We start from the raw sequence: 144,179 nt of genomic DNA on the forward strand, positions 1-144,179 counted from the left end.
GCGGGCTACAGAGCGCAGGCTCAGTAGTTGTGGTGGTGATGGGAAGGCCTTGTGTCAATGTGAATGTCCTGGTTGTAGTATTGTACTATAGTTCTGCAAAATGTTGCCACTGAGGGAAACTGGGTAAAAGGTAGTTTCCCAGTTTTGGGAAACTGGGATCTCTCTGTATTATTTCTTATAACTGCATACAAATTTACCTTAAAATAAAAAGGTTTTACAAAGCCTATTATTCTGTATCTGTAACTTCTTAATCAGAGGTTAATGAACATAACTGAACTATTTAAGAATCAAGGTTATTGTTTTAAATGGCAATCTGAAAAAAGGCAATACTCACAGGAACTACTGGCCTTGGTCTCTTACGTTGGGTCTTTTTTTTTTTTTTTTTGCGGTACGCGGGCCTCTCACTGTTGTGGCCTCTCCCGTTGCGGAGCACAGGCTCCGGACGCGCAGGCTCAGCGGCCATGGCTCACGGGCCCATCCCACGGGCATGTGGGATCCTCCCGGACCGGGGCACGAACCCGTGTTCCCTGCATCGGCAGGCAGACTCTCAACCACTGTGCCACCAGGGAAGCCCCCAACTTTGGGTCTTTTAAGGCAGTCTCTTCTTTCATCTGGCTCCTCGTGCACCTGTTTCCCTTCTGCGCCTCCCCTTGACCCCCCAGGCTGTTTCTCTTGCTCTGGGTTAGAAAACCATCATTCGTGCTTCACGTGTTATTTTCGAGCCAACAAGATTTTGCATCAGGGCCTCTCTTGCAGAATAAGTGCATGGCTTCTTAACGGTGATTAGTAATCTCAGAATAGCTTTCTTCTTACTTTTAGCCGAAATATTACATAGAGAAGTGAAATGGATGAAAATAAGATCTTGAATCAAAATACCCAATTATACAACAAGAATTAATCCCCAAATGTCACCAAACCCGTATATATAAACTTCAAGGAAAACGGCTGAGAAAAATTCCTCCCTTTTGAGCAAAGCAGTCAATATGGTAAAGACAGGTATATTTATTTCATATGAGAGCGCATTTCACAGGATATGTACAGAGTGTTTCCTACCACTGACTTTAATACTGTACTTCTATAAAGTATATAGTTATACTGTATGCCACATAAGCGATAAAATTCTTACATATAAACAGCAATCTACTATAGAGAATGAAGAATTCACAAAGAGATCCTGTGTCTAGCTTCTGCTCTGCTTTTAACAGAACTGGCAAATATTTTAATAATACACAGAATAGTGGCTAGCTATTTGCAGCAGACCTTTAACTTTCATAACTTTGTGCACTTTTTCAGCAACTTGCCAAGTAGAATTTGCTGATAAAGGCTGAGCTGCTACATGATATGTATATTTTAGACAGTAGTTTATATTCAATAGGAAACATTGCTCACAGAACTGCAATCTGCACTAGTGAAGTTTATAATGAATTATTTTGCTAATGGAGAGCAAATATTGAATACCATATATACTATTCACATAGATTTGTTAAAGCCACAGTTTCAACAAGTTAATTCACATTTTGAAGCACACTGCCTATAGTAATACTGCTGTTTAAAATATACTACTGCTGAAATGATTAGAACCCCCCCAAAAAGCACAATATAAAACTCACGAGTTATTTCTAACAGCAAATCCTGGCTGTTAATAGAGAGAGGGTTACTTTTATAAACATAGTATTCTGATAACATTTGAGTATTTAGAAAAGTGCTTTTTTCCTAACAGATTTGCTTTATGCAGTTAAGTGCGATGCAGTCTGCTGTGCCTTTACACTTTACGTATTCTTAAACAGGAACTCTTTCTTCTGATATTCCGCTAACGCACATCTTTAAAGGTTAAATGCAGACAACGGACTTTAGGTCGACATATACAACTCTTTGTATAAAAGGAACGTTAATATAATGGGTAAAGGTAATCTTAAACTGACAACAAAACAACTATTGCTCAAGGAGTTTTCTGATTAGGATTACTCAATGGTATCAAAATACTACATTCTGTGTACGTCTTCATAAAATTAAAGCAGGATCAGCTGCATATTGGCAGTGCAGGAGACAAAATCCACAGCTAATTTGAGGTGTAGCCTCTACAAACGTAAAGCAGCATCACAGATGTGTCGTGTAGTTCGTGAGAGGGAGAGAACACACAAGGAGTAGATCCCAGTTCCGCCCCGGGCGGCGCCTGTGGCCCGCTCACCACTTCCAGAGCGGAGGCGGCAAGAGAAGCGCGCGAGGGCCGTGGGCAGCGGACGCCTTCGCGTATGTTGAGCTCTAACGCTTTTCACTGAGCTTGGTGGCACGTGCTTTCCCGACTTTCTGGGCCAGCGTGCTTTTTTGAAAGGGCCGGGATGTCGGTCCACGTGACCGACTGTAACCACACACTACGCTGCTTCCGGCTGCAAGAAGCTCCTCCCCCGGAAAAGCCGGCGCACGTGCTGCAGTGGCAGGTAACAAGGGTGTGGGCGGTGTGCGTGTCAGACGGGGGTGGGTGTGGAACGGTGGTCGATTCTGGTTCCCTAGTGAGATCATTCTAGTTTTAGAAAGAAAAGGAATGAAATATCCAAATTTCATTTTCAGCCATCCTTTAGATAATGAAATATTGAAAGAAGAACTATGTTCGAATTTTTAGGTAAAAATTTGGCCTGATTTAGAGTTTAAATTATGTGTTTTACAAATATGTAAGTGTGTATATATATATATATATATATATATATATATATATATATATATACAGTGTATATATATATATCTCCTTCTAAATTCTGTTTCAGTATAAGTTTGACAGCTCTTTGGTAAATACTTATAAGAACCAATTTTTAACAAGTAAGAAAGGGGCTGGCAGTAATGTCAGCTAGAAGTTGTTTGGGCTTTTTGAGATTCTGTAAAGGAGACTGACAAAGAATTTCTGAATAAGGACTATTTTCTAAAGTAGTTTCGAGCACTTTTTATGGCTTCTACTCTCTCGTATTTATCCAAACAGAAACACACCAAAATTCCAGTTAATAATGAGAAAGGTTTTTCCTTATTTCCAATATACACATATTCCAACTTTGTACACATTAAATAGTGGTACTTCATGACAACATCAGTGCACTTAACAATTACTTATTGCACATAATGAATAACGAATGCCCAATTCTTTTGGCTCTACCCTGCCAAAACTATAAAAACAACTGCTTTCTATTGTATAACATTATCTTTCTGTAAAGTCTAGCGTGGGTGATGCCTTAGAGGCCAAGGCTGTGAAAGGGTCTGCTGGAGGGGTGGTGCCAGGTGGGAGCAGAGGGACAGGAGGCGGAGGTGGTCTTCTTGCTGGCAACACACAGAAAGAGACACTGGTTCCTTTATTCCAGTCATCACTAAAGGTCACCTTGGAGCCAGAAGACGAACTCGGCTGATCACCCAGTAGGTCTGGACAAGTGGGCCTTGACTTTCCTGTCACACCAAAGTCCTCTTCTTCCTCGAAGGTTACCCATCCTTTTGGGTTGCTGCTTTTTAGTGTAGGCGGGCCCTGCAGACCAAAACTGTCCTCAAAGCCATCCAGTGAAGATGAAGGCTTGCTACTGTTCTGTCTGAGAGGCTGCAGAGAAGGGAAAGGACTCTGAGCAACGGGCTCTTCTTTGGAGAACCACGAAGTGGCCTCTGATCCTTGAGATTCAGCTCTAAAGGGGTTTCTGGGAGCGGCAGTCCTGTCCGTGAAAGGATTTGTGCTGCTTGAGCTCTCAGTGAATGGGTTTGGAGAACATCGCGTGTTTTCCTGGGATTTACTCCGGGCTGGAATTGGAGGTATTGTCGGCATGCAGCTTACAGAACTCAAAGTATTCATGTTACTTGGGGTTGCAGAAGGCAATGGAATCAACCCCTTTGGGTTTGGGGTTTGAACAGATGGCTGAGCCTTTGATACAGCAAGCAGGTTCAATGACAGGTCTTCAAATGGGTCGGTCTTTAATGGCGAGTCCAGTCTGATGGCGGAGACCCCGTTTGTTTTTACCTGGAGAAGAGAGCGAGCACTGAATAATCAACCAAAAAGCAATATACTTACTTTGAATACCCCCTACTCTTCCTGTCTCAGTTATTCTTCATTTTCGGGGTGGGGGGAAGTATACAAATTTAGAAACTAAAAAGCAGCTTTGCGTGGCTTGTTACTCTGGTGGTTTAAGTAAGATAACGCAGCTGAAGTATTATTTTTTAAAAACTCCCTACTAAATAAATAAGTCCTTTTATTAAACAGAGCTTATTTTATCCATGCAAGTATTGAGATGGTAAAATGGAGAACGGTACAGAATTAGCAGGTGAGTTTTGCTCATGCCCAGTACTATCAGATGTTCACACAAACTGAAGAGATCCATCTTTAGAACTTATGCGAAATCTCTATACATAAACTTCCAGCACCCATCTGTGATGATGATGTGGTTTCACTGTTCTTTTAAATATATTTTCATTGAGATTTAAATATGGAAATTCAACTTTATGGATGAAAATTAATTTTATTAGTATATTTGTATTCACCAGCTGAAAACAACACATCTTTTCCTTTTCTCCTTGGATAAATAAATTTCCAAAGCATTCTTTGCTTTTTAATGTAAGTTCTCCTTTGCAGGATAAACGCTGTGAGTAACGTGACAGTATTCCTTAATTGACCTTCCTTCATCTTGTAAAAATGTTCCAAAACGGATACGTTTGTTAACAATCAAATGCAATGATTGTTTAAAACGGGGTGGTGGGGGAAGTCCCATTTTCTATTTGGTATATTAATTCTTAAACCAAAATGAAGCCGTGCCCAGAGGGTGCACAGTCCTCTCTACGTGACAGAGTTGGCTGTGAACTGTTACTGGCAGGAGGAGGGGTCGGAATTACTTCACGGTCATGAAAAATCTGCCCTGTGTGCCTGCTTCACAAAGAAGCCGGCTGGAGTGGAGCATGGCTGTGGGACTGAGCATGGCCAACTTTCCCTACGGGTAACAGAACTGGGGGCCTGGCCTTATGAGAAAACTGGCTCATCAGGAACTTCATTTTAATAATCTTCAAAACCCTACATAATTATTAAAACTAGGTAGATGACTTGGATATTTATGCCAAATGAAAGGTAAGAAAACAAACCTTTGGGTTGAAAAGGACAGGGGAGGGAGAATTTTAGCTCAAGACTTGCAACGTAACAAAACAGAGCATGACCCAAAATGAATTTAGATCGTTGTTAAAGCAAATAACTGAACATTCATGAGATATGTTGAAACAAAGAGCAGCAGTCCCAATAAAATGTAACTGCATCTTATGAAACAGTAACTTGGTGCTTAAGAATAGGGAAGGCTGTTCATTTGCAAAAGGAAACAGTGTGGATAACTTCATAAGTGAATCACTCTCTGTATCTGTTTTATTCAACTGATCTAGAACATACTTTATAATTGAATAAACAAATATGTTTTTCTTTAAACTTAATGTGGCAATAAATTTGTACAAAATTGAAGAGTAAACATGTCACAGATTCTAAACTGTATTCTAAGTGTATTAAAGTACTTGAGAGACAAATTTATTACAGACGTCATAAAATTACAATTAGCTCTACATTACCAATAATGTCTGGATTATTTATGGTTCGTGTAACAAAACAGAAGTACTTGATTGGGCCTGGGCCCCAATTCTCCCATGGTAGATACAAGAGTCCACGACATAGACATTACAGGTAAGACGTTTATGCTTGCACAGCTTAGAATAGTAGGCCCTTGCCAAATAAATGCTATACATTTAAATATCTTTATTTTCATATATTAACTTTTTTTCTTTCAAAATAAGTTAAAGGGTAATTTGATAGGAACAGGATCATTTTGCCCAATCAGACTTGAAATTATAATGAGAGCCACACCATCATTCATTACATTAGAATTAATTTATATATATCTAAGCAGGATCTGTGATGACTTGACATTAATGACGATGGTATTTTTACAGAGAAGGGTGTTGGAAAGGCCCTTAAACAATCCTGCTACGTTAACTTTCATCTTTGTAAATCATCAATTCTTCCTTACGAAAAAGAATTGTGCTACTAAAATTATTTTTTTTAATTTCCCAAAAGAAATCTAAGAAAAAAAATTGAATTTTGTATTTATGTAATTATGCCATTGTTAAAACCAAGAACCTTTTTGGTTTTGCCAAATACACTTCTATATACCTAAAGCTTACCTTCTTGAAGTTAAACTTCTTAGTCTTGTTAATTTTTGTAAAAAAACAAAGCAAAAAAAATGGGAAAGCATTAGCAAGAACTAAAATGGTTCCTAAAAATTCAAAATACTAAGAAAAAAAGCAGGTTTTATGGTATGATAATAGAATTTATTAATGTGGACAGGTGGTTTTTAAAATGAGTGAAAATTTAGATGTATGAAGCAAAAGACTCATACATCTAATGTGCTAAGACAGATGAAAAGCACATATAAGATTGAGAAATAATCCAATACCTGTTACCCTGATGGTTGCTCCTGCTTTGAGAAAGGGAACACAGACATCAAAGGAAAGAGTTAGGAGGACAATTGGAGACCAACCAACAACCCTAACAATTCAGCCTTCAAAATACTTTTATTTCTATATTACATACAACATCCAAGAGCAGTGATATTTGCAGGTCATAGCGTAAGACCAAGAGACAATTCCAATTTCTTCTGTCATTTTGAGTGAAAAATGTATTGTTGAATTAGTGTTCAAACTTTAATTTTGTCTGAGGTTGATTACTAACTAGTTCAAAATGATTATTCCAAAAATAATATTCCGAATAGGGTTTGGAAGCTCTAAAATATTTGAAGCAGCCTGTTATGGATGAAATGTTTGTGTCTCCCCCCCACCCCAAATTCATATGTTGAAACCCCTAACCCGCAAAGTGATGGTCTTTGGAGATGGGGCCTTTGGGAGGTAACTGGGGTTAGATGAGGTCATGGGAGTGGGGCCCTCACGATGGAATTAGTACCCTTAGGCGGAGACACACCAGAGGGCTTACTCTTTTCTCCTCGTGCAAGCACCGAGGAAAGGCCACGTGAGCACACAGCAAGAAGGCAGCTGTCTGCAAGCCAGGAAAAGAGCCCAGAACCCAACCACGGTGGCATCTTGATCTCAGACTTCCAGCCTCCAGAACTGTGAGAAAACAAATTTCTACCATTTGAGCCACCCAGTTTATGGTATTTTGTTATGGCAGCCCAAGAAGAGTAGGACACAGCCTTAAGATAGTCTGTGGGTTTATCATCATTAGAGAAAATGTACAAAATGGCATCACTTTGCAAAAAAGTGAAAAATGGTATTTAACAAATCGTCAGGATCCAGGCTTGTTCTATATTACTCAGGTTTTCTGAAGGGTGATACTATCATTAATTCACTTCATAATTTATGAGCTGCAAGGTACAAAAGGTAAGAAACTGGATCCTCTTTTTGTTGTTTAAAAATGAAATCATAATCTTTTCATAATATAGCAGTACTTTTAAAACTTACAGTATTCTCAAGGAACCGTTTGAGCAAATCTTCCCCAATATTTAAAGCTCACCTTATTTTAAAATAGCAAAACTCACTTTGACAATTTAGAGAGACACCACTCTAAAATATATTAAGTATTACTAGAGTTTCCTGCCGACGAAACATGAGGCTCCTGAATGTAATGCTTTCCTGATGGTCCTGATGTATCTGCTTTGGCACAGGACAGGAGACAGGAATGGGTCTACACTAAGATACACAGGGATGGAATTCAATTGATCCGGAATGCTGAGGTGTTCTACTTGCCCTCTTCTCTCACTGGCAGCAATCACGCTGACAGTATAGCCACGATGCTAGTATTTTACTTCTCATTGGATTCCTGACTTCTGGTTCTTAGCTGATAATCAGATGACTAAGATGTTGGAAGTCAGATAGGTGAGGCGTTTTCACACTTTGTAAAGGATATAAACATGTTGTATAATCATATGAATTAGAATAATCTTTTCTATATAGAATTATCGAATCAAAGGACACTTAAATAGTTATAAAAAGTAAAGCTGGGTCATGTGTGTTTTTATGTTTTAAATACCTTGTAGATTTTTGGCAGAATTGATAAAGACTTGTAAAAATTACTAAGTGTTCAATTCTAAGACTATTTCATATTATTACCAAAGTAACAAATGTCATATTTTACTATCCCATCCTTTTCAACTTATAGCCACTACAGAAGATTTTTAGAATTTTCAATGTCTACTATTTTTTGAATAGGTATTATTCTTATGGTTCAAAGTTCAAAAGGCACAAAAGGTAAAATACTTCCCTTTCCTTCCAGCCCCTCAGCGTTGTAAGCTCCAAGGAGGAAACTAACCACTTTGTGATCCTTCACAAAGACATGAACAAGACCCCACTCCCCCAAAAGAAAAGTGTGTCTGTGTATATAATGTGCAGAGGAATTTGGTATCGGTGATTGAGGCAAAAAGAAGGTTTAAAACAAACATTTTTCATAGTTTTGATGAACAGAATACAAGAGTCAAGAACACAATCTACCGAGCCACACACAAAGCATGGGCTTGCTGTCTGTCACCAAATTACCGCACCCATTCCAATGAAAATCAGAAAGCAAAACAAGCTGAAAAATGACCTAAGAAAATGACACATGGCAGTCATTGGAATACTCATCCTGTAGTACTTCTGTGTCATAGATGACTTTCTACTGAGAATTGCAACCTTACTTGAAGTGTGTCCTTTCTGAAGTTGTTCGGAGTACCATACCTACTTTCAATACTGAAAACATTTATAGAGTTTTAGGAATCAGGGTTCACTTTTACTATGAAACTCATGATCACTTTCTGTCCTAAAACAGCAATACAAAGCTCTAAGATACGGCTACTTTGAAAGTTTCTTGCCCTCCAATTACATTAAAAAAAAATACAATAGTACACCTCACAAGAAGATAAGAAGAAAAATTCATGATGCACTAAAAGCCGATTGGCAGAGAGAAAATAATAGCTATTTATTGTTGGAAGGATTCCTACAATTATTATACATCTTCAGCATCCTCAAGAGTGCAATGGCGCTGTTTTCTGTGTCACACTCATAAGATAACATTATTTTGATGGTTTTCACTTTGGTGAATAAGCCTGCTGCTGCACGCCCAAAACTTCTAAACTGATCCAATAGTGTCTGAAACTGCTAGAGATCCCTGAGGAAGCCCAGTGCCGGCTCCACCACGGAAAAGAGCTAGCTGTGTGGCATCAGGAGGAATAAGAGCGCTACTGGAAATTAACTCGACTGCCAGCAGTCAGGAGTGATCTGACTGCCTCTCTCTCCACGATGTAAAAGCCAAAACTTACTAACTGTGAGCAATAAGAAAATAAATTATTATTGTCCATCCTAATTCATTAACTATTCAAAGTAAATTATGCATTAAAAAACCAGAAAGTCACCAACACTTTTAACATTAACAAGACAAAACAGCCTGGGAGCTGCTTGGAATTCCTTAAAGATCCCTAATCTAGGGTCACTCTCTGAGAACCCTTGATGCAGGCCACAGGTTAGACAAACAGACAGAAACCCCAAACCTCAAACAGCCAAACCATGCATCTGTTGTGTGACTGGTTTGAGATGTCCAATGACATTCGCCCGTTAAAGTCATATCTGAACATGCGATTAAATGTTTGTCTACCAAAAGACAAACATTTGTTAAAAGTGAATCTCATATTTATTTCTTAAGCTAATAATTAAAATAAGTATGTTCAAAGACTATACCAAAGGCATCAAATATACCTCAGTAAAAGAAGAAAAACAAAACAAAACAAAAAATAAGCCAAAACCCTCACAGAAGCGTCCAGATGATCTTCTGCCGGCTGGCAGGACTTACCTGCGGCTGCACTGAAGGCTCAGAAGGCAAGCTGTGGGACGACCTGCTCCGAGGGGGCGGCTGCGGGGCAGACTGAGGCATAGGTGTGGCCACCGGGACAAGAGGCTCCCGCATCTGCTGAACCGGCGGGGCCAGAGAAGGCTGCACAGGAGGGGCGGCCTGAGGCTTCAGTGGTTCAGGAAGAAGAGCCGGCCCTAAAAAAAGTCATTTCCAGATGTTAGGTGTTTTCTAGAAAACCACTTTTTATCCTTCCTTTAGTGAAATGTAAGGGATTCTAGCCCCTGTCCCGCCCACCCCTGGCCCCAAGCAGCCTCATTTCTTGTAGCATAAAGAAAGACACAAGGCTATCCCAATTCGAGTAAGTTGTAAACGGCGAGAGACCGCAGAAAGGAAAAGAAAAAGAAAAAGGGAAAAGAATACAGAACGGCACTGCTGTTTCTAATACAGGGCCTACCTTTCAGTACTTCTGATGGTTTGCTTTGGCTTTCAGGAGTCAGTCTTCCAGCAGACACCCGAGCATGGCTCTGGGGGGCGCTGATCACCCCAGCACGGGGTGGAATAATCTGAAAATGGAAAACGTAACCGTTGAGATATTTACTTATTTTCAACAGATAAGATTTGGTGAAAATATTTGCTTTTGCATCTCATCTCATTTCCTCAGCCTCTTGTCATTTTAATGGCTATTTATAGCCACATCGTCATAAGTTTTAAAAATCTTCCTTTTTATTTTCCACTGTTTACTATGTGCCAGGTGCTGTGTTAATTAAGCACTGTGTAGGCATTTCCATTTCATTGTCCAAATGGCCCTCAGAGGTAGGTATTCTTTTATCATCTCTATTATAAATGAAGATGAAGAAATGTATACAACTTTCCCAAAGCCACAGAGCTAGAAAGTAGAGCCAGGAGCCAGAGTCAGGTCTGACCCGCTGCAGGGCCATGCTCTTCATCCTGTGCGATGCTGCCTTAATGGGCGACAGGGATGGTATTACAGGTCACGAGGACGTGGAGAGGGACATACACTGTGTAACTAAGTAGCTTATGGAAAACCATGCCGAGGTCTTTTTTTTTAAACACAGATGTAAAACCTCTTGAGTGGCTTACTCGATATGCTAAAATAAATACACTGGAAGACACACTGGTGAAAAGTGTCTTTTCTATTTTCACACGTTTGCTGAAGACTTTAAGCTCCCAATACTCCTTATTTTAAGCAAAAGTTATGAATGTTATCTCACAAAATTCTGACTTTCCTTCCCTATTCTTACAGTATTAAATAAAGAAAGTACTTTGTGGGAAGTGGTAGAATCAATGGATAGCAATTTCCCCTTCTTTGGAAAAAAGGAAAGTGGGTAATGGCTATCTTTAGGTATACTCCACAGACATTTTACTTTGGAGTGTGATGTTATATATAGAAAAAGGCCTTTAGGTTGGATGTTAAATAGAAAGCTACAAGAGAAAGAACGAAGTATTTCTATCTTATAAATCTTATGAGGATTCCTTAGAAATTAGAAGTAGTTTCATTAGCAGAAGTTTCTTAATTTCCAGTTACAGTCACAGTTCCCACTTCTTACTCTTCAGCTGGCCCCCCTAGACTGATCCTGGTTTCTGTTTCCTTTCTTTCTTTTTTTTCCCTTTAAGTTACTTGTTCTATCCCAGAGAAAATTTTCACTTCGGTGAATAAGAGGATAATTCTGTGTATAAGAGAACACTGATAAACACGCAGAAAACCACAGATTCACAACACAGGGAAAGGCACTGCAATGCCACCTGCTCTCCTGCTTTTAATACCTTTAGGACCAGTTTTAGTTGACTATCATAAATGGGTTTTCTGAAATCTAATTTTAAAATCCTTCTGATTGAAGAATTACTCAGATAATATAAAAAGTTGCCCCAAAACATCACTTCCACATATAGAGATTCTAAGATATTTATGTAGTGACTGTAACTACTTAATTGTATCACTTTTATTCAAATAAGGAAGTATGTTTAGTTACTTTTGAAGAGGATGTTAAAATACTCTTAGTGTTGAAAGGTACCTTGGAGAGTGCCAAGTGCAATTCCCCATTTTAGAGTTGAGGAAACTGGGGCCTTAATGGGCCCCATGATTTCTTCAAGATAACGCATTTCATTCGCAGCAAATTGGGACCTAGAACCTAGACCTCCTGGCTCCCAAGCGAGGTGCTGCCTACCGGCCTGGCTGTACTGTATCCAGCAGGTCCTGGGCCTGTGAGTCCTGCTTGAGGTGAAGGCTGATTGCGTCCTGGAACAAAGACATCGCACCATGTATTTCAGTTTTTTTAAAAAAGAAAGAAACAAAAAACCATTACTTATATCCCAAGTGTCTATTCACGGTCCAGTTTTAAGGTTAAGCTGAATTCAAGTGTTTTTACCTATATTATCTTTCCGTGTCGTTCCAGGGCTTTTGGGTGCTTTGAAGCAGGAAGGAAAAAAAAATTAGTCATAAGTAAACAATCAAGCCATATTGCATAACATTGGCTGGCTGTTCTGTTTCATTACCAGCAGAAATGGGGGCATGAGATGGAAACAAAAGTACTTTGCTTTAGATAATGATGAAGGAAGCGTATTATCAGCTCTGAAGGAAATATCCCCAAAAAGAGAAAAATTAGGATACTGAGAGCGACACTCATGGGAGCCAGCTTAGCACTTGGTCTGATACCTCATTCAGAAGGTCACTTTTAAGGTGACTTTCCCAACAGAGCTCTCTCCTGTGAACCTTGAAAACACACGGTCAGCTTAGGGGGATGGTCACAAGATGCAGCCCCGCTGTTTCCCAGAGCTTGGTGGACAAACAGCTCCGGAGCAAACAGACAGCACTACATCTTCCGAGTCACACAAGAGGCACCTAATGGCACTGTTTCAGGGCTTCACGCTGTAGATGTCATTATGGATAAAGGAATCTCACGATGAGATCTCTGGGATTTCTATAGCAAAATCCTATGATGAAGGTAGAAGACGGGCACATCTTATTACCAAATATCTGCCTTATGCAAGACAATGTTAAACTACGGTTCAAACTCATTAGAAATGTAGTAAAAGGATGAAATGAAATAAACTACTTTTGGGGCCAAAAGGAGTTAAGGGGACACTCTTGAGGCCTGCATCTCATATTTATTCTTTTTGAAAGGAAATTCAAGTGTGATTGTTCTATGAAATCCATCAGCTTTTTAAGAACTATAATCTTAATGGATGGCTTCTAGTTTTTATAGCCTTTTAAGCAAATTTAGTTCAGCGTCATTATACATTAAAACATTTCTGTTATCTGAAATCATCCGAAAAACACTATATTCTTGGACCTGAATTAATAAGGTTTAATTACAATTAAGTTAATAAGGTTTAATAACAATTATTAATTTTTAAAACTCCAGAGTTAGTATAGTACATTTCTAAACATTTGACTTATTCTGAAAAGAATTTTGAAGGCATTCTTCTTAAAATAACATTGTACAATAATTTCACATCCAAAGGATATATGAAATATATACAACACAGAGTGCAAAACAACATGAGAACTGTGCAGAAATTAAATGGACATCCATTAGAAACTATATACAACACAGAATGGAAAGAGAAAAAAAATACCAAGTTACAAGGTATACAGAAGGATGGGAGGGGGAGTTTACAGTTGGACCAAGAAAAGATTTGGTAAGCCTTTGAACACTGGAGGGGCTGACATTTAGAAATAAAACGAGAGATCCATTTCTATGATGCAAAAGTCTTGTTACCTTCCATCTCTCGCCTAGCTACCCCAGGACTGGGAGGGGCTCCAATACCTTTTTAGAGAAAGAACAAAAGCTGTATATTGTTCAGGGCCTGTAGCACACAGAATGAAAGGCAGGCACACAAAACAATTTCCGAGTTAAGCTTACTTCTGCAAAAAATTTCTTTCACTGGTTTAAATTTCTTCAAAGATATCAATACAAACCAAAGTGACTTTAGGTGCCTGGCCCAAACCTGAGTCTGGCCCTTTCCACAGTCAGAATGAAAGAGAAGGACAGTTTGCTTTTTACATCTGACATTACTCGCAGTAAGGAATTGAAAAATATGTGTCATGAAAGCCTTTGCTCTATGATCATCTCATTCTTTATATTCAGAGTTAAATCACTCATAAAAGCTCCAATATTTACCAGTCAAAAAGGAACAAAAATCTTAAAGTTCCAATTTCATATGAAATCTCTGAGACTATATTAGTCTCTTAGAAGTTAGTTTTTGATACATTATTTAAAAAAAAAAAACCTAAAAGTACTGTAATTACTTTCTCTCAGCTTATTGCCTTCAAGCAGTTATTGGTTTATAGGGTTAAAAAAATACACTGCAAACATTGCCTACAAAAGAATTGTGAAGAGAAGCGATTTTTAAAAATTAAATCAGATTTCTAAGTAAGCCACTGAGTTGCTAACATGTATAACTTTTCACAAATTTATTTAGCAACTTATTTTCTATAGATTGTTTTCCTAATTAAAGGAGAAAATAAATAAAAGTCTATTTTAACTATAAATAAAAGCACAAGTTTGAAACGGGAAAAATTAATGTTTTCTGTAAGTCAATGGAAAAGTTATACTCCAGCAGTATCTTGCAGAGGCCACAGTGCTGAAATAACTTTGCTACCCTTATTATACAAAGTCATTAAAATCTACACACAGCAAAGTCAATCTGTAACAACACACGAGCCAGTCCGCAATGTCCTTAGGCAGCTAAAGTAGAAAGACCAACTGCAAGTGTATAGTGAGCCTTAATGATATTAAAACTGGATTTGTAAAAGCTCTTCTGTGGGACTGAGAAATATCGCCTCAGCCTTTCCTGAGAATTAGATTAAATAAGCTTGTCAAATGTATACCTCCAACTACGCTCTGTGAAAGTTTTCATGTAAACCAAGTAAACTACACTTTTAACAAAAAGTGACCCATGTGTTAGTAAGAATTTCCTTATTGAAATATATAAAAGAAAATTGTTCTTACATTTTAAAAATGAGGCATGAATGTTATGACAAGTTATGATAAAGCCATGCAAAATGAAAGCTGTATTTCAGATAATTATTTTAAATTGCATTTCTAGGACACTTTGCTAATCCACAGGCTACTGGCAAGGGAATGTACTAGAGCGCAAATACAATCTAATATAATCAAATACTTGGGAAACATTCTATACTCATTGTGCCTGAATCACTTTTGAAAGTAGTATGATTTGGGGGAATTAAATCTTTGTAACCAAACTGACTGTATTTGTTAAGAAAAAGTATATCAGGCCTTGATGAGTAACTCACCTCTATCTGGGAAATGGAAGCTCTTGTTAATTTTATTCACTAATAAAAGCAAGCTCTAATCTTTTACTTAACAGGAATCTAATGGAAGTTTGGAGCTATTTTTAAGTTGGCATATAAATGTCACTCATTTTGACTTTTATCAAACAAACCTAAAATGTCTTTCAGTTATAGGAATCAAACTCCAAAAAAATTAATGAACCAAGATCCATACATTACAACAAATATAAACGGTTACCTCCAAATTCTTTTCTAGCAGGTGCAGGACTCCTAGCCCCTTATGGTTCATAAGACAATGTGCAGAAGAAAGGAAACGACATTAAGTAAAGAACTGAAATGTCAAGGATTTACTGCAGTGTTCATGATGTCAAATATCATGTAGAAACCACATGTTCATGTCTTGATGCTATAAAAAAGCTATTATGTAATGCAAATGCTTCTAAACAGAAACAACATTATGCTTATTTCAAAAGAACATTTAAACAAATATATAAACTTTATAGTAAATAAGTATATGTATGTTCTTCAGTTCTAATCATGCATTTTATAGAAATCAGTACAACCCCATTAGCAAAAACAAAACAAACCCTTCTTTCACACTTGTAAAAGGTCAGCTCTGAAAACATGTTACAGGAATCTAGTTGAGAAACAATATTTTTCCCTGTTCTGTCACACCCACCACGTTTTTTAGAGAAAAACTGAGGAAGTAGCACCAGTGATAGAAAAATAGTAAAATCTAGAAGTTCGAAACATGCAAAACATTTTTAAACAGAGTGGAGGGAGATTTTAAATCGAGCAAAAATGGAAATAAAATGGTTTGTTACCTGCAGGCGGAGGCGGTCTTTGTGGGGGGGCTGGACGCGCAGGAGGAGCAGCCGGGCGGGGAGGGGGGGGCCGCTTGGGCTCCAGGGGCTGAGTGTCAACAGGAGAACCTACCGAAAAAGTACCTGAGGTAAGAGGATCACGTTCCAAGTGGATGTGAGCACAAAGGTACTTTCTATACGCGTATGATAAATTATTTTGCTAATTTTCTAAATTTGTACTACAGTGTAATGTCACACATTTCTGATATCAATAACATAAGCAGTTCTGCTACTACATTACCCTTTGGTACCATGAGAGCAATCAGGCTAGCTCTCTGTGGACTTCTTACCCAGGCCCCAGGTGCTGAAGGGGATTTATCGAGCGGCCCTATTAAGACAGCACAAAGGGGGCTTCCCTGGTGGTGCAGTGGTTAAGAATCAGCATGCCAATGCAGGGGACACGGGCTCGAGTCCTGGTCCAGGAAGATCCCATGTGCCGCGGAGCAACTAAGCCCGTACACCACAACTACTGAGCCTGCACTCCAGAGCCCACGAGCCGCAACTACCGAGCCCACGTGCCACAACTACTGAAACCCGTGTGCCTAGAGCCCGTGCTCCACAACAAGAGAAGCCACCGCAATGAGAAGCCCGCGCACCACAAAGAAGAAGAATAGCCCCTGCTTGCTGCAACTAGAGAAAGCCCGTGCACAACAACGAAGATCCAACGCACCCAAAAAAAAAAAAAAAGAGAGACAGTGGTTATATTATTTAAAAAAAAAAGATGGCATGAAGTACTGTGTGAGTTAAGTCATTTGCAGTGTACTGGCCAATAGAGAGAAGAAAAAGAAAAGGGTGTCTCTTCTCTCTATACCCTGGCTTATCTTGAATTTATTGAATGAAGCCAGTCCTCTAAGAGTAGCATGGACGAGCTAGAGAAGTTTAGGAAATGGAAGGTATTTTCTGAAGACATTGGTTAGCATGGAACAGTGACTAAACCATGTAACGTAACAACCTCCAGAGACAAATCTTCCAACTTTGGAGAAGTCATGACTATCAAGTTGAATTCAAAAAATATATCTTGTCTCTTTCTGCTTCATATTATAATTTAGGTGATGTACAGATAGATAGTTAAGCCCGAATAGTTATGGGTCCTGACTATAACGATAGAAAATCATCAATGATAAGACATGGACAAGCCTGGCCACATAGAAAAAGAACTAAGAAAAATTCTCATCTAGTGGCAGTGATGAGTATCCTTTCCATTTAGGGCTTACCATCTGCGAAGTTTCCTCTTTTGTATACACAGAAAACATGCTACACTTCAGCCTATGGATATGAAAGTTAAAACAAAAATGGGTCTCCAAAGGAGAGGCAAAGGCATCAGAGGTTTAACCGTCTAAAATCAAATGCATTAGCCAGGGAAAGTCATACAAAACTTTAAGTAAAATACACACTTTGTGAAGCTGGGTGCCCGGGTGTTCTTGATGGAGCTCGACTTGGTCTCACAGGAAGGGAAGGCACAGGCCCCTCTGATATGGTAGGTGACTGGCAGGGACTGGTCCGGGGTGAAGAACTTGGGGAAGTGCCAAGGCCAGAACTGGAAGATGGCTGGAGATGCTGAGGAAGGATTTCCTCTACCTCAGCACTGTAGTCATCAACATCACCTGAGAAAGTGCAAGGTCAGCCAAGGTCAGCCAAGTTACCACCATGTTAACTTTCTCAGAGATTTTTTTCACCAATCTAGGCTTTAAGGGGTTATATACATAAAATAAACACGTTTAACATTATGACACTGCAAACATATATAGGTTAAGCATGTGGGCATATATAATAATTTTATACATATAAAAGTAGAATTAGTGCAAACGCTCTTATAGGAAATGTAATTGAGGACAGTCTTCTGTTTCAGAGCAACAGGAGGCCGGTGGTGACTAACAGCTGGAGCTGGGTTGGCTCCAGAGCTTTCAATATTCCACTGAGCAGCTGTCTCGGTGCTGGCTGACTTGGAAGCTTAATGCTCTCCCTCCAAACCTTCCTTCTCGCCAATGGAACTGCCCGCTCCCCAGTGCCCTCAACTCACGTCCTGCCCTCGCAGTAGACAGGCTCTCACGCAGTCACACACCTTCCCCAGAAGTCTCCTCGCTACTCTGTCCCCTGGACTCCCCCAACCTGACATATACACAACAGGGGGGAGTTGGTTCTCCCCTGAGGTCTCCTCACCTCCTCTTTCCTTAGGGTTGGAAAGTGGGGTCAGGGTGCCCCTTGCAACCCAATTCCAATTGCAGAACTCAATCTTCCAAGCCTGAACAAAAAGGCCTATTTCTTTGAGGCTGTGCCATCACGAATTTATGTAGCACCCTCAACCCCCGCTTGCTGCCATAATCTCCAACCTCCATCCTTCTGGTCTCTTGAACCCATTCATTGAGGACTAAGGAGAGAGCAAGCTGGTAAGTTGGGTCCTGCCATCTTTCTGGGCGACATTGAAGTCCATGTGGTCAGCCCATCAACAACCTGATGTCTTTTCCCTGCTGACGCTCTCCTCCACTCCTGACACATATGCCCCTTGGAACTGCAGTGCCTCTGAAACAGTGAACTCAGAACACTGCCCTCTGACCACCACTTTCCAGACTTCCACTCTCGCCCTCAGTTACTCTTTCCTCTTTTGACTTCACCAGGATCCAGGCCTTTGATTTTGTGTCTCTGCACCTGTCTTCGCGTCCTCTGGTTCCTCACCTCGGCCGTTCCCCTCCTGCACTATTCTTCCATCGCGCCTGCATCAACTCCACTGTCCAACCTCTCCATAACTGCGCACCTGGGCTGCTGGGTGCTGCGGCCAGAGACAACCACGTGGCCCCGATGACTGAAGCCATGTTAACTTTGTGGTTTTCAGCCTCATCTGGGCTCCCAGGGCTGCCTGGTAATTCCACAATTTCCTGGCCGGCTCTCCCTCTGACCCCTTCTCAGGAGCTTTATCTTGAACCTTCTCAATTCTCCTGAAACCATGAGTTGCCCCACTCCTTAAACTTCACAGAGAAAAGGGAAGTCTTAAGATGGGACCCACTCTCTTCAACAACCTGGCCCCCAACTGGAGCCTAACCACGTGGTTGGCACTCAGGTATTTGTGGATGGAAACAGTGGGGTTCTGCCCACCCCCGTTTTCCCAGGGACCGTGTTCTGCCACTCATTCTGCCCTGCCCCTCCCCAGTGGCGTCAGCCCTTTCCATCAGCACTAAGCGTTCTCAAGCGTCCCCATTTCAAAATAACACTCCCTGGAGCAGCTGCCTTCCTCTCCCTTTCCCCCGCCTTAGCCAAACTTCTGTAAAGAGTTGCCTACAGACACTCTCTGCACGTCTTCGCCTTGCATCCACACCCCGATTTACCACCATCCGCCTTCTTCACTCCACTGAAATCACTCTCCTGAATGTCACCAACAGCCTCCTCCCCGGGACTAAACCCAAAGGGCAGGCTGCGGTGCTCACTTCTCCTTCTTGCCACAGACCACTCTCCCTTGTTATCTTCTCTTTCCTTGATTTTTAAGCTGCTATATTCTCCTGGCTCTTTGACATTTCTGGTTCTTTCTTCTCATTTTCCTTTTATGGGCAGCCTTCTTCTGCCTGTCCTTGAAGTCTGCATTTCTGTTTGATCCCAGGACCAGTCCTCTCCCATCTCTATCTCATCCTCCTGGCCAAGCTAATAAAAACGCATGGCCGGGCTTCCCTGGTGGCGCAGTGGTTGAGAGTCCGCCTGCCGATGCAGGGGACACGGGTTCGTGCCCCGGTCCGGGAGATCCCACGTGCCGCGGAGCGGCTGGGCCCGTGAGCCATGGCTGCTGAGCCTGCGCATCCGGAGCCTGTACTCCGCGACGGGAGAGGCCACAACAGTGAGAGGCCCGCGTACCGCAAAGAAAAAACAAACAAACAAAAAAAACGCATGGCCTTAAACTGTCATCAGAGCTGCCTGGTGGGCCCAGAGCTCTCTGCTGAGTGCCAGGCCCACACACCACAGCCTACATCTGGGCCTGATGGACCCTATAAGACACCTCAGACTCAACATATTCAAAACCAAATCCACCTCCCATCCACACCCACTCCTCCTGCACAAGCATACTTGCATCGTCTACTTAGATCCTTTTTGTCCTGAGGTCTCGCACATTCCTTCTTCCTGGTTCACACCTTTCTATCCTCTTTGATCTAATTCTCACTCAGTCTTCAGACTCTCAATTTCAGTTTCTCTGGTAGAACTCTCCCGACTTCCCAACTCAAGGTCAGGCAGCTGCCCCATGAACTACTGCAGCATCGTTCACCAGTGCATTGATGTCACGTGATTACAACTGCCTGCTTACTTGTTTGTAACACCAACTGAGCTGTGAGCTTGGGGAGAGCAAGGATGACATCTGTTGAATTTACAGCACCTAGCATGGACCTGGCACATGAAAGGTACTACATAAACGTGTGGACCAAGTAAACAAATGAACAGTGAAATGTGAAAGTGAGATGATCTTCTGAGGTGTTCAACTCTTAAATGCATTATCTAGACATACAGGGTATCACAATATGATGCATTGTCATTTTATAAACTAAGGTATGCATCTTAATGGAAAATATGCTAAAATAATACAGCACGTATATAGCATTAAAAAGCAAATGCATTTCTTAATCACATTTAAGGAAATTACTATATCGAGATCATCTGTCCTGAACTCCAAACTTGAAATGATTACATTTATATGGCTGGGTTCAGTTTCAAATGCATGTGTTCCTAGCCACTTTGAGAATCTTTTAAAATTACTTTGAAATATATCCTCTTTTGAACAGACTTGTGGTTGCCAAGGGGGAGGGGGGTGGGGGGTGGGGGAGGGATGGATTGGGAATTTGGGACTAGCGGATGCAAACTATTATATGTAGAATGGATAAACAACAAGGTCCTACTGTAAAGCACAGGGACTATATTCAATATCGTGATAAACCATAATGGAAAAGAATATGAAAAAGAATGTATGTATGTATGTATGTATGTATGTATGTATGTATGTATGTATGTGTGTGTGTGTGTGTGTGTGTGTGTGTATAACTGAATCACTGCTGTACAGCAGAAATTAATACAACACTGTAAAGTCAACTATACTTCAATAAATTTTTTAAAAAAGAAAGCAACATATCTTCTTTTGTAGTAATTATTCTTTTGTAGTAATTATTTTGAACCCATTTCGGCACATTGAGCTTCTACTTTTCTACCTTAACTACAATTAGGGGGACAAAACCACACACCAAAAATACTACTTTGTGCTCTTACGACACAAGGACATAAACTAACATTTGGAAAGGTCTTGACCTTTGCATGGCAGAATGGCAAATACATTTAAGTCTGGGTAAAAGGAAAAGACTCACAATACGATGCAAAACAAAATCTCGTTAATATTGCTCTCAGTGTTACAAGAAGGAAGAGAAGGATAAACTTGGAGACTGAGACGTTACTGATGGGAAGGAAACACCTTGAAGGACAGCAGTAAATGTGTTCAACAAGCAGACCTTCCATATCGAAGTCGGCCGCAACCTCCGCGTCTTCACCCAGCAGGGTGGAGCTTGTTGAGGACGGCAAGGGGACGCTGATTTTCTCTAAACTCATTTCTTCTTCCAAAGTTTTGATCCAGTCTGGGCTCTTTAAAGTAATAGTTATAGTCCGACCCAATAACTAGTTGAGTAAAAGAGATATAAAATAAAAATTCATTGCATGAAAATTCACTATCTTGAACTACAGTGCCTGCCTCAGTCATACTATGACAACAGTACAGGCTTCATTCAGCTGGACTCAATTCAACATAACCGTTTCACATATACTGTATTCTTAACTAATTTTTTGTTTTGTTTTGGTTGGGTTTTGGTTTTGGGGTTTTTTTTTTTTTTGGCCGCTCCACGCGGCTGGCAGAATCTTAGTTCCCCAACCAGGGATCGAACCCGGACCCCCCCCTGCAGTGGAAGCACATAGTCCTAACCTGGGAATTCCCTTAACTAGTTTCAAATGTCCCCAACCCTCCCTTTAAAAGCCTGTGTTGCTAAATCTCAGGTCTTCTTTCTTAGGATGCACACAGATTTAAGTTTCCTTTGCTGCAGTAAGTATCTTTCCCTGGCCAGATATAAATTCACTGACAACTCTACTACAGAATTTTATACTTCCTATGATTTTGATTCACAGATTAAATAATTGTCCCTACATGAGACAACTAAAGAAAGGACAGTAGAAAATCCTTAAAATAATTTCCCTGTTCATTTGGGCCTTCCTAACTTGGTGTAATGGTCTTGAAAGGTGCTATACTGTCAAAGTAGTTTCAGCATTTCAAACGTCAGAAGAATATTGAGAGAATTTAAGACCATTTTAAATCTTCAACGAAAGTTAATCATTCTGAAAACAGAAAGACTGGTATCTGTGAAACTGGCACCCTGCCTTTCCTATAAATGTGAGAAGCTTTTAGACAAAAGTATAATCTAAAACAACCAACATATTATAATCAAGTTACACTGTCCTGTGGATGTATTAAAAAAAATACTTTCCTTACGTGCTATTGACATTAGAATTCTTTGAAGGCATAGGCTGGAGAGGTTGAAAGCTGCTGGCATGAACAGCACAGCCGTGTTTAATAGGAATTTAGTGTCCACCCTGAGCTTTGAAGTCAGAGTCCTAAGAACTAATAATTCTTTACTCACTTATTAGACCAAATCAATTAAATTTCAGAACTTGGCAACAGGCTTCATATGCCATTTGTTACTTTTTAAAGTCAACAGCATTCTTTATATATTCACCAAAGAATACTAACAAGTATTCTTAAGCCTCAGTCACTATAATGGCCATTTAAGAGGCACTTCATCAAGAATATCCACTTGGCAGAGATCAGAGCCAAATGAAAAGAAAGAAATTTAGACAACAGAAAAGAAGATGCTTAAGAAGGTCATCCTTCAGGTTTGTCCTGCTTATGCTATATACTTTTTCCAGATTCTCCCCTGGATCGGAAGTGTTCCTATTGATCTTGCGTCTAGAAGATTTCAGGCTGGAACAGTGGTACTAACAAAGATAGACCAGAGGTTTGGAAATGTCTAACTTTCAAAAGGATAAATCAAACATTATTATGCACTTTCTCAAAACATTATTTTTTCAGAATTTTGAAAATCTTTTAAGGGAGCTAAGGGTGGGTCCTTTCTAAGAGCATAACATACATGACTATACTTGAGGGTGAGGAACAGAGCTGAAAAGGGAGGAAAAAAACAAACAAGGAAAATGATCAGGGGAAAGACAAAAGAAATATTCAGAAAGGGAATAAGAGCTGACAAAGAATGCCAAACTGAGAGCCGCTCTTAAATATTTACAGCACCATGGGAGAAGGAAGGGCTTTTTAAGATATCAAAGGTAGAACTAAGTTTAAAGATCAGTAATTTCCATATGGTGAAGACACAACAGAGTCATAAGGCAAACTGGGAAGAATATCTGCAGCGTATTATGAAAAGGGATTAACATCAAGGGAGCTTCAAAAGATGAATAGTACCCCAAGGGAAAAATGAGCTAAGGTCACAAACAGCTCGTCAGAGAAGTACAAAATGACCAATGAATTAAAAGAGCTAGCAATCAAAATCTTAACACAGAAATGACACACTTCTAGTTTTTCAGACAGTCAAAGTTAAAAAACATCCAATACTGATTAGAATGTTGGATGTTAGGTAATCTGAGGCATAATACAACTAGATACATTCCTTCTGAAGAGCAGTTAGCCAACAAGTATCAACATTTAATATGTTAATATCTTTGTCGTAGCAAATTTACATTTAAGAATTTATCCTAAGGAATAATAGCTAAGCATGCAAAGTTAGAGCGTACACAGGGGTTCCCTGGAATGCTGGTTTTAGTAATTAAAAGTTGGAAACAGCCTCTTGCCTTCCAAGATGGCCCCCACTCTGTCTATGGAGTGTGTATCTCCCTGAATAAACCTTCTTTCACTTTACTATGTCTTGCTCTTGAATTCTTGCCTGCACAAAGCCAAGAACCCACACTTGGCGGCCATCCCAGGGACTCAGACATGACTTGGGATGTGCCCATCCTCTCGCACCCCACTCTCTTTCCTGCAACATCTTTTCCGGCACCCAATGCGGGGCCTCAAAGGCCATAATCTCAATCCGCCTGTTGGGCTATGGCTCCCCTCTGAAGGGTGGCTGGGCCTTATCCTGAGCCATGGAGATTCGAGTAGCCCGTTAAGTGGCAGCTGACGTCGCCTGCAGGGTCTGGCAGAGAGAGCAGTTCTCTGGCCGTGAAGAAGCGCACTGAGGCCAAGGCTTTTCCCCCTCAGTCTTTCTCATTCTCCTATTGCTCTATCTTTTTGGACTTGAAAAGATCCACCCAGACGACCACCAAACATCCAAATTAAGACTGCGCGGCAAGTAATTGACAACTTGGTTGGGTCTAAAGAACTCCTGCCAGGGGGCTTATCGGGTGGCGCAGTGGTTGAGAATCTGCCTGCCAATGCAGGGGACATGGGTTCGAGCCCTGGTCTGGGAGGATCCCACATGCCACGGAGCAACTAGGCCCGTGAGCCACAACTACTGAGCCTGCGCGTCTGTAGCCTGTGCTCCGCAACAGGAGAGGCCGCGACAGTGAGAGGGCCGTGCACCGCGATGAAGAGTGGCCCCCGCTTGCCGCAACTAGAGAAAGCCCTCGCAGAGAAACAAAGACCCAGCACAGCCAAAAATTAAAAAATAAAATAAATTAAAAAAAAAAAGTTGGAAACAACCTAGATGTCTATTAATAGGAGTTTGGTTAAATACATTTATGTATTTATCCACATAATAAAATTAATTTTTAAATTAATGTTTAATTAAAATGCAGTCATTAAAAATGACATATTTGTTCATATAGAAAGATGTCCATGATATGTATATCTCATTTTTGTTAATATATATGAACATGTATATGTAATCCCATTTGTTTTAATATATATATATGCCTATGTGAAGGTTAAGAAAAATTATTTTATAATGGTAGGACCAGAAGTGGTCTTTATTATTTCTTCATACTTTTCTGTGTTTCTCAATTTACTTTTGCATGAGCGTATTACTAATGCATTTGGGAAAAACAAACAAAACCCTACAAAATCTATTTCAAAAGCAATATACATATGGAAATCTTTTTCTCCAAGGAAGTAGAAGTTATGTAACAGAAGAGGAAGCTCAGGTAAATCTTTACCGAGTTGCCTGCCATTGGAGAAATTAGGCCTGGATTTTAGTCCATCCTATCTAGTGACCATATACTTAGATATATAGGATTTGTCTAAACGCATTCAGAAAAAACTAATAGACAGAGCACTTTACAGGAGTAAAACTATTCCAGGACATTGATGTAAGTTTCCCACAATCAATGACATTTCAAATCGTAGGTTAGGAATATCTGCACTCATTACAAATTTCTAAAATGCCTCAATGGGATGGATTTGTTATCTACGGGAATTATTTTACCTACGCTTGAAAAAGGGACCTGGGTACCACAATCCAAGCCAATAAAACAAGTTCCTTGGAATAATGAGCACATTCCTCCTTTGTTTTCTTGTAAGTGAAGCATTTTCTTCCATTTGCTAGAAATCTTCTCTACTATATAGGTGAGCCAGAATATCTATTCCAATTAAACATTTTAAAGTTTTATATAAGAAAATATAATAAAATAAAATTTGGTAGTAAACATGTTTTCTTCTTAGTCTACATCAATGATTAACATCTCTAGGGTGGGACCAAAATAATCCTAAATTAGTCTGAAATCTAGTCTAAGTAATAAATATTAAAGCACAACACTAGGTCTTTTATCCTCCTGAACTGGAAATACATTTAGATAATTTGCTGCATGTCTCTAAAAATACAATCTTCAGACACTTAATTACAGAATGGTTTAGACTCAACAAATGCTACCTTACCTCTTTACCATTCAGGCTCAGAACACTCAAGGCAGAGCTTCCCTCCAAAAATGTAACCCACATTTTATCTTCTACAAATCTTTAAGGAAGGGAAAAACAAACAATAAAAAACCCATAATTAATACCTAAGGTATAACTAGCCCAATGACTAGTCCAATGATTATCGATTAACAAGGGCTTATAGAGGCCAGGAAGGAAGAGCGAGAGCAACAGGGCCAGCGGTGACCTGGAGAGGGCACTCTTTCCCTAAAAGCATTCAAATTCAAATTTCTTTCAAATACTTTGTTAATAAAACAGACTGCCAGAAGAAATGGACCGGTGGACCTCCAATTGTGATCCCTGCTAATCCAATCCTTCATTTCATGGACAAGGAGAAAAAGGGCCAGAGGTGAAGTGGCTTGTTCAAAGTGACCCTACGAGAATAAAATACAGGGCTAGGACCCAATTCTCCTGACCCTGTAGTCCAGTATTATGTATTTTCACTGTCTCAGTGACTTTCCTGAAGCAAATTTCCTTTGACCAAGAAAGAAGACAGGGAGTTGTCACAAAAAAAAAAAAAAAAAAAAAATTGATATCAGTCAATCAATCAATCAGACTGGCCCCAAGGAGCCTTAGATTATGGTCTTTGTTTTTATTCAATGACAGGCATTTAAATGACTTCAAAGGCCTGTGCTATCATTCTAAGTTTATAGTTTTGAAATAAGAAATAAGAAACCCCCAAAAGGAAAAATAAAAAGGATACTGGAACAAGCTCTGAAGGAGATGGTCACTGATACATAATAATGTTATCATGAAAAAAGAAAACAAATTACAACATTATCAGTCTTATTTACAGAAACAATTTTACCAGTTGAACTACTCCCAACTGTATAAATCAAGTTCAGAAATCCTTGCAGATTTTTCAGATGAGAGACAGTAAAACATGTACATGCGTACATACCCACACACACACAAAACATAGGTAAGAGACTCAATTTCTCTGGCATAAAGTTACTAAATTGCAGGATGCTGCCATTTGAAAGACACAGGGACATCATTCCTACCTAAAGACTATGAAGGGGATCTTTTTCAAATCGTTGGCAATGGGCCAGATCCACCCTCCAAAGGTCATAATCACTATCAACAGGCTGCATTTACGCTGCACCAGTCTCCCCCACGCCAAACCCTATTTGTTCTCTGATACTGGTACCAAAGCGTCTGTGGCCATGTGGCAGGGCTAATCTCTTGGTCCTATTCTTACGTGGCAATGTGCCCCCTATACATTTTGAACTTTAACAAGAGATTCTGGTTCTGATATCCATGGATTTATGTAGGACCTTTTAGAAGCTGTATTTTCTTCCTTTTCTTCACTCACGAGGATAAAAGCTTCTAGACTTTTCCCCCAATTAATATAAGTATCTAAATTTGCCCCATCTACATTTCCAGGGGATCTCTTACTTACATATGAAGACTTCACTCATTCCCTAATGGTTGCCTTATTCCAGAGCAAAAAGTGATGATCAGTTTAGCCTACCAGTGACAGTAGTCCTGTCCTTGTTTACTTTCATTGTCTGCTTTTTCTATTCTAACTTGGTTGTCTAAGGTGTAACAACCAGAATATTCCAGGTGAGGAGGCACAGCATATAATATTAGGATAATGCCTTGTTTTGTTACCAATTCTTTTTCCAACGATAACAAGCATTTTGGGGAAAGTTTTCAGCTCCAATTTAACACCAAGTTCTTTAGAGACCAGGATAAAGGCAGACAGGTCCTTTTCCTGCATCAGTCTTTCATCCCTTATGCACACTCTGGGTTCTCTCTGGCCCAGTGCAATATTTTAACTTGCTCAAAAGGGCATTTATCTGCTACTGTGCTGCCCACTCACACAGTCCATGTGATGCTCCCGGTGGTTTGGCATTTCTGTACTTGGCAAAGCTTACTGTCATCTGGAGATTTCACCATGTACTTGCTAGAGTCTTAAGCTCTCTAGACATTTTTTGTTTCATTTTAAACCTTTGGGGTAGATCTTTGTCAAATGATTTCAGGTTAAGTCTAAATACAATTTCCTCTCTACTTTCCCATTTACTCTCAGAAAGGAGAGTAAGGTTTCCCAGGCATGCTCCTCACTCCAGAAGAAACTATCCCATCTTCCTTCTGTGGAGTATTCTGTGCAGCGTCTAGGAAAGCCATTACACACATGCTGATATTCCCTAGATTCCAAACAGGAATTGGGTCTTCCATTTGTCTTCTGCTCTGCCACAGCACCTAATATAGAGATCTGCCCACTAACTAGCTATAAAACATCCCTAAATAAACAGAGGAACAGCACAGAAAGGAATTGGATAGTACCTCTTCCCTACGGAATTCAATACATGTTATTCAGTCTCTCAAGATTGCTGGGCATTTGGAATAGGCCGTTTTTTTAAACCACACAAGAGGCATCTGGTTCTGCAAAAGGCAGATGGTTAAGTCAGTGATGGAAACCAAGACGGGAAAGAATGACTCCTGACTATTCACCTGGCAGGGCTGCTCCTCCATCAGATGGAAATTAAATGACTTAAAATTACAGAAAACATCAAATTTCTTAAACCGAGGGCAGAAAAGTCACTCCGCTTTACTCCTGTCACTCCTTAAAAAAATGAAATAGCAATCACATGTTCATTCTTCTGTAGGGCTTACATGTTATAACGTATAGGAATCCTGGGAGAACACATCTAAATGTGCACCTATTCTTGTCATCAATTGTTCATATGAAGTTTTACTACTCAACTTTAAACTTTCTAAGTAGCAAGTCCAGTTTCAAAACCTGTGAGCTCTTTGAATAATATTTCTATAGTATGATTCGCCTTCAGTTCGGAAATACAAATACTCATGTGCTATTCAAATACTAAATAAAGTGATTTCTAACACAGACAATATTATTTACAAATCATGAGCTGCTTTTGGACAATGAATATTTTACTTACCTTATGAGTATAACTTCACCAAAATTTGTAAACTGTTGCAGAAGTTCATCAATCAAAGCATCATCGAAAAAATTCTTTTCTGGTAGAGAACTTTTGATTGAGACCAACACCGTACCATCTGGTGGACCCTGAACTGCAATTACTTCTTTATAAATGTTTTGCCTCTCTTCAGCTTCCACTTCAAATATATCGATGTCAATCAGGGCAACGACAGGCCTTAGGCATAAAGGAAGGAAGATGTGTTAGGAACATTTAAGGAAGGATGTATTTCAAATAAATTTCAAGCACAATTAGGAATACAGAGACTGTTTAAACCTATGGTCAGAAGTCTTCAGCTCGGCCCTTCCGTAGTACAGCAAAGTGCCAGGAGTCCACGTGTAGAGGATTTTGCTTCCATCTTGAAAACTAGCATTTAGGAGATCTAAATCTTCAGCTGCAGTCACAATAAAACAAAACATAGGACAAGCCACCTGAGCATGACCAATCGTGTGGAGCTCGTTCATTTCACTGGCTTCAGTTGTCTGAGGCTGGGAAGCCAGACACACTTGCTAACAGGCAAGAAGTCTAGACACCGTTAAGTTAAAAAGGTTTCTTGGTGAGGTTATCATGTTATGCTTTACTTAGTTAAAATTAAGATGAGCCTTTACTCCGAGGCTACTTAAAGGCCTGTGACCAGAGAGTGTTTCAAAAATAACCGAACAGACAGGTAGCAGTTCAAAATATCTGCAAACCGCTTGAGTTATTCAAATTAGAAATCTTAATTAGCATTCAGTTGACAATTCCGTAAAAATGTTTCCCTGCTTCTCTTTGTATGACACTACATCACTGAAAGAAAACAAATTGAAAAATTAAAGTATTACAAGCAGGTCTGAGAATTTTTTTTTAAGTTTTATATTTAAATTGAATTTATTTTATTCTAGATAACCTGTGTTGAAAAAAAAATAGTAGTCCTCCTCGCCTTATTTGATATTTGTATCATTCCCTTCTTCCTTGTAAAATTTGCACTAGTTCACTTAAATGAAGAAGTCCATTTCCCAACTTTCCCAACCTGATCTATCAAAAGGCCATTTCCTTCTTCTCCAGAGGACACGGTCTGTCCATGCAGGGGTGCGGCACTTTTCACTGGTGTCGTAGTCATCAGAAAACAAATCATATTTATATGTTGGAGCAAAGGTTACTTTTCCTTCTAAAAATCCTCTAAAAATCTAAAATAAACATACATAAAGTAAGTTATTCGAAAAGGCAAAAACGTTCTGTTTTCATTCAGGCAGCCATGCATTAAATGTCTATTATGCACTGGAGACTCATGAAATGTATGTGCCTCTGATGAACACTTCTAACTGAATGGAACGGAGCTTAAGAAAAAATAACCCAAGACGTGGGCTTTATCATGCCACTTGTCTGACATTTGATTAAGCAAAGTACAAAATCGTGAACAATGGAATTCCACCAGACTTTTGAGCTACATGACACATTTAAAACTGTATGGGATTTTGGAAATCAAATAGTTTGATGTCTTATTCTCAAATGAGGGATTGGGGCCTAAGAAGGTTACAGGGTATCCATCAGAATTTATTGGGGCCTGAGAAGGTTACATGGTATCCATCAGAATTTAATTCTGATGACCAGAAAGATACCATATCAAGTGGCTTCAATCACCTCTTCTTAAAAAACTTTTTTTTTAAATAAATTCTTCCAACTTTTGTGGTCACAAGTTTTTAGAACTAAGTCTCAAAAAGGCAGATGATATGAGAAACAACAACATCAAAATAAAGCAAATTACCACAGGATCTTAAAGCCAAAAAGCTCTAGCCCTGACAAGTAAGATTCTAAATTCGCTATTACTGAAAGAAAAAATGTATATTCTTCTACTTGAAAGTGAATCTTAGGGAGACACAATATATTTTTCCTCCTGGAAATTATTATGAGTTTTCCTTTCCTTTTCTTTTTTTAAAAGAGAAGGCAGGGCTACCCTGGTGGCACAGTGGTTGACAGTCTGCCTGCCGATGCAGGGGACACGGGTTTGTGCCCCGGTCCGGGAAGATCCCATATGCCGCGGAGCAGCTGGGCCCGTGAGCCATGGCCGCTGAGCCTGCGCGTCCGGAGCCTGTGCTCCGCAACGGGAGAGGCCACAACAGTGAGAGGCCCGCGTACCGCCAAAAAAAAAAAAAAAAGAGAAGGCAATTTTCTACCTGTTAAACTATAGATATATATCTACTAAGTATAAAGAGACTCCAAGAGGTTAAAAAAAAAAAAAAAGCAACACTTTAAGAAAAGTATGTTTTCATAATCAAAGGTCCCTTCTTCCCAATGCAAGTATCTTAAGTATGTATCTACCTGTCCAGCATTTTTCTGGTTGATAAGCTGATCTCCTGCTATAAGAGAATCCCAATTTTGCTGTCTTATGAGCTCTTTCACTTCTTCATTAGGAAGATCGATTCGGTAGTTGAAATCACCACACCAAAATACGTAGTCATGGGAGAACAGCATCCTCCCCTGGAAGCCAAGAGAGAATTTTAAACAATTAAAAAAATGTTTTACAACTTCTTCTTTGCCTCACCCCTGCCATGCCCCACCTATTTAACCCCACAGTAATTACACATGAAGTACCTAATATTTAGGTGAACAATGCTGACATTTCTAGGAACTACCTTAAATTTTCAAAAACTGATATAGAATTTGGGGTAAATTGAAACACATTTCAAAGCTTCCTCTTCAAAAACAAGCCACAAGAGTTTACCATTGGAAAACTCAACTTCCGCGCTATTTCCACAAAATCTTCATTTCGTTCTTTGACCTGCGATTGTCCTGCAGCAAAGTGGCTGCAGACGAAGCAGAGGCTTGTGGTGTGGAACAGCATTCGTATTGCGACTGCTCCCTTATTTCCAGTTGCGCCTCCCATTCCAGTCTTCACAGTATCAACTGCAACATCCCTTTAAAAGGAAGAATTCTAAGTCAAAGATCAGAAATTCCAATAGTTCCGTGTGCATAAGAAAATAGGAATGTCTGTTACATGATTATAACATCACACATTGTGGGGCACTTTGAGGGCAAGCCTGTGAAAGAGTACAGTGAAACTATTAGTGATTCTTTACTCAAGAACACATTTAAATAGAGTTACCATATGATCCAGGGATCCCACTCCTGGGCATACATTGGGAGAAAACTATAATTCTAAAAGACACATGCACCCCAATGTTCACTGCAGCACTATTTACAATAGCCAAGATATGGAAGCAACCTAAATGTCCATCCACAGATGAATGGATAAAGAAGATGTGGTACAGGGACTTCCCTGGTGGCGCAGTGGTTAAGAATCCGCCTGCCAAAGCAGGGGACACGGGTTCAAGACCTGGTCTGGGAAGATCCCACACGCCGCAGAGCAACTAAGCCTGTACACCACAACTACTGAGCCCGCGTGCCACAACTACTGAGGCCCACGCGCCTAGAGCCTGTGCTCTGCAACAAGAGAAGCCACCACAGTGAGAAGCCCGTGCACCGCAACAAAGACCCAACGCAGCCATAAATAAATAAATAAATAATTTTTAAATAAATAAATTTAAATCTTCAGAAAAGTTTAAAAAAAAAAGTACTACTTTATAAACAAAAAAAGAAAAGAAAAGAAAAGAAGATGTGGTATATATATACAATGGAATACTACTCAGCCACAAAAAATAATGAAATAATGCCATTTGTGGCAACATGAATAGACCTAGAGATTGTCATGCTAAGTGAAAGGAGTCAGAGAAAGACAAATACCATATCGCTATAAGCAAATGAACTTATTTACAAAACAGAAGTAGACCCACAGACACAGAACACAAATTTATGGTTACCAAAGGAGAAGGGGGCTGGTGGGAGGGATAAATTAAGAGTTTGGGATTAACATATACACACTACTATATATAAAATAGATAACTAATAAGGGCCTAGTGTATGGCACAGGGAACTCTACTCAATACTCTGTAATGGCCTATATAAGAAAAGAAGCTAAAAAAGAGTGGATATATGTATATGTATAACTGATGCACTTTTCTGTACACCTGAAACTAACACAACATTGCAAATTATACCCCAATAAAAATTTTTTTAAATAATAAAATAAAATAAAACATAACCAACAAGGACCTACTGTATAGCACAGGAAACTATACTCAATATTTTGTAACAACCTATTAGGGAAAAGAATCTGTAAAAGAATAGATATACATACAAATGTATAACTGAATCACTTCGCTGTATACCTGAAACTAACACAACATTGTAAGTCAACTATATTTCAATTAAAAAAAAAGCTCATTTAAAAACAAGAACCATGAACAAGTGTTTCTCAGAAGCCACAAACATGACAGGCCTTTTTATTATCTGATGTTAGGAAGCAGCCTTAGGAGAGCGATCTGTTTACTGACCTGATGAACGGAGCATGTTGTGGTCTGATAAAAACAAACAGACAGACGCCCACCAACTGCTCGGAGGCTAGCAGCACATACTTGTTGTCTCTGGAGATGGTCTTCTGAAGTTCCACAGCCCAGAGCTTCTGATTTGTTGTGCTAACAGAAAATATTAAAAAGGGAATCTTCAAAAAGATGGTGACAGTAATATAGCCTGTTTTATAAGACAGTTGTCAATTATACCTTTATATGCCCACATTTAATAAAACTACTGACGTCACGAAATCCACACCAACAGTGAAGTCTTTACGCGGGCTGGGCTTTTTTGTTTGTTTCCTTTAAAAAGGAAAACCCAAAATTTAGCCAAAAGAACACCCACACTTCAAAGTCTATCCTATTACCCCCTTACAAAGAAAATATGAGCTTACTGATTAAATGAGTGCTCACCATGTGAGTAATCTCAAGCTTGTATACTGTATTTTTTCTTTAGTATTCATTGGGATAACAGAGAAGAACATGCTTCCAGATACATTCTCCTGCCTTTTCTTATTTTTATGGGTTATAGTATCTTAAAAAAAACTTATAATGGAAAAATTTAAACATCCACAAAAAAGAGATACTCATAAAATAAACCACCGTATACCCATTATCCAGCTTCAACGTTTATCAACATTTTGCCAATCATTCTTCTTCCATACCCCCTCCCCTTTTTTTAAACCTGAAATATTTAAACACAAATCTGAGACATAGGCCATTTCACCCAGAAACACGTTGGTATGCACCTGTAAATGCAACAGGACATTTTCATTTTTGCGTAGTCACAATGCCATTATCACACTCAAATATTAACAATTCTTTAGTATCATCTAATACTCAGTTCATATTTAAATTTCCCTGATTATCTAAAAAAAACTCTTCTTATAGTTGGTTTCTTTAAAACAGGGTCCAAATAAGGTCCACACATTGCATTTGCTTGTCTCTTAATCTCTCTTAATCTTTAGCAGTCTCTCAGCTCCCCCAACCCTCTTTTTAACGCTATTTATTTTTTAAGAAGCTGGGCTATTTGTCTGTAAAATGTTTAACAGTCTGGGTTTGTCTGATGTGTCTTCATGGTACCTTGTCCCTCTGTCAGGTTTGTTTTAAACTGGTTACTCTAGAAGCTTGATTAAGAAACATTCAATTTTATTGATTTGTTTTGGCAAAAATAACCTCACAGGTGGTATAGTCACCCTTGCATCATAGCAGGAACTAATCTCTGTGATATTACACCCGATAGGCTGTTAGGACCGTGACAATTGACTCATTGTAATAAAAAGTTCCTCCACTGATCCTTCTTCTAAGGTTTTAACATCGACTGATGATCATTGCCTAGATCCATTATTTCATTAGGGGTTACAACATGTTGACTTCATAATTTCAGCATTCCATGGGCATTTGTAATAAGTTGGAATTCTTCTATAAACAACTTCTCTCTTATCAACTACTCAGTTATTCTGAAACACAGTTCGTATAAAGAAGGTAGCAAAAATGCTTGAGTCTTTCTCTTTATACATTTTCAGAGTATTAAGTTTGTGCCCAAGAACCTCCAATGGCGAGCAAAAACAATCTTCTCGTAGTTCCAGGTCATACAAACGATAAACGGTAAGCCAGAATACGACCTCACATCCACCCATCTAATCTAGCTAACACTATGCCACACTGCCTCCAAAATACAAATTCAGAGCACGGATTCCCTACCAACCCCACCACCAAGACTTGGATTCTGAAAACAGAACGACAGCTTTCATCCCTTTCTTCAGCTCTCTCAATGAACCCTGATCACTCTATTGCAAACCACACACGCCTCCCCACCTCCGCATGCCCAATCCCCTGACCTCTATCTATCTACTTTCGGTTGCACCTACCGTCTTCTAACATGCTATATAACTTACTTATTCGAGTTGTTTATTGTCTGTCTCCTCCACTAGAAAAGAAGGTGCACACAGGTAGGGATATTTGTCTGTTTTATTCATTGATGTATCTTCAGCACTTAGGGTAGGTGCTCTGTAGATATTGGTTAAATATATGAATGAATAATCACCATTTTCATTAAAGAATAATTTGATTAATCTCTACTTAGACCAACAACTGAACAATGTGTTTGGTACTGGGAGCCCTCAGAATATGTTCTAAGACCTGAATCTGTATTTTCAGGAAAGAGTCAAACAGCAAGATGAATGAAGTCGGAGTTCTTTTCTACTTCCCTGTATAAATTGTTATTCACTTTAGCTAAGAAGAAAGTTGTCATTTTCAAGACTGATGACTATAATAACATACTATTTCAGCCCATAATTTTATTCTGAAAATCTTTTTTAAAAAGTCACAAAAGAGGACTTCCCTGGTGGCACAGTGGTTAAGAATCCGCCTGCCAGTGCAGGGGACACGGGTTTAAGCCCTGGTCTGGGAAGATCCCACATGCCGTGGAGCAACTACGCCCATGCACCACAACTACTGAGCCTGCGCTCTAGAGCCCGCGAGCCACAATTACTGAAGCCTGCACACCTAGAGCCCGTGCTCCGCAACAAGAGAAGCCACCGCAATGAGAAGCCCGTGCACCGCAACGAAGAGTAGCCCCCGCTCGCCGCAACTAGAGAAAAGCCTGCACTCAGCAACAAAGACCCAACGCAGCCAAAAGTAAAATAAATAAATAAAATTAAAAAAAGAAAAAGATTCTTTAAAAAAAAAAGTCACAAAAGATGGGCAACTACTCAACTTTTAAAGCAAGCATCATTTCTTAAAATAAAACACTTAAGCTTTCAATTTCACTAAAATAATCCGTATTTGTAATAACACTTCAGAACATCAGTTCTCTGCTGTGGTCAGAGAACATCCCTGAGGATCCCTAAAACCCATGAGGTCAAAACTGTCTCCCTAATATCGCTAAGAGATTGCCTTTTTCACTGTATTGACATTTGCACGATGGTGCAAAAACAATAAGTGCCGATGTCTTAGCAGGAATCCAGGCACCAAACCGTACTAGTATTCCTTATCATCTTTACCCCCATGCGCTCACAGTTTTAAAAAATGCCATTTCACCTAAGAAAATCCTGATGAAGCAGTAAACATTATTAACTCTGTCAAAGCTCAATCCTTGAGTCCCATCTTTATAGTATTCTGTGTGATGAATGGACAATACACATCGAGCACTTCGCTGCATACTGAATGCATACACCCTGGCTGTTTCAGAGAAAAGCACCTGATACTTTGAGTTCAGAGCTGAAATGCCCCTTTTTTCATAGAATGTAAGAAAGAACGAGTGACAGACTACGGTTATTCAGATTTAGATTATTTGGCAAACAGTTTTTCAGCCAAGTCTGTGTTTTCAAGGGAAAAAAAAATAGCATCTATTTCCAAAGATAAAATTTATGTTTTCAAGCAAAAATGAGAATCTTGATAAACCTGTATCTGCTCCTCTGATCTTGACAGCTTCCACACACTTGACGAATTTGCTGATGAGATGAGTGATGAAATGAACCAATATAATGTTTAATATTGTACAATGAAGCGTGTCAAAATTTGGAAGATCTACATAACTCAATGAACTAATATGCTCCAAATGACCAACACATGATGTTTCAAAATCATGCAAGGGTAAAAGATAGACCAATGTTTTAATATAACTGAGCACAAAAAGGTCATCGCTATGGTTTCAGATTCCACACTGCAACTAACCTTTGGGAAACTATTTGTTAAGTGGTATCAGAGAAGAAATGGTCTGAAAAGGCTATTAAGATATTTCGGTTTCCAGCTACATATTTATGTGATTTTCTTCATATAATTCAACCAAAACAACATATTGCAACAGACTAATGCAGAAGTAGATGTGAGAATACAGCCGTCTTAAGCCAGATTCTAACGACATTTGCAAAACTATCAATCAATGCCATCCTTCTCAGTAAATTTTTGTTTTGGAAAACAGCTACTTTTCAGGAAGAAAATGTGTTATTCATGCTAACATGTATGAGTTTATTATCACTGTTATTTTTAAATGAATTAAATGTTTTAAATTTTTCATTTCTAATGTGATATATATCAAGAGATAAAACTCACATAAATAAAAGTTCTTTAAGATTTTTAATATGTTTAAGAGTTTAGAAAGACCTGAAACCAAAAAGTTTGAGAACTGCTGTTTTATAGTTTAAAAAGCATCTTCACATATATTCTCTCAATCTATCCTTGTAACAAGTACTTAGTTATCTGCTCCCCACGCCCGTCAACTAGAAAGTTTCCCTGTGTGTTACCTGGCTGGCTTACCTTGCATTCACAATGTTTCCAGCATTCAACTCTACCATTTCCTCAAAACCAATGGCAAATATATCAGTTGGTTTACTTCTTTTATCTACAATGAAGCATCCAGGAGAGACTTTTAAGAGATGGCCTTAGTTAAATGGCAAACCCCCTACCCCCCAACCCAACTAAGATCAACATCAGATCTCATAAAAGTCCACTTTTGTGTTTCAAGTTTAACCAAATTCAAATTAGAGGCAAAACCCCCTGAGGGGGACAAAATTACTTTCCATTTAGTTTCTGTTTAGGTGACCTAAGTTTGCCTATCTAAGACTGTTATTCTTGAAGATCCTTAAGTCCTTTCAGAAATCATTTTGAAAGAATTCTTGTTAAAGTTTGTACCATGGACAGCAGAGAAACAAGCCACTTCTCAAAGGCTAAAGTGACTCAAAATGGAGAGGGAAAGAAATTTTTCAGAAAGGGTACAAATAATAAAGTGGTTGAGTAACAGTCTCAAATTAGAGGAAACAGTTGAGAGGGATTTTTTACACTTAAATTTGAAGATTCCTAAGTGGAAGCAATCTAGGAAAATGAGAAGAGTCAGGGGCTCAGACTAACCCGTCTGTTCTAGCCATTAGCTCTCTCATAGCTGACAAGACCAAAAGAGAACAGAGCTGCTTTAGATAAGCAACCCCAGGGTACTTTGGGTGTCCCAAGCATTCAGAAATGAGGATAAATAGCTAGAGAAAGAACTTATAAATACTATGAACAAATACTGAGAAAAAAAAATTTATTGACTGCTGTTACGTGCAAGGCTTATATACAAATCTTCTCATTTACTACACAAACACCTTAGGAGACAGATTATATTTGCCTTTTATTTACAGACAGGAAACTGAGGCTTTGGAGAACCTAAGCAACTTGCCCAAGTTCACAAATAAAATGCAGTGGCCCAACTCTGGAACGAAACTGCCTGAGTTCAAACCCTGGCTGTGTCACTACTAGCTGAATGACCTTGGGCAGGTCACTTCTCTTACTGTGTCTCAGTTTCTCATCTGTGAAACTGGAATAATAATAGTGACGGTATATTAGGTCTGTTATAAGGATTAAATGAATAGATGTAAAGTAGTTAGAATTGTAGTATTAGCTGTTATTTTATTATTACTGCAACAACAGTTTCAAGTTAGGTTCAGTGTAAATGAAAAGGGGCATTTTAATAAAAGTTTAGGGAAATTCCCAGGGTTTAAGGTGCGACTGATTAAAGACAACTAAAAAAGGAAAATCTGCATCTCACAGTATTTCCTATGTACATCACCTTCATAAATAACACTTGGTAAATGTGTACCATTTGAAAAAGGACTTAAAGTTGACTTAAACGAAGAGGGCCTCAAATCCATGACTCTGGATAAAATCTGAATACAAGCATCCTCAGCTCAGTGTTTGGTTCTGGCTATTAAGAGCTTGGTGGCAGAGTACCCAAACTGAATGACAAGTACCGTTTGCTATGAAGGGCCAAAAAACGTCAAAACAAGTTTTGTAAAACTGCTCATGATCACCCTATTTCTTATCTTAGCAAATAAAGGACTGTATTTGAAAAATAGAACATATTAAATTTGAAAAATTATCAATCATAAAATAAGCTTGCTTTGTATCAGTCTAAAGAATAAAAACAGAACTAGTTTTTCTTATATGTGTAGTTTCCTTAAAGATATCAATTTATGTACGGATCCAATTTCCTGAGAATCAAATAACAAAGAAAAGGATTTTTTATTTTACCATGTTTTCTTATGAAGTAGTAGATAAAGGTGTAGGAATACAAAAGACCTAAGATTTGAACAGATTTACCTATAAGAATGTTGGTCTTCAAATGTATAAATCCCAGTTTCTTTTATAAGGTAATGCATACTGTGAAGTGCCACATTTCTTTTCTAGATTAATAAATCACAGTCAGGGTTAATTAATTAAATCCGTATTATAAAAAGCCAACCTTGAAACTCCTGGATGCCAGCTAACTTGGGTGCATCGAGAAGCCAGTCAGTGAGGGTCTGATTCTTAAAGGCTATGCTGCGAAACTGCTTCCCGCCATTCACATTCCAGGTGCCCACACATACTCGAATTTTCTTGGGCTTTGAATACTTGTAGAAATTCTCACACAGGCTCTTTAGAACTTTAGAAGATGCTAATCGAGAACAAAACACAACAGAATTTTGGCTGCATTTAATCATTTACAAAAACTGATTTTCATGACTGAGAAATGATGGCTGGAAAGTACAATTACCACCATCAGCACAAAGAAGCATCAGATACATGCATAAGCACAAAAAAGACAGCCTTGAACACAGAGCCCAGCACAATGCAATTAACCAACGCAACTTTAAAAAAATCATACATTAAGTACAATAGCCCAAGTAAAAAAACTATTACAAAATTAATGCAGCAACAAAAAAACATGCAGAACAGACAGTTCTGTTTCACGGAAATGGTACACTATTTTATGAAATACAAAAGCAGAGACTGCACATTTTTAGGAATATAACAACTGACTTTCATACAGCTTTCATTCGGAGGCTAGTAAAAATATGTTACTTCTCCCCAAACAAAAACATTCAAGAGCCATTACATTTAGGATTCTAGCTACTGACAGGTGGTTTGATGAATAATGGCTCCGTGACAAAAACACAAATTATGGACAATAATGAGAGGATGGAGATGAAGCCATGACTAAATGCCTCCCAGCTCAGAGGAGACACCAAGTCCTTACAAACGTTCTGCAGGACCCCAAACAACCTGCCCCGCCTTTCTGCCCTCACCTGCCACCCCATCCCTGTTCTCTCACTGCTCAGCCACTGGACCCTCACAAGAATGGAAGCTCCATGAGGGCAGAAATGGTCTAATATCCCTAGTGACTAGAAGAGTGCCTGGTACATAGTAAGTGCTCAGTAAGTAATGGTTAAATGAATAAATGTTCAATACATTTTGAATCCTCAATCCTTTCCCCACCGATTTTTTTGACTTCCACCTATCCTTCTTCCTCCTAAACCATGCTTCATTTAGGTTGAGTCAAATCCTTGGCACTTAAATTAATAGAGCCTTAACAGGACTTCAATCTAAAGACAGAGAAGATGCCCTTAACGGGCGGTTAACTGGCAAGAGGAAAGGGAAATCACAACGGTGCTCACCTTTCACCACAGGATCTTATTTTATTACGGTATTAATTATTATTGTTGGATACCAAGGTACATACAGCAAGCAGTCTTGTGAGAGAACGAGTGAAAGAGGCAAATAACTTTTTCGGATTAGAGTGAAAATAGTTTGACCTGTGAATCCCATGAAAGGACTGCTGATTTACACGACAAGCACGTCCCCACTGTTCCCAGGGGCAGGCGTGCACATTTCTAGCCCTCTTGCTATTTGGTTTGATTACTCATATAGAGGTGTCCAGTGGTAATGAAAGCAGATTATTTGTTCCGGCCTGCTGGTATGGTTAACTGAAAGCCTGCTGAACCTGGATAAAGAATAATTCTCTATTACTACAGATTATCACTGGTCTTTCTAATTGAAGTCATTGCCATTGTTACTGCTAGAAAACAGCTTCTACAATCTTTTCTACATCAAAACACAAGCTCCATAATGATTTAACAGCTTAAAATATCCAGCAAGACAAATAATGAATTGTGTGCACAAAAACATGTTGCCACGTTGGGTGAGCTACTAAAGTCTGTTTACAAATGGAATAAAAAGTTGACAAAAAATTCCTAGTTTATTCTTAACTGGTTGGCACCTTAATGTGCAGAAAGACATGAGTCTATGTTCAAACAGATGTCCATCCCTAAATACCATACCATTTCAGAAAATGGACTCCATGACGTAACTCAAAAATATATCCAAGGGCTCTCTTCCTCCATCCTTCTCAAAAAAATTGCCAATTGCCAAAAATTTAGTTTCTCAAAACACTCAGAACAATAACTAAGTGAAACAAATCTTAAGGGATACCAAATCTTAAGTGAAAGTCTTCTTCAGCTAAATTTCTGGCAAGAGTTTAGCTTTTGCTCATTTCACCACAGATTCAAGTTTAAAGACAAGATCATAAACCTTGTCCAGAGAATGAAGGCGTGAGATTCCTAAGAACAGGAAAGGCAAGAAAAATAATGACCTTTAGGTCTTACACACTTAACTCTCCTAAGTTTGTTAGCAATCTTAATGCTTTTTAGAAGATTTCAGATCATATTTTAGTACACTAAATGCCTTTTAAAATATTATGTGTGAGAAGCACCACTGAGTAGTCATAAATGTCACAGTACTCGGGCATTAATCCGAAAGACTCACACCTGGGTTTTTTCCAGTAGGCTATAAAGAGTAAGATATAACACTAATAATGTTTGTTCAATGAAATATGAAAGTAAAATTAAAACTAGATGACCTATATTTAATTGGAATTAAGCATTTGCTACAGGAATACAAAGAGCATTGCATATTTCCTTCTAAATGAAATACTTAGTTTTCTCAAACTCAAAATGTTTTTTCTCAGATTAAAACAAGGTTATCAATTTATCATGTTAGATTCAGAGGGCAAAATAAAGTTTCCATTTATTTGCGGCTTTATTTATATACAACATCAACTTTTTAAAAAAATAGAGAAAAAGTTGCTTTTATTTACAGATTGATTTTCTATACTGTACCTGACTGTAATGTCTGTTCAGAAACTATGGATGCATCAAGAAGAAAACAAAGAATCATTAGTAAAACAGCAAGTTACAGCTGAAGTCTAGAATGTTATGACAAAACATTCTCAGACGGCCTCATTTTTTTCTTTTGATTTAGTTTGATGAGTTAATTTTTTTCTGATGGCTGTAGGACACCAAAGATAAAAATAAATGATGATGACTGATGTAAACCTTCTGCATCTAAGAAAAATCCTATGGGGACTCGGTGATGTCCAGAGTTTCACAATCAGAAGGCTCCAGGCCTGCTTTCCAGGCTACTCCCGTATGTAAGCCTGTGTGTGTGTGTGCACGTGCGTATACTTGTGAGGGAGAATATGAACCTGAAAACCTAAGAGGCTGGAGGACTTTGAAATACTGAAGTTACTGCCCTTACACCTTGTAGTATTCTTTCTGGGACTCACCAGTTGATAGTTATAACAGTTCAGTTATAACAAAACATATACATTCCAGCAAAATCACCATGCTAGGCAAAATGGTGCAAATTCCCACAGGCACAGGGCTTATGGCAAAAATGGGGTTCGGGCACAACATTCAAACACTTCGGCAATGACGTGCCAAGAAAGATAGGAACCTAATATAAAAACGGTAGCAGAATTTTACACGTGTTAGACGGTTAAGGAATATACGAATACGTCTAAAATATGGCACTTCATTTTGACAAAGACCTAAGGTTTGCTCATAGAAATGGGCAGCAGGAGGCCTGTGCTTGTAAGTAATTGTGAATCCTGGGAGAAGAGATCTCTGCAATTGGACGGTAAGTTGTAACACCAGTTATGGATGGATCTGGCTCATCATATGTCTGGTGAACGGAGGGAGAGAGATGTCTCAGGTGTACGCACATGTGTATGTGTGTTGTGTATATTTCCACCCAACTCAGTTCTGCTGGGTGCAGCTTTCTGCATTTCCCTAGCATTATTACCAGTGAAATCATGCATAAACTACTGCAGAATTGGCATTATACTCAAAATGTTCCCTGATACAGCATCCCTGTTGGAACAAAATCCCCATTCTCAGAATAAGCATTAGAGCAGAACTGACTGTACTTTTTTTAAGGGTATATTTTTCATATAGTAAAATGTGCAGGAAACCAAAAAAACTGATGATCAAGTCTGGGAATTACTCAGGTCCCTCACTTCTCTTTCCTTCAACGGCTTACTTTCAGTTGTTGCTGATAAATGCCTCCATATCAAAGTAGGCACAGGTGGAAAGAGGTGATAAGATGCAAATCAGTCAGCATCTACTGCTGGAAGGCAGGAAGAAAGCCTGATGTTAAAAGCAGTAGCTAAGATCAGATTCTGGTTTTCAGAGCTTTAGTAGACTTCAGTCCCCAGCCTACTCACAGACCCCTGAGGAGCTGACTGTAATTAACTACCTTCAGCACCATGCAGAATTCTGAAAGAATCCATGATAACGTATTTGACTAAGTAATGACCCAAGAGTACATAATTTGATGAAGAACAATTTCTCCTACTTGAACAGGGAAAACTGAAAGGTCTGGTTTGGGGGCGGTAACGGAAGAAGTGAAAATGTTCAGAGTGCTACAGTGTTAAAATAGAAAAAAATATGAAATTAAGGAAGTCTATTCAGTTTTACAATGTATATTGAGTTTTCCCACGATACTGCTTAATATACGCTCACTGATATGAGCTCAAATTCTTTTGATTTTAATGAAAGACACAGTGAAAGATAAACAGCCATTCTGAAAGCCATATATTTATGTCAAATATTAAAATTGGGAATGATAGTGTCCAATAATAAGCATTTTAAAATTATTAATATGATTTAATGCTTATTCAAACAATAGCATTTAAAAGGTAGGACCAAGTTATAGAAACTTTTGGGGTGGTGATTAGCAAAATAACCAACAAAGGTATTGTTTTTTCCAATAAAGCAATGTTTTCTACATAATTATTAAATACTCTACTGAAAGTACTAGCTGAATATTTTATGAATTCCTGCCTTATATAAAGTTAGCAATACTTAAACCATTTCCCTCCTCAATCATAATCGATAAAAGAAAACATGCATGGGCCTCGGTTTTAGCTTAATAATTCCACTAATGATATAGACGTTTTAGGAGAGATAAACTTCCTTTGGAGAATGCAATTTTAGAAAATTACATGGACAGAAATTCCCTCCAAAACTATTTTAATCAACTCAATCTAACAAGTATTTACGTAAATAAGTTTACATTTACCTCTTGGACTTTTAGAAGGAATATAAGCAATACAAAGTAAAATATAAAGTAAGGACGCATACCACGCAAACTTCCAGTAGTTAAAAGGGCTCGAGCTTTGTCAGCTAAATCACTATTTAAAGTATTTCCCAGTAGCAAAACATCAATGGCCTCTTGCTTGGAGCTGTCAAAGAAGTTATTCTGAATTGTTCTACTAACAGAACGAGCACCATCTTTTAACTTTCCAGCCTGTTGGGGAGAAAAGCATGGACTTTCATTCTAAATTGTTTTTATTCAATAGGTATTCTGAAACTTTAAATAAGTTTTATATGACTTTACTGTAATAAAAAGGACCTAATTATTCTATTTTGAATATCAAACCATCACACTAAAATGCCTCAAGATGTCACTGTTTCTTTTCCTCTTTTGGATAACAGCTCTGCACAGAGACAGAAGAAGCTCAGGGCCACAACGGCATCCACTAATGATATCTAGAGCCTTAGAAGTTTAAAATTGTTTACTATAAAGGAAATAAACTGAAATATACTTATTCAAGACAAGGAAATTACTTCTTACATAGTAACTTTTAGACTTGGGGATGGATGGGATAGGTGGGGAGAAGCAGGGGAGATAAAGGAGGATACACTGCACTTGCATGTTCTCAGGAAAACTTCAAAGTACTCTAATAGTAGAAAAATGCAATTGAAATTGCTCCCAATAACTTACATTAGTTAAAACTAAAATTGAATATGAGAACGAAGGTCTAGTCTGTAACATGTAAACTACAGTTTGTATATTTTAGGTCACTTTGCCTATGTAAATATAAGTAATAAAAATAAATATATGCCAATTCCTACAGTGAGAGAGTCGATTACAACTTCTAATGAACATATATTTTACTCAGGTGTGTTAGCTATCATAAAGATATTTTAATCTTACAGATTTTGATGATTGTTTTAAAAAAACAACAACAAACTCTTGCCTTTTAGAAAAAGAACTTTAGTTTGCAATATGTAATTTTTATTCCTTAAAGAAATAACAGGAATTTGAGGCTTAAAACGTTATTCCCTTCCATAAAACATATGCAAATGACATGATTTGAAAAGAGACTCACCATTCACATTATCAGGCAATTAATCAAAAGGAACCCAGAGAAAGGAAAAGAAAGAGCAGTTCAGATGTTAGATTTTAGTTCAATTCAGACTAGAATATTTAATACATAAAATTTCATATCTATTTTGTTAGAGATAAAAGACCACTGAAAATATATGTAACCTCTGTACATAGAAAGTCAACTGCAGAAACAAAAAGGCAGAACATAAAAGAATATTTTAAGCAATAGTTGTAGAGAATCAGGTTTAAAAGCAAGAATTATGTTCTTTATTCAAAAGGAATACATGAAAGTTTAACAATCTCGGGTTTTCAAAAATAGGGACCATTTAAGGGGGCTTCCCTGGTGGCGCAGTGGTTGAGAGTCCTCCTGCCAATGCAGGGGACACGGGTTCGTGTCCCGGACCGGGAAGATCCCATATGCCATGGAGCGGCTGGGCCCGTGAGCCATGGCCGCTGAGCCTGCGTGTCCAGAGCCTGTGCTCCGCAACGGGAGAGACCACAACAGTGAGAGGCCCGCGTACCGAAAAAAAAAAAAAAAAAAAAAAAAAAAAAATAGGGACCATTTAAGATGTAAATATTTGTAAATGTCAATACAAATTATTTCTGTGAGTTGAACAAAAGGAACTTTTGCAGGTAAGGCCAATGCCTCTGAACAGAGGCATGACACTTTATGAGACACAGAAGAGGAGGAAGATTTGGAAATTAAAAGAAGACTTTGTGATGATGAACTTCAGCTGCTATATTGAAGCGGCTAAATAAGAAACTATAAAAGTGGTAAATGTCCCTGTTTCTATTTCTGGGGATAGGGATTTAGAATATTAATAAATTCAATGGAGGCCAGGAGCCATAAAAGGTCAATATTTAAGTATATAAAATAATGAAAAATACCTCAAGTATGCACCCAAAGTCCCTCAGTAAGGGCCAAACACTAAAGGAGAAAGTAGTCTGTAGATAAAAGTAATGATGAGGCACAGACTTATAATTATGTCCATATTTCACACTTCCTTTGCACATTTTGATAGCCTCCTTTTCAAAGTAAGAAAAGAAAAAGAATAAAAACCTAAGCCCTGGGCTTCCCTGGTGGTGCAGTGGTTGAGAGTCTGCCTGCCGATGCAGGGGACACGGGTTCGTGCCCTGGTCCGGGAAGATCCCACATGCCGTGGTGCGGCTGGGCCCATGAGCCATGGCCGCTGAGCCTGCGTGTCCGGAGCCTGTGCTCCGCAACGGGAGAGGCCACAACAGTGAGAGGCCCACGTACCGCAAAAAAAAACAAAAACAAAAACAAAAAACAAACTTAAGCCCTAATAGCATTCGGTTCACAGTGGGTGTGGCATAAATTGCCCATTGATTTATTAGTCCATCCAGCATTTATCACACATCTATCCAACAGAATGCACTGTGTCAAGTGCTGGGGAAACAAAGTCAAATAAGACAAGACTCTTTATTGGGAAGACTATGATTTGCGGGGGAGGGGAGGTTTTGTTTTGTTGTTTTTCTTTTTTAATTAAAAAAAAAATTTTTTTGGCCGTGCCACACAGCAAGCATGTGGAATCTTAGTTCCCCAACCAGGGATCAAACCCATGCCCCCTGCACTGGAAGTGTGGAATCTTAACCACTGGACCACCAGGGAAGTCTCTGATTTTTTTTTTTAAAGAAAAACATATTTGGGGGAATTCCCTAGCAGTCCAGTGGTTAGGACTCTGTGCTTCTACTGCAGGGGGCCTGGGTTCGATCCCTAGACCAGGAAACCAAGATCCTGCATGCCGTGCTGTGCGGCCACATACACACACACACACACACAAAACCAAAGGTTTAAAAGAAACATATTTTTAATCAAAATAATCTGAAAAGTAAAACAGATATTATGCAGGTGAAAAATCATTTTAAAAAATGTGAGGAACACATATCTAAGCCTAGTGGATTATCACTAAACAACTGAATATGTCATATATACATGTCCCTCAAACCTAGGGAAATAACTATCTGTTCAATCATTAGTATCCACTATAGAAGGAAGTGTTAAAGAGGACATAAAAGCATGATAAAGCAGAATTCTAAAACAGATACCTTATAAAAACCAAACTATTAATTTAAAAGAGTCCATTTAAAGCTTTGCTAAAGAAGGAAAAAGGATCTTTTATAATGTTACGATAGATCTAGATCTACCTTAGCCTTTCCTTCAAGAGCTCCAGTTCCTGCATAAATCTTACTGATTGAATCACCATTCACAGACCACATTGATCGAAAAACTTCTTGGAAGCGAGTCACCAGCTGAGGCTTTTCAGCTAAGCCGAGAGCTTCCAATTGTTTAGTTAGCATCTAAAATAGCAAAAGAGAAACTTTTATAAGTATATGAATACATTCATTATGATGTGACTTTTTAAGAACTACCAGAATCAAACCAAAAATTTACAGTTACAGGACTTTGTGGGTCTGGATTCTGAAAACACAAGTTTACTATTTCCCACCATGTCAATCTCTAAAGTAAATATCACATCAATGAAACCTACAAGTAACTCAGTATTCCCTTGCAGTAATAAGAACTTCTTTCTGGTTAAATGATATTAAGCTTATCAATATGGCCCTATGGGGAATTCCCTGGCGGTCCAGTGGTTAGGACTCCCCTCTTTCACTGCCGAGGGCCCAGGTTCAATCCCTGGTTGGGGAACTAAGTTCCCACAAGCCGCGCAGCCAAAAGGAAGGGAAAAAATGTCCCTATAAATCAGACTAGTTTATCTTGTTCACCTAAAAGAACAATACACAACAGCTCACATTGGAGCAGAGAAATATATCAATATTTACCTAGTTTATTTAAATATATGTAGAAATAACTATGCTTCTTTAATTTCTGGATTTGGTTCTACACATTTGGGTAATTAAGGTCAGGAGATTGTGAGAAAAGTAGAGCTGCTCTTGAATTGTTATCAAAATTTTAAAAGTAAGTCGTATCTCTGAATAAAGTCACGACAGCTTCTAATGTATAAAATTCGTATCAGTAAAGCATATAAGGGAGAACTAGGGGGGGACACAGCATGCAAGGAATGCAAGGATCTTTGGGCTCCCACAGTTCCTTCATCACAGTGGAAGTGTTCAGAAAAGTTATTGGTCTTTACTATGAATGACTCTTAGCCTTGAAGTCTGGCAAAGGCAAAGCAACGTATAATCCTTATCTAGTCTCTTTCTCTTATTTGGAATCTAGTCGGTGCCTTGCATTTTTACTTAACTCCCTCCCATTTGTGTTTTCTTTTATCTTGTCTATAAGTGGACATTATCCATAATTATAGAGGGATCAAACATTGAAATAATATTAAAAACCCTATACTGGGTTTATCTGATTGCCTAGAGACCTACACCAGGGCTACTCTTTGCTGGCATGGAGTATTAACAAAATCAGCCTCCGGCATCTCCTTTATCATTTATACCTCCTTCTTCAAGGAACTGGGCAAAAGTGGCCTTCACTACAAGTAGTTTGGTTTTGCCTACATTAGCAGTATATTTTGTAACCAGTCAACCAACTGCTATACTAGGGAGTATTCTCACACCTAACAACAGACAGTGGGTAGTCAGCTAAGTCAGATTCTAACACTTGTTCTACTTTTAATGAAGATGTTCAAGTATTTCACTAAGCTTATTCTCAGAATCTAACTAAATGTTTTTAGCCACTTCAGAACAGAACTCAAAACAAACCTGAGCCGTGCGATAAACTCCATCCCTATGACCAAATTCCTGCTTTTACTTTTCTTCTTTCTGTTGTATTTTCTAAGTAAACCTCAAGGACAGATTTCAAAAAAGGCAAAGCAGTAAAATTTACTTAGTTACATGAAAACTACATTTTTGTAGTAGACAATTCTATACATTGTACTTTCATTTTGAGAAAGAAAGACCCTCAGTTGCAGAGTAACTAATTAACCAATATTCTGGCCAAATTTAAGATCATCTGTTAGAGGAAATAAGAACCTGTTACTTCCTATTCCTGTTTTTCATAGTATTTGAGAACTATGCTAAGTTCCTATGGAACTAAGTGAAGACCCACAATAGCCTTATGAACCTAACTGCTGCATAATAGGCAAGACTTAGAAATCTCAGCATTGCTACACAGTTTGTCAAATAGTTGAGATCATGCCTAAATTAGACTGAATTGATATATGAATAGTAAAGGAAAAAACTTTTAAACAGAGACTTTGTTACAGAAGTTGGCTCTCATTCACTTTCCTTCTAACAATGACATTTTCATCTGATCCTGTTTTTTGTAGCTACTGATTTGAAAATGCCATGTAAATGGCACTGGATCAGACTCTGTCGAAAATATAATCCTATAGGGTTGTACATGTGAAAACAGATCCTCCCCCATTCCAAAAAGACTTTTAAAAGACAACACAGAGAATGAAGGCCAAATATATACGTTTGTTTTTCTCCTTCACACACACTATACATGTATTTCTTTTCTTTATTCAAAAGACAGGCAGAAAGAGGCAATTACTGGAATAGTATAAATAGCAGGGTGTTTTTTTAAGGGAAAGTTAAGGAACAATAGAGGGAAACAGATGCTATCTAAAGAAAGTATTTAGACCAGATAAAGGAAACATTTAAACAAAAAGGGATGTTGCCCCCTCCCCCAAAGAAAAAGACTAGAAGTAAAGAATGCCTTTAGCATAACTTCATTTTGTGAAAAGTAATTAATGAGAAACATAAATATTACAAAAGCACTGAAAAAGGCATTTGATACAAGTTGCATAGACATATTTTATTCTTTTTACCTCTAAGCCAAGGAATGCCTGCACACTATTTGTTCTATCAAGACAATCCAAGCAGTTTGTTCGAACTGTACCACTCTGGCATCTGTAACAAATTCAGTGAAATTAAACAGACAGTTTAAAACAAAAATAACAAACCTAAAACAAACTGAGAAAAATTAAGCTGATTAAAGTGTAGCATCTACTTTCTCCCCCCCTCAACTTTCTAGTGTAACAGTTCTCAAACACACAAAAAAGGTGAAAGAATTTTACAGTGAACACCCATATACCCACCATCCAGATTCTACAACTGTTAACATTCTGCCATACATTTTTTTTTTAGATTTGCAAGATAGATTTTATTATCTCCATTCAATTTGTTGAAAACACAAAAGACTTTAGAAAGTCACCAGGAATTACATTGAATTGTTTTCTTGTTACCTGACTTTTGGGAACATAGAGAAAGGGAAAAGTTGAGTACTCTATTCAGATGCCCCTAATTATTTGGAAAATCATTATCTTCAAGAGCTGTAGCATCAGCTTACATTTATTGAGTATTTTAGGCTTTCAAGTCCCTTCATACACATCATTGAACACCCTCAATAACCTGTGAGGCAGAAAATGTCTATTATAGACTGTATCTTCTTCACTAATCCATGAGCTCCTTTAAGGCAGGAAATGCATCTTGTCTTTCTTGGACCTCTCCCTCCCAGCACAGCCTCTAGCTTCTAGCAGGCGTTCATTAACTATTAACGGAATCTGGGTCATTTGTAGCATAATAGCCTCATAATAGCTAAGTGACTTATCCAGGCTCACAAAATCAGAAGGGGAACAAACTAGAATTTGAACTCAAGTCACCTAATTGTAAGTCCTCTATACTCACTCCCTCCATGGCATTGTTCAGGCGGGATTTGTGACCACATCCTAATTGAAATGTGCCATATATTCTTTATTACATATCTCTCTATTCAACCATATCCACTTATTTTTTTTGTTTCCAAATAAATGATTTATGTAGATTATAATTAAATCATGGGTAATTATTAGTCAAATCCATTTTACCTGCCTTCACTAATCAAGGTCATTTTAAGACTTGCACATCCTCCAAGCAGCAGGCAGGCTAAGCAATAAGATGTTTGTCCAAGTTATTTTCTAGGGACTTGGAGTCAGCTGTGTATAGCTAGAGATGAGCTGGTTAAGACTGGATAGGACCAAGCTGAACTGGTTAACACTGGTTAGGACCACCAACCCTCCAACTGGGCATGTGTGAATGTTGAGTCAGTGACCTTTGATGTCAGAGGGCCAAAAACTCCACCCTCAGACCATGCTAAGCACCTCCGTTTTTGACTGTGCAGAGGGCTTCATAGAACGATGACGATTACCACTTATTTTTAATTAGGCCAGTAGTTAGGAGCTAAACACACATTCAGATTTATAACCCCATAGTTCTGTATCAGAGCAGACAATAACCAATGTCTTTTTTTTTTTTTTTGCATTTAATAATCCTTACTGGGGACTTCCCTGGTGGCGCAGTGGCTAAGAATTCACCTGCCAATGCAGGGGACACGGGTTCAAGCCCTGGTCCAGGAGGCTCCCACATGCCACGGAGCAACTAAGCCCGAGCGCCACAACTACTGAGCCTGCGCTCTAGAGCCCGTGAGCCACAACTACTAAGCCTGCTTGCATAACCACTGAAGCTCACGTACCTAGAGCCCGTGCTCCACAACAAGAGAAACCACCGCAGTGAGAAGCCCACACACCACAACGAACAGTAGCCTCCGCTCACCGCAACTAGAGACAGCCCGCATGCAGCAACGAAGACCCAACACAGCCAAATAATAATGATAATAATAATAATCCTTACTGAAGCCAAGAAATATTATTAATTTTTTTTTTTTTTTTTTTGCAGTACGTGGGCCTCTCACTGCTGTGGCCTCTCCCGCTGCGGAGCACAGGCTCTGGACGCGCAGGCTCAGCGGCCATGGCTCACGGGCCCAGCCGCTCCGCGGCATGTGGGATCCTCCCGGACCGGGACACGAACCCGTGTCCCCTGCATCGGCAGGCGGACTCCCAACCACTGCGCCACCAGGGAAGCCCCTAAGACATTAATTTTAAGAGAGAAATGTAATAGCCTCAGAGATAGTAGCATGAGATCTGGGCCAGATAAATCAAGCTCTACCGTTTCCTAGTTATATGACCTGGGGCAGATGACAGCTTTATGCCTCCGCTTCCTCAAATGTGAATGGAGATAATAAAAGAACTGATCTCTACAATTGTTATTATACTTGTAAAGACTAAGTGTACTGCTTGACCCATGGTATGTGCCCAGTAATGTAAGCTATTACTAGAAAGAAAGGAAAACAAGCTTAAAATCAAGTATAATAAAGGAAGGTATTTTATTTAAGTAAATAAAATTATAGCAAAGTCCCAATTTAAAGAAAAGAGAAACAGAGCAGTCAAACCTTTGAACTTCACTTCCATTGAAATAAAAAAATCCATAATCCAGAAACTTCTGGACTTGAGGTTTAAGAACACTATGTAATTTTTCTGCCTTTCCTCCTTTAACCATTTGATGATAGTCAAAATTCACCATCTGGATGTCAGTTGCATGTTCAGAAGCTTTCAAATGACTCTGAAAATAAATGGTAAATATTCATTTAAATGTTAACTAAATATGATCTTATCAATACACTGTTATAAATGGAACTTTACATTTTAAATGAAAATCTCAGCAGGTCCTTGAGATCTTACGAATTTCACGAAGCTTTCATCGCCACTGGCAGTAAAATGGAAAATTACTTGCTGATATCTTATGGCACCTTTTTCCTAAAACATCATATACTATCCTGGAGAGACTAGGTATGGCATGATTAATATCAGGGAACTTAAATAAGATTCCCATCTGGTTTAGAAAATGAAAAATGATTTCCAGCCACCAGCATTTCATTTTTTACCATAAAAATATAATGACTGTTTATATCTATTACAGAATCTCAAAATAAAATAGCTTATTTTTTAAGACAAAGCCCATCAAAAATTGAAAAATTCATTTTTTTATACCTTCAAAATATACAAACGTTTCAAAAGTTTACCATAAAAAGTTTCCCACATTCTCTAAAATATAAGTTGTTTAGTAACAACATTAAAACAAAATAGCCAAACAATTAATTTTGGACTTCATTAGCTTAAACTTTAGAAAATGTTTTCTAACCATTTTGTTTAAGTTTATAATCTTATGTAACACTATAATTTATATCAATTCAGACTCAATAAACATTTATGAAAAATATTTTTCCTTAGAAGTCAGACATTTCTTCAGGTTCTTGTTTAATGAAAATTCTCAAATTTTCTCTCATCAGTACAAGAAGTCTTGTGTGTATACAAATGCATTATTCAACATTTCATAGGTTTAAAACAGTGACTATGGTTTCTAGGAAATAGGCAAGATGATGAACAGATGAAGGAGGAAACTGCCTAGGTATCTACGCAGGCCTCTCACTGTTGTGGCCTCTCCCATTGCGGAGCACAGGCTCCGGACGCGCAGGCTCAGCAGCCATGGCTCACAGGCACAGCCGCTCCGCGGCATGCGGGATCTTCCCGGACCAGGGCACGAACCCGTGTCCCCTGCATCGGCAGGCGGACTCTCAACCACTGCGCCACCAGGGAAGCCCTGCCTGGTATCTTTATGCCAGTGACAGACGAGCATTTTTTAGGGGGAGGGTATCCTCCTGCTTCTCTACAACATAAATAAGCAGATTAGAAAACAGGGTCAATTGCCTTGAAAGCTTTCCATAATCCCAATTTCAGCAAGATTATCCTAAACTGTTACCTAATTGCCCCAAAGAATGAATGGTTCCAACAAGTACCCAATCTTTTTCTAGGAAGTAATTTACTTCCTGGAAGAATCTGATTATTATATTATTTAAAAATACCATTCTAGGTGTCCATGGGCCAGAACAGAAGAAAAAAATGATCACACTTACCTGGAAAGCCTTACTTAGCATATGTTCCCCTTCCTTAGATCCAAGCAAATTTACTATTATTTGTTTACCATATAAATTCTTAAGTGTTCTAAAATGCCTATTAAAGAAAGAAAGGAAATAAACATATGTCAAATGACAAGCCAAAAACCTTTTTCAATAAACAGGAACCCATTATTAAAAAGGACCCACGTGGCAGTATATTATTCTTTCTTTTTTTTTGGCTGTGCCTTGTGGCATGTGGGATCTTAGTTCCCCCACCAGGGATCGAATCCAAGCCCCCTGCAGTGGAAGCGTGGAGTCTTAACCACTGGACCACCAGGGAAGCCCCTAAACTCATACAGTTGGCAAAACTGGATACAAATCCATTCCACACAGTCTCAAACCTCTGAATTTATAAAAACTCAATGCAATTTCCTCTCTGACTTAAACTCCCACCTATGCTAGAGCTGTTGGAATCATCCAGATCCCTCTCCACCCTGAGGCTGAAGCTAGACAGCCACGGAAAACACGAGCCACCCAGCTTGGTTGGGAAGGCAGCAAGGGCAGAGGGTGTAGGGCTGCACCTCACACATGAGGACATCACACACTCCGTGAGTATTCAGAGAGACCTCCTTAACAGCTCTAGCCTTAAGGAAAAGAGACCCCAAATATAAGCCTTTATTTGCTCCAGCTTCTAACCATTCCAGAAGCTAGACAGCAATGCTGTCCAAAGGAAATGTATTATGAGCCACAGACAGAATTTAAAATTTTTTAGAAGGCATATTAAAAAAGTAAAAATCAAAGGAGGAAATTAATTTACATATATTTTATTTAACCCAATACAGCTAAAATATCATTTCTACATGTAGCTGATATATAAAACAAATATCAATAAAGTATTTTGCATTTTTTTTGCACTAAGTCTCAAATCCAGTATATATTATATACCTACAGCACATCTCAATCTGGACTAGTCAATTTCAAATGCTCAAGAATTACAGGCGGCTAGTAGCTACCGTACTGGACAGTGCACCGGTGAGAGGTAGTTTTAAGGCCCAGACAAGACCCACACACCTAGTGCTACCACCCCTAGAATTCATGACAGTAAGTGTCACTGTCCTCCAGTTAAATTAGGAGTCAAGAAGAAATTTTCCTTAGAGCCAAAAAAGCTGAAATGAATCAGTAAATACAATTAGAACTAGTCTCACTGCTTAGCAATATCAAAACCTACAGCACTATGTAAAAATAATCAGTCTTACCTGTCAAAAGCAGGTGCATTGGCTTCAAACCCCCTTGACATACGAACACGATGAGATCCCACCTAAGATAAGAAAAATATGGTTAACCATACCAAAAGCCAACATGTAGACAAAAGAAATATTGTTTACAGTATGTAACAATGCATTTGCTAAACACCCAGTAGCGAGCTGAGTGATTGCCATTCATGATATTCTTTAAAAAACAAGTTCTAGGAGGTTCTCATCCCTTTTATTTTTTAAAACACAAAAAAAGAACTAGAAGTTAGACCATTATGAAACACTTGTAAACTAACAAGGATTTTTATTGATGTAAGATATTTTTAAGAGTGCTTTCACATACATTACCTTGTTTTAAGCTGAAACTACGTGCCCTTTATATGTCAACCGATATTGGCATTTGGGCAATAAAAAACCGAATACAGCCAAGTGAATAAACTTGTCCTCTCAGGGCAACAGCATTCATTTCAAAAAAGATTCGCATGACAATTCAGGCCTCCTGACCAAAATTCCTACTCTTCCGGGCTGCCGACAAGTGCAATGTCTACATATTCTTTTTTTCTCTGTTATGCTGAATACTCTGTTCACTCCTCCCTCACCCAAAGATCCTACAAATTAAGAATATTGTTCCTGGAAAAACAGACTTTCCAAGTCAATCTCTCAGGCACACAACTGTAGTTACAGCACATTTTGCAGAATCAGAAAATCTGGGTTAAGAGAATTAAACCAGATGGAAAATAGCTAGCGACTGTGTTTTGTTACCGTTTTTCTTTTCTCCTATAGGAAAGCAACAGAGAGATGAGGCAGAACTGAGAAAGGTATAACAGATGCCAAGAAGATATACAGCAGTGAGACCAGATTCTTTCCCTGAATTTCACTTTTAAACATTTCCCTGAGACTTTGGGATCAAAGTTCCCCAGAATCCGTTCTTGCCAATCTGTGAACAAAGTGACTTTAAAGGCAGCGTGGGAGGAGGGCTGCCAGATCAGTCATGCAGTCGGACAAGTAAAAGTAGAAAATAAGCACTAATGTGCCCATCCAAGTTCAAAACTGAATTAACAGTATTATCATCCACTCAGCAATACCCCTCCTGATCTGATGAGACAACTGAATGAGTGTCCTGAGAAATCAGTGGATTCTCTCTTTAGTGCTTTTTGTTCTTAGTGAGAAATTGATTGGCCAAATGTCACATCTATATTCCATCTCATTTTCTAGTGCTTAACGGACTGCATAAAATCTTAAATTTTGAAAGATGTGTGCTCCAGGACTTTAAGCATTTTAGGCGGCAGAAAACTTTCTCTTTGGAGTCCTCTCAGGTTAATTGCCTATACTATAAAAGTTCAAGACTTAGCATTTTGTTTATTCATTAACATTTATCTTGCAAAGTACTCTCAACTGTTAAGAAGGTGAAAAAAATACAAGTTTTCTCATGTTTTTTAGGTAACGGCTGTGGTGGTTCCCTACTGTCTGCTCCCCAACGCATATACACAGTTAGCTACACATCATAACACAGCAATCTGTTGGTTAGACTAGACTAGGTTTTATTACCCAATGTTAAAAAAAAATTCTATAATAAAACAGTTATGTCAATGGTGATAAAAGTTTTAAGGCTTTAAATAACCATAAATTTACCCCATTAAAAAAAAAGTTACATCAAAGCTGTGTTTAGAAAACCATTTCACTGGGTGGTGGTATGCAACATCACCTTCTGACAATAGCACTGCTTCGTGTTCACATACTCCTGAAACTTCAATTCAACCAAAAATTCAACGTGCCACACCACGCCAGGCATAAATCTCATGACGCTTACCATTTTTAAGACTAACATAGGCTATAATATAATGTAATGATATAGTATCAGAGGAATACTACAAATTATAAGTGCTAAGTACCTTCAGAAAAAGGAAATCGTAAGTAAAATGAGTGAGTTGCCAGCACTTGAAATATCACTCTTACCTGGGTAGCACCTTATGACAACTCTTATGATGCCTCAAACTAATTGATACTGATGTTTATCTTTTCCATAAAAGACCTGTCTCCCCAAACAGATTGCAAGCTCTCTCTGAAGCATCACTACAGTCTTTGAACTTCTCATAGGATACAAGACTATATACACCTAATGTGTACAGAATAATACACGTTTAGAAGAACTTAAGGATTTCATGAAGAGATCAGTGTGGAGGAGTGACCGGAATCCATTCCACGAGATCTGAGTCGGCTACTGAAGGACAGCAAACCTTCGTTTGGGGAGCAGAGGATTCTTGCTAGAAATAGCCAGGCATGAAGCCAGATAAGTAGAGGAAGCCAGAACACGAAGAAACGGGTGCACAGATCTGATGAGTGAAATAGATCCAAAGTGGTAAGAATGGCCAGAAAGGGAGGAGACCAGTTAGAAAACTGTGAGAATAGAATCTTCCAGGCAAGAAGGAATTATGAAGACCTTAACTGAGATGACAGGAGTGGGGATGAAAAGAAAGAGAAAGTCCCAAGACCTAGGAGAAAGCTGGGGCTAAGCGTCACAGGGCCGCCTTGCTGGCTCAGGACTGGCCGCTGGAGCAGGCAGGGCTGGATACGCCGCAAGGGCAGCAGGAAAGGATCCAGTACAGCACAAGTTCTCTAATTTGAGTGGTTAAGTTAACCACTCAAATTAAAATGCAGATTCCTGGCCCCATTCCAAAAGATTCTTTTTTTGAATCTTTTCAAAAAGATTCAAGTTGAATCTTTCAAAAAGATTCAAGTGAAGTTGAGGCTATGAATCTGCATTTTAAAATCACTTCCAAGGATTCCTTTAAAATATTTTAAGAACCTGAGAGGAATTATTCATGGAGGAAAAGAGGTAGAACAAGGGACAACTGCCTGAGGATTCTCTGTCCGTGACTTGTGAAGTGAGACAATCTCACTAGGCAACACTAACTTCAAGGATTCCCAATAATAAATTCCAGTCCCGAGAACACACAGGACACCTAACGACCATTTACAGCCACCCTAAGTCAAAAGTCCTTATTTGTCTTCTATGAGAAAATGAACTTGGGGTCTTGATATTTTTATTTTTTTTAAATCAATATCTATTATTTTCATTCCTCTATTACCTACTCTTTTAGAATGGTGGGGAAATGATAAAAGATACTCATGAAACGAATCCATCCCTGTTCAAAGAAAGGCTGGCTTTAAAAACTACTAAGCTAAATAACTGGGAACTACTGACCCAATCCTCAACCCAACCTGAGACAACAGGCCAGCTCAGTGATGATTTGGCAGAATTGCTGGACTGCCTTGATGTCTCAAAAATTACTATATCAAGAAAGGCACGATTTAAAAATCTGTAGTTTTCAGCCCATGATCAAATGACATTATCCAGCCAGACTACTTGCGTGGACAGGCCACAGAACACAGAAGGAAGTCGGAAGGAAGTCCCACCCAAGGAGGATCCCTCAATGTAACTACTCAGGATCCAACCTTACTGAATAACCAAACACTGTAATTCTGAACTTCTTAATATCACAGAAAGCAGGTAAAACAGAGGGCTTATAAATAGGCTATTACAATCTCTTATACTAGCCTGTCTCTAAAGCAAAAGCATTTACCTTGCATCAAAACAGGGTTTTAGAAATTTCTTAAAGCAAATATTCCAAACACCCTCCTCTGGTCACAAAAAGTTAGGAGAAGTGTGGTAGGGTGGGTATTCTTTCCCAAGAGAGACTTGGGGAGCAATGTATCTATTTAAGTTACACCTATATGCCAAAGATAAAACCCACATGAGTTAAACTGGTCTTAACAAGAACTCAGGAATTTTAGCAAAGCAGTACAAGTATTAATCCTTGTTAATTCTTAGCCTGTCTTGAATAAACTGCCTTATTGAAAAGGTTCAAGTGGTCTGCAATTTTCCTCCACAATAACCATCCTAGAATAAGAGAGATCCAACTGTGAACTAAATGGAGGCAAGATTTTTTTTTTTTTTCTGTCCGTTTTCTCAATACTGTAGACTGAGGCACAAAATTTACTACACATTATACACCAGAAGCCTAAAATGAATATAATTTAACACTTTCAGAACTGAACATGTTTGAATAAAAATAAAATGCAAAATCACACTACTATGGGCAATCCAGTATTATGATCTTAGGTGAAAAAAAATCTTACAGTTAATCAACAAAGGAAAGTTTAGGAAAAAAAGATCAGAAAGCAAAACAGAAAACATATTCAAGATGACAAGTCACTACAAATTACAAAGTAAAATTTCAGTAGCAGATATATTCTTATTAACAACAATAGCTAACCCTTACCTAGTGCTGACTGTGTGTGCCAGTTACTATTCTAAGCACTTTCCATTTCACCCTCATAAGAACCCTAAGAAGTAGGAACTACTAATATTATTCCCATGTTACAGATAAGAAACCTGAGAGACAAAGGGGTTAAATCACTTGTCCAAGATCACAAAACTAGTAGTGGTGAGTAAGGGCTCAAACTGAGAAGTCTGGTTTCAGAAGCTTTAACTACTACATTTTTCTACCTACAGAAACTATACTGTTATACACTAAGATACTGAGATAGTAAGCACAGAAACACTTTGAAAAACAGTGTGCCATGAAAACATCAAAATTTTAATATTAAATATGGGAGCTGAATTTCTATGGATATTTAAAAGAACATTAAAGGAAAAAATAACTAGAACAATTCCAGGACCTCTGTACTTGGATCCTCACTTATGGATCTAGCTAATATTATTAGACTGAGTAGTAGAACTATCGAATGAACTGATAAACTACCCTGAAACTTTAGAAAATATGGAAAGTTCTCAAGAGAAAAAAAAACCTGAATGTCAAAACGCATACCTGCAACCCTGGTTGCTCCCAGAACAATGGGACAGACCCCCGGATTTGTATGAAGGAAGAAACACAGTCATCTAAGTACACAACCTACAGAGAAAAACAATGGGTAAAATATTTCCACAGACGAAGCTGTTACCTCTACAGCAAAAGACAAGCTTCCTAACTTCTAGTGCACGCCAGTTATATCTCATGACCAATCTCTCATACACAAACGATCCTAACAAAATATCCAATAGGCCACTAAATAAGTTGGATTCTTTTTTCAACTAGTGATAGTTCTTCTATATACATTAACCAAGAAAATAGTGACTATAGAAGCATAAGAATTACAACTTTTAAAAAGGAATTCCTTTTGAATTTCAATATTTTATACATATACCTTCAGAGTTCATTTTTTTCCTTTAGCTTTTTCTATTTTTCAAAAACTAATTTGAAGATCTGAAATGGACCGGGGGCATGGCCTGAATTTACAATTACATAGTTTCATAGTCAAAAATATTATAACTTTTCATTTCAATGGTACTATATACCTAGCTTTAAGAGTTGGGTTTGACTTAATTTCATCAAAACACACTTTTCTTAAGCTGTCTAGCTCTATAATTGAGGATTTTAAATTCAATCCTAAAACGTTATGACACTGGCAACGCCATGCTGATTAGCAAAAAGTTTTGTTACTTACTTGAAGAGCCGTGGCTAAATAAGTTTGTTTTTGGGAATCCTCTCTTAAGGCTAATGAGTAGCCAAGAACAACCATAAAATGACATTACAGATGTCGAAATGAGTTCTGAATCAATAAAAATCGGTTATCGTATTATTCTCTGTGCCCCTCCCCTAATACATGAATTAAGCAGTACAAACATATACCTGTTCTGTTTCTACAAAATTGGCGACGTGACCGTCATCATTTGTTCCCCGGACGTTGAACCTGGTCCCAGCTCGTTCACAGCTGAGCCTGGAAACGAGGCAAGCCTTTGCCTGTTTATGAGCAGCATAAATTGTTCTGACTTCTACTCCCCCACACATGAGGCGTAATAACCAGTCATCGCAATTCACACCATAGTGCTTGAGATGCAAGTGCAAAGACTGGTTCCTAACAAAAAAAGAAGTAACTGCATTAGCGTAATGAGCACTGGACGACTCACAGCGTACGTTTCAAAATGTTGCTCCTGGAACATGCACATTAAAAGGCACCAAAAATAGATCAATTCATTTACATTTACTATGGCAGGGATTGGAAGATAGGGCTATAAAATGAGATCCTTGGACATGTGATCTATGATCCACAGAAAAGAAGCATACATTCTATGTTTTTAGAATCTGGGCCCCATTTCTGTTATGTCTTTATTCATAATGTATTTATCACTTGTTCCAAAAAAGGGTTTCATACACACATCCCCACCCTACTTTAGAAGGTTCTACTTAAGGCTTGACTTTTATAAGGCTCCATTTTAATTAATTTAAGTTTAAACAGCCAGACGGGCTAGTGGTTACCGTATTAATGCACGTCTAGAGTTTTCCACTGCTCCAAATACTTTTACATTCTAGATAACGGATGGGGCCTGGTTGCCAAACTTTTTTGGGGCAAAGAGTTTTGTTCAAATGAACACGCAGAAGCCTGGTGATGAGGAAACATAAAAGCAGAGTTGCTATGGCTAAAGCAGGGCTGAGGGGCTGGGGTCCTGCCACGCCGGCCATCTTCTCATCCTGCTGACCGCCTCAGGGGCTCTGTCTGAACCTTATTCCTAACAGCAAACACGTGAAGCTCCTCACCAACCTACCACCAAAGCAAATATACTGTTGTGAAGAAAAACTTTCTATCTGGTACTTTCAGATAAAAAGGTGCCTTACAAAAGTGAAGTTTCTAGAATACTGAAGCTTGGTTCTCTGAGTTTTAAAACTACCAATCTAAGCGGAAATCTTTCTTAAGTGCTTTGCACTATCTTGTTGTCTTAAGAGGTATAAAAACAATGTCACAGCATTTTCTTGACGCCTTAGGGCCATTAATACCAAGAATACACAGCAACGCCGGCTGGAGCAGTTGTCCCCAACCCCCTCCTGTCAAGCGACAGCTGTAGGAGAGAGAAAACAGGTGGTGGCCACGTGCAGTCCTGGAAAACCAGCCACAACCCCAGCCCTTCTCACCCGCTCAGGAAAGCATACTGGAATGGCGATGAGTAGCAGGATTACTCAGGCGATAACATTAAATCCAATGACCGCCATTAATTTCAAAAGAGGACATAAGCTTCCACGCTTATTATTACCTACATTGATCTGAGGCAAAGCTCAAACTGTGACCCAGTCTGTCCAGACACCACAGCTGAGGCCCCTGTCCTAGCAGAGGTCCCCCACTTAAATAGGAGCGGGATCCGTACATTTATTCAGGTAGAGTTTCTCCCTCTGCTGTCAGTTCTCATTTTTCTTTGCAGTCAATGCCTTGCTGTTTTGATTGTTTAAATTTACACCTGACTCTCGACTGGCAGCAGCCTCAAACGTCCAATGGAGTAAAGCTGCCTGGGTTTTTGTGATAGGAAGTTGCTACTCTCTGGCTACAAAACTTACTTGGCTGTATCCTGGAAAATACTCCTACTAATAAGCTGCAAGGGTAGCACAATGAGTTCTAAGAGCTTTCGTTTTTCTATACTAAGTGAAGCTCCAGTATCCAATCCTTAGCAAAACTGTAGAAACTGTAAAACGAGCAAAACTCACCTTTGGCATTTCAGCGTCCCCTTCGCTCAGCCTGTCTCCTGCTGGACAAACCCTTCGATCTGTTATCTAAATTTGCCCCAACTCTAGCCATAATTGAATGAAAGGATACATGAATTATTCCCACTGATTAAACTTAGTGATGTTCTGGACTGCTGACCATTTAGCCAATGCATCTGCACCTGCCTGGACTTCTAATTATGGCAGGAAAACTTTCCTCTCTCAATCAAGGAAATTTTGGGTAAGAATGAGCAGGGGGGAAAAAGGTAAGGATAGCTGCCCTAAGTCCAGCTGCGACACCGTTACCTTTTGCAGAATCTTCAACGTCTCTTCCGTCAGAAAAGTGTAGGGCTGACACAAGCAGACAGGACTCCGTCCACTCATCTGTCCCACTGACCTCCCCACCGCACCCCACCCCCTGACTACAGTGCTCCAAAGCCCTTTTTCACTCTGCCCTCTCTGCTCCCCCATGCCACTCCTCTGGGCTGAGATACTTCCATGTGAGCTACAAGGTGACCAAGCTATTGCTCTGAAGTCAGCTTCCTGTCCTAAGGTTGTTGACTTTAAGCCCTCTGACACCCAGGGCCTTCTCCAGGACCATAATGGCAGATAGCGAAAGTGGGAGGGAAAGTATACAGGAGGAAACACCTTGAATCTGAACTACTGAGGGAGGCCGAGAGCAGAGAGTCCCGGACTTTGGCCTTATAACATAAGTAAACAAATGAAATAAAATTTGTCCGTTGTGTTAAGGAAAAAAGTCAACATCGATGCTGACTGTGGACAAGAGAACGGCTATACTAGAAATCTGGTCTGCTCCAGTAAAGTGATACTAATTACAGTCACGTGGGCCCTGCCCCCCTTAGTGCTTACTTACAATACAGCACACTTACGCATAATCGTGAAACATGGCACAGTTACATATTTTATTATGGTAAGTTTTATTAAGTCTTATTTTATTACAGTACTAAACTTTATCCCAGCGTACTATTTCCTCGTAGTCGGTTGCTCTTGAATCAAGAGCATCTACTTACAACCTTAAAATTAAAAATAATAAGGGAATGTGGGCTTAGAGAGGCAATGCTGCCAGAGACAAGACCTCAAAACTGAGAACAGCGGATGTGAGTAACACAACTGTATTACAATTAATTCGTTCCTAATTTTAAAATAAATATTTTAAATATATGTCTGAAATGGAAGGTCAGTCTAGATCAGGGAGAGTAAATGGGTTTCACATCACACGACAACTTTAAAAAAATGACAGTGGATGCCTGCTCTGCTCTGCTGAGGATACCGTAGCAGGAAAGAGCGGTGTGCTCAATGGGCAATGCCCACTGCTGCTATCTCTGGAAATAACTGTTCAACCTTCTAGGTTGCACAGCACGTGATTACAAAGGGAAAAATGTAATATGAACTCACCAGAAAAATCTATTATCGGTTGTATGTTCTTGCATGCTACGATGGGCATTAAGACTCAGATCCAAACTGACTCCAGATGCAGACCATGCGAAATAGAAGTTTCCTGAGTTCAACACTTTTCGCACTTCTGAAACGCGATCCTCATCTGAAGAATCGATTCGTAGTGATATAAATTCAGTGGAAGTAACTCGGAAAACTTCGGATTCTTGAATTTTTCCAACAGACATACATCCAGTGACGAGGACCAGATAATGTAACATAATATCACCTGCAAAAACCAAAGACTTTAATTGGATGAAAAGTCCCAATGCTTGTCAAGCTACTCAAAGTTTCTTCCGCCTTCCTTCTCGTGTCTCCATGTTTGAAAATCTGGCCTTGTGGTTATTTTAAGTTTATCATAGACATGTTTAAGTTCACAACTAGATTTTGGCAAAAGTTAGGGGAAAAAATCCTTGTTTAAATACATTCAGTATAATGAAGCATTTAAACATTAACAGAATAATCTCACATTTATGAAACTGTTCCTCTACTTAATTGAAGGGTATGCAAGATTTATCAAATTAAAAAAATATATATGCGTTATCTTCCCTACTTTTCCTTTAAGACTGTTAGAAAGTTCAGACAAGACAATGAATGTGAGAGTTCTGTGTAAATAGTAAGGTTGAAAACATGGCACATAAATGTGAGCTGCTGCTGCTGCTATGTGGACAAAAAGTCCTTGGAAACAATTTATAAAGCAATTTGGCTTATAAAAAACTCAAGGATTTTCATCTAGTATTGACAAAAATTCTGTGCAATGGGTATGAAGGTGGAATTCAGCAGTGGTGTACTTTGTTTTTTCTGTTTGTTTGTTTTAATTCATTAATTAATCTTATTTTTGGCTGCGCTGGGTCTTTGTTGCTCCGCACAGGCTTTCTCTAATTGCGGTGAGCGGGGGCTACTCTTCGTTGCGGTGTGCGGGCTTCTCACTGCGGTGGCTTCTCTTGTTGCAGAGCACGGGCTCTAGGCACGCGGGCTTCAGCAGTTGCGGCGCGCAGGCTCCAGAGCGCAGGCTCAGTAGTTGTGGCGCACGGGCTTAGCTGCTCCGCGGCATGTGGGATTGTCCCGGACCAGGGCTCGAACCCGTGTCCCCTGCATTGGCAGGCGGATTCTTAACCACCAGCAGCGGTGTACTTTGAACGTGGGCTTTAACATAGGCAGAAGCACCCTGCGCCTTGGCTCCTCCATTACTTATTATCCAAACCAACTTCACTGTGTTAACATAACCAACCTGAGATATCCACCCTTAGAAAATAAGATTAAAACAAATCTCACTGGACTGCGAGGATGACCCAAGACAGTATTAGCTAAGCACTAGGCACAGTACTTTACATGTGATAGATTCATAACATATGGCAAATCTCCATTTGATAGACCAGAGCTCCTCAAAGTATGCCCCATGAACCAGTTCACAGGTACCAGTTCATGGTGAGAAAAGGTGCTTCTCCTAGAACAGAAAATGACATCACTAAGTTCACCATTTGGTTTCGCTGACTTCTTTTTTTCTCCATAGTAAGACTTTATCAATGAAGGAAGCCATGTGTTGATTTGCACGATGGTGCTGGCTTCTTTTCTCATCCAGACCAATAACAAAACAGTTTATGGAACGTAACCAGTCCTTGGGCCACGCTCCGAGTCACACCGTTATAGAATCATAAAGGTTACTTTGCAGCCCGTGGTGACACTAGGTAGCAGACACAGGCTCGACTGAGACCTTCTGAATACAATGCAGATGTCTTTTCCACTATAAACCAGGGAAATCAGTGCGTGGTTCCCACTAAGACATCTTTTCCTAAATGCACTGAAACAAAGAAAAAGGGCAATGCCCTGATTTTCTCTTTTGACAACTGATGCCAGTCTCTTAAAGTGTTCAAATAGGACGCTGTCTCTGGAACTTAAAATCTCAAGAGCATGAGCGCGTAGCATGCCTTTTCGGGCAAGAAGCATTATCTCAAGATTAGCTTAATTAAGGTTTAAAAGCTGTTACCACACTTACAGCTCAGATACAGAGTCTGAAATAGATAGTCTCTCTCAAATCCTTAGAATTACAAAAACAGAAATGAAAAAAATGGATCAACTATATCGACTACTTACCAAGATTTAGTCGTAAAACACCTAAAAGTCCATAGGCGTCTAGAACTTTGGAGTATGTACTCTTGATTGCTTCTTTTTCTGCTGATGCTATAAAAATAAATAAATCAATAAATAAAAGTTTTAGGGTAAGAAAAAGGACCTGAAACATCAGATTCTATTTAGCTCTAAAGCCAGAGTTTCAAGCAAAAATGTCCAAATCTAAACCTGATATTCTTAACATAAATGCAACGCATAAAATATTTTTTCAAACCAGTAAATTAACGGTTTTTCCCAAAGTATTAACAAGTTACTCCAGCCCCATCTATTCCCTAATCCATCCTCTCCTAAAGATCTGAAGTACTACCTTTAACAATATTCATGTTTTGGAGGTTGCTTTTGAATTTTCTTCTCTGTTCCACTGATCTGTTCACCTACTCTAATACCAGGAACACTCTCTGTTATGATATCCCCTATAGGACAACACCCAACTCCTTAACAAAGAGTCTTCCAGAATCTGGCCTCAACATACCCTTTCTGCTTCATTTTTCATAACTCTCCTCTCCTTCCCACCTCCTGCATCTTAGGTTCCAATCATATTAAACTATCACTATGGCCCAAGCATGGTCTTTTACATTTCTGTACCTTTGCACAGCGATCTGGCTTTCTGCCTGAAAGACTCTATACACAACCTTTGCCTCTTGGCAAAATTCTATTCACCCTATAAAAACACAGGCACAAAATCACTTTCTGGAAACCTTTCTTTACTCCTCCAGGCACAGGTCTTTCACAGAGCTCCCTCTTCACGTTGCCCAAACATTTAAAATATACTCATCGCTTGTCCTTCTCATTAGCCAGCCTGCTCCTTGAAGGCAGGAATTCTGTCCTATTCATCCTTTCATCCCTGACACTTAGAACAGTGCTTGACGCACAGAAGGCTACTAACGTTTAAATAATGAAAGCTAATGGCAATACTTGACCACAGAGTCTAGCAGGGGAGAAATCGTCAGTCTGGCCTTTGTCTGGATTTATTTCTTCTGCTATGAAGTTAATGTTATCTGCTAATGAATATAACCCACAGATTAATTTCCCTAGGACAGGCTGTTGTGGTTATTCTATTCAGAAAAAACAAAACAAAACAAACAAAAAAACAAATCCTGAAGCTTTAAAGGAAAATGCCTAGTTCTTAGCAAATACACTTATTAAAAATTGAACACAGAACCAAAGAAACATAAACCACAGCTAGTAACTCAATGGACGAGTACAAATACTACATTCTAAGGTCTACAAATCTGGAAAGGTATAAGCCTCTTTCTCATTCTATCCTTTCCCTTCCAGTTTTCTTCTTTACTGACTTCCCTTATCCACTCCCTACCCACAACCCACCAACTCACCTCTTAGCTGACTGGTTCACTCCTCATTTACCTCTTATCTCTTGCACTTACCCCTTTTCCCTTTCCCCATTCCTCTATGATCTGTACATGAACGATGGTATGTTATAAATTCTAATAAATTACATTCTGATACAGAATTACAGTACATTTTTAAAATTTATTTATTTATTTATTTATGGCTGCGTTGGGTCTTCATTGCTGCGCGCGGGCTTTTCTCTAGTTGAGGCAAGCGGGGTCTATCTACTCTTTTATTATTATTTTTTTTTGCGGTGCGCGGGCCTCTCACTGCTGTGGCCTCTCCCGTTGCGGAGCACAGGCTCCGGACGCGCAGGCTCAGCAGCCATGGCTCACGGGCCCAGCCGCTCCGCGGCATGTGGGATCTTCCCGGACTGGGGCACGAACCCTTGTCCCCTGCATCGGCAGGTGGACTCTCAACCACTGCGCCACCAGGGAAGCCCGCAGGGTCTACTCTTCATTGCGGTGCATGGGCTCCTCATTGCGGTGGCTTCTCTTGTTGCGAAGCATGGGCTCTAGGCACACGGGCTTCAGTAGTTGTGGCCTGCAGCCTCAGCAGTAGTGGCTCACGGGCTCTAGAGTACAGGCTCAGTAGTTGTGGCACACGGGCTTAGTTGCTCTGCGGCATGTGGGATCTTCCCAGACCAGGACTTGAACCCGTGTGTCCTGCATTGGCAGGCAGATTCTTAACCACTGCATCACCAGGGAAGTCCCTCTCTGTCGACCTTTATTGCCAACAAAATGGCTATCTTCTCAGTCTACTGCTTTCCTAATATCCCATAGTACTCTGCATTAGAGCTCTTTTCCTTTGTTTTGAAGCTCTTCTCCAGGGTTCTACAGACCAGCTCACTTTCTCCGCCTGCCTCACCTCTTTTCAGACCATCTACTCTTATGCTTCTTCCTAGTTATCCCATTTCTGCCTTCGAATGAGCTGTGCTCTGCTAGCTGGCAGCACAGGCCTTATGAGACTAAAGGACTCAGTCACTCAATTAGCTGATACTGTCATAATTTTCTAGTATGTTCATTATTAGGGGTAGGTCTTTATCTTTATCAAACCACCCAGTATGAAGTTAGGGAGTGAGGAAGATTTCACCAAGCCACTAAAGTTATGGGGATTTGAATTTCATTCTGCATTCCTAGAGTTCCTATTATTATTACTGCACCATATATTTCGAGAACAGTTACTCCTAACATTCAGTGACAAGGAACACAGCTAGAAAACATCACAACATAAATTTTAATATTTTATAAAGTAAAACAGGAACTCCTTCCCCTAAATACTGCCTTGTTAAGAGTACCACATGTACAAAAGCAAACCTTAGAGAGGCTTGCTATCTCTGATGATAGAAGGCATGGCTTCCAGGGCAAATACTATTCCAGAGTTTTACAGGTTACATGTTATATGCATTTCAAATACCATCACTGGTAGAATAATATAGACATTACTAGATGTATCTATCAGTTTAGCAGCAACCAGTTGGGTTCCAATACCAGCAGCTAGTAAGGGTTAAAAAGAAAATAATTTTTAATATTAAGTCATCAGCTTCCCTTAGAAAAGAGAAAGTCATTTTATAACAAATTATCCTGCAACAAAATGTTCTCTCTCTAATAATACATAATAATTACCTTTTCATTAACTGTGCTCCAAACATATGAATCTACCATGTCTTTCAGGCCCAAAGAAGACCCATCTATTAGACTGTCACCTGATACAAACATGCAGACAAATGTCACGTTGCCTGGTTATTTGTGCTTTTGTATTATATTCTGAGGCTCAAGAAACAGGACACATTTAAACACACAATTTAAACTAAAGTGCATATTCTTAGATAAAAGTATGCTAAAAGAAAAAAAAAAGATTCAAAGAATAGATGAGATTTCATCTTCCCTGCCAGGAATTTTTTGGGTTTCCCCTCAAAATATTAAATGAAAAATTTTAAGGATTTTTTTAGAGTGACGAATATTATTTTAGCTGAGGTACTTGTATATTGTTTCTGTGATGATCAAGACAGTAGCTAACTAGTTATTGGGATAGGTATTTTTCATGTGTTATTCAATTTCCACAAGCACCCCATGAGCAGAATTGCGACTACTTCCACTTGACATGAGGAAACAGGCTTAGAGAGATTACTAATTTGCTACTAACCTGTTTAAGCTTAAACAGAGTCAGAGAATGCAGCTTCATGAGGGAAGGGGCTTTGTCTAGCTCACCGTCCTATCCCCGGTGACCTAGCTCAGTGCCTGGCACCCAGGAGGGGTTCAGTAATTTATGTTCAATGAACTGGCGAATGCAATTTCAGAGCCATACGAACGTTTAACTCTAGACACTTCCAATTTCATAAAAGAAAACCAAGTGTTTTCTTCTTAAATATTTTTAATCTAAAGGACTGCAGATGATTACCTATTTTTCCATTTACGCTTCAAACATTTGGGGTGGATGGAAGGAGGTCCTTTGCAGGCTGTGAGAGTCTAGGTAGAGTAAGAAGGGTGGCCCTGTTCATGGAGTTGAAGCCAGAGGTGGGGAAAGAAAGCATCCACTTGGGGGGAGGAGCAGCCGGGCAGGAGATGCTGAAGTCTGAGTGAGGAGGGTGGTGTCCATCCAGAGACAGTAGGAGTGGCCTGGCACGGGATGAGAAGGCAGGGTGCACTGGAGGGAGCCCCAGGCAGGGTGCTGGAGCCCCACTGGGGTGAAGAAGGCAGCCACGCGGTGGAGGAGGCTGCAGGGGCCACAGGAGAGTGGTTATGCACAGGGGAAGGATCAAAGCCCACAGGGGCAGGCTTCTCGCTGTCAGAGAAGGGAACTGCAAACATGGAAAGAGAGAAAACTAGAAAGGACACTGCAGGGCTGATCAGAATTGGAGTTACCAGTATGAACTCACGGTTCTCCAGTGAGACAGACTGACAGAGATATAAATGGGTGGGTATAACTATGTATGCATATCATATACACTTACATGTTCTCCTTAGCTCTAGCCATTGACAGGACCACGACCAGCAATACTCCAATAACAAACAGCACACCTAGCACCCAAACCTTGCCTTCTAATGCCATTCTCCACTAAAAGGAACTAGGACTCCTCGGAGAAACAGCGAATTCCAGGGGAAGGGCAGGGACAAGATGAGCCTATAACATGTTTCTGCACCAGAAAGTAAGGGAGTGTTCAAAGAATGATGGTGGCATGTTACAAAAATGCAGAAGCTGGCTTAAAGGGGCTTCTTTTACTGGTGAAATCTGGGACAATTTGAGCATCAAAATAAATTATAAGAGTAACAGATTACAACCCACTGAATAAACCCATAAACTGAAATGGGACCATACATAATCTCAAAGTACATCACCTCCAAACACTTATTAATTATAAAGGAAAAAAGAGCCAGCCAGAGACACCTGGCAGACACCACCTTAACCCAAGTAATCCAAGTGAACACCAACAGTAATGGGGCAAGTCAAGATTGTGTCAACTGACAGGATACAATGAAAAGAACGCAGCAGCACTTCTGTAATATTCCTGCCAAGATAACCTCAATCTGAGCATGAGGAACCATAAGACAAACCGAGAGTGAGGGACATTCTACAAAACAATGAAGATGGCCTTGATCTTCAAAAGTTTTATGGTCATAAACGTCAAAGCCTGAGAAACTTTTCCGCATTTAAGGAGACTAAAGAGACATGATAACTAAATAAAATGCACAAAATTCAACTGGATCTTTTTTGCTACGAAAGACATTGTTGGGACAATTGATGAACTTAAATGGAGTCTGAGGATTAGACAGCAGTAAGGTACCAATGTTAATATTTTGATGATTATATTGTAGTTACGTAGGTGAATACCTTTCTAGGAAATATGTAATAAAGTATTTGGGGGTGACAGGGTAACTTGTTGGCAACTTAGTAGTCTTAAATAGTTCAGAAAAAAAAAGTTCTTTTGTACTGAACTTCAACTTTTCCATATATTTGAAATTATTTAAAAATTTAAAAAAATTTTCTTAATGTAGCCAGCAAAAATAACTTTGAAAATACATGTGCCTATGCCTAAGTTATGAAGCTTTTTTCTCTAAATGGCATGAAGATAAACTCTTACAGTACCATTTTATTCCCTCCCCATATATATTTTTTTAATTGGGGGAAAAAGATTCCCTTCTTTTGTGAAACTCCATGAAATCCAGAGAAATATATGATTAGAAGGGATCTAATTAAATTATTGTCCCATTTCTCTGGTAACTTAATTCTAGAAAATAATTTGAGATTCCTCCACTATAAAAAGATTACTTAAAATAAGAAAGCCATGGGGAAAAAAAAAAAAAAAAAAAAGAAAGCCATGGGACTTCCCTGGTGGCACAGTGGTTAAGAATCCACCTGCCAATGCAGGGACACAGGTTCGAGTCCTGGTCTGGGATGATCCCACATGCCGTGGAGCAACTAAGCCCGTGCGCCACGACTGAGCCTGCGCTCTAGAGCCCGCGAGCCACAGCTACTGAAGCCCACGCGCCTAGAGCCTGTGCTCCACAACAAAGACAAGCCACCACAATGAGAAGCCAAGGCACCGCAATGAAAAGAAGCCCCGCCCCCCCGGCTCACCGCAACTAGAGAAAGCCCGCGTGCAGCAACCAAGACCCAACACAGCCAAAAATAAATAAATTAATTTAAAAAAAGAAAGAAAGCCATAACACTTTAAAATAATGTGTATAACCTTTAGATAAAACACAGCATTTGTAACGACTTTACTCAATCCATCCCCATCTTTCTTCTTCCCTTAATAGTCTCCCCTTGCATCCCAGGCCTTAGCCAAAATGAGTAACGTGTTCCCCTCCTACAGGCTCCATGTTCTTTCCCCTCCCTCCCCTCTTTCGCTGTTCGCCACGTTCTTTCCACCCCGAATACCTGTTAGCCATCTTTGTGTTTCCAAATATTACCCATCTTTCAATACCTAACAAAAAATGCCGCTTTCTTCCTGAAGTTTCCTCTGATGACTCTGGCTGGAAGGAAATCTCTTTCTTCTCTCTACTCTATGCCACAGACACTCGTCTACTAGCAGCAACAGAAACTAAGTCTGATTTCTTTATACCTCAACATGATGCCCACCTAACACAGTGACTCTAAACACTGCAGCTATTGATTAAGTATTCACCTAATAGACAAAAATAAATTGAGAGATTTGGGCACAAAAGGGAATGTTTCGTTAAGTTTTAAAATTAATACATAAGGGGAATCCCCTGGCAATCCAGTGGTTAGGACACTGTGCTTTCACTGCAGGGGGCCTGGGTTCAATCCCTGGTTCAGGAACTGAGATCCCACAAGCTGTACAGCGCAGCCACAAATAGTAGTAATAATAATTTTTTTTTTAAATAAAAAAAAATTTGGGCTTCCCTGGTGGCGCAGTGGTTGGGAGTCCGCCTGCTGATGCAGGGGATGCGGGTTCGTGCCCCGGTCCGGGAAGATCCCACATGCCGCGGAGCGGCTGGGCCCGTGAGCCATGGCCGCTGAGCCTGCGCGTCCGGAGCCTGTGCTCCGTAATGGAAGAGGCCATAGCAGTGAGAGGCCCGCGTACCAAAAAAAAAAAAAAAAAAAAAAAATTAAAAAAAAAATTAAAAATTAAAAAAAACCTTATAAATAATGCATAAAAAGATAAACATTTTATCTTACCATTGACAGCATTTGAATGCCTTCATTACTGAAGTTTAACAGCTCCTCACAGTGACATCATGTCTGTCGTGGGGTGTGAAGGTGAGGATGGGAAAATGGGCACTGTTAAATGACTGCTAACCAGGGTGTAAGCTGCGGAGCGTATAAAATGGCAGGGGTTGTGGAGAGCTCAGAGGAAACAACGAGCAGAAATGAAAGTTCAGGAAACGTGGTGATACGGAAGTTCAGGCTACTCACTCTCTTGCTAGTGCTGTCTTTCAAGGTTATCTACTACGCTTTCCATGAGGGCAACAGACTGCTTCTTGAAAGAGAAGTGGGTTTTTTTTCCTCCTTTTCATGTTGTTATTAAACAAACGAAACGCTAGGAAAAACAAACCTTTCTTTTTTCCAAGTGACTGATTTCTAACCACAGGTAGGTAGGAATAGCCAAGAAGCCCATTGTTTCAGGAGTCATTCTGAGCTGATCAAGATCTTGGGCAGTTCAGCTGAGGTAAGGAGGGCCACATGTCTTCAGCTCATTTGTTAAGCCCGGAAGGTAAGACAGAGCCTGGCTTCTGAAGTTACTGCTGTGACACCTCAGGCAACAACAGTAACTAACCTCCTCCTTATTTTCCTTATTTTAACTGGAAAAACTTTTCTTCTCATGTCACATTCAACACTATCTTTCATTCGTGCTTTAAATCTTAGTCATCAATCTAGTGCAAATGTGCATTTCCTGAGAACACAGAGCTATCTTAAGCATAAATTTATAATTATAGCTATATTTTTAACATATTCTCACGTCATTAGAACTGATCATCTGAAGGGCCTCTGAATCTACTCCTAGTGAATGTATGAATATGAATCAGGTCATAGAAAAGAATTTAAAGCAAAATAAAATATGTGCCATAAACATTTATTCTCAAAAAATACTTATGGATGAAATTAAATGATGTCCAGGGTTTACTTCAAAATAAACAGTGGTGGCGGTGGGGGGGGGGGGAATAGCAGATAAGGGATATAGATAAACACAAGCGTCTGTGATTGGACTTCCCTGGTGGCGCAGTGGTTAAGAATCCGCCTGTCAATGCAGGGGAACGGGTTTGAGCCCTGGTCCGGGAAGATCCCACATGCCGAGGAGCAACTAAGCCCGTGTGCCACAACTACTGAGCCTGCGCTCTAGAGCCCGCAAGCCACAACTACTGAGCCCGCACGCCACAACTACTGAAGCCCGCGCACGTAGAGCCCGTGCTCTTCAGCAAGAGAAGCCACCGCAATGAGAAGCCCACGCACCACAACGAAGGGTAGCCCCTGCTCACTGCAACTAGAGAAAGCCTGCGTGCAGCAACGAAGACCCAACACAGACATAAATAAATAAATAAATAGATAAATATATTTTAAAAAGTGTCTGTGATAATCGCTGAGGTTGGCTGGCAGATACATGGGAATCAACGACACTATTCTCTCTTCTTTGATGTCTGTTTGATACTTCCCCAGATAAAATTTATTCTGACAGGGCTTCCCTGGTGGCGCAGTGGTTGAGAGTCCGCCTGCCGATGCAGGGGACACGGGTTCGTGCCCTGGTCCAGGAAGATCCCACATGCCGCGGAGCGGCTGGGCCCGTGAGCCATGGCCGCTGAGCCTGCGCGTCCAGAGCCTGTGCTCCGCAACGGGAGAGGCCACAACAGTGAGAGGCCCGTGTACCACAAAAAAAATTTTTTTAATTAAAAAAAAAATTTATTCTGACAACATTCTTTGGTATCCTGGATAAATTCAGAGAGGAGAGAAGACAAGATAACCTGGCCAGTCAGTGGGAGAGGACAGGCTACTGGGATTCTAAGTGATCCGAGAGGTATTTTCCTCCAAGTAGGCAAAAGTTCAATGGGCACTAGGACTTTTATACACTTGAAAGGGAGCAATAAGTTCTACAGCCTTGAGAATGGCCCCATGGCCTGCTCTTCCCAAGTCTATCATATATTCATCAAATAACAGATATATAACAAATTGGGAAAGAAGCAGACTCGGCAATTATAGAATGGAGAGCCCACGAAGGGTAAATATTGCTAATACTCTGTCACAAATGTTTTCCTTACATTCATCCTAAATAAATTAGCTTTCACATCCTCCTGTCAAACTTGTAGCTGGAAAATCATAAGCTTACCTTTACGTGTCATCACAGAAGTAGTTAAGAAGTCTTTAAAACTACGTAAAGCCACAAGCTAGTGATATCCCACAACTTAATACAGATAACTTATTCATTATTTTAGCTCTGTGCCTGTTTCAGAGTTTTTTAACTGAACAAATTCATGACTGAAGGCAGCCCTAATCTACGTCTCCTATTTAAACTACAGGAAAGTAATGAAAATAGAAGGTATAGAGATTATCTGTTTATAGACTACAGAAAACACTCAGAGTATAAATACATCAATTGTTCTCTATCAAAATTTAACATACCTATTGTTCTCTATCACATTACTCAACACCTTTTTTTGCTGGACTGGCTTATTTTATAGCACTCTGTCATATGACACAGCTGGCATTACTCAGCATTGCTGGTGTTACACCCGCCCTTCTCAAATGAGAAGTTAAGGCAATTAAGAAACATAAGATCAGGCTACAGAAATTCAGATGAAAACATAATCATATACCTATGTCTTGATTTTCATGAGTTGTGTCTCTAAAATACAGGCTTATTAAACATAGGATAACTGCAACACGATGGTCACATCTGCCTTGCTAACTCTACCATCTGAATGGAAAGAAATAAAATTAACTTATTATCTAAGACATTCAGATAGATAAAAAGTCATTTCTCTAAAAACCTAAATGGTACTTTGAAGATTAAATTTGAATGTAGATTTCTCTAACTTCTGATGAATTAACAATATTTCAAACTAAATAATTACGCTACCCACTGAAGGTCCTGCCATCCAAGGTCAACATTCTGCTGTGGCTCAAACCTTCCAGGTGGGAACAGACTGTCTTTCCTCAGCTGATGATACAGAAGACCAAGCTGAAGAAAGCCAGTAAGAATATGAAAACAGGATTACAAATTAGCACGACCTTCCTAGAAACACAATTTGCCTGTGGTTGCATGCACCGCAGTTTGTGGCCGGCTTATTTGCATGCAGGTACCACTCTGGTGTAGAAGCAGAGAGCCTCTAGTCAGAGGATCCTTGAGATCGCGCAGTCCAAGCTACTCATTTTCAGAAGAAAAAGACTAGGTGATTCGTCCAAGATCATACAGCCAGCTGGTGGTAAAGACGCTTTCCATTTCATCACACATAAAGAGAAAATTATTTTAAAGGAAACAGGTTTTCTTTGTATTAGTAAATAGCTAAACTTCCAGCTGAAAGACACTCAGCTATCCAAATTAGCACTCTATATAAACTGCACACCCCAATCTTGGCAACATTTCAAAATAAAAGTAACCTTTCACTCATTTGTTCAACAAGTATCTACTGAATGCCTACCGTATACCAGGACCCTGGCAAAGTTCTAGGAATAAAAAAAGGTCGGTGCCCCAATACCTTCCACTGGGAAGACAGGCATTACATAATCATATACCTGCAAAATTATGAATTATACTAAGTACAGTGATGGAGTTGCAACAGGAGGACCTAATCTAAAATTGTTTGTGGGGGACGGTGGTGGTTAGAATAGGCCTGGCTGCCTGCAGAAGTGACCTTTAAGTTGAAACCTGAAGAATAAACAGGAAGTTAGCCAAATTCAGAGTGCAGGTAAAAGTGTTCCAGACAACATCCACATGCCCTACGAGCAGAAATTCCATTCCTAAGAAAATATCCAACAGAAATATGTATGTATGTGCACCAAAAGACATGTAAAAGGATATTCATACTAGTGTCACTTATAATAGGAAAAATTGGAAAGAAAGCAAATGTCAACAGAATAGTGGAATATTCATACAATGGAATACTACACAGCAATAAAAATGAATAAACCACTGCTATACGCTACAACATGCATGATCTCCCATATTTAACACTGAATGAAAGAAGCTGGGCACAACAGAATACATATTGAATGATTCCATTTATGTTAAGTTGAAAACCAGATAAAACTAATCTATGAGTTAAGAAGTCAGGACAGTGATTATCTTTGCAGATCATGATGGAGATAATTGGAAAGGAACATGAGAGAATCTTCTGAAGAGCCAGCAATAACGTTCTATTCTCGACCTGGTAGTGGTAACATGAATATGTTCACTCTGTAATAAGTCATCAAGTCGAACATTTATCGTTTATATACGTTTCCATGTGTGCAAACAAGTTTATCTTTAAAAATAAAATCCTGAGCAGAAGGAACGGCTTTTGTGAAGACCCTGAGATCAGAAAGAATTTGATACATTCAGAACTAAAAAAAAAAAGGGCCAATGTGGCTGGAACACAGAAACCAACAGACGGTACAGTGTACGACTGAAGAGGGAGACGGACTCGATTTTACTGCAGGTCATTTTAAAGAGTTTGGATTTTAAGTTCAGTGACCAACCCCTGAAGGGTATTAAGCAGGGGAATAATAAGATCTAAACTGTGTATTTAAGAACACTGGAGAGTGGGTAGGGGGAGTGGAAGCAGGGAGACCATTTAAGGAGGCTATTATAATGGTCCATGAAAGAGACTGCAGTGGCTTGACTGGTGTAGAACCAGCTGAAACGGTGAACTGCGTGGATTCTCAATGAAATTAGGAGGTTGAGTTGACTGTACTTGGTAATGGAGTGAATGTGTGAAATGAGAGAGAAGGAGGTGTAGAGGGTGATTCTTAAGTTCTGGTTTAAGCAGCTAGGTGGATGGAGAGCAATCCCTTGAGATAAGGAAGACTGAAGGAGAGCAGATTTGAAGGAATGCAGTGGTCAAGGTGACCATCGACCCAGTACCTGTGCCCACCCTCCCTTACTATGTAGCCATGGTACAGGTGGGGTTTTATGGGAACTCAAACAATCATAGAAATTTCTACCTTCTTTTGCCAATCATCTGCCCAACCCAAGTAGCACCTGATATCCCTGTAGCCACAGCAGTTGGTTCAGGAATGGACACAAAACTCAAACAAGGGGGAGGGCATTTTCATTTTGTAGGTTCTAACCCATTTTCTCAGTTTGAAAAAAAATTGGATCTCAACTGTGCCATCCAAAATAAATAATTATTCTACCCAGCTCTGTAACAGTCCCGCACAGCTTTGCAACATCTACAAATCTGATAACGACCTTTCTACCCCATTCTCCAAGAAAATAATCAAATTGTAAAACAAGATAGGCCAAAGTCACATCCCCAACGTTGACTAAGACAGACCACTAATGAGCACTAATGTACAACCAGCTAGGAATTTACTTAATAATAAGATTCAGGACTTCCCTGATGGTCCAGTGGTTAAGACTCCGTGCTCCCAATGCAGGGTTCCTGGGTTCAATCCCTGGTCAGGGAACTAGATCCCACATGCATGCCACAACTGAAAGATCCGCATGCCGCAACGAAGAGCCCGTGTGCCGCAACTAAGACCCAGCACAGCCAAATAAATAAAATATATTTTTTTTAATTTAAAAAATAAAATAAATAACAATAAGATTCATCCTGCCTATACTTCGAACATGGTCCACAGGATATTAAAAGGCTGTTTATCTACCTTTCAGTAAGGTATTCAACAGACAACAGCAATCCTACGGTCGACTAGTGAACAAAATGAAACATAACCCATAATAAATATTTATTGCGAAGACCTAGTTTATATAAGCAAACAAACTTTATAAAGTTATGTAAGAAGACTATAATAAAAGGGAAGAAGAGAGTATTTTAATAACATTCAATATGTTTTAGTTAATAATTTAATAAGAAGTATTTTGTTTTTTATTTTTTCTTTTAACTGACTTAAGGTATCTTAAAATCATCCAGGAGTATAAAGAGCGCATAAATTCTTTCAGCCTGAACTGAGGGAGTAATTAAATTGGTGTCCAGTTGACCACGAAGAGTTAATGCATATCTCCAAATGCCAAATGTACTCACAGTAATTTGATTAGTTCATTAGCTATGAAATGCACTCCAATGTGAATGCATTGCTTATATTGTGTAACATTACAGAGGAATAACAATGGCTTTCACTTGCAAAATCTATTTTAGTGGAAAAAGATAAACACAAATTCTTATTAACAACCATTAAAAGACTCAAGCAAATTTAAACTGTCACCAGTAAAAACATGATATGCAATTTTTAAATATGTGCCTCCTTTTGGCACTCTGCTTACAAGACTAACCCCAACTGCACTTATCTATTCCACTCTTTCTACCTCTTTCAAGCTTAGAGTTAAAACATAACTAAGTAACAAAATGTCACTGATTCGGACTTTACAACCTCAAAATTTCGGAATGTACTGGCGCTAGATGCAAAGGAAAGCAATACTATTTAAATTGCTACTCATATAACTGGCTCATTTGTTTAAGCTTCTGAACATCTGAAAGTCTTTACATCATCTTTGTTTGTGACTGGGTACAGAATTCTAGGTGGACAGTTTCAGGGCTGTTTTTTTTTTTGTTTTTTCCATTTCAGTACATTAAAGATCTAGCTCTATGTAAAAAAAAAAATAAAAATAAAAATAAATAATAAAGATCTAGCTCTTTCTCATCTGGCTTGGACTGTTTCTGAAGAAGTCCATCATGATTTATTTCTTCCTTCTTCTACGTGTATATCATTTTTTTTTTTCTTTCCTGGGCTGTTTTTAGGGTTTTTCTCTGCGTCACCGTTTTAAGCAATTTGATCACATATTTGGGTGTAGTTCTTTCTCTTCATGGTTCTTCTGCTCGGGGTTCATTTAGCTTCTTGGATCCATGGATTTATAGTTTTCATCAATTTTGGAAACTTGTCAGCCATTATTTCTTCAAATATTTTCCTGCTCCACCCCCTTCCTTCTAGGATTCCAACTGCGCATACATATGGGGCCACTTGAAGTTGTCCCACTGCCCTCTGATGCTCTGTTTATCTATTTTAGTCTGCTTTCCTGTGCTTCATTTTGGGTTGTTTCTATTATTTTGTCTTCAAATTCGCCACTCATTTATCCTGCAGAGTCTAATCTATTAATCCCCATCAGTGTATTGTTTTCATCTCAGACATTGTTTTTTTCAATTCTGGAAGTTTGATTTGGGCCTTTACATTTTTCATGTCTCTCCTTAACATGCTCATTCTTTCCTGTGTTCCTGAACATATGGACTATATTTATAATAGCCGTTTTAATGTTCTTATTAATTTGAGCATCTGTTTCTACAGATTGACTTTTCTCCGCATTACAGGGTATATCTTCCTGCTTCGTTTCACGCATGGTAATTTTTAACTGAATGCCAGACACTGTGAAATTGACAGGGTTGAATGCTGGATATATATGTATATACATTTTGTATTCCTATAAACAGTCTTAATCTTTATTCTGGGATACAGTTGAGTTATTTGGAAATTATCTGGAAACAGTCTGACCCCTTTGGGTCTTGCTTTGAAGCTCTGTCATGCAGGACCAGAGCAGCATGTGGTCTAGAGCTACTTGGCCCCACTACTGAAGTAATATACCCTTCTCTGAGTGTTCAACCCAATCCCCCAAGTATTACCAGTTTTCTCCATTCTGGCTGTTTGGAGCATGAACTATTCCCAGCCCTGAGCTCCAGGAATTTTTCTGCCTGCTCCTCTTTGGTGGTTCTTTCCTGCCTTGATAGCTTCCTCATACACTGGCACCAATCAGAACTCAGCTGATGCCTCAAGTGGAATCCGCTACACATCTCAGGAGCTCCGTGCAGTTATACCTTTTCTGGTACTTAGTCCTGAGAATTCTAGATGCTCGCGTTTCGCCGAAGCCCCTACTCTATCTCCTCAACTCAGGGAGACTGCCAGGCTTTGTCTGGGTTGACCCTGCTGCTGCTGTAGCCTGGAAGCTCTCAAGGCAGTGACTGCAAGGCTCCCCTCATTTGTTTCCCTTCTCTTAGGGATCAGTGTCTTGTGCTGTCTATTGTTCAAGAGCTGAAAATTGTTTCACATTTTTTTGTTCGTTATTTTGTTGTTGTTATTTAAGGTGGGAGGGCAAATACAGATCCTGTTACACCATCATGCTCAGAAGCAAGTATCCTGCTACATTCCTGGCCTAGTTATATTTTAAGGACATTTTAGAACATCTGAGAGACCTGAAATCATATAATAAGAAGTCACATAACAAGGCTTTACTGTTCAGTGAGAGAGAAATTTTTTGCCTTCACTTTTATTTCCTCATAGCACACTTAAGTGGTAAAGAAATGAAGGCACTTAGGAACGACTACTGGCCCTATGTTAGCAGGCTAATCCTGCTGCCCAGGATAGAGAAGTAAGGTTGATTTTTTTTTAAGTGTTGATATTTAAGTTGCTATTTATTTTCTTTTCTATTAAATATGAACATTCCAAAAATGATTTACAAAAAGAAAATGAATTTTTGCAACCCTAACATAAAGTGATATATAACAAGTCTAAATTTCATTTTTCTGCACAGAAAAAGTCAACTATAAAAAAGGCACTTCTGGGCTTCCATGGTGGCGCAGTGGTTGAGAGTCCGCCTGCCGATGCAGGGGACACGTGTTCGTGCCCCGGTCCAGGAAGATCCCACGTGCCGCGGAGCGGCTGGGCCCGTGAGCCATGGCCGCTGAGCCTGCGCGTCCGGAGCCTGTGCTCCGCAACAGGAGAGGCCACAACAGTGAAAGGCCCACGTACCGCAGGAAAAAAAAAAAAAAATTCTTAAAAAAAAAAAAGGCACTTCCTTCCTCAACTTGAAATTTTTTCTTAAAAAGGGATAAGATACTGCAACTTATCTAAAGGGCAATCGTGCTGACTAGTAGCATTTGGCAATTAAAAAAACAAACAAAAAACTATGCACACTGCTTGTCATCACCACCTACTACACTCATCCAAAATTCTAAAACCTGACATTTAACTTGGCCTGGCAAAGTTAAAACATAAAGTTTCTAATTACCTAACGCTAAATCAAACCATGTTTCCCTCTTAGATATTAACAGTTTGTAGGTAAAAACACAGCAAGTTTAACACTTCCCTCATTAGAAAATGCTTACCATTTCACTCTAAAGTCTACTGGCATTCTTTTCTTTTTGCTCTTCATTCCTCAACCCCCCCAAATAATAACCACCACCCTAACAAAAGTATAAATAATAATTACAGCGAAAAAGCAAATGGTAAGACTATGTCATTAGAGAAGTTATTTAATCTCTCCAAGCCTCAGTTTCCACATCTGCGAAATGTGGATAAAAGTACAACCCACAGAATTAAATGAAATAAAGCATGTCTAATGCCAGTCTAAACTGTATGCTGAGATGGTCTGGGACACTTCAGCAAACTCTCAGGAGAGACGAGGGATATTTTAAATGGAAAGAAACACGGAGATATTCAACACATGCTGGACACTGCCCAAACTATTAGCTTGGGGTAGTTCAGAGTTTTAACATTTGATTGCAGTATGTTCCTTTATGACATCAGACATCATATTTTAGTGAAGCTGGGTTTTCAGTGGTTGCTGCGATTAAAAAACAAACAAGTACTGCTCCAGAATCAACGTGGAACAGGCAATGAGCGTGGTGCTTTTCAATCTGGTGCCAAGGTCTGGAAAGCTGTTCAGTGCTCAACAGGCATTCCCATACCGTAAATAAAGAACTGTGGCTATTTATGAAGGAAATAAATTATTTTCAATTTCTTTGCAATATTTTTTCCAAACAGCTACTAAAGGTTGTTAGGACATAAATATTTATTGTTTGGACCTAACTATTTAATGAACACAACGGTGGCTTACGGGTGCTGTTAAAAACTTAATAAGACCCCAAGGATGCCATAAAAGAGAAAGCTTAGGCCTCTCTGGCTTAATGTTGTGACTAGCAGAGTAACTTCCAGTGAATAGCAAGTATGACTCCTTTACCGTGTACAGTTTCATAGAAAAGGCAAGACACTTCACATTCTGTGACAAAGAGCTCCAGAATTTTATCCCTCTGTTTTACAGCTCAGGTTTCCATGATAAAAGAAAACAAATTAGGTAGACAAAGACACTTAGACGGACAATGTGGGGTAAAACCAGGTCCAGAGTTAAAGCCTGAAGATAATCTTACCACTAGACAGATAAACGCAATTAATCCTTCCTACCGTACCAGTATGTGACACCCAAAAGAATGATAGCTCTCATTTTAAGAGTTAGGAATTTACATCAACACCGTACATCCCCGTCTTTTAAAAAGGTGATCCATAACTTCACAATATTTAATTTACACACTACTGTAACTCTATGCAACTTCTGAAGACAGGTTAAGGGGTACAAGAAACTGTTTAGAGCAAGTAAGTCATTTGGTCCAATATTATTTTAATGTAATGGTTATTTGCTCCCTCCCTTTTATGTGACGACATACTATGACATACAACACATGCACAATCATTCACTTATGAACAAACGAGTAAGACGCCACTCAGACTAACATTTGTATACCCAGAGGGTCAACCAACCACACACAACTAGCAAGGCTATGATACAGCTATGCAGCATAAACGGGCAACACTGCGGACCCTAAAAGTGAGCACCATATATACATTTGAATATTAAAAAACCATTGAAAATCAAACACATATGGGTTAGTTAAAAGGCGCCATTCCAAGGCTATACATAATCACAGGAAAAAGTATTTACATTACTTGGAAAACAGCTGCAACAAAGAGTTTATTGCCAATGCCCTTTATAAACTCCTCTCTTACGTTTAATACAGATGTTACGCTCACTATCTATGTGACCCGCACATCAGCCTCCATTTCCGATGTGCTGACCTTCCCTTTACTCCATCTTCTATTTAGGATACAATTATAAAGCAAATTATTTACCTTTACTAAAGCATGAGATGGGTTGTAAAATAATGAGATAGCCTGTGAATTTAAAGCATGTATCTATCTGACTGGCTACTTGTCCGTCCCTTGTGATGGTCTTTTCATGTGTCTAACTGTACAAAGTGGAGGAAAACTGAACTCAACACGAAACTGACAGATGTCTTCCTTTATCTCTTAAAAAATTAGTTTCGGGCTTCCCTGGTGGCGCAGTGGTTGAGAATCCACCTGCCAATGCAGGGGACACGGGTTCGAGCCCTGGTCTGGGAAGATCCCACATGCTGCGGAGCAACTAGGCCCGTGAGCCACAACTACTGAGCCTGCGTGTCTGGAGCCTGTGCTCCGCAACAAGAGAGGCCACGATAGTGAGAGGCCCGTGCACCGCGATGAAGAGTGGCCCCTGCTTGCCACAACTGGAGAAAGCCCTCGCGCAGAAACGGGGACCCAACGCAGCCAAAAATAAATAAATTTAAAAAAAAATTAGTTTCCAAGAAGAAGGGTGTAGTGTTACAACTTGCTGACCATCACTCTTGTGCTTATGCTGGCTCAGACGCAGTATACCAGGCACAGAGAGTCCACTTGCTACACTGAGTCACTGCTCCACAGACATCAAATTTTTGGTTCAACTGAACATTTTTCTGGACTAGTAATTTTCAAAAATGAGTAACACTGAAAATGGGCATGTGGCTAAAAAACATATTAACTATTACCTAAGAACGTTCCAGAAGGTTTCTTAAATTTTTATTTTGTTATTATTATTTTTTTCACTTTTGGCCGTGCCTCGAGGCATGTGGGATCTTAGTTCCCCAACCAGGGATCAAACCCGTGCCCCATGCAGTGGAAGTGTGGAGTCTTAACCACTGGACTGCCAGGGAAGTCCAAAGGTTTCTTTAAATAAATAAATGCAATGAAAGAAATCGATACAATTTTCCATCTCAAGAAAAGTAATTTTAAAACAAACTGCTAACAGTACTTATGGCAGTTATGAAGAACATTCGTCACACACATTTTAATTGGCATTTCAGAAAAACCTTAACGATGTGGTTAATAGTTATTTCCAAGAGAATTTTTCAGTAACAAATCCAAACAATGTGTAACGTATGTGTTTCACATCAGCAGTTCGGTCAAACAGCAATTCTTTAAAAGACAGAAAATAAATTTTATATGAAAAGGTACCACACTTTCAAACACAGAATACTGCACTACAAACACAGAATACTATAATCTACATTAGGTTAGTCTTCCCCCCATGCCATTCATTTAATAATCATTTATTCTGCAATATGAGTAAGACACTGAACTAAGCACTAGGGATACAAAGATTACTGAGACCTGGGCCTTTTCCTCAAGGAGTGAAGCATCCAGATGCAGAAACCTGAACACAGTTCCACGTTCTGTGAAAAGCACTAGACTAAAAGTGCTATGGGAACACCAGCACTTGGTTCAGGCTGAGGGTTTCAAGGAAACTCATTACGGACCCCACAGTAGACAGTAACAGCACTGAAATTCTGGAAACATGGTTATTTTGGATAGCGTCTGCGAGCCAAAAAAGTTATGCCATAATCTATCATAGAAAGGCCTATATAAACCATGCTCAGAAATGCTCATCCCAATCTAATTATATCAGAATCTCTGTGGGGCTGGAGCCCAGACACCAGTATTTGTAAAAAACCTTCCCAGGGAATTATAATGTGCACACAGGGCTGAAAATCACTGATTCATTGATTGATTAAGTCATAGCATCATGACTGATTTAACATCTTTATCAACATTAAGACAGAATTCTAAGGCTTGATTAATTAGTGGATACTTGGGTCCTAAGAGGACCCATGAGCTGAGTTTATTTTCACTTGCACCCTATTTTTTAATATGTGCTAATAATAGGAAAAATGACATTTCATATTGGTTATCTCATGACACTTCTGGCCTAAGCCAAGAAAATTAAGTGACTGTCAGTCCTTAACGATATGTATTGCCTAAGATGTCTAATTGTTTAAACTTTAAACCCAGGCAACTGAAGCCTGTAGAAGTCACAAACTTTGGGTACGTGAAACTGAGTCCTGCTAGGGTCACTCTCACCATGTACGTTCAAGAAAAACACCTGCACACAAGCATGTAGAGAACAACAAAAGCAGCATACAAAAAGCATTCATCTTGTGATACAGACTAAGTTCCACAAAATGAAGGGAAGGAAGAGACAAGAGTGAGCTGGAGGGGCAGATTCTCATTAAGGAAGAAGACTCAAGCTGGAACTGACAGGCTTCGACTGGAAAGGCAGAAAAAAGCATTCTAGCAGTCTTGGAGGAAGAGGGACAGCATGATGACGGTTGGAAAAAAGCACGCTACTTTGGGAGAGCACTGAGGAAACACCAGTCTCCCTTAAAGGAGATCAACACTGAACCAACAGGGTGGCACCAAATGATGGCAGGCCTTGATTGACAGGCTGAGAAGTCTGAACTTAATCTTATTGAAAAATAGGGTTACATTTGGGTTTAATATCAAAAATGATTTTAGGAGATTCTTCTGGTAGATTAATATGCAAGATGCATCGAAATTCAAAGGTCTGAGATTGGTGAAGATAAACAGAACACCTCAGTATTTTACAAGCACAGCCCCCTGAATACAACAGGCACTAACAAAATGTGAAGGTTTGAAAAATGAACATTCTACAGCACAAAAAATACACACTTTGGTATCATTCTGACCTGAATGTCAAATTAATTTTATATGTCAAGTAAGTTATAAAAAGGTCTGTTAGCTCTTAAATATTAATGTCTTAAATATGAAAGTTTACAGTAGAAAAGCTAATTAGTAGAAAAGCTAATGACATACCCAAGAGATCATATATCCATTTATGCTAGCTTTACGGAGAGAGGCAACATTCACAGTTTTTTTCTCCTGAAAAGAATTACTTATATAGTCTAAATCTAATGAAAATAAAAAGAGTTAATAAATAGTTAAGACAATGTTTTTAAGATTCTTTTCCTTAAAATGAATGTTAATGCCAAAATGGATGGTTTGGGAAGTTGTTTTGTTTTGTTTTTTTAAACCACTATTTGGCATAAAAGAGAGGACTGCTGGAGGTCTGGAAGTAGGATTATCCTTAAGCTTCCTGACCTTGGAGTAAAGTATAGCAATAACCCTAATAACTATAGGTAATACAAACTTTGTAGCTGAAAATTTGACTTCCCATCATTACCAGTTATCACAATTAGAGAAACATTTAGAATTTAGACAAATTAGGAAATCACCAAAACACACAAGCAGCTGAAAAGGGTTTCACATGCTAAAACAAACCTTTTTCCCCCACAGATAGTTTTATCTAGATAGAATTCATCAGTATAAGAGTAATATTTGTAGTATGAAGAAACATGCTTTACAAAATTAATATTGTAGCAAGTAACATTTTAGTTGATTTAAGCATAAATAACAATGTATCAGTAAATGAATTAAGTCTGACTGAATATAACCCATATTACTAACACTTGTTTCTTAGAACACATACAGCCTCTTCCTGTTCACTCAAACCATGTTACCACATGTACCAAAAAATACGTATTTCTTATACATTGTTCTCTGCTTAAGACTTTTCATTATGTCACTATCCTTTTCCCCAATCAGGATAAAATTTTGCTATTTCAGAGTATTAAGATCAATCAGGTTTAACTGATACTAATATTCTGTACGTTAGTATTCTGTATGCAGAGATTAGGGCCTCCTGCCCTTCACTACTGAATATGGAGAAAGTTTAACAGTTCAAAATATTTAGGGGCTTACAGTTGTAAGTATGCCTTTCAAATGGTATTTTTAATTTTTAAAAATATGACCAATAACTAAACTGATCCTACACAGCAAAAGCATAATACAGAACAAGTCGTTACCACTAGAGAGCCTCTGACAACACAGTCACATTTGAAATAATCCTAAATTGAGGTTACCAGACGAAATCTTATATTAGCAAGTGTAATGTTCAAATTAATCTTTTTCGTTTTAATTTCATCCATCTGCCCACAAAATAACCCAAGCCTTACTAATCTACTATTTTTCTTGTGGTGCAGTAGTCCTTTTCTTTAAAATAAACTATCAGAGTAGTTTCTTAAACAATATGAAATCAATCACCTACCTTACATGAAATTTTGAAGGTTGTTTACAATCCTCTTAATGAAAATGTAAGCATCTCACCATAAAATCCTCCAACAATATTAAATAAATACTCTTATAGTCCATTACTACAACTGACCTATAAGAAATGCTGTTCATTACAGCCAAAATGTCAAGCAAGCCATCTTACAGGTTTATGTGATATGCTATACACAGCAACGATAATTTTTTGGAAAGAAAGATTTACTTTGAGAAGCGGCAGAAGAACCCAAGAAAGCAAAAATCTGTACCAAAACCTGCATCTTCCCCAGCCCCAACAAAAACCTGCAGTGGAGGAAGAAAAGAAAATAAAAGTTTTAAAGAAAATAAGGTCTGGTTAAAAGGAAATAAAAGCATATCAGAGTCTTCTTTAAAAAATGGTTGAAGCTGAATTATTTCAAGCAAAACAGACCCTGATCAGCTGGGCTGTGAGAGATGACTTACAGAGCACAGCTACAGCCCCAGACTCGAACATGAGACATTCTTCCTTATGCCTAGTTTCCACTATGAGGCTGAAAGGTGGAGGATCCAATTTGTGATAGATCCGAAATCCTTTGCTGAACGCCATTCTCCTTTCTTCCGAGGCAGCCCTGTGAAAACCAAGCAAAGCAAAGCAAATGAAGCTAATGTTTCCTTCTGCAGCAAAGGACTGCAAGGCATCCAGAAGTCCCTCCCTGCCAGGTTTTGATGGGGGGGTGGGGTGGTAAAAAAAAAAAGGTGGGGGGAGCTTGGGGAGAGAATGGTTGATTCCAAAAGATAAGTCGTCACTTAATTTTACCGAAAAGCAAGAGGAAAAGCTGCCAATTCTCACAGCAAGGCAAGACAGGGTTTTATCACTCCAAGTCCATGAACGGTTTGGTGAAGATGAGTTTCCCCTTTACTTAATGTTTACCAAAAGGAAACATTTTGAGCGTATTTCGCTCGGAGTTGTTTATCAGCTTCCTGCTTCAGAATTTGTCAACTACGTTGAAAGGGAAACGATTCGGAAACTTCAAGCCGATCCTCTGCGGGGCAAGAAGAGGTAGGTGCGAAGGAAGGTTAACAAGGCTGATTCAAAGCGCCTTAGGGGGCGAGAGAAGGGGAAAGGATTATCCGACACAACGGCCTCTCCCGGGGGCGGCGGTGAAGGGCAAGAGCAGCGGTACAGGCTACCGCCGCCTCCAGCCCAGCGCCAGGGCACCGCCGGCTGAGGGGTCCGCAGGCAGCAGCCAGTGGATATGAATGGCCACCCGGGAAGAGTCACGAGTCGGGACACGGACCGGACCGAGGCTCCTCGGGGTTTCCCGGCTGTCGACCGCCCGGAGAGCGGCTCCTTCCCAGGGGGACAGAAGTGCGGAGCAGCCCGATCCCTCCATTATACGCCAGAAGAGATGACCAGGCGCCCAAACTGACTCGGTGCCTTTCCCGCGGGCAGGCTGACAGCCGCTGTCACCTCTGCTCCCCGCCCGACGCGGCGCCCCGCACAACCGGTGGTCTCCCAACCACCCCGCCTGCCCTCCAGTACCTGGCTGCCCGCGGTCGCCGCTCACCGCTCCCGCCCAGGCTGCGGAGGTGGAGACTGCTTCAGGAAGCGCCGGCCCGCGCGCCCCGCAGCCGGTGCGTCTGGCCGCTGCCGCTCCCCGCCCCCCCCACCAGCCGGCCGGCTCACCTCTTCCTCCGGCTCCTCCTCCTCCTTCTTCCGCAGCCGCCGCCACCGCCGCCACAGCCGCCCGAAGCGTCACTTCCGCTCCAGCAGGCCCATCTCTTCCGCATGGCGCAGCGGCCGGGGGCGGAAGGCCCGCCCCTCGCGGGGAAGGGCGGGGCTTCGGGGGGAGGTCCCGCCCCCTCTGGGATGCCCTGCTGGCCAGGTAACCGTGAGCTGCCCGCCGCCTCCACGCGCAGCGACCTTCTCCTCGGGCGGCGTGTTCCCCAAGCTGCAGCTGCAGGTCCCACCGCTGAGGATGCTGGGAGAGGGAGAATGCGGCCTCCCCGGGCCCCTCGCGTGGGCTTTTCAGAGCTTACCAACCACGGGGAGGGACTCAGGGGAAAAGCTTTGGGGGCCGGGTATTGATAGGTGCCCAAGAAGGGTATCAGGACCACCCCCTGCCTCCCCCGCCTAACTGGCTTGGGGGGAGGCTTCGGGACAGTCAGCACGCTGGGCAACAGGGCAGCGCCTGAAGAGCTGTCCATGGTGTCTCACTGCGAACAGCGCAGAGTTCTTATTCTGAGCGTCTGGGTAGGTAGCAGGAAGAAGAACTAATGGCTGCTTTGGAACAACTCTGTTCGCTGCCTTTTCTTCTGGTGTGCTCTGGAGCCCTCAGGAGCACTATTAAAAAAGGGTGCTCGTAAAATGTATATCTCAGAAATAACTAAATTTCCTTGCCAATTGCATTATTATGAACTTTCATCAAATCTTTAACCGTGGTCATTTTTAAGTCTTTTGTCATTTACAGACAGTTCTGGGTGTACTCTGATGCTTTTGCAAATATGTTCCTATAAAAGGGTTTCATCTTCAAGGAATTCATGGAAAAGACTCTGACAAGTACAGATTTCTGGTAACTGACCATACTGCTGAACTGAATGAATAAGCATTTTCAGAGCTCTAATGGAAAACTGATGAATTCATAAAAGTTTTAACAAAAGATCAAGATGAAAAAATAATTAATTACATGGGACTGAGTGAACTGATGAGAATGATTATAATTCTCGTGACTTTCTGTTTGAATTTAAAAAAAAATCCCACAAGGACTCAGAGGCAAAAAATATACAAATCAATTTTCACTGCAAAGTAAAGGAGCTGTTACAGTGGAGGATTCCTGGACTGAATGTCAATATTATGACAGTATGAGTGTGTTTCGTGTTTGGTAATTGCAACATTGTTGCTTTTGTTGTGGTCATCCATTTACAATGCTTGGTGTCAGTTTATTTATCTCTTGTAAAAATAAAATACAGTGTGTGTGTGTGTGTGTGTGTGTGTGTGTGGAAAAAAAAAAAAAGAGTGCTCAGCTGTATGTACGGTGGAGTGGAAAGTTCCAAGTCAGGATCTCCAGACTCCAGCACGGCTGTACGCAGGCCGAGGCAGCTATGGTCGGCACTGAATGGCGAGTAGCTCCTGCCGTCCGTGTTATCTCATAACTAAAGACATCTTATCCTTTCATCCTATCCTCATTTTTCAACAAATCATTTTTCCTGGTTAATATCAGTGTGTCCCACGGACTTCTCATTCCGTTTCCACTTAATAGACCTAAATGTGGGAATGAAGTCAAAACCCAGAGGGTCAAAAGGAATTGAAAACCTGAAGAACTCAGCACCCCGGGAAACTGTTTCCTCTTGCCTTTGCTCTTTCTTTGCTTCTTCCCCTTCTTGCTTTTATTAACAGCAAAAGCAGAATTTAAATCTAGCGTGTTGCACAAGATCATTTCCCCCTCCAGGCCCTGTCATGTGGCTTGATTTAACATTTCTTCATCCATTTTAGAGAAGCTGGACCCACCCTGGTTTCAGGATACTAAAGTAGCTATAGTTCATTAGAAAAGAAACCACTTCCTTTATAGAAGGAGATATGCAGAAACACAGGTTTAGTTCTGAGAACTGGAGGGGATTTCTCTCATTTAATATGTACTATCTCCTTAGAAAAACTGTTTTGCTCTTGGTAGTGGTTACTAACAGCAGCCTCAGAATTAAACTCATTAAGATACTCTACTGGTCCTTGCTTGCTCCCCCCCGTCCCCCGCCAGAAGAACCCACTTCAATTGGAGGTTGCACTGGACAGAGAAAAATGAAATGGGAGTGGGTGAGAATGGATTTTTTCTTATTTGCCTTTTCAGGTATAATACTTGTATAGCCCCGAAGGAATACCAGACAGATATGCACCAGAAAAACACATGTAAGGTTATGGCTCCAGAAGATGTGTTGATGTTATTGAGGATGTTGCTTGGAAGTTGCTTTTTATGACAACTGAGACACAGAAAAGTTAACTTGTTGAAAATTACTCAGTTTGAAGTGAAGTTGGGACCACAAACCAAACTTGCCCACAGCAAAACTTCCAGTGCAGCTGTGTCTGCGTGCAGCTGCTCTAGGAACCTCTCCTTTCTCAGAGTGGGAAATATCTGTGCTAGGCCCTTTTAGAAGGAGATGTTCTGCCTACTCCTGGTTTCTTTCGATTTTTGAACTAAGGCAATTTAGGTCAATGTTTCTTGGTTCTTGGTCTGAATTGCTGCTTTTCTTTAAGTTAAACTGGACTCATTAGTAGAGCTGTCAGTAGAAGGCCACAGCTTTACCAAACCCTTTTTTTTTTTTTTTTGGTAGTGGTTGGATTTTATTTTATTTTATACAGCAGATTCTTATTAGTTATCTATTTTATACATATTAGTGTGTACGTATCAATCCTAATCTCCCAATTCATACCACCACCATCACCCACCCCGGCTTTCCCTCCTTGGTGTCCTTACGTAAGTTTGTTCTCTACATCTGTGTCTCTATTTCTGCCTTGCAGACCGGTTCATCTGTACCATTTTTCAAGATTACACATATATGCGTTAATATACGATATTTGTTTTTCTCTTTCTGACTTACTTCTGTATGACAGTCTCTAGGTCCATCCACATTTCTGCAAATGATCCAATTTCATTCCTTTTTATGGCTGAGTAATATTCCATTGTATATATGTACATCTTCTTTATCCATTCATCTGTCGATGGACACTTAGGCTGCTTCCATGACCTGGCTATTGTAAATAGTGCTGCAATGAACATTGCAGTGCATGTGTCTTTTTGAATTATGGTTTTCTCTGGCCAAACCCTTTCAAAATAGATCACTGTAGTCATGAAACAAGCACATGATCAGGGTTTAAAAACATAAGGGCCATTTTATTAGTGACTTTTAAAAACTTTATTTCTTCTTTTTCTTGTCTTTCTTTCTTATTTATACTTATTACAGCACATGAAAATAGCTGGACAAATTGTCACCAAATTTGAAGAGTGTCTTTGGGCTTGGCTGACTTAAAATACAAGTTAGGTGGTATACACAAACTTCTTAGTGAGGTCCTAAGGGCCTACAGAGATGGGCTGACACCATCTTGAACCTTGAAAATGAGCAATGAGGGGCTTCCCTGGTGGCGCAGTGGTTGGGAGTCTGCCTGCCGATGCGGGGGACGCGGGTTCGTGCCCTGGTCCAGGAAGATCCCACGTGCCGCGGAGCAGCTGGGCCCATGAGCCGTGGCCGCTGGGCCTGCGCGTCCGGAGCCTGTGCTCCACAACGGGAGAAGCCACAGCAGTGAGAGGCCCACGTACCGCAAAAAAAAAAAAAAAAAAAAAGAGCAATGAGGCCTGTGGTGGGATGAAAAATACCACCTCCAAAAGATATCCACATCCTAATCCCTAGAACATGTGAATATTAATTTACAGGGAAAACAAATCTGTAGATACGATTGAGTTAAGAATTTTGAAGTCATTTTGGATTATCTGGGTAGGCCCTAAATGCAATCACAAATGTACTTATGAGACAGCAGAGGGAGATTACACACACACACACACACACACACAGAGGCAGTGTGAAGACAGAGGTAGAGACTGCAGCAACGTGGCCACTAGCCAACTGATGTCAGCAGCTACCAAAAGCTGGAAGAGGGCAGGAAGGATTCTTCCCTAGAGCCTTAGAAGGGAGCATAGCGCTGCCAATACCTTCATTTCGAATCTCTGGACTCCAGAACTGTGAGGAATGAATTTCTGCTGTTTTAAACTACCCAGTTTGTGGTAATTTGTTACAGCATCCACAGACAATCAGTAAAACAGCCCAATAGGTGTTTCAGATAACAGCTCCAATAGCTTCGATGAATTGAAGGCAAACATGATTTTTAGGGACTTCCCTGGTGGCCCAGTGGTTAAGACTCCGTGCTTCCACTGCATGGGGCATGGGTTTGATCACTAGCGGGGAAACTGAGAACCCGCATGCCGCAAAAAAACAAAGAAACAAAAACATGATTTTTAAATGTTGGGTTTTGACCAAATTATTTCTCCTACGGACAATTCCCTGTATCAGGTTGAAACATGTATTTGCCGTTTCTTTAGGTCAAAAACACTTATGTCATCGGTAAATGATGGGATTTATTAATTTAGAAATGAATATCCCAATGACAAAAAATATACCATATGTTACAAGGCTATGAATTTTGACAGATTCACCATGTAAATTAGTAATAGGGCCTACTTTTCCTGGATTTCCTTATCAAAAAATACTAGAAAGCATTTGGCAAATTTGGGGAATGTTTACAGCCTGATTCAGTTATCTTTAATAGCTTTTTTACAGGTTACACAGACTAGAGCTAACCTTCATATCAGGATCTGCAGAGACCTATTATACAGGCAGGGATGACTCCTTGTTAAAGAGAAAATGGTGGTCTTGAGAGGCAACACAACAGTAGGTTACAAATAGCGTTAGCTGTTTGCTTTGAATAAGTTCATAGTAAAGGACAAGATTTTAAACTGGTAAAATAGAAATTTTGTCAGTCAAAAATATAGTAAGTTTGAGAGCAGAATCATTGTGAGAATAAAACAAACAAAAACTTCAAAGACTGAAAAATTGCTCACACATACCAGAGTTAAGAAAATTGCAACTGGAGCAAACAAGGAACTTGTATGTGACAAAAATAGTTTTCATTTGGAAAAAGAAACCAAGTCAAGAGAGCTAGGATGGTTTTAGTGACACACAAGGATCCTTGTGGAAATCAAAGGACCAGAGCCATAACAGGGCTTGGCCTTCCTGAGATCAGGGCTGCAGGATGTTCACTCTTCAACATGGCTCTTGGTCCCTAAGCAGCAGGCACCTCTGGAATTTCAACATCTAAAGGTACATGTAAAAGGTAAGCTTTCATGGTCAAAGTGCTTCTGTAAAGTAGCTTAAAATGGTTTCTGCAGGATTTGTCAAATTTTTATCATTTACCATGTATTTTGAATCATCAAGCATGGGGTATAAGGTACATTTTCCTAAAGATCTTTCTTCTTAAGATTTATTTTATTGAAGTATAGTTTATTTACAATGTGTTAATTTCTGCTGTACAGCAAAGTGATTCAGTTATACACATATATACATTCTTTTTCATATTTTTTCCATTATGGTTTATCACAGGATATTGGGTATAGTTCCCTGTGCTATATAGTAGGACCTTGTTGTTTATCCTTTCTATATAAATAATGGTTTACATCTGCTAAACCCTAACTTCCAATCCACCCCATCCCCCCGAACTTGGCAACTACAAGTCTATGTTCTCCATGTCTGTGAGTCTGTTTCTGTCTCACAGGTAAGTTCATTTGTGTTGTATTTTAGACTCCACCTATGTGATATCATATGGTATTTGTCTTTCTCTTTCTGACTTACTTCACTGCTATGAACACTGGGGTGCATGTATCTTTTTCAATTAGAGTTTTGTCCAGATCTATGCCCAGGAGTGGGATTGCTGGATCACATGGCAACTCTATTTTTAGTGTTTTGAGGAACCTCCATACTGTTTTCCATAATGGCTGCACCGATTTACATTCCCACCAACAGTGTAGATGGGTTCCCTTCCCTCTACACTTTCTCCAGCACTTGTTATGTGTCGATTTTTTTAATGATGGCCATTCTGACCAGTTTAAGGTAGAACCTCATTGTAGTTTTGATTTGCATTTCTCTAGTAATTAGCGATGTTAAACATCTATTCATGTGCCCGTTGGCCATCTGTATGTCTTCTTTGGAGAAATGTCTATTTAGGCCTTCTGCCCATTTTTCAATTGGGTTGTCGTTTTTGTTGAGTTGTATGAGCTGTTTGTGTATTTTGGAAATTAAGCCCTTGTCGGTCGCATCATCTGCAAATATTTTCTCCCAGTTCGAAGGTTGTCTTTTCATTTTATGGCTTCCTTTGCTGCACTAAAACTTGTAAGTCTCATTAGGTTTCATTTGTTTATTTTTGCTTTTATTTCTATTGCCTTGGGAGATTAACCTAAGAAAACATTGGTATGATTTATGTCAGAGAATGTTTTGTCTACGCTCTCTTTTAGGAGTTTGATGGTGTCATGTCTTACATCGAAGTCTCATTTTCCTAAAGATCTTTTAAAGTAAGAGCCCGTGAACTGGTGGACCACAATATACATTCTGAGAAACTCTGTGCTAGGCATTCTCATTGTACAGGATGACTCTAACGTCTGAGCCTCTGCTAGAGTTAGCACCGACAGGGCTGGGAGGAAGCCAGTACAAATTATCGGGGCCCGGAGGTCCAGAAGCAGACCATGGGCCAGTCAACACTGCCTATCAATACCAATTCCATATAACAATTTTTAGCCTGTCTGTCTTTGCTGGGAAAACTGTAGTCACTCTCAACAGCTGTGAACCTAACACCCATAGATAGTTTAATTGTTCTCATTTTCATTTACTTGACACCACAGACCAGAGTGTTCTTTGCCATAATCAGGGAATGGCAACACTCCCTTTACTATGTGGATGTTACAATGTTAGAAATTAGAAGAGTTACCGTAACCGTAAAGAACCACTACAATGTAGCAACCGACGTTTTCATATTGTATTTTGCAGCTCTAAAACATTTGACCATTTTTAGGAGGATTTCATGATTTCAAGGGAAATTAGCATTTAAAACAGAATTAGGCATTCGTCCACACTCACTGAACTATACATGTTTACAGAGGGTAAACTTTACAGTTTATAACTCATACCTCAATAAACCTGTCTTTAAAACAATTAGGGAACTCTACATTTTAGTATATTCTCATGAGGAAGGTACTTGCTTGAAGACTTGTGAAATTCTTGGCCAGTTCTGCGTGATGAGGTTATCACTGCAGACAACCATGGTTCAAATCAAATGAAGCCCTCTGGGAGATGATGTGAAACCTAACTGTTTTCCTATGAGATTAGGAAGCCGGTGTGGTAGACGTGAAATAGTGCCTTAGATTTTCTACAACAATCTGGTTGTACAGGCCATGCTCCCCATGAACTGCTGTCCACCAATTACTGAGCATGGTGGGGTCCAAAGGCAGGCCAGCTCCTGGAGACATGAAGCTCCTCAGAATCGTAACTTTGTATTGAGGGCCCTGTCAGCCTTGCTGGAACTTTCTTTGAACTGCACTGATGTCTGACACCTTCTTTAATTCCTTCCTTGCCTCACGCCCTCTCAGCACTAAGGCTCTCCCAGCCTCCTCCCGCCTCCTCTCCTTTGCCCCTCATTGTCATTCCCTGCCCCAAATCTCTTGTATCAATATACCTAACGCCACCTCAGAGACTGCTCCCCAGATGACCTGAACTAACGCACTGGGGGATTTATCGTCCCCCCTCCTTACTTTGGCTGAGGGTTGCTCCCAGGGACATTAGGCAGTGGACACTCCAGCCCGTAGCACAGGCCAAGAGAAAGCCCTCAGGCAGAGCTGCAGGTCTATGCGGGATACCATGGCATCAATAAGGATATGGGTCACCATCCTCACCTGGTAGAACAGCAGTTACAGTTCCTTATGCCTATGGTTTACGTTGTCTCAATAAAATAACTTTCCTTTTCAAAAATCTTCCTCGTCTATTTTGGAAGTATTTTGGAAGACTGCGCCAAAAGAAAAAACTGCAAAGACAAAACCTCAGCTTTATTAAAATGTCACCCTCTGAATTTATCTTTTGACAATTTCCTTCCTAAGAAAGAATGTCCTTTAGCTATTTCAGGAATAAAAAGCTTTGGGTTGTGAAACGAAAACCACTTGTTTTATGCACAGTTCTATGCTAAATTCACCTGACATCAAGGTCCTAGTGTGGTGTTCAAACTCATTCCTAAAACAGCCTGATGGATGTCACATGATGAAAAATCTGAGTTTACTTCAAGAGTCCTTAAATGCAGATATAGGAAAAGTAATCGGTTCAATGCATTTGGAAACACAAATTTAAGGAACAAATGATGTGCATGTCATATATATATGCGAGTTTATACGTTTTAGTCCATTTAAGTTGAGAATAAGTGTTCTATTTTAATTCTATTTAGTAGGCCACTTTCTCCAGAATGAATTCATCCAGAATCAATCTGTAGGGATAAGCAATGATCCCACAATAAAGATAAAATTGACAGAGCAATTAGAGTGCATGACACTGTTCTAAATATTATTTGACTTGACCAAGGGTACACATGCTAATAGTCTCAGTTAGTCATTTGAAATGCTCCAACTAAAATTAGTCGCCGGCCAAATATAACAAAGGTTCTATTTAAAAATTAATTTAATGCTTGGCTAAAGCTTAATTACATATATAATTATCAAACAATAGTCCTTAATTTCCAAAAAGTTCCTCTTTTGAAAATCACAGAATCAGAAAGCATAAACTTTAAAACAAGTTCTCTGAGTATTTACAGCATGGTATAAACATTACAGAAGACCATGGATATTAAACTGCTTGGGTGTAGCTGATCAGCAAGGCGTGTTCTTTACTGCATATCGTAACTCACATATGTGAGATTTAAAATATAATGCTAGATTACTAAAATCCAAATGCATGTATCTTTTTAAGCTGGTCAGGGAGTAAAATCATGAGTGAGACAGGAGGGTCAGCCCCAAACCATGCATTAGGTTGTGGATCTATTATTTCCAAAAATGAAACTTCTATGTTCTTTTCAAAAACCTATGTTGCATATATTTATTTAGAGCTCACATTAAACGTACAGTTGACTGTAATGCTAATTCAAGGAAGAAAAGTTCACCATTCACCAATGACTAAGTCCACACTCAACTCTCAATTTTAAGGCAGCACAGCTACGGTGATAGCAACTGCTAACCAAAAGGTGACGAATACTTAGTCACTTGCCAGCCCTTTTGTTGCAACAGTGTAGTAATTTCCCTAAGACAATTTGCTACTGAATAATTTTCTGCCGTTAAAAGGCTTACTCTGTAGAAAAACACCACAAATTTCCAGTGTGAAAGTAACTCCATGGTGGTATAAATATATATATATATATATATATGCATAATTATACAATATACACTGCACACGTTGTTTACAGAGAACAATTAGCTGAGGGGGTTAATTTAAATGACCATATAAAATACTTCTGTAAACAAAGTATGACAGGCAGTAAGGAAACCATTCACAGACTTCCTAGAAATAATCTGAATTCATTTCATTCTGAAGAAATCACATTTAAAGACACAGTATTGAATATTAATAATGTTCTTTGTATTAAAACAAGAGTCAATATTTTACAGTTTAAGAAACTTTACATATATACAAAATGTTTACATTGGGAATGGTATTGGAACAAATAGGCTTCTCTTCAGTCTCACAGACCTATTTCCCTTCGATCAAAGACTTAAATTCTTTCACGTTGTGGTCACTTGCAACAGACATAGCATGATCCAGAGCTCGAACACTTGCAAGGAGTTTTACTATCTGTTTTATGTTTTCCCTAAAGGAGAAAAAAGGAAACACGGATCAGCAGGTTACAGCATGTGGAAAAAAACACTGTCCATGTTAAAAAAAAAAACCTGCCCATGTTTAAATACCCAGAAACAGAGGACCCATTTTCAAAACTAAAAACACCCCAAAATCTCATTCAGATCCATGATTTTCATTAATACCGAGAAAGGAGAGAAAGCACTCTATTGCCTAACTTAACTACTTCAGAGCTCTGCCTTCTATTCCTTCCCAAACCAGAGTCCTAGCTCTCCTAGAGTACACCTGGAACACAAATTATATTCGTGGGTATTCATGACCAATCCATCAAGATCCAGAGTAATTTCCACTCCTCCAAAATTCACTAATAAAGTATAACCTGGCTTTTTTTTTTTGCGGTACGCGGGCCTCTCACTGTTGTGGCCTCTCCCACTGCGGAGCACAGGATCCGGATGCGCAGGCTCAGCGGCCATGGCTCACGGGCCTGGCCGCTCCGTGGTATGTGGGATCCTCCAGGACCGGGGCACGAACCCGTGTTCCCTGCATCGGCAGGCGGACTCTCAACCACTGCGCCACCAGGGAAGCCCAACCTGGCTTCTTTTACCACCCAGCTAGAAGTCATTCTCAGTAATCCTCAAATTTTAGCATACATCAGGATTACCTAGAAGAGTGCTAAAACACAGATCACCAGGTCCCACCTTCAGAATTCTGTTCAGTAGGTCTGGAGCGGGGCCTGAGAATTTGCATTTCTAACAAAGCTCCCAGGTGATGCTGCCAGGAACTACTTTTAACATTTACAATAGTTTGAACCACTTGTGAGAAACAACACACAATGTGACATTATTAGCTGTCTCTTCTCTACAAAATTGTAGTAAGCACCTTTTAGGGAAGGATTATAATTTTTAAGAGTTTGTGACTCACACTCATAAAGTGGAACCTACTTTATGTGCACTGCACACAGCAGGTGCTTAAACAGCTGCTGAAATCCTTTTCCATAGAAAAGTAAATAGTGTTTGTTGATATTTACCCCCAAACAAAAGCACTGTTACATATATAAATCAAATTTTAAAGTGAAGTGAATAGGATTTATCTCGTAAAAAACAACACATTGAGAAGAAATATTAGTGCCAATAAATAACAACCAACAGCAAAATGACATGTTATGGATGAAATAAAAATATAAACCAGGGAATTCCCTGGTGGTCCAGAGGTTAGCACTCCAAGCTCTCACTGCCAAGGGCCTGGGTTGGATCACTGGTCGGGGAACTAAACCCCACAAGCCACACAGTGTGGCCACAAAAAAAAAACCCTAAAATCACCTGGCAAAGATTTTTTTTAAACACTGAAGTATTTACTATCTACTTTGCCTTTAATTTTATTATAAAAGATAGCAAATTTTCTCTCAAGAAAATAAGGTTCTTTTTCCTGGAAGGGGAACAGGGGAAAAGAAAAAGATTTTGTTAGGGGGTATGACTAATGGTGTGATCAAAATGAAAATAAAACTCTGACATTAGGAAGAATATATGAATTGAAACTTTAAAAAATAAAATTCGTCTTTGGGAATTCCTTGGTGGTCCAGTGGTTAGGACTCGGCGCTTTCACTGTGGTGGGCCTGGGTTCAATCCCTGGTCTGGGAACTAAGATCCCACAAGCCATGCAGTGTGGCCAAAAAAAAAACAAAAAAAAAACAAAAAAAAACGAAAAACAAAACAAAAATTCTTCCAAATGGTGGTGGTACTGGTTGTTATTATTACTATTACTTACTTTTTATGCTAGAGATCTACCCCCAAATTCCATGAACACCCAAGACAGTGTACTGAAAAAGGGGTAATGGTTTGTTTGTTCATTCCTTCCTTGAAACCTTGATAAAAAATATGTATAAGCTGCTCCCCATAAGTCATGAGTGATGACTTAGTCTATGATATGGATTTAGAAAAACTCAACATAGAGCACAAACATCTCAAAATTGAGATATAACCTTCAATATACTTTGGGTTTCAGTGGCTATCTTTTCTAGGGTTTATATCTGTAAAATGAACCTCCAAAGACCAAGATCCATGACATTCTAAGAGCCTGAGATTTCCCCAATTATTCAAGGGGGGAGACAGAAAAAGCAATGATTCACTTACCAGAAATCTTCCTTTAATATCTTCATAAATAAAATATTGAAAAAAGATTAGGTAAAAGTTGCAAAAATGAAAAAAATAATGTGTATTTTTGGTAGGTTTATCAATACTAAGTCAATGTTTACAATTTAAAGTAAAATATAGGGCTTCCCTGGTGGCACAGTGATTAAGAGTCTGCCTGCCAACGCAGGGGACATGGGTTCAAGCCCTGGTCCGGGAAGATCCCACAGGCCGCAGGAGCAACTAAGGCTGTGCGTGCACCGCAACTACTGAGCCTGCGCTCAAGAGCCTGCGAGCCACAACTACTGAAGCCCATGTGCCTCGAGCCTGTGCTCTGCAACAAGGGAAGCCACCACAATGAGAAGCCTGCGCACCGCCACGAAGAGTAGCTGCCGCTCTCTGCAACTAGAGGAAGGCCGTGCGCAACAACAAAGACCCAGAGCAGCCAAAACTAAATAAATTAATTAACTTTAAAAAAAAGAAAGAAAAGAATCAAAATAAAATAAGAATTAAAGTAAAATATAACCATGTCTCTACCGAAAACATTTAAATAATACTAAAGCTAACAACTAAAGACTCTAGATCACTGTTTCATTCAATAATTACAAATAATTACCTTGCATTTCTTTTTTCCACATCAGAGCACCCGATACTGTTTCTGTAAATTGTATCTGCTAAGTGTACAAGGTATCGACAGAAGTTTTCTAACTGAGAAATAGTTCTTTCTCCTTTCAGATTCATGAACCACTGCTTGGGGAAACAACTGATCACCTATGAAGAAGAAAGATGTAAACAGTTAAAACAAAAATAAATTAAAGCATCTAAAAGCTGAGTCTAGATAATGCGTATAACGTATTTAACTAGAAGACTTGCTATTGAGCAACATATAACTAATTACTTAGAAGGGATATTCTTTTAAACCTGATTTTCTACATAAACTATACAAATACACCTAGATATACCCTAATTTTAAACTTCAATATATAGACACTCAAAGCAAAAGATAATTTCTCCAATATTTAAGTAAATTAGGGACATAAAATTGATAACCAATTGCTTCATTTTCCAGTCTTCCAGAAAGCCCTAAAGGAACTGAACTGTCCTTTGATCAGCAGCTTTTGATGTAAAAACATGTATAGCATAAGTACCAAACTGCAGCCTCTCCCCATGCCAAACAGTTCAGTAAGTAGGCATCCTTGCTGGCAGCAGGAGCCGTGCTGGCCCAGAGGAGTGAAGAGAGCATCACACCGGAGGGGCAGCCTAGGGCAAGAGCCCAAGCAGGACGTGAACAGGGCATGGTGGCAACCTGGCACGGGGTACCAAAACCCGAGCAAGGGGAGGCTGTTTCCCACCCGGGAGAAAGCAGCCAGTGGGTAGAGACAGCTCCCCACCAAAGAACCCAGGGATGCTTGGAGAAACAACTGATGCCAGAGCTGGGCCAAGCAGGTACAAGATAAGCCTGGAACGTCGTGTGCCAGAAAGCAAGAAAGTGCTCCCCCCAAATTAGAGGACATGCCACAAGGTCACAGAGGTCAACTTGAAGGGACTCACACTAATGAAGTCTAGGACAATTCCCGACAAAGATGCAAAATCTGAATCTCTTCATGAGAGAACATCAGACAAACCCAAATTGAGGGACATTCTACAAAATAACTGGCTTATCATCTTCAGAAGGTACGAAGGTCAAGGAATCAAGCACTCTTCCAGATTAAAGGAGACTAAAGAGACATGACAATTAAATGCAAAGGATGATCTGGGAATTTCTTTTGCCAGTTCCTTTGGATATTATTGAGATAGCTGATAAAACGTGAAAAGGGGCCTAAGGATTAGGTGACAGTAATATGTAAATGTTAATTTCCTGATGTTGATGGTCATATTGTAACCGTGGACAAGAAAATCCATGTTTATAGGAAACAGACACAAAACTATTTGAGGGTGAGGGAGTATCACGTCAGAGAATTACTCTGATGTGGTTAGGTCGAAAAACTGTACTGTACTTGCACATTTTCTTTAATCATATGATTGTTTAAAAAATAGTTTAAAAAATTATCAAAACTGTATAACTCACGTATATGAAGTAAAAAAAAATTAACTAAAATTATTTCTTAAATGACAGAAGAGACCATTTCTTTAGTAACACTTAAAATAGCATTCATTCAACCGTTAAAAAATTAACCCCAAATTAAAACTTTTATTAATACCTATAAAAATATTGATATAGATAGATGGATAGAAGGACAAATATACACATATATAACAGTACAACTTTTTATGTAAAAAATGCTAAGGGGAGATTGTCAACATTACACCAACTTCGATCATCAAAGGGGTTTTCATGAAATTCTCAAATCTCTTCAAACAAGGAAAACTTAATCCATCTTAACTCGTATGCTTTAAAAACTACAATATGTGTCATTTAACTCACATTTTGGGCTTTTTTGATGCTGTCATCGCCATATTCTGAATTCTGAAAAGCCATGAGAATGTATCTATTTAATAAACCGTCTATTGATAATTCCTGAAGAGTTTTGTTTGAGAAAATGCCATACCATTGAAGAAAATTCCCTAAGAGCTGGAAAGAAGAAGAAAATTATTTTCCCCCAGTTTTACTGAGATATAATTGACATGTAACATTGCGTAAGTTTAAGGCATACAACAAAATGATTTAAATATATATTGTGAAATAATCACCGTAAGTTAACATCCTTCCCCTCACACAGTTACAAATCTTTTTTCTATTCTCTTAGCAACTTTCAAATATACAATACACTATTGTTAATTACAGTCACCATGTTGTACATTACATCCCCAGAACTTATCTTATCTTACAACTGGAAGTTTGTACCTTTTGATCCCCCTTTATCCAATCTCCCCACAACTCCCCACCTGTGGCAACCACAAATCTCATTTCTGTTACTAAAAGTTTGGTGCTTTGAGAAGGAAGAAAAAATTGAGAGGCAATGTAAAGCAATTAAGTACAAAGTAAATCACTTACACAATAAAACACCTTGTGAAATGCCCTGGACCGTGTCTTGCCAAAGCACTAATAAGCAGTTCTGAAGGGTCTGAATATTTCTGATAATGACTGAGGTTAACTAAAGTTTAAATAGCCACATGGAGCTAGTGTTTACTATAGTGGACAATGCAGATACAGAACATTTCCCATCATAACAGAAAGTACTGGTGGGCAAATGATGATTCTTAGATAAATGTCCTCCCTTGAAAATCATGCCTAAACCAGTTCTGTGACCCTGCAAAAAGATGGAAATTCTTTTTTTGACTACCACATTGCATGTTTACCAGACTTCATGAACCTGGATATTGGAACTACTTAAGCTCAATACATATAAAATGGAAGCCCCCGCCCATTCCACCATAAAATTCTAAGTTCCCAGTATTTCTCATCTTAGGAAATGGCAACACTATCCAACAATTCAACCGAGCCAGAGCCTACATGAGCCTTATCATTCTCGACCTCGCCCTCAAGCTGTCGAACCCCACCTCTCCCCATTCTGTGCCTCTCTCTCAGTCCTTGCCGCCATGCCCCTGATCGAAGCTACCGTCATCTCTTTGTGGGCCCTGCAGTTATTCAACTGACTACGAGCAACAGTGCTGGTCTAGTTCTCCTCCAGCAGGGCTCGGTGAGAGAACTAAAACCTACAGAAAATGATCTGAGTGACTCCTTACATAATTTTCCCAAGGATGGTACAAGATAGTACCATTCTAGCCGCATACACAATGGAGGCCTTAGGGCATCAGGTATTAATTCTTCCACAGAAACCCAGCTGAGAAGAGCTGCTCAAGAGTTTGGCCGGCCTGAGTTAGACTCCCATCTCTGCCACTTAACAAAGGGATGAGCCTGGGCAGGTTATTCTGGGCCTCACTGTCCCATCAGCAGAGTCAAGCTCATAGGGCTGCTGTGAGGATTCAATGAGATAATGTGTGCTACAGTGCTTGGCACACAGTAAATATGTAGTAAGTACTCATTTCCATTTTCATTATTACTATCCTCACCTACTTCATTTCATTATCCCCACACAGAAGCCAGAATATGTTAAAAAGGGCAATATTTTCATGCCACTTCCCTACAAAAACCCTTCCACAACCCACGTAAGAGCAAATGATTCTCAGCAAAGGTACAAAAGCAATTTAATTTTGAAAAGGATAGTCTTTTCAACAAACTGTGCTGGGACAAAGGAACTTCAAGGTCTCATGCCCTATATAAAAATTAACTCAAAATGGATCACAGACTTAAATGTAAAACCTAAAACTATGAAATGTCTAGGAGAAAGGATAGGAAAAAACTCTGTGGCCTTGTATTAGGCAAAGATTTCTTAGATGCAACACCTAAAGCACAACTCATAACAGGAAAAGATAATAAGTTGGACTTCATCAAAATGAAGAACTTCTGCACTCTGAAAGACTGTTAAGACACAGACTGGGGGGAAAAACTCTTTGCAGATCACATATCTGATAAAGTACTTGTCTCAAGAATACAAAACTCAAAGCTCAATAATAAGAAAACCCAATTTTTAAAAATGGGCAAAAGATTTGAACAGATACTTCATCGAAGAACATATACAAATGGCAAGTAAGCACATGAAAACATGGCTGGGCTTCCCTGGTGGCACAGTGGCTAAGAATCCGCCCATCAGTGCAGGGGACATGAGTTCAAGCCCTGGTCCGGGAAGATCTCACATGCCGCGGAGCAACTAAGCCCGTGCGCAACAACTACTGAAGCCCGCGTGCCTAGAGCCCGTGCTCTGCAACAAGAGAAGCCACTGCAATGAGAAGCCCGCGCACTGCAACAAAGAGTAGCCCCCGCTAGCCGCAAGCAGCAACGAAGACCTAACGCAGCCAAAAATAAATAAATAAAATAAATTTATTTATAAAAAAGAGGAAAAAAAAAGGAAACATGCTCAACATCATCAGTTGTTAGGAAAATGCAAATTAAAACAATAACAAGACACAAATATACACCTAGGAGAATGACTTAAATAAAAACCCTGAAGATACCAAGTGTGGTGAGTGGTGAGAAAGAAGAATAACTAGAACGCTAATATATTGTTGGTTTAGAAAACAGCTTTGCCTGGGTATTCACCCAAGTGATGAAAACTTATATACCCAGAAAAACCTGTGTGCAAACAGGTTTATTCATAATTACTCCAAACTGGAAACAATCCAGTGTCCCTCAATTGGGGAATGGATAAAAAAAAAACAACAAAAAAAAAACCTGTGGGATATCCACCATATGATGGAATACTACTTGGCAATAAAAAGGAGTGAACACAAGACAACACCGATAAATCACGAATGCATTCTGTGAAGTGAATGAAGCCAGACTCAAAAGGCTAGTTAGTATGTAATTCTATTCCTAAGACATTCTTATAAAGAAAACTACAGGACAATAAAAAGGGGTGGCCAGGCTGTAGGGGTGGGCTTGACTACAAAGGGGCATGGGGAATTTGGGGGAGATGATGGAAGCATTATACATCTTGATTTAGGGAGTGATTACACGTCTACAAGTAAATTAGAGCTCCCATATCATCTGAACTGCTCATCTCTTCCCTAACTCTAGCCATCCTGGCCTTTTCTCAGTTCTAGTATACCCTGCTCTCCCTTACCTCAGGGCCAACTAATAACCTAAATATCACTTCCTCAGGGTGGAAGGGAATCTTCTGTGACTCATCCATCAAGGTATTTGTGACCCTTGTCATATGCTCCCATACAACTTTGAATTTTTTTCAAAACTCATCACACCTGAGATTACTTATTTGCTACTGCCAATTGAGCTTGGTTATAAACGCCATGAAGGCTCTACTTCTATCTTAATTCAGTGCTATATTTCCGCAACTTAGAAGAGTATCTGGTACTCTCCTTGCTGTGGTTTAGTGAGGCATTTTGTTGGCTAGTTTGGACCTTACTGGAACTCAGAATACGTTTTCACCTCTGCAAACAACAAACCTGAATAAACTTTTGGAATAAAATTAGTTTGTATGAAGTCAAACAAAATCTGAAGTCTTTTAGATAGCCTACAGACACGTACCTTAACTGAAGACCAAAACTGTCGTTGAAAAAACAAGTAAGGCCCAGAATTTTTATTTTCCAAGACACTAAGAAAAAAAGAGAAACACATCATGACCAAAGTTGTGTGTTAAATGCCATCTGATTCCTAGAAGACTTCTGTAAGTAAAAGGGGTGAACATAAGAAGTTAACTAATATTTCAAATTTTCAAACAACTGTATTCCAGAAGGTAACTTTAGAAGGTAATGGCAATTTACTGTGAGACACTAAGGGTTGCGCTGCATAAGGGAGCAATTTCCCCACTGAGCCACTCTCTTTGGGCTACACGTTTATACTATGTAGGTAAAGCTTGTATTTCAAGCTATGCTTAGTTTTCCGGAGTTTAAGAAGCCTTCTCTGAAAAATAATGGAGAATATTATCATCTTTAACGTTCTTAGGAGTTACTTACTTTTTGGGATACAAGGGCATGAATACATCATCATCTAAAGTTCTCCTCATTCTCAATAGAAGTGCTTTTAGGTACACCTAAAGAGTTAAAAATAGATCATGCATTTTAATAAGGGTTATGATAAAAGTTAAATTTTAGTAAGTAAAAATAAGCAATATTCCAAATCATACAGAGTATTCAATTTTGAGTGAACAGCATCTCAAATTTTTTAACTTTCCCCACTGAAGGTTCTAAGGTCTTTAATATTTACTACTTACTCTTCGTTCAGCGCTCATGAATTACCAAGCAATAAAGCCATTTAGAAATCTTCCAACCTCTTAATCTACTATATAGAGATTTAAGATCAGACCTATAATCTGGTTCCTCTCAAAATGAGGTCAGTGAAAATAAAACAATGACAAGGAGTACTTTCTCATATCTAAATAGCTCATAAGAATGTTCAGTGCAGGCAGTGGCAATCTGAAGTTCTGAAACTTTATAAAACAATACCTCGTTATTTTACATGCTATTTAAATGTTTCAGCGTTTAAATGATCAATTGTTACCCTTTCCAGTAGTTTTTCTTTTCCCGAAAAAAATACAGGTCTTCAAGGGATGTCTGATTAGTCCGATTGAGAATGGGGGTGGGGTGGTGAGGAGGGTGAAAACAGTAGAAATGAGAGGCTATCTGTACTAATTACATCATCTTTCCCAATCGATATTTTGAAACTAAAAACTACTCTCTCAAATTTTGTATATTTTAGGCTATAAAGGACAGGTGCCTCAAGTGGGAGAATCAGATTTTCTCGCTGGCTCAGAACATAACCACTCATTCTCTCAACTCTTGCTCATTTTCAAAGGGAAAGGAGAAGACAAAACAATAAATTAAAAAAAATTTTTAAAACCTTTCATAGATAATAATGAACTTACCTGTGTATTTTTGTTTTCTGCATTCACTACTGAAGGATACCCATTTATTAATTTTAGAGTAACTCCAACCATTCTTGAAGTCTGTGTTGTAGAAAAGGGGTCCCACATATTTTCAGCTATCACTATTAAGGGGAAAAAAAAGCAGAATGTACTGAGATACAGAAGTAAACTGCTGCTGACTTGAATCTGATGTCAAGCAGTCCCCAACTCAGAAATGCCAATCATGACTTTTTTCTTCCTCTAGAGTGTAAGCGTCAGTCTCCTTCGTCCTCTTAACCGCGGGAATGTTGAAGATTAGGCACACGTGGCGAGGGGACAGATTCCTATGGTTTTCTGCTTCTTGGTGAAAATAAAGGTTCGGGAAAGCAGGATTTCTCTATCCTAGGAGATGCTGTGCCAGCATCAAGAATTTCCAACTGAACTTGAGCTTTATTTTTAATATCAATATTTTAAATAGGTCCCTATGTCAACAATTCCTAATTTTTTTGTGAGAAATGGATGAAAGTAATGAAACTGCTCCCCAGAAAAATGCATATCCCCCCTGAAACTACGTACTCAGTTTTGCTTCAGGCAGTCTTTAAGAGCCTGAAATTTGCCTGTGGATCAATTACTGCCCCCAATTCCAGGCCCTCCCCAAGGTGGTCTTTAAGTCCCAAGTTAGAAGATAGGTACCCTTTAGCCATCTCTGGGTCTGGTGGTAACTTTATTATTAATAATGTAATTTCTATGAGAAAATATGTTCTGATTAAAAACTCCTAAAAATAGATTTGCAAAACCCAACGTGTTTGAATGTTCAATTCAGTAATCTCTACCTGTTAGTTTAGGGAGAATCACCTTTTCCACAATGGTAGGTAACAGTGCAATATCTACATCATCTTTTTCTTGCTCTCGCTCTTCACAACCGTAAAACAGCAAAGATTCAAACCACAGCATATTCTCAAAGTCACGACATTTTGCCTAGAAAATATTTAAAAGGTTACCCAAACATTTAAAATAGTGGCTATTTCTGCTTCTAGCCATGAAAAGAGTAACAGGAACTGGATTTAGCCTTCAGTCATAAACTAAAAACTGGACAAATATATGAAACATCTATTTTCAGACAATGGACCACAGGCAGTATAGGACTATGACCCCTGAAAGAACGGAATCAAATGAGGTGAGCTCCTGGTCAGAAGAGGAGATCAGGGTAGGCAACTGCAAGCAGAGCAGTCCTGCTGAGTTAGGAGACAATCTAAGCTCAGGAAGGCTGGAACGCTAGTAGCTGTGGGGCAGAGGAAGGAGCTACACGGGAGAGCTCCCAGATGCACACAAGTGTCCCCGAGCCTCTCTGCTGGACACTGAGAAACACATGCACAGGGTGCGACTCCACAAGGTCTGGCAAAGAGCAATCAGGAGCTGGGAGCTGAATGGTTCCCAGAGCTTAGATTTTCTCCCTCTTGTTTTCAGGGCTTCAACCTCAGTCTTCTTTTCGTTACAGTTCACATATTCAACCCAGCCCATCTCATTCATGCCCATGGCTCCATCCATATGTTGGTAACTTCCAAAACCGTATCATAAGCATGACCACTACATGTAAACAGACAATTTGAGTGTCCTCCCTTATGTAACAGGCAAAGAGGTCCTATTGATTCCGCCTCTAAAATCTTTCAGTTTATCTCATCCTCCTGATTTCCATCACCACTGACTTAGTTCAGGGTCCCATTTCTCATCTTCCTCATTGAGCTCTCCCATGATGTTCTATTTTTCTGGAATCAAAGAACCAAGTTCTTATTCATTCATGTTCATATCTCAGCGTCACTACATGTAATTTTAGTTGACTGAGAAAGACACTGTATAAAAATCGAAAAGCAAGAGACAGTTCTCTTGAGACGGGACAGAACATAAAAGGAAAGATCGTTAAGATTATGTCCAGTGGTAATGTGTCAATTATAGCCCTGTGGGGGACCTATCTCCCCTGAAAAACACTTTGCTGAGGCTTACATCTCTAGCTTTTGAGGTTACAATTGCCCAAGGCATCATGGTATATTGCTCTTTTTTTTTCTTTTAGAAGAAAGTGTTGTTTTTGTTTTTTTAAAATGAATTAATTAAATTTATGGCTGCACTGGGTCTTGCTGTGCGCGGGCATTCTCTAGTTGCAGCAAGTGCGGGCTACTCTTCATCGTGGTGCACGGGTTTCTCATTGTGGTGGCTTCTCTTGTAGCGAAGCATGAGCTCTAGGTGCGCGGGCTTCAGTAGTTGTGGCTTGCGGGCTCTAGAGCTCAGGCTCAGCAGTTGTGGCGCATGGGCTTAGTAGCTCCGTGGCATGTGGGATCTTCCCGGACCAGGGCTCGAACCCACGTCCTCCGCATTGGCAGGTGGATTCTTAACCACTGCGCCACCAGTCCAGTATATTGCTTTTCAACAGTGATAGAAGCCACTCACCTCAAGAGGAGTCCAAGTGAGAAGCTGCAGCCTTATGAGGGGATTGAACAACTTTGGCAAGCAAAGGCCGATGTAAGCATCCTTGTAGGATGTGTAGTATTTTGAACGCCATGCTTCAAACTGGGATTTAATACAATCGATTGAACAGAAACTTTCAAGGACATCTTCAAATACCTTGCTGGACTCTTTTGAAATGCGATCTAAAAACAACAACAACAAAACCCCACAGAGAATCAAAACTTAGTATGCAGTAGAAAAAACACAGTTCAAATATTTTCAGTGTTTTCTTTGTAGCTTGAGTATCAATAAGATAGGCTCATTAGCAAAGGAATAATTGTTAACTGCAACTTAAAAGAAAAGCACCAGAGGTAAGTTTAGGTTCCAAACGTCTATCATGCAAACCACAGTGCAGGTAGTCTCCGTTTTGCATAGTTCCAATATGTACTATTATCCGTCACCACAGTCTAGATAACACCTGTCCCCAAAAACTCAGTTCAAATTTCAAGCACCATGGAAGAGTAACTGTGAGTAACTGCAGAAAGTACAAACTCTGTTATCTAACTCTGCAGCCCACAAATCACCACGTAAATAACCGATGTGTAGTAGCATCATCAGTGACCAATCATATCTCTTCTTTCAAAGTCTGTTGGTGATTGCAATAACTGACATAGACAAGAATCAGCAATGGATGCTAGGATCTTTAAGTAAAAGGTTATTTAATGTTCCATATGACTTGGAACAGCAGACTCTTCATAATGAGGAGACCAAGTCATGACAACCTACTTCTCAAGATCCATCTCAGCACCGCTAACAGTGGGCAACCTAACATTTGCCATCCGGTATCATGCTGGTAACAGCATCTTGTGTGAAGTATTCTTGCCAAAAAAAGCTTTAACCTGAATCTAATCAAGACTTAACTTCCAGTTTACAAGAAATATAGCGACTGGAAGAACAAGTTAAAACCATGAGGCAACAGACAAATTTAGAATGTAGGACGTTTTACAAGATAAGTGGCCTGGTCTCTTCAGGAAGTTAATGCCTTAAACAAATAAAGAAAGGGGTGTGTGTATGCGTATAAGGTACCATGATATTCACTAATTCTACATAAAAAGGTGTAACCACCAAGTGCGATGCAGGAACCTTGTGTGGATCCAGGTTTAGAAAATACAGAGTAACAGAAACAGTCCCAGGAATTCTGGGCGGGGTGGCGGGGGGGCTGTTACGGAGGAAAACTGAATGCAGACATGATACTAAAACTTCTAGGTAGTTTTCGCAGGTGTGACAATAGTGTGGCAGTGAGGTAGAAAAGCATCCTTTTTTTTTTTTTTTTTTTTAAAGAAGACATTAAAGATGTTAAAGTTTTTAGAGGGAAGTGCCATGATGTCCGTAAGTTAATTTCAAATGTTTCAGCAAAACACACACATATCCAAAGCAAACTTGGCGAAATGATGGTAAGAATTGCTGAGTTTGGGTGACAGGTGTATATGGGTGATCACTGTGCTATTCTTTCCAATTTTCCGTATGTTTGGAAATGTTCACTGTAAAAAGAGTGGGAGAAAAAAATAAGCTTATCCAACTAAGTTCCAAAGGGCTCGCAGTCAATATAATTCCAAATAATCACAGCCAGTGGTGGGAAATAAAGACTTTTACTTGGGGATCCTTCTGGAGATGTCTTCATGTAACAGAACTAACTATTCCTCTTGATTGAATTATTTGGGGCTCCCAAAATCAGGAATTCCCTTCAGGGCTGAATGCCCTACTGCCAACCTTTACCTTTCTAGACCAGACAGGCTGCATGAGGGCTGCCCCTGGGATCTGAAACATTTTCTTGTCACTTTTAAAATTCTGTGATTCAAAGAGTGATACCATTTATAATGCAAGTACTAGATGAACCCTACAACAAAGTGTTACCACTAATTTTGAGAACTCATCAATAAAAATGGGTGCGAGTTTTAATAATTAAACCAAAGTGCCTAGTTCTAAAGCCACAAAACTTCAAATTATTTCATGGTAGAAACCACAGCCAAGGAGAAAGCACATTGACAATGAAGCTCATTTCCAAATAAATGTCTAACCTTTTTCCAGATTGAAATTTGTAATATCTGTAGATGTTTCTTCGTCATCACTGGACAGGCCTTCAAGGTGATCTGCCATCTTACCGGTTTGCTCTCTGGCTTGTCTACGACGAGTCCTAAATAACAAATATCAAGTTCCCAAACCAGATAAAAGAGACTCCTCCCTTCACAAACAAACCAGCAGCAAGCATCTGTAGAATTACCTTCTCGCTTCCCGTTCTGCAATCCGACGTTTTGCGTGCTCTTGATACAGTGCCCGATCTCGTCCAAAGGAATCAAGATTTGGTGCCATCAGAGCTTTATCTGTAAAACAACAATGGTTAAAATTAAAAGCCTTCCTTCAACAATCTTGAGGAAAGAGTTTGCACAGAATAAGCCATAATGATAGACTGCTTTCTAACCTCACAGCAGGAGTCTGCAGTAACCGATAAACCAGATAGTTTTCTAGTTTAGAGCAAATCTCAATATTAATCTGTGTGCCCACGAAAAGGAAGAGAAAAATACATGGAGAGTTCAACAACACTACACAAATGCAAATGGGCTTAATCCCTGTTCTTATGTCTAAGTAACTGAACTAGTTTATGCTAGCATGACGACCAAATAAATTAAAAATCTAAATTACTTGTGTAAAGGGAAAAATAATACATTACTTTTTTTAAGGACGAACTTAGGCATCACATGTTGAATGATATGACAGCAGAGACACAAGTAGGAAGGATGAAAAAACAGCTTTGTTGCAGGAGTTTAATCATTTATTCTAGTTCATTCTAATTTTTCTTTGTAGAAATTTATTCTCTATTACTATTTTAAGAACAAGGGCAGAATCAACATATAGACTGAAAATCATATGATAGGACCAAGTTGTGCTTTCTCAAACCCTAATTTCAAAGCACAATTCCCTTATTTCTTTTTTCCCCTATTTTCCATCTCTCTTTTTTTAATTTCTAGGGCAATTTTCTAGCTTTAGCTTTCAACCTTCCTATTTAAATTTATATTTCACTTACCACATGTTTAGTTTCTGAGATACAGCTATTCTTCTTAGCACATTCCTTTTCTATAGCATCCTCTACTTGTGCTACGCGTAGGATCCCTTCCAACATCTCCCTGAGGACAGCAATTATGTTTTAAATTTTCTCCCGTCACCTGCATTGTCTCTGTTTCCTCAGTCCCTTTGGTTCTAACTGCTTGTGTTGATCACCATGATCATTAACTACCTCCTACGTAAGAATGAGACTGGAAGTTTCTTGGATGTAGGTGGGAGCTGTCTAACAGAGGCATCTCCATCAGATCCCTGGGTACAAGTCAACTTTCTGTTGGGGCCCCCAGATGTTATAGTGTCTCATGGTCTTTTCTCTGGACCCACTCTCTTTCTCCAGAGAAGAATCTTCGAATCTCTTGCCTAGGGTAGAAGGAAGAGTGGGGCAAACATCTGTCTGTGATGCTTCCTCATGTCTACATTTAAGTTCTACGCTATGGAGATATTCTGTATTACATGGGATAGTAACAAGAAGCACAAAACCCAAAGGGTGGTGGCGGGGGAGGGGGAGATCACGTGCAAAATGAAAGACATCAATTTAAGGCTTTTCCATAATTTTTTTCCTGATATCAAAGGTGTGTCACTGATAGTAACAACAGGAAAAATAAAACCAAAAATGAGCTGGTATCCACTTCAGTGTATCCTAACTACCCTAGATCCTACTACTTTTAAAAGTTGACTCTTTTACTGAATTTTTCATTCATATTCCAAAATAGCTTGGATATTAGGAAGTACGTTCCAGAGTTCAAATTACAAAAAAAGGTCAGTAAACAAAATGCCCCAGCTCTACCTCAACTGGAACTCCACTACACACCATAGACGAATTGGCTAAAGAGTCCCAAACTACAGAAATGATTCCTGCCTCCTTAAGAGCTACCCTTCATTAAAGAAATATTTTAAAGAAAATTCTCTACTATAATAAATACTTAAAATGTTATTATATTTACAGACTTTGTAAAATATATATTGAGGGAGCTATAAGAGAGTAGATGACTCAAGAGATAGCCTCCTTCACTTCAGTCAGAATTATATGCAGTAACTGTGATAAGTGTTTACAAATCTAAACAAATGAATTTCTGACTGTATTTTTGTTTCTTTAGAAAAAGATCAGAAAAAGAATCGATACTTCAGTACCCCATGCAATTTTTCTCAAATGTTTGGCAATTAATGAATACTCCCTCTAGGGAAATACTTTTCACTTTCTCACTACCTTTCACTTCTTTCCAGCTATCAATCTAATTAACATCCATCATTCAACCCTTACTTCAAATTCCATATAAGTAAATACCTCCAAATTATAAAGAACAGATTATAGACAGGAAAAAGTACCTGATGAAATGCATGGCTCACCCAACCATTTAACTTAAAAGGAAATTACTTCCCGTCATAGGTACAATGATTACCTGTACTTTGCCCCAGAAATCTGGTTCTGTCTGGATCAAAAGTGATTTGGGCGGGATGCATTAGTTATTTAGGTGCCCCAGATGGCACTAATCCAATTTAAACGTGTATGGCAAAAACAGAAGGTCAAAGCCATTCATGTGGCTTACATCTGAGTCTGACTCATCTGACGGCCATGTTACCACCTCTTTACGATGCTCCAAAACCCATCCAGCACACAGAAGAATGCTTTCTCAGGGATTCAATGTCTCTCTAATTTAGAGGACACACTATATGACAAAGCATTGTTTTCAGAAAGAATTACAGGGCCCTCTACACTTGGAACACCTGGCGTGGTTGTTTAATATGCAGATTACTGGACACCATCCAAGACCTGGCAAGAATCTCTGGGGACAGGACCAAGAAATCCGCATTTTAAATTAATATCATGGGTAATTCTGATGTACACTTCCATTTAAGAACTGCTGACATAGGGACCGAAGAGATGACAAAAGAAGCCATGAGAAATCCAATGTAGGAAAATTCCTATTACAGCACCCAAGAATATAGAGGGCAATGAAAAAGCATAATTAAAATGTTTAAAACGTCTGGTTAAAGAATTTCAGCTCAACTATTTAATAAGAGGTTTCCAATTAATTTTGGTTTTCCATAACACATATCATAATGAAAGGAATATAAATTAAATCTCCAAATTTTTACACTAAAATTTCAAAAAGTGTAGGCACCAACTGACTTACTAAAAAAAAACCCCACTATATGAGGCAAACTAGAAAATACAAAAAAATTTTAAATATAAAAAATGTTGCTTTATCTAAGGGGTGAAGCTCAAAACTCCCCTAATCTTGGAGTTGTATCATTTGTTATGTAATAAAGCCCCCTCTCCCATACAGAATTTCCCAGCCCCTAACTCAAAACCTTTGTTGTGATCAACAACAGCATTTGTATTGGTGTTAAAATGGGGGGAAAATCAGTTAGGGCCAAATAGGTACTGGTTTTAAGATAAAATACTGATGATGTCTTTACTATAAGGAATGAAAGAATGCCCAAAGAAGAATAAGATCGATAGAATATTAGTACATGATTTGAGTTCCTTCGCAAAGCTATATTTTCTTAAACACAATCCAAGCACATGCTAATTTTAGATCTACCTGACACAAGAGCAAGGAAATTTGTTTCTTTAAAAAGAAAAAATGCTCTGAGACGTCTAATTTTCAATTAGGATGCACTAAGTAAACAAGGTTGTTTAATGAATAATAAAAACCTTCAAGATGGACTGACTTGAATGGCTTGAAAACTCCGAAGATTCATCTTTAATATCATCTTGTCGTCTTTGGACAAGGCGGGAAGCTCGCTGTTTGTACAGCTGATGTATTGCTGATTCAAGTTCATTAATCAGTGGCACCTGTAAAAATACAACACACTCCGTAACACCAAACTCCTCGGCTGCTTATATATTTGAGGGTTCCATATTATTTCCGGATTTCTGAAAAAGTGCCCTCTGGACAGAATAATCATGAACTCTCAATGAAACACAAATAGTAATTCAGTTTTATGATTTCTGGGAAACACCATTCTTCTTTTATTCCGTATATGGAGCTATAATGTCCAGTGCCTAGTTATTGGAGCAGAAGTTTGGTTAGGGTAAACACTTTAACATTAGTAAAGAGAGCGAGTAAAGAATTGTCAGAAATTTTAGTGCTTCTTTTAGAATAAAGTACTTGAAAGTCCTTTTTAAAAGTCCATTTTTAACTTTCTAGCAGCATGATCTCCCTTGCCAATTTCTGTAGTTTAAAATAAACCATTATTGCTGTGTAATACCAAAAGATGCAATGGCACCTTTGTGGCTTTATTACACATTTAAAACGTGAACTGCATTCATTTACATTAATATGGTGAATAAAATTTCTAGCTATCACTAACCTGTCTAAAATCAATCTATGTAAAACTCAGAAAGTTCTTCTCTTCCTATCAAATGTTTAAATTTCTCCATATTTGTAAGTAAAATAATAAAATTCTTTGCATAAATTGTCAGTTTACGAAGTCAACAAATTTTTCCAGGTTAATAGGCACAGCTAAGCATCCACTTGGTTCATATGGAATACAAAAAGCTTACGGAATGAGACCTAACTTAAAAGGAAAAGCCAGAAAACGTTCTCTTTATAAATACCTATGCTATAACCAAATGCTATGAAACTTTCACAAATGCTAACAACCACTACACATACCTGAGGAAACCAGAAATTCTAGTTTCCTGATGGTTAGTGCAAATGAAAAAACACATTAGAGTTTGGGAACACTGGCACCAAGTGTTATAGCAGCATCCTGAACTGAACAGACTGTAAATGGAAAATAAAAAAAGGCAGGTGGAATACAAAGATGTCTGTAATAAAAGCAATTTTATACACTTGCATGATCCCATTGCAAAAGCAGCCAATGTTCACAGAAAGGTCAAGCTGATGGAGTTATTTTATTTTTTAATATGCCACACCACGGGCAACAATGTCCCCAAATCTGCACTGATTATCTTGGTGATATGAGCTGAGCCCACAGACTCTAAAATTAACTAGAATCGATTTCTGAAGCAATTACTGTCATATTATTGTGACTTACACTTACCTACCCCCTCATGTTTTCAAACTGAGCAGGACTAAAGACAAATGTACCTATGCATTCCTTTAGTCCTGGAGACTATTAACACTCCTCTAAGAGCTGCACGCCTGAGGTTGCATCAGACAGAACCTTAATTACTCAATTTATAGTTAAAATTCCGATAACGTGATTTTCCTGTTTAGGTAATTAAAATGCCTTTTAACAAAGCCCAGAGAAAATTCTACTGAGAATAAAAGCCCTAAAACACATTTTCGGCTCTCATTCATGTTTCTTAACAATACTAATTTATCTCAAGAGCGCACCATGACAATTTCTTTACCCTCTCCAAACTGGAAATTGTTATTGACTATCATTATTTCAAGGCCAAATTTAAGACAAAGAACACAGAAGGAAGATGACGGCAGGAAAACAAAACAATGTAAAGTTAAAATAATCTGCAGAATAATTAAAAATCTAAGTTTAAAACCACTTGAACTTTTATAACAAAAGAGAAGAAAACAAAAGAATGTTTCTATTTTGATGGTCTTACCCTGAAACAATATTTTTATAGTATAACTGGAATGAATATTCAAATCTATTCAATTATTCCGCAGTATTTCCAAAATGACAACTTATGACATTATTAACTCAGCAGCAGACTCAATAAAATCAAATGCATATGAAACTGTCAAAAATGAAAGACTCATCTTTAAAAGGGAATTATCTACTTCTCTTTTAATTAAACTGTAGTCACTATATAATAGATACGGTTTAAGATCTGCTCCATAAACATTTATCTAAGTGACTCTGTAAAAACGTATCAGCACAGTCTGAGGGATACGTCCCTAGGAACAGGGTAATCAAGGAGAGATAAAGTACACTACTAAGTGTTTTTAAAAGAGTAAGCAATTGAAAACTATATGAACCAGATATTCTACTAGTCTCTTTAACTCAAGAATGGTACAATCTAGTTGATCATATTACTGTCGATATTTTTTTTAAGAGTTCAGTTTGCAATTACAAGCGTGTAAGTTTACTCAAGTAAGTTCCAAAGCAAAGACCCAGATACTTCAAGAAAAAGCTCCACGGGGACAAATCTCACTTACAAAGTATGGTTTAAGACAGAGATCCTTTCTCTAGTCACAAAAGGTTATTAGACCTGCTCCCGGCACCATGTCCCCTGGGCTCATAAGGGCTTTATTAGTAGGAAGGACACAACTGCCAGGTCCGACATTTATGTCCACTTCTCCTCTTGACTCCAGCCCCTCTGCAGTCAAACCTATGTTTCTTTCTCACCCCTGTATTTGTCACCCTAAGCCACAGATCTGCCACAAGGGATATCATAGTTTAGAATGTAGCTGCTTCTCCAGAAATCAGGTGATAAGGACAAGAACATGAATCCTTCAGAGAAGACTTGGTGGATCTGACCAGACTGGCTGGAACCATTAAGATCCATTTGGAAGACTCAGTTTGGCACTGTTCTTTAGCCAGCCTTTGGCCTTAAGATACTGAAGTAATCAACGGAGATAATAAAAAGTTAAAATACTGTATGCTTACCGATTCTATGCTAATTCATATGGCCAAGAATAACAGAAAATGTGCCTTCTTATCCTGTATCACTTGCAAGTTTATAGAGACAGGATATTCAAAAGCACCATGATTTTACTTTTTTTTTTAAAGAAAAGGCTGTGAAGTCCACAAATGCCTATAAACCAATGCATCAAACAACAACATTTATCTTAAAGAAAAATCAATTAAAAGGCTGTTTGAGAAGAGGATTCTGCGGGCAGCTAACAAAAAATGCAAACAAATGATACAGTAGGATGCAAATAATTGTGCCAACTGACTGTCATACTAAAAAAAATGAACTTGGAAGAAATGAGACCTTAACAGAAATTATGGCCCATGAATGGTTTCTGAAATGGATAAAGCACAGGCTTATTTAGATGAAAGCTATTAGCAGCAATGGCAATCAACTTTATCTAGGGTAAAAAAAAGCTAATAAAATATTGCAACTTTAGGCATATTTGGAACTACTTGTAGAAACAGTTTAAAGGCAAGTTTAGATCTGAACCATAAAAAAGAAAATTTCATGAGTCCCTTATATTTTAATAATTCAGGACAGGCCAATAATCTACCATTAAATTAAGGCAGGATTTGCCAAAGTCTTATTTAAATATGCTTTGAATTATCTTTTTTTGTTTTCTACAAGGCACTAGATTACCCCATGATAGAAGGTTGTTAATGAAGTGGAGAAAATGAAGCATGACTTTTCGTCACTTCTAAAGTTGAATTCAGTGGATATTTTCTGAGAAATATAGAAATCTAGACCTCCTTAATTTTGCCTTATTCAAAGAGATTAATATTTTTGCATTCTTACCTTTTCACTGAAACACTCAAGCAAGTCTTGGACATACCCTCGCATTTCTTGCAAAAATTTATACCGTTCACCAATACCCCCAGAAGACCCTTCTAATCTTTCAATAGCCCTGGTGGAGTCCACTCGGCTTTGCAGATGTTTCTCATGCTGCTGTCGATTTGTTTTGTGCAGTTCTTTCATGGAGTCCAACCTTAAGAACAGAAAAGGATAAATATAACACATTTACATCTGAAAGTCTATGCTGTCAGGACTCTTGCAATATTTATAATAACGCATTCAGTTCCACTATTAGAATATAAAAATGCTTGGAGTGGATCTTTTCATCTGTACTGCTCTTTTCCTCAAAAAAACAGCAGTTTACAGACGTCATATAAAGTTATTTGGTGGGCTAACCAAAATCTCACTGTTTCGTTTTTCCCCCCATATCTTGACTACACTTTTTCAGAGTCCAAGAGGTGCAAATTCAGAACTGTCTTCAACAAGATCACGGAGTGGTATTTTTAAAAACTTTTCGAGGCTTCCACAGAAGTAATCCAAGAAGGTAGCAGAACAAAGTATGAAGTCGTCTTCGGTTTAGCTTTTGAAGACAGGCCAGTGAATCTTCTTTGCCGATATTCTGCATCTGCTACCCCAGACTACATGTTGCCTGAGGGAACGGAAAGCTAGAGGACAGGTCTTTAAGAAGTTGATCTGCCCTACCTGTCTTTAAGCTGTTTCTTTACCAAATCAATAGTAACGGGAGTCATCTCATTACTGGGAGTTTTGAAAGGGACTGTATTATCTGTTTTTTGAGATTTGGCATCGGATGGTCCGTAGGCTGTGTAGCTATAAGGAATGCCATAGGATGAACCGTAAGGCATTGTCTGGTAAGTGTTCTGGTAGTACATGTTCACTTCAGTGGGCTGACTTGCTTGAACCTAGAAAAGAAATGGGATGTATATTAAAACTAGTAGCTGAAACTATGAAAAGAAAAATCCCATGCCTTTAGTGTTAAACAAACAAACAAAAAAACCCACTAACAATAAAAACTACACCCATTTTCCAAATAGTATGTAACTAAAATAAGTAATTGCAGAGCTCCTCAAAATCAGATAAAAGTAGGGCTGGATTCATTTCTAGTCCTATGCGATTACTGGATTCATTTCTAGTAACTTGCGGGGAAACAATAATAAAGAAGTTTAGAGTTAGGGACATTAAATTGTGTCAAAACACTAGCAACCAAAAAAGTTTTATGTGGTATTTCCACTGTACTACTTACTTCTATAAAATAAATTGTTACAACTATTGAGGAAGGTATTTTTCATCTACAATAAGATTTTTGCATTCCTGAGAAATCCATCTTCTACAAAATAATTTTTAAAGTCAGAAAAAAGTGAGCTCTATAGGAAAGGAACACCTTATCTGTACAGTGGTTTCCAAGCTTTAAGAGCAACAGAATCACCCAGAGGACTTGTTAAACAGATGGCAGGGCCCCACCCCCAGGGTTTCTCATTCACTAGGTCTCACTCGGGAGGGTGAGAATTTGCATTTCTAACAAGCTTCCATATGATGCTGGTGCTGCCGGCTGAAGGAACAGTTAGAGAGAGAAACAGTTACCTAAGAAACCAGAAATTCTTCCATCATTTGGATGGTAAAAGGCAATATATAATATAGCTTCTTCTAACAGCTTACTGGATACATAACTTTATATAATTTTCCTCATTACGTTACTTGAATGAATGACAAAGGATCAATTCAATGTGCAATGTGTTTTTACTTTAACAAAATAAGCTAAAGTTTTTTTTAATTTCTTTTTTTAAAATTTTTGAAGTTTAATTCTTCGGTTCTTACCTGAGGGATATTAATTCCTTTTCTTATCTGCTCCTGTTCCCATCGGCTGAGCTCTTCATCTTGTTCTCCAGTTACTAAAGCATCATCATCACTCCCCTCAATACCTATAGCCAAGAGCAGCAAAGTAAATAATTCCAAAAAAACAGCGGGGGAAGAGATGCTACCCTGATATTTCACAAAAATCAAGCAAAACTATTGGCATTAACTCAATCTTACTGAAGTTAAAATGTCTATTATGATCTCTCCCGCATTTGATACTTCTGCTTTTGCTTGTTTTAACACACAGCATACCTTAAGCAAAAGGCAGTATCAATGTAACAATTAAAACCTCAGATAGGTTTCCTAACCGCTGGAAACCTAATGCCTCCTAAGAATGAAGAGCCAATTACATATATTTATGTATGTTACGTGCTTAGCGCAATACTGGTCACACAGTGCTCAACAAACACTAGCTACCAAAATCATGCTACACTTTTCAAAACATTCCAATAAGACACTTGCACCCAAGCAAGAAAAGTTCTCTAACATTAAACATAGTTAAATAAGTATAGGTACTTTTTAGTTGATTGTAGTATCAAATTATAGTTAATAGCAATGAAACAGGCTTACTGTCCCATTAAATCAAGTTACCTATCTCCTCCGCAATTTTCTGTCTTTGTGATTTTTCTTTCACAGAAAAAACGATGCGGCGTTTCTCATCATCGTCTTCATCGTCACTGGCATCATTCTCGTCTTCTCTAACAAGGCGGCCTTTACCAGGCTCACCGTCATGAGGAGTGAGATCTCCCAATTCCCGGGCCATCTGACGCTTCTTCCTTGCAGCGTGTATAAAAGCTGCATCTGGAATTTCTCCTGGAAACAAATGGTGAGGATTATAAACTATGCAATAGTAGGGAATAAAGTTTCTATTTTCTTGAAAATATGAAAGATAAGTGAATCTCCTCAAGACAACCTTGTCACAGTGATGCTCTAATGTTATCTGCTGGCATCCCCGCCCCCCTTCCCAAACTGCGCCTGCAAAACAACTGATTTATTTTTAGTTTAGTGTAAATGAAAGTAAAAGTCGCTAGGGAAACTAAAAAATATGTATAATGGCAATATGTACAGGAAAGGGGGTAAGGGAAAATCCACCAAAGCACTTTTATTTTAATGCTATATTTTTTCATTTTTAAGAAGTAGACGAAAGCAATAAAATCACATTTATTACTGAACCAGAAAACAAATAAAAACAAAAAAGGTATCTACAATCCTCCACGCTAAAAAACACTATTAGATCTAGAGTATATTTCTCTTGCAAATAGTTTTCAGTTGACCTGTAAGCACACTGAATATATAATTCTGTATCTAATTTTTTCTTCATATTAAAACATAAGCTTTTTCCCATGTTGTTCTGCATAAACATAATTTTTAGTGGTTTACAACACTCACTCAATAAAGCATAATCTACTACATAATCAAATTAATTGACATTTTCACCTACAGTAAAAACTAATGCCTTGCTACTCTTCAAATTGTTATTTAAACAGCTATGTAATATCCCATCATGTAAATGCACCTTAACTTACTAAGCCACTCCTCTCCTGCTAGACATTTTCTAAATGTTGCTCATTGCAAATAACGTTGCAATAAGAACGTTATTCCCTTGGATAAATTTCTCGCTATGGAATTACAGGGTCAAAGACTAAGAACATTTGAAATCTACTGATTCATATTGTCCAACTGCTTCCCATAAAGACTGTACCAATTAGAATGCTACTAGAACCGTACACATAACTTTTCACAACTTTGCAAACCCAGAGTAAGCATTTTTATTTTTTTTTAATTTATTATTATTTTTTGGCCACCCTGCGCAGCCTGTGGGATATTAGTTCCCCGACCAGGGATTGAACCCCGGCCCACAGCAGTGAAAGTGCTAGGGAATTCCCACAGAATAAGTATTTTTAGATTATATAATGAGTTAAATGGTTCCTCTTCATAATTTAAATTTGCCTACTAAGCATTTCTTTATTCAAAAGCTGATTAGCCAGTGAATATATCTACAAATTATTTCTATAAAAGTTAAAGAAAAAAAAAGTGTGAACATAAAACTAGCAGCAATTGCTTTTGGTAGCAGTTCTTAAAAAAGTTAAAATCTTAATCTGAAATACATAAAAGAAGGACTTTAGTACCATTTACCTGAAGCCCTACATTTGCTTTGATAATAAAACGGCCTGTCTGAGAATGAACTTGGAAATTTGGGAAGTTTCTCGTTTTCTTACTTTCTGTATTTGCAAAATGAAACAACCTGGCTTCAAAGAGGGATGTCATAAGAAACACCACTTTGCTAACTCCTTCCTTAACGACCACCTTTACAGACAGCTCATTCTTGAGGGCTTACTTCAGTTCTAAGGAGAATTTGCAAGTACACACCTGGACGGAGAACATTCAAAGAAGATAAAGCATTTGAAAAGGCTCCGGCAGCCTTTGGCTTTTCTTCCTCCTTCTCGCTTTCCATATCCATTTCATCTTCCCCGTGTTCACTGATGATAACTCCATCTTCTTGACTGGTGTCCTTAACATGACCTGTTTTGTCCAAAGGAGGTTCGCCTACATTTTTGAAAAAAGTAATAAAATATATCTAAAACAAGATCCATAAATTAAGGAGTCACTTCTAATGCAATTATGGGCTCAATTCATTAAAGCCTGAACTATTTTAATTGTTTATAAAAAACTAAAACCACTGATGTGTGAAAATGAATAACCACAATGAACACAATTGGGAGGGGACAACAATACAGGGGACGCAGGGATGCATGAGGCCTGCCCAATCGCTACCTTTAATTTTTTTTTTTTTTTTTTTGCGCTACGCGGGCCTCTCACTGTTGTGGCCTCTCCCGTTGGGGAGCACAGGCTCCGGACGCGCAGGCTCAGCGGCCGTGGCTCACGGGGCCCAGCCGCTCCGCGGCACGTGGGATCCTCCCGGACCGGGGCACGAACCCGCGTCCCCTGCATCGGCAGGCGGACTCTCAACCACTGCGCCACCAGGGAAGCTCGCTACCTTTAATTTTATCAAAATCTTACTAGTTTATCAAAACTAACTGTTTCTCCCTCTAAACTCTCATAGGTAACTGTTCAAACCTCTTGGAAGCATTATTTCACTTTACATGTCAGTATTTCGTTAAACTCTAAGCCCACTTGAGGCAGCTTTCTATCAAGAACAAAGATTACAGACCAGATAAACCTCTCTGTAATGAACACTTTATGGGGTATCGTCTTAGTTCACAGCCATTTGTCACCCATCGTCTGAAGGGTTGAGACCCAAAAGTCACATTTACACTGTGTAAGCCCCTGACCCCATTGCCAAGACTGAATGTTTAAGAGTGGATGTGTGACTAAACTTGATTTTTCTGGCAATCTGGAATTGGGACACAGAGACTAGGTGGCACTAAAAACCATATGCAAACTAGGAAGGGAATGGTGGAGTAGCCGTACTTGGCCGCGTGGACAGAGGAGAGAGCTCTCTAGTTCTCAGGCCATTCCCGAGGCCAGTTTCAAGACCGTTACAGTGGTTTACTTCACACCAAACGGTTTACTTTACTTATAACTAAATAGTCCTATTACACCCTTCCCAGGCAAAACTCAGAAAATCAGTGTTTTTCACCTTGAAGCGCTGAACCTGGCAATGCACACAAGAGGCACCATGAATATAATGGAAGAGTAAAACGAAGGTTCATTCTAAATATGAAAGATAAACTTCTGTTGTTTCCCTAGCATGCTCCCCTCCCTCCCCAAAACTGCTTCAAAAGTTCTTAGTTCTTCTCAAACCATATTCTACTTCCCTAAAGAAGAGTGCTGGGGATAATGACTCCCCCCGCCCCCCAGCTTTACTGAGAAGATTTAGGTCATTCTGCTTTAAGGCTCTTTGGTTTTTTAAATTTACCATCCTACCTCGTTAGCCACAGCCTCCCTCTGAAGTGACTTCTAAGGCTACGAGATTTTAAAACTCAGTTTAATCAGATGTATAAAGATAGATGTAGTCAAGAACTACACATTTCCTTCTGCTCTCAATCTACACTACATCAATGGCTTTTATAGACGAAACAGAACTACAAGAAGGTTTACTAGATCAGATATGCCCAGATAAAGATTTCTGCAGACTTCAAAAGATTCAGTGTTTCAAATAAGTTGATAAGTATTTGCTTGTGATTGAGCAAATACAAGTCCGAAACATGGCTGACAGGTGAATTTTTGTTACTTGGTCATATATTATCCTTCCAGACAGCTTTATAAAGAGATGCTAACTAACCTTTTCTAGGCTCCTTTTGTGCCTCAATTTCTTTGACTACTACTTTAAGAAACTCGCTGTCACAAATATTCTCTCTACTTTGAATGATTTTTTTTTAGGTTTGCAGCTGTTTTATTTATAAGTATACATTTAACACAAGGAAATAAACACTGATATATGGAAGTCTAGTTAATAGTAGTCTAACTATGTATCATTTGGATGATTACATGATTTTAAACAACAAACTACACTGAAAAATTAATGCGATAAAATTCTTGGTCATAATATTATGAAGAATATATAAACTGAAATTATGATTGCTCCAAATTTGAAAATGGAAGTGAACTCATTTGGACAGATTCAGAGTTTAACATAATCTGAAAGGAGGTGGGGGTCAGGCTCTCCCTCTCCTCTCTTCTGTCTACAAAGACACACAGGCTTCTCTTTAGCAAAAGAACTTCTACTTGATCCCAGTTGTTTCTCTACCGTCCTTTCCTTCTCCCTCTGCCAAACTTCCCAAAGCAGCAGTGCAGAGCTGCTACCCACCCCTTCCTCACCAATTTGCATGCCTCAACCCTGGCAAACAGCCTTTGATTTCTCCCATTCCAAGCTCACCAACTAACCCAAAGGCTGCAGCCACGGCTAATTCGTACAGTATCACTGAGCAATTTAGTAAAAGATGTTCCTTCCTCCAAACAGGCACAGAGCTTGGCAAGTAAACTAGCCTCTTTTGCCAGATGCCCTCCTCCGGAAAAAAACACAGCAACCCTGCCAATAGCCCTTCCTCAGCCCTTATTTTTCCTGACCTTTCTGATACTATTTCACACAACTGACAATCATCATCTTGAAACTTTCCTATCTTTTCTCCTTTGGACTTTATGATTCTTTTTATCTCTTCAGCAAACCCTCTTCTCTACATGTATGCTTATTACAGGTAGAAGTCTTTGGTCCTCAGGAATTTTTCCTTTATGCTACTCCCTCATCAACTCCATTTACTCTGGGTTTAATTATCACCTCAATGAGCACCATATCTAAATCTACATCTCCAACTCTTCACTGGCCGTTTCCACTCAAATTCAAGTTTAAAGGTAAACTCATTATTTTAGGAATATCACAAAAGTAGACTGATACTACCCTTGTTTTCAAGGTAACGCACCTCTGCCTGTCTAAGGAGGGCTGGGGTAGGAAAAGCCTGGGATTGTGATTTGATGAATGAGCAGATCTACAGAGCGCCACCACTTCAGGGATGACGATCTATATAACACAGAGGCTCCACCTTTGGGGAGGACATTAATTGAGTTATTGGGTGAGTAGGAAATCCGTTATATGAAAGTAGAAGATAGAAGAGGTCACAGAAGGTGGCTTCAAAAACCTTGTACTTGCTTCAATTTCTTAACCCAACAGTAAATGGTCCTCTCTCAGTTCTCACTTTTCCTGACCTTCCTTGTTCGATTTCATCGTACACAGCTGGTTCTCAAGAGATCTGGAAAAAATGAAGCAGCTTCCTAGAGTCAAAAATAATCAGTTCCCCTAAAAACCCTCCTCCTCCCACCTGCATTCCCTATTTCTGTATATCATACATAATTATTATCTCAGTCACCTGGCACAAAAGCTCAAATCTGACTATTTCTTTTAAATCCAACAGCTGACTCATACATTAGGTCTACCAATTCTTCCCTTGCAATACTTCTCATATCATCTTTTACTATTTCTTTTCCCACACCCACAGCAAACATTTTTAACTCATCCACAATTTCCCACTGAGTCAGGAAAAGCCTCCGTCTTGCTCAACTGAGACCTTTTTAAACCCACTACTAATGGATTAAAGCTGGCCCTTGCTTTTAAACTGCTTTAGGCCTCCAATCTCTCCCCGTGCCAATCCATGCTGCATGCTAACACCAGGTTAAGATTTCAAAAGGCATTCATCATGTCGGCATCTTGCAGCCCACTGAAACAGCAACCCTAAATCCCTTACTAGATAGTAAACATCCTTCACATTCTGTCAGCAATGTACCTTTCACCCTAAACCTCCGCTTCCTCCACAAATCGTCTACTCTGGCCTGTCAGGCATACTTGCTCTTTTCCAAAACAGCCTAGGTCACATTAATCTTTAATATCCCCATAGCTCCCCTAGCCTTTGGTATTTAAATTATCAAAAAGCCGGCTTCAAATTCCACTTTATCTAGGAAGCATTCCTTCACCCACCTCTAAAAAAAAATGTAGTTAACCTTCACCGGACACTTTGCCAAATACTGGGTCCAGTTATACATTTAAGTGATGCTGTCTCCAAAATAAGATTGCAAATTTGAGATATAAGGACATACTTTTCCACATTAAGCACATAGTGGAGAACTGGGAAATAATAATTCTATCTTTAATTCCATAAAATAAAAATATTTCCCTAAAGCACTTGCAGTCATATTAGCATATTATAATGGAACCACTTTCCTAAGGACAAATAACTGCTTAAAAATTTTAACTTAGATTGTGAGAGGACATGAGAGATGTCTGTACAACGCAGGCAGGGGCCACACACTGAGGAGTCTTTATCTGTGTAGCTGATAAGGTTGCTGAATGGGAGTATTATCAACATTAGACTTAGGGCATTCCTAAAAGTTCTCTAAGAGTTAAACCAACTGTGTAAATAACACCAAAGGAATCGAAAGCTTGTCTCTACAAAATACAAGTACGGGAATTTGCACAGCACTCCTTCAAATAGGAATAAACCTGTATCTCAGGTTTAAGTGCGAAACCTCCCTTCTCTGTTCAACAGCAGTTGGAACACTAGTAGGAAAATTGGGAGACAATTTAGTCATTGCAGCAGAAACATTCCTGTGGTTCCGTCTTTTTAAAAAATGCATTTACAATGCAATTGTGTTATAATTAAAAGAACTGTATCGTTACTCAATTTGTACCCTTGACAACGAGAAAGTCAACTGAACAAGTTCACTATATATACCAAATCCATTCAAACCCTGTGAGAAACAGTTTCATTTTGTCATTTCAAAAGAATCATATTCGTTTGGTACTCACTGTCAGCTGATGAGTTGATTTCTGTCTTAATCTTCGATTTTTCAAGATCTTCTTTATATTCTTTCTTAAGCAATTTTACTATCTTTTTGCTATAACTTGATTTCTTCACTTTGAAAACTTCTTCACTTTCTTAAAAAAAGAAATTAAACGAAGTCTGTAGTAACCATTTTCAGACAGTGTTTTCCATTCTAACTTTCAAATTTTTCCAAATATATACTCATACACGCCAAATCATTACATAACTTGAAATTATTTCAAATCTGTAATAGGTTCTCAAAAACGGAGTCAACTTCATAAGTTAATCTGGAATAATGCCAATTTGAGACTTTTTAAAAGGCAAAACACATGTAACTGCAAAAAATTTTCCTGTGTCCTACTGTCTTCCTTGAATCATCTATTGCAGGAGGAAGAAAAATTCATTGAAAAAGCACCTGATTATCACATTATTAAGGTGTCCGAAACAAAACATCCAAAATCAAAAGGTGCTAGTTTACAGAGCTGTCAAATCCGAGTAACTCTACATTCATCACAAACTGACATACTGTTATTTCAAGACTAAGCCGAGAGCTAATCACTTCTCAAAAATAAGTTTTGATGACGTATCCATCATCCTTGATTTGAAAACTTTAAAAGTCAAACGCAAACACTTTGCCAAGTTGTCCCTGTATCATTAAAAACAAGAATGTGCCTGTACTCCTCTCAAACTTAAGATAAAAAACAACAGGAAAGCCAAAGAGAAACTGCCTATTACTGGAAACAAGAAAGCATCCCGCATCGAGATGCTTCGTAACATGGACTTACTTGGGTTATATAAACACACACTCAACAATTCGGGAGGTAAAACGGTTTAAGATTTAAGGCTCATTTACGATCAGAAATCTAAATCCACTGTAGCCTGGCCCCTCACACCAGACTGGATAAACTGCCCTGAAATACCATTACACTCTCTCTCTTCATTGTCCAAATGTCAATGCGAGGAAGGCCGCACATCTGTACCCCTGTTTACTTTTACGGATAAACTGAGGCTCCGCGATCGCAAGGGACTGGCCCCAGGTGACTCAGAACCAGAGTTTCAACTCCGGACGTCTGTTCCCAGACCGAGTACTCCTTACACACCCGGCCTTCCCGGTCAAGGATGTCTAACCAGGACGAGAACGGCAAAAGGGGTGGGCACGGTGACCTACAGAGGGCTCAGAGAACGTACCAAGAGCAGTCTGGGGACCTGACTCGAGTTCTCCCTAAAACACACCCGCCAGTTAAAAGCAGCAGGACAGGGAACACTGAATTTCCACTTGAAAAACCCAGAATGACTGATCTGAGATCCAGGAATAGGAGATGCACGGGAGGACGGTGAGAAGGAGGCGGTAGTTAAGAAAAGGCTGGTGGCGGCGCGGGAACACGTCCCCAGCCAGAGCAGAAGGCCGGAGGCGGGGACAGTGTGCAGCGGGTCGGGCGGGAAGAGGCTCCGTTGCCGGGGGCTGAAGCTGGGAGCCCAGGGAATGCGGGGACTCGAGGTGGATGCGCGGGGTAGGGATGTCGGGATCTGGGAGGTCGAAGCGCGAAGGTTACCTTCGTCCTCATCCTGGAAGCTGAGCAGGCTGGCCCGGGGCACCTCTTTGTTCTCTCGTGGCCTCTTGCGCGGCTTCAGCCCGTTGCCGGGCTCCGCGCCTCCCGGGAAGCAGCCCCCGGCTTCAATCCCGGGGCCCGAGGTCAGCGCGGAAGGCGGAGGCAGCCCCGGGCCCAGCAGCGACTCCCCCCCGGGGGCCCTGTCGCCGCCGCCGGGGCCCGGCTCTTCGCCGGTGCCCGGCGGCGGCAGCAACGGCGGCGGCTCCTGCTCCTCATCGCGTTCTCGCTCCTCCTCCTCCGAGTCATTCCGCTTACGCACGTTCACTCGCCGGGCCTTTCGGAACATTCCCGCGGCCCGCACGTCCGTCTCCCACCGGCACTCACACCGCGGCCCCGGCAGCGCAGAACTCGCGAAGGCGCACGCGCACTCCCCCCAAGCTTCAGCCGAGTCGCGTCTTCCCTCCAGCGACAGTGCACCCCTGAGCGCGCTTGCGCTCCCGCTCTCAGTACTTGGGGAGAACTCCGCGCCTCTCGCGAGAACATCAGCTTTTTGCACTGTCCTCTGTCGGCGTGGAGGATTATCGGCATGGAACTCTGAGACGTCGGTGCTATCCGACGGGTCACAAAGAGGATCATAGAGATTAGAGGACAGAGTAAACCCTGCTGTCCCTCAGCCCAGGGAGCTGCAGTGCGCCTTCTGCACTTACGTAGTCACGCGGGGAAACGTCCCGCCAAGCGCAGGGAGGGGCAAATAGAGAAGGAGGAGGAGGGGAAGGAGGAGGGGAGGGAGGAGGGGAGGGAGGAGGGGAGGGAGGAGGGGAGGGAGGAGGGGAGGGAGGAGGGGAGGGAGGGGAGGGAGGGGAGGGAGGAGGGGAGGGAGGAGGGGAGGGAGGAGGGGCGGAGCCAGAAGGGGAAGCCAGGTTTGGCGAGGGAAAGTGCAATCCTGAGGGTGGGATGTTACTCTCGAGACTGCATTGAGGTGTGGTATGATAATTATAACTAACTCTACTGAGTAGCACTTCGTATTTCTACAGCTTTATGGCTATCGAGCACTTTCAAAAACACTGAATCTCATTTAGGATAAAATGTTCCTTGGCCTGATATTTTAGCCACCTTCCCTCTGTTACAACGAAAGCAAAAGTGTTTTTGGTGTTTTCGAAAGAATGCCAGGTTTGCTAGCAGTTCCGAAACCTGGCTGATTTCAGAAACAAACGGAAGGAAAAATCGACTTGAGGGTTGGAGATGGTTGTGACACATTTCAGACTTGTGTCACACAGTAACAATCTTAACTGCCAAGGGCGGAACCGGGTATTTGACTTTGAAGTGGAACTCACCTGCTTTCTCATTGTGCCACCAAATGTAGGGCCTTGTCCTTCACCTATGTGCATATATGCGAATTTTCTTGTCTCAAAATTCAAAAGGTAACAAGGGGCATTCATTCATATAGTGAAAAAAGCCCACCCATCTCTAGAAGCCTTCCAGTTCACCAGCAATGTTAAAAGTTTCTTATGACCCTCCAGAGATATTCTATGAACATAAAAGAAAAGATGTATATTTTATGAATTAGCCTTTTTACACAATGTGCAAACAGTGCATTTTTAGTCTAACATAAATTGGAGATCAGTTCATATCTGTTCATAAAACGTTGTCTCTTCTAATACCCACGTGCATAGTGATCCACGGTTAGACTGTACCATAATCTATTTAACCAGTCCCATTAAAAAATCGGTATTGCTGTTATTTCCAGTCTTGCTGTAATAATCAATGCTGCAATGAAAAGCTTCGAAAAATGGTCACTAGTAGGATGAACTAGAAGTGGAATTGCTAAATCCAAAGATGTGCGTTTGTAATTTGGCTAATTCTAAGTTCTTTATAGCAGCTGTGCCAGTCTGTACTCCTACCAAAGTGCCTACTTGCCTACACCATCCTGTCAAAATTTCACTTGAGATTTAAGTTCCAAGTTGAAAAAGATCCCAAGCTCAAGAATTTCTATATCATACACATCTGCTTCTGGTTTTCTTTGATTGGATTTGAGATCTGCCCACCCATCACTCACTTTTGGAAACTGGCAAGATGATCTAGGCTGAGAGCATCCTCTGTAACATTTTCTTCCAGTTAATAGGGAACGTTAATAACATCTAGCTTCCATTCTACTCAAATTACTCTAAGTTCTTATATTCTGGCTATTCAGCATTGATTTAAGTTCTGATTCCAACAGTGTTTCATTGGTGAAATTGAACTCCAATTCCTATCACAAAAGATTCAAATTGTGCCTGGTCAGCCTCTAGACACCAGCTCCAGAGCCAAGAGACAGATTTGCAGTAACTTGATTAGGGTAGAGGTAACAAAGACAAGGTCCAGAGGACTTAAGGACTATGTTAATATTTTGGCTTAAAACCTCAAAAAGATCTTCCACTGTACAAGTGGTGATTGAATATGGGTAGAGAGGAGACCACTGGTCATTTTAAAGCAAACTAACAAATGAAAAGACAACATGTATTTATAACTTTGACAATCTACCTATTCAGATAATTGAAGGGCAAAGTTAAACTCTTAGAAGTTATCTTGCTGCCAAAGCAAGCCAGAGGTCCTTCTAGAGGTTATAGACCCTGTGGAAATTAAATTCCGGAAACTGAGTAGCTGCTTTAATTGCCTGTCATCCAGTATATTATATGAAAATAATTATTTTATAAAATGCTCTGTGCTTTGAGTATTAAACTGACTAATTTGTTTATTGAATACAGTATGTCATCACTATTTTTTTTTTTTTTTTTGGCCATGCTGCATGGCACGTGGGATCTTAGTTCCTACACCAGGGGTTGAACCCGAGCCTCCTGCGGTGGAAGCTCAGAGTCTTAACCACTGGACCTCTAGGGAAGTCCCAAGTGTGTATCACTATTTAATGTTGGAGTGCTTTTAGTATCTGGGAAGACAAAGACTGCTTCCTAAGAACTCTTATATCCATCATTTTGTTTGAATCAATCAGTTAGTTCAGTGCTTTTTTAAAGTTATCTTTCCAAGCAATAATTCTGATTAGTTGTGTTTTTTTTCCACCAAATTGTGACTAAACATGGGTTAACTGGCCCATAAATTCAGACAAAAAAGGCAAACCGCTTTTGTTTGTTTTGTTTGCCAACTCAGACTCTATAGTCTGGAACGATAGTTACCAAATGCAGGTCCATGAACCTGTGAAGTTTTCCCTAGGCAGCTGCCAGATGAGAAGAGTAAGAACAGTCTGTTCATGTAGAGTAGCCAGATGTCCTCTCTTGGGAAAAAATGGTCCTTTATTCAGAGACTGTCTTTCTCTTTCCATGTTAAGATACTGAAATCTCTTTCCTTATATGAAATAATGATGATAGTATATGGTAGTGTGTTTTTTTTTTTTTTTTCTGTACGCGGGCCTCTCACTGTTGTGGCCTCTCCCATTGCGGAGCACTGGCTCCGGACGCGCAGGCTCAGCAGCCATGGCTCATGGGCCCAGCCGCTCCGCGGCATGTGGGATCTTCCCGGACCGGGGCGCGAACCCGTGTCCCCTGCATCGGCAGGCGGACTCTCAACCACTGCGCCACCAGGGAAGCCCTGTTTGTTTGTTTTTATACACTTATTTGGCAAACTAAAAAGTAGTGAAAGCTATGAGTCCTCCCAAATCGTTTATTTTATCTAAAAATTTTATTTGGCAGGCAAATAAGTAGTCTAAATAATAGTCTAATCTAATAGTCTATGAATCCCTGATCTACAGATTTTTCTTTTCTTCCTAAAACTATAACTCAATAATTCTGTTCTGGAAAAAAAAAAAGCTGAAGAAATCATTTAATTATTTAATTAAATTATGTTAGCCCTTGCCTTGGCGCAGACAGCTGTGCATTAACTTAAAGTAAAATGTAAGTTTCATGGGGGAGGAGATTTTATGTTTTGTTCACTGCTAGCTTGAGAGTACCTACCATAGTGCCTGGCACACAGTAGGCAATAAATATTTGTTGACTGAATGGTACTAGACATTATCTGTGTATTTAATTAGTGATAAATGTTTTACCCTATGTTGATATAAATCAATATTTTCAACAGTTTACATCTCTTTATTCTCAAAATAAGATCACAAGACATTTGTTATAAGTTACTGGGTAGATTAGTTCTTAAAGTAGTTATAGATACCTCCCCCTCTGCCTTTGGGAACTGCCTCCTTTGGGAGAAAGGTTAAACCCCACCCAGCGAAGGCTGGAAGCCTGGTTACATTATACTGACTAGGCAAAGGATGGGGACCTGATCCAAGGTAGGCCAATCAGATTCTCCCAAGATTTTGCACTTGAAACAGAGACAATGAGTCCCTGCTTGTGGCTGGACTTGCAGTGAACTCAGAAGCTATAGGAAAGCCATGAATTACCATGTCAATTCAGGAGCTGAGAAAGCTAGTCTGTGTAGAAGGAGAGAAGGACGAAGCAGATGTGCTAGAAAGCAGAAGAGGACAAAAAGAATAGCATATGGGATTCTTGTGCGTTTCCCGGTTCCTATTCTCAACTCTTAAAGCAGGACTGCCCTCCTGTCTGTGGGTTCCCTTAGATACCCCCAGAATCCTTAGAATAAATGTTTTTTGTTTGTGTGTTTTGGTTTTTTTTGCGGTACGCAGGCCTCTCACTGTTGTGGCCACTCCCGTTGCGGAGCATAGGCTCCGCGGCATGTGGGATCTTCCCGGACCGGGGCACGAACCTGTGTCCCCTGCATCGGCAGGCAGGCTCTCAACCACTGCGCCACCAGTGAAGCCCTGTCTTTTTGTTTTGTTTTGTTTTGTCGTTGATGATGTTTTGTTTGTGTGCATGTTTGCTTAAAGTAGTTCAAGTTTATTTCCATTAATTAAAAACTAAGGGGCTTCACTGGTGTCGCAGTGGTTGAGAGTCCGCCTGCCGATGCAGGGGACATGGGTTCGTGCCCCGGTCCGGGAAGATCCCACGTGCCGCGGAGCGGCTGGGCCCGTGAGCCATGGCCGCTGAGCCTGCGCGTCCGGAGCCAGTGCTCCGCAATGGGAGAAGCCCCAACAGTGAGAGGCCCCAACAGTGAGAGGCCCGCGTACCGCAAAAATAAATAAATAATAAATAATAAAAAAATGAAGTAGATAAAATGTAAAACACCATATAGGTACACATAGTAAGGATAAGTATTTAAAAAAAACATCTTCTACTTAGACCGGGTAATTCTATTATCATCCATTCATTCAACAATACTTATTGAGCATCTGCTATGGTCTGGGCACTATGCTAGGCAATAGGAATCAATATGAACAAGGCAGATGTGTTGTTCTAATGAACAAGAAAGCTGTGTTCTTTCACCTTCTGGATCTTTAGTTAAGTGCTGAAGACAGATAATAAAACATGTAAAAAGCCAAAAATTTATTACAACTGCAGTTAATATTATGAAGTCAATAGGATATTATAATGCAAAAACCACAGATATAAAATCATAAATTTCAATTTGATTCATTTTTTCCTTTGTGCCAATGGTCATTTAATTATTTATTTTAAAAGATTTGTTTATTATTTATTTAATTTATTTTTGGCTGAATCAGGTCTTAGCTGCGGCACGCGGGCTCTTCGTTGTAGTGCTCGGCCTTCTCTCTAGTTGTGGTGCACGGGTTCCAAAGCGTGTGGGCTCTGCAGTTTGTGGCACCCGGGCTCTAGTTGAGGCTCGTGAGCTTAGCTGCCCCGCAGCATGTAGGATCTTATTTCCCCAACCAGGGATCGAACCCTCGTCCCTGCATTGGAAGGGGATTCTTTACTACTGAACCACCAGGGAAGTCCCTGGCCGTTTAAATACCTTCATCATTAGTAAATATGGAAAGACTTCTGAGATTGTGCAGAGCATTTTCCTTCAAGATGATTACAATTAGTAGCTCCAGGATGTCTCTTTTAGTAAACTTTTCTTTGAATATTTCATGCAAAATGAGGAGCAGCTGAAATAATTTTATCTGTTTAGTATTTTATACCTTCTAGTGTTAAAATGTTAAAGAGGGGCTTCCCTGTGGCGCAGTGATTGAGAGTCCGCCTGCCGATGCAGGGGACACGGGTTCGTGCCCCGGTCTGGGAGGATCCCACATGCCGCGGAGCGGCTGGGCCCATGAGCCATGGCTGCTGAGCCTGTGCGTCTGGAGCCTGTGCTCCGCAACGGGAGAGGCCACAACAGTGAGAGGCCCGCGTACCGCAAAAAAAAAAAAAAGACAACAAAGTTATAAGTATCTATTCTGGGTATAAAGACAAAAGAATGTTTCTTTTTTCTGTGTTATTTAGTTTTACTCTAGGGCAGCAAAACTATACAATAAATACACAGTAACATTATAGTATGATTACAGAGGGAAGCATCAAATCAAGCTTTGAATTTTATTTTATTTATTTATTTTTTGTGGTACGCGGGCCTCTCACTGTTGTGGCCTCTCCCGTTGCGGAGCACAGGCTCCAGATGCGCAGGCTCAGTGGCCATGGCTCACGGGCCCAGCCGCTCTGCGGCATGTGGGATCTTCCCGGACCGGGGCACGAACCCATGTCCCCTGCATCGGCAGGCGGACTCTCAACCACTGCGCCACCAGGGAAGCCCTGAGTTTTATTTTTAATATTTACTTATTCATCTTTTGGCTGCATTGGGTCTTTGTTGCTGTGCGCGGGCTTTCGCTAGTTGTGGCAAGTGGGGGGCTACTCTTCGTTGCGGTGCACGGGCTTCTCATTGCAGTGACTTCTCTTATTGCGGAGCACGGGCTCTAGGCATGCGGGCTCAGTAGCTGTGGTTCTCAGGCTCTAGAGCGCAGGGTCAGCAGTTGTGGCGCCCGGGCTGAGTTGCTCCGCGGCATGTGGGATCTTCCCAGATCAGGGCTCGAACCCGTGTCGCCTGCAGTGGCAGGCAGATCCTTAACCACTGTGCCACCAGGGAAGCCCAAGCTTTGGATTTTTGAAAAAACTAAGTTGACTTTAAAAAATAACCTTTGTCTGATTTTAAGAGTACTACCTGCATTACTACATTTTAGAAATTTAGAAAATGTAGAACAATACAAAGAAGAAAATAAGAATCACTTATAATCGTAACAGTTAATTTTTGGTGAATTTCTTTCCAGAATTGTTTTATGAACATTCACTCATTCATTCTTAGTGGCTTCAACATTCCAGTGCAATATCTACTTGGAGTTAGTTCTCTAACCTCCTGACTCTAGTCCTCCTATCATAATCATTGCATCTTGGACCTCCTCCAAGTTACTAGTGAGTTACAGGGAGTCTTCCCCAGTGAAAGCTTCACTTCCGTCCTTCTAGTTTGCTTACTCTACCTCCAGTCCAATGAACCCATCACTTTTCACTGCCCATCCTCTTGCTTCTGCCTTTGTTTCCCTCCTTATCCAGATTGGATTTCATGGGGACCAGATTATAGTCACTCCCTTGCAACAACTTCAACTCCCTGTCCCCCTCCTGCTTTGTCGTACTCACCCAGCAAAACCCTAGTCATAATTGAGCCAGACTGTGGCCTTCTCTTTATCTGTCCCTGAGTGGCTAATTTTTCTTATTTTTTCTTAAAGTAACTATAGACTTCAAATGGACACTAAATACATTATTTTTCTTAGTAATACATTATTTGAATATGCTTCTCAGTTTCAATCAGGCAGATGACGTAGTCAAATAATGTGTAAGTTTATATGAGATTTTAATAATATAATCAGTGAGCTCAAATACATAGATAGATAGAATTTTGTACTCTCCAAAGAGTCCATTTAGTCGCCTATGTCATCTGTGAGACATTTATAAATATCAGTCATTAACCTGGCTACCAAAAAAAAAAAAAAAAACCTGAACAAATTCTTCAAAATAGAGATTTTTATAGGGCACGTTTTCCAACCAGAGAAAAAGTTAAATGACAAACCAAATTCAAGAAGTTGAGCAACACTTCCTAATTAAAAAAAAAAAAAAGCCTTAACTACTTTGGAATTAATAAACCATCTTCTAAATCTCTGAATCAATGAGGAAATAAAATATACATTATCTAAAACTCTAGAAATTAATAAAAATGTTATTTCCATATAAACATATATGGTACATAGCTATAGGGGTACACAGAGAATAATGTATAACTTTAAGTTTATAATTACCAAAGTGAAAACAGAAATAAAGTATTCAGCCTCAGAAATGACAAAGGAAAGAAAAACCCAGCAAAACAAGAATGTGTGGAGTAGGAATAGTCAAAGATAAAACAGTAATTAATAAATCAGAAAATGATAAAATGAATCCCAGGGCTTCCCTGGTGGCGCAGTGGTTGAGAGTCCGCCTGCCGATGCAGGGGACGCAGGTTCGTGCCCCGGTCCGGGAAGATCCCACATGCCGCGGAGCGGCTGGGCCCGTGAGCCATGGCCGCTGAGCCTGCGCGTCCGGAGCCTGTGCTCCGCAACGGGACAGGCCACAACAGTGAGAGGCCCGCGTAACGCGCAAAAAAAAAAAAAAAAAAAAAATCCCCGAACATAGGAATTACAAGGAAAAACCCAAGCTTAATTAAGGAAGAATACAGAGCACACATACATATCCCCACAACTTTACATATAACCAGACACGAGGAAGAGCCGAATTAATTATGAGAAAATGTGCTACGGAACCCAGTGACAATACATTTGAAATTCTACAGAAAATGTGTATTCTAGCAAAATACAAATTTCACAACTGACTTAAGAAGAACCTAATAGCTCTTAGCAAACCAATAAGCAAAGAAGAAGCAGGAAAGACTTTAAGAGGTAAATCGACTTTGAGTTAAAGATGTGGGAATAACCATAGGTTTTTATCATTTCCTTCTCCCATCACTCCAATGAAACAATGGCAAAGGCTTAAAATGTGTAAACATATGGCAATGAAGAGAACATGAGAGAGTCATCTGCACCTTAGGGATTTCAACAAATTTATCTATCTAGTATTTTTAATGTTCCCTTGGTCAGTTTGCTTTCCCATACCAGGAGATTATTATGTACCTGTTCTCAAAACCTTCATGCCATCCCCAACTAATAACTACATAATTCTTTACTGAAAAGAGAGAATCATCAGAGGGAACCACATCTACAAACCAACTTGCATCTGTACTGCTCTTCCTTGCCTCCACTCATGAAAATGAAAAACGTGGCCTTCTCCCTATCAAAGATGTGTTCATCAACTTGTGCTCAGAATTCTATCCCCTTAAAGCCTTCACTCTTTTGGCCTTCCTGTCTTCTGCCTCATCAACACTTTGTACTGTGTCATGCCCACCAGCATGCACACTATATTAGTAAGTCCATCCTAAAATTTCTTTTGACCACTCTTTCCAGCCACTGCTCTGTTTCTCTGGTCTCCTTCACAGCCAGACTTCTCCACACATATGTCTTCACTAACTCCAGCCCTTTTTCATGTCCCATTCATTCCTCAAACCTCTCCAATCTGAATTCTCTCCTTACAACTTCACTAACACTTCCATTATTGAGGTCACCAATGACTTACCTCTCGCAAAGCCAGAGGACCCTCCTATGTTTACCTTATTTGACCCATCAACAGCCTTCAACGGAACTGACCCCACTCTCCTACTGAAAACACTGTCCTCTCTATGGTGTGCTGGGGCTGGCTCGTCTAGCTTACAGAGCTGATCCTGATCTCCCAACTTCAAGTTCAGTGATGGCACATTGTAGCTTGAAATTGGCCACGGTAGGAGTATTTACACCATGGAAACCAGCAAATGCCTCAAATTGGACTTCTTTTTCCTTGAGAGCTGATTATTAAACATTTACCAGAACACCATTCCTTCAAAAACACCCCAGGCTCTTGTTATTTCCTTCCTCACTAACCTTGTCAACCCTTTATTGGCTCTCCTCTAAGTGATCCCTAAGTATTCAGGTGCTTTATTGTTTGATCCTGGGCCCTCTTTTGCACGCTCTTGTTAGGTGACCAAATTAAGTCCTGTGGCTTTAAATACTCTTATAGTAAGGATAATCTTAGGCCTGTGACCAGTATGGATCAGGTAGTAAGCTGAAGTTGAATTCAATTAAATGACAAATAAGTATTCTCCTTTTGAGAAATTGCTCCTGGCTTGATGTAAGCCCTAATAGAGACTGAATATTTAACCATGGGACGCCAAGTGACCGTATGATCTTAGCTGCCCCAAATAAACTGAAGTTATCTGATCTACTAAAAATATAATGATGGGCATGAAAAACAGCCCACTATACATGAGTGGAAGTCGTATATATGTGACTGGATGCTAGCGGTCTTGAAGACACAAACAAGTTGAAAGAGTACTTACCTGTTCCCTGTGCTTTGTTGCTCTTACTCTTTTTTTTTTTTTTTTGCGGTACGCGGCCCTCTCACTGTTGCGGCCTCTGTGCTCCGGACGCGCGGGCTCAGCGGCCATGGCTCACGGGCCCAGCCGCTCTGCGGCATGTGGGATCTTCCCGGACCGGGGCACGACCCTGTATCCCCTGCATCAGCAGGCGGACTCCCAACCACTGCGCCACCAGGGAAGCCCGCTCTTACTCTTGATGAATTGCTAACTGTCCCTTGAGCCATACCTATGACCAATTGATTAAGGAAGAAAAAATTCAAGTCTAGAACACACATGGTTCCACATGATGTGCTGGCACCATCTGAAGTGGGCTCAGTAGCATTATAGCCCCAATCGGGCGTAGGCATGAGGGAAATAGTTGGTTTGGTTGTCTGCTTTGCCTGGAAAAAACATGGGTAGAACTACAGATCTATTCTGACTCATTAGTAGTAATTAATGGCTTGGCTGGATCACCACTTCTCAACTGGGGCTCCTAGAGACAATTAGCCTTAATGTCCTAAGGTATCCATTTTACGTAATAAACTAACTTATCTTGTATGCATCTAGTGTGTTCCATCTTGGGAGAATTGAGAGAATAGTCATTCAAATCATTTTTTATTTTATTTTATTTTTTTTCATTTTAACATCTTTATTGGAGCATAATTGCTTTACAGTGGTATGTTATTTTCAGCTTCACAACAAAATGAATCAGTTATACATATACATATGTTCCCATATCTCTTCCCGCTTGTGTCTCCCTCCCTCCCACCCTCCCTATCCCACCCCTCCAGACGGTCACAAAGCACCGAGCTGATCTCCCTGTGCTATGCGGCTGCTTCCCACTAGCTATCTACCTTATGTTTGGTAGTGTATATATGTCCATGCCTCTCTCTCGCTTTGTCACAGTTTACCCTTCCCCCTCCCCATAGCCTCAAATCCATTCTCTAATAAGTCTGTGTCTTTATTCCCATTTCACCCCTAGGTTTTTCATGACATTTTTTCCCTTAAATTCCATATATATGTGTTAGCATACGGTATTTGTCTCTCTCTTTCTGACTTTCTTCACTCTGTATGACAGACTCTAGGTCTATCCACCTCATTACAAATAGCTCAATTTCATTTCTTTTTATGGCTGAGTAATATTCCATTGTATATATGTTCCACATCTTCTTTATCCATTCATCCGATGATGGACATTTAGGTTGTTTCCATCTCTGGGCTATTGTAAATAGAGCTGCAATGAACATTTTGGTACATGACTCTTTTTGAATTATGGTTTTCTCAGGGTATATGCCCAGTAGTGGGATTGCTGGGTCATATGGTAGTTCCATTTGTAGTTTTTTAAGGAACCTCCATACTGTTCTCCACAGTGGCTGTATCAATTTACATTCCCACCAACAGTGTAAGAGGGTTCCCTTTTCTCCACACCCTCTCCAGCATTTATTGTTTCTGGATTTTTTGATGATGGCCATTCTGACTGGTGTGAGAGGATATCTCATTGTAGTTTTGATTTGCATTTCTCTAATGATTAGTGATGTTGAGCATTCTTTCATGTGTTTGTTGGCAGTCTGTATATCTTCTTTGGAGAAATGTCTATTTAGGTCTTCTGCCCATTTTTGGATTGGGTTGTTTGTTTTTTTGTTATTAAGCTGCATGAGCTGCTTATAGAGTTTGGAGATTAATCCTTTGTCAGTTGCTTCATTTGCAAATATTTTCTCCCATCCTGAGGGTTGTCTTTTGGTCTTGTTTATGGTTTCCTTTGCTGCGCAAAAGCTTTTAAGTTTCATTAGGTCCCATTTGTTTATTTTTGTTTTTATTTCCATTTCTCTAGGAGGTGGGTCAAAAAGGACCTTGCTGTGATTTATGTCATAGAGTGTCCTGCCTATGTTTTCCTCTAAGAGTTTG

At 39.6% G+C, this 144,179-nt stretch overlaps 2 protein-coding genes across 5 annotated transcripts; both read right to left on the minus strand.

Moving 5' to 3' along the window:
- Positions 1 to 3,184: 3,184 nt before the first annotated feature.
- SYNJ1 (synaptojanin 1) lies at positions 3,185 to 90,260 on the minus strand. Of its 4 annotated transcripts, XM_065876700.1 has the most exons (32): positions 90,157 to 90,260; positions 88,953 to 89,098; positions 66,483 to 66,569; positions 64,350 to 64,617; positions 61,095 to 61,320; positions 60,234 to 60,317; positions 55,405 to 55,466; positions 54,167 to 54,263; positions 52,646 to 52,815; positions 50,208 to 50,289; positions 47,617 to 47,769; positions 44,421 to 44,577; positions 42,117 to 42,140; positions 39,425 to 39,616; positions 37,465 to 37,549; positions 33,190 to 33,330; positions 31,521 to 31,713; positions 31,118 to 31,276; positions 29,829 to 29,985; positions 29,096 to 29,213; positions 28,781 to 28,996; positions 25,836 to 25,914; positions 21,424 to 21,586; positions 17,350 to 17,559; positions 15,917 to 16,024; positions 15,331 to 15,369; positions 13,558 to 13,605; positions 12,205 to 12,243; positions 12,004 to 12,074; positions 10,272 to 10,380; positions 9,818 to 10,011; positions 3,185 to 3,982 (listed from the first exon to the last, which is right to left on the minus strand). In XM_065876700.1, exons 1-32 carry the CDS (start codon positions 90,258 to 90,260, stop codon positions 3,185 to 3,187), a joined length of 4,779 nt encoding a protein of 1,592 aa, XP_065732772.1. The 4 variants fall into 4 exon arrangements, with proteins under 4 accessions (XP_065732772.1, XP_065732773.1, XP_065732775.1 ...); XM_065876703.1 differs by lacking the exons at positions 3,185 to 3,982; positions 13,558 to 13,605; positions 90,157 to 90,260 and adding exons at positions 6,444 to 6,464; positions 90,038 to 90,121; XM_065876702.1 differs by lacking the exons at positions 3,185 to 3,982; positions 90,157 to 90,260 and adding an exon at positions 6,444 to 6,464 and having other exon boundaries at positions 88,953 to 89,076.
- Positions 90,261 to 99,779: 9,519 nt separating this feature from the next.
- PAXBP1 (PAX3 and PAX7 binding protein 1) lies at positions 99,780 to 132,333 on the minus strand. The gene is made up of 18 exons (XM_065876275.1): positions 131,991 to 132,333; positions 130,422 to 130,550; positions 125,534 to 125,710; positions 123,755 to 123,976; positions 123,125 to 123,228; positions 121,994 to 122,211; positions 121,295 to 121,484; positions 117,604 to 117,727; positions 114,092 to 114,191; positions 113,889 to 114,004; positions 111,814 to 112,013; positions 110,205 to 110,349; positions 109,393 to 109,514; positions 108,485 to 108,561; positions 108,057 to 108,123; positions 104,436 to 104,582; positions 102,627 to 102,781; positions 99,780 to 99,897 (listed from the first exon to the last, which is right to left on the minus strand). Exons 1-18 carry the CDS (start codon positions 132,331 to 132,333, stop codon positions 99,780 to 99,782), a joined length of 2,754 nt encoding a protein of 917 aa, XP_065732347.1.
- Positions 132,334 to 144,179: the final 11,846 nt, after the last annotated feature.

This window comes from Phocoena phocoena, chromosome 4 (genome assembly GCF_963924675.1).
Source record: "Phocoena phocoena chromosome 4, mPhoPho1.1, whole genome shotgun sequence".
Taxonomy (NCBI): domain Eukaryota; kingdom Metazoa; phylum Chordata; class Mammalia; order Artiodactyla; family Phocoenidae; genus Phocoena; species Phocoena phocoena.

Bases quoted from the DNA above. Each gene is read 5' to 3' on its own strand.
- SYNJ1 (XM_065876700.1), bottom strand. From the start codon at position 90,260: ATGCGGAAGAGATGGGCCTGCTGGAGCGGAAGTGACGCTTCGGGCGGC. The intron at 66,570-88,952 runs GTAAGTCATCTC...TTATTTTTATAG, and splicing joins TGGGGCTGTAGCTGTGCTCT to CATCAGCAGAAAAAGAAGCA. The intron at 15,370-15,916 runs GTAACAAACCAT...ATGAACCATAAG, and splicing joins AAGACCGCCTCCGCCTGCAG to GGGCTAGGAGTCCTGCACCT.
- PAXBP1 (XM_065876275.1), bottom strand. From the start codon at position 132,333: ATGTTCCGAAAGGCCCGGCGAGTGAACGTGCGTAAGCGGAATGACTCG. The intron at 114,005-114,091 runs GTAATTCTACAG...TTTGTTATTTAG, and splicing joins GCAGAACGGGAAGCGAGAAG to GACTCGTCGTAGACAAGCCA. The intron at 112,014-113,888 runs GTTAGACATTTA...TGTTGTTTTTAG, and splicing joins AAATTTCAATCTGGAAAAAG to ATCGCATTTCAAAAGAGTCC.